Raw genomic sequence first — 108,407 nt, 5'->3', positions numbered from 1 at the left:
GTAGGGCTTCACTCTAGCCCAGGCTGACCTAGAACTCACTTTGTAGTCTCAGGGTGGCCTCAAACTCATGGTGATCCTCCTATCTCTGCTTCCAAGTGCTGGGATTAAAGGCGTGTGCCACCACACCCAGCCCTTGTGTTAAATATTTAATGTGGCTTGTTTGGTGAATAAAAATAACTCCTCACCAATGTTATAAGTACTGCATTGCTGTTGTTTTGCAGGGTACTCAAATGTTTCCTACCATTGATGATAGTGATAACAGGAGCTATTTAACTGTTCCTATACACGCCACACTTTTTTTTTTTTTCCGAGGTAGGTTTCACTCTAACCCAGGCTGATCTGGAATTCATATGTACTCTTAGGGTGCCCTTAAGCTCACAGCAATCCTCCTACTTCTCTGCCTCCTCAGTGGTGGGATTAAAGGCATTCACCACCACATGTGGCATGCCAAACATGTTTTAAAAAAATTTCATCTAATGCTCATAGCCACCTTGCTAAGTAGGTACTATTATTACCTAAGGCTTGGCTTGTTCAGTATTGTTGTCAAAGATTGTACTATTAATTTAAGGGAAGTTACTGTTTTTTGTTTTTTCAAGGTAGAGTCTCACTCTAGCTCAGGCTGACCTGGAATTCACTATGTAGTCTCAGAGTAGCCTCAAACTCATAGTGATCCTCTTACCTCTGCCTCCCAAGTGCTGGGATTAAAGGCATGAGCCACCACACCCAATTTATTGTGTGTTTTTTAAGTGTGCCTCATTTTAGTTGGAAAAAGCTATTTAGGTACTTGGGGGATTGGCTTAGTGGATAGAATGCTCTTAGCCCTGTATTTATTCAATTTAACACAGGAAGAAAGGAAGGAAGAAAGGAGAAAAGACAAAAGAAAATGTTTTAAGTGAACCATGTTGCAAGAAAATTAAAATGCCCATACTATAACTCTTTGTTTGGACAAATGAATCCTTAGCATTTTGTTATTTTCCATTAGCCTTTGCTTTTTTTACTCTTGGAACTCTATTTTTCTGCATGTTCACTGTATTTCAGAGAGGAACTTGATACAGATGAATATGAAGAAACAAAAAAGGAAACTCTGGAGCAACTAAGTGAATTTAATGATTCACTGAAGAAAATTATGTCAGGAAATATGACTTTGGTAGATGAACTAAGTGAAATGCAACTGGTAAGCATAATTTACTGATTTATTTTTTCTTTTATGAATATATTTCACTTAGATTAGGTATCCTTGGGGCTGGGGAGATGGCTTAGTGGTTAAAAATGCTTGTCTGCAGAGCCGTGCGTGGTGGTGCCTGCCTTTAATCCCAGCACTCAGGAGGCAGAGGTAGGAGGATCATTGTGAGTTCAAGGCCACCCTGAGACTACATAGTGAATTCCAGGGCAGCCTGAGCTAGAGTGAGACCCTACCTTGAAAACAAACAAACAAACAAAAAAATGCTTGTCTGCAATGCCTGACAGTCAGGGTTCAGTTCCCCAGCACCCACATAAAGCCAGGTGCAAAGTGGCCCATGTACATGGTTTCATTTGCAGTGTCAAGAGACTGTGGCATACCCCCCCCACACACACATGCATGTGCACACACATAAATAAACAAATAAATTAAAATTTTTTTCAAGGTAGGGTCTCACTCTATCCCAGATTGACCTGGAGTTCTCTGTGTGGTTTCAAGTTGGCCTTTAACTCACAGCGATCCTCCTACCTCAGCCTCTTAAAAAGTTGAAAATGTAGTCTTTTAAGGGCTAGGTATGTAGCCCTGTGAAAAAGCACTTACCTGCTATGTGTAAGCCTTGGATTCAGTCCTCAGTAACAATAGGAGAAAAACTTGCCTTTTTTTTTTTTAAATTTAATTTATTAGTTTTCTTTTCAGTGAATACAGGCAGTTTGGTACCATTATTTAGGCTCATCTGTGATCTACCCCCTCCCATTAGACCCTCCTTGTTAATGAAAATGGGTCGTGCATTGTGGAGTTAGCCCCCAGTTATTAGTATGATAAATGTCTCTGCAAATCATGACCCAACATGTAACTCTGACATTCTTTCCGCTACAAAGCCATAGTAATAAAAACAGCATGGTACTGGCATAAAAACCGGAGTATAGACCAATGGAATAGACTTGAGGACTCGGATTTTGGGCCAAGCAACTATAGCTACTTGATATTCGACAAAGGCCCAAACAATATAGACTGGAAAAAAGATAGCATCTTCAACAAATGGTGCTGGACAAACTGGATAACCACATGCAGGAAACTAAAACTTGATCCACACATTTCACCATGCACAACACTCAAATCCAAATGGATCAAAGACCTCAACATAAGACCAGAAACTCGAAAACTACTGGAAGAAAATTTAGGAAGTACTTTCCATGATATAGGAATGGAAAAAGACTTCCTGAATAAAACCCCAGTGGCTCAAGTTCTAAAACAGTCACTCAACCATTGGGATCATATGAAGCTGAAGAGTTTCTTTACAGACAAGCATATAATAAGCAAAGCCAATAGAATACCCACAGAATGGGAGAAAATATTTGCAGGTTATCCAACTGATAGAGGCCTTATCTCTAGAATTTACAAAGAACTCAAAAGTCTAAACAATAAGAAGACAAATACCCCACTCACAAAATGGGGCACAGAGTTAAACAGGCAATTCACAGAGGAAGAGATACAAAAGGCAAACACACACCTAAGAAAATGTTCATCATCCCTAATCATCAGAGAAATGCAAATTAAAAAAACTATGAGATTCCACCTTACCCCAATAAGGATAGCCAACATCAAAAGGTCAAATGTTTTTTGTTTTTAATCCTCCCTCCTTCCCTTTCTTCTTTTCTTTCTTTTGAGAGAAAGAGGCAGATATATATATGGGGGGGGAGGGAAAGAGGGAGGGGAGAGAGAAAGAATATGAATGAGAATAGGCTTGCCAGGGCCTCCAGCCACCACAAATTAACTCCAGATGTGTGTGCTCCCTTGTGCATCTGGCATACTTGGGTGGGATCTGTGGATGGAACCTGGGTCCTTAGGCTTCTCAGGCAAGTGCCTTAACTGCTACGTTGCTTCTCCAGCCCTTGTTTTGTTTTCCTGAAGTGGGGTCTCACTCTAGCCCAGGCTGACTTGGGATTCACTCTCTGGTCCCAGGCTGACCTCAAACTCACAGAGATCCTTCTATTTCTGCCTCCTGAGTGCTGGGATTAAAGGCATGTGCCATGATACCCAGCCATAATGCCCCCTTTTTTTAATTTATTTGAGAGAGAGAGAGACAGAGAGAAAGCAAGAGAGAGACAGGAGAGAGCAAGAGAGGCAGATACAGAGAGAAAGAGAGAGAGAATGGGTACTCTAGGACCTTCAGTTGTTGCAGACGAATTCCAGATGCATGTGCTACCTTGTGGTTCTGGCTTATGTGGGTCCTGGCGAATCAAACCTGGGTCCTTTGGCTTTGCAGGTAAGCACCTTAACCACTAAGCCATCTCTCCAGCCCAAATGCCCTGTTTTTGGTAAATTTCATGATTATTGTCTACTTGATACATAAAGCAGTATATCCTTCAGAACTTGATTTACTTATATATTTGTATTATGTGTTGCTTATATACTTAATTTACTTATGTACTTAATTTACTTATGTACCAGTGACTTGCCATAAATAGCAAACAAAAACTGATTTAAAAAAAAAAAACAAAAAAACCAAAAGCAACCAAACCAAACAAAAAACAAGCAAGCAAACAAACAAAAAACCCAAAAACTGAGAAACAGGTTCATTGGGAGACCCTGGTTCAAATAAATAAAGGTAAAAGAGGAATAGAAGAGGAAATTCAAAATTCTTCTCTGGCTTCCATTATGTTTGCGCAGCATGTGTGCATCTATACACACATGTATACACATCACACATATTTTATGCACACATGATCAGTTGCAAATTTGTCCCATCTAATGCTTTGATACATCATGTTGAGTTCTTGCTCTGTTATGTTTACAGGCTATTCAGACAACCATCAGCCAGGCCTTCAAAACCCCAGAGGTCATCAGACTATTTGCAGAGAAACAACCAAGTCAGCTCCGGACAAATTTAGCAGAGGTAATGTTTCTTTACATTGATCCAGTGGCTGTGTGTTTTTTTGCCTAACCAAGAATTTGCTTATTGTGATAGCTTAGAGCTTAAAAATTTGCTAATTGCTTTTAGAGCCACCATCCAAAATTTCCTGAAGAAATTAGTACCTTGAACAATTCCATTTCATAATAAATGTAGATTTTTTTTTCTTTCAAGGTAAGGTCTCATTCTAGCCCAGGCTGACCTGGAATTCACTGTGTAGTCTCAGGGTAGCCTTGAACTCACAGCAGTCCTCCTACTTCTGCTTTCTAAGTGCTAGGATCAAAGGTGTGGGCCACCACACCCCACTATAAATGTAGATTCTTAAACCATATGTGGCCATTTGAATTACCTCCAGGGTAGTGGTGGCACATGCCTTTAATCCCAGCAGTTGGGAGGCAGAGGTAGGTGGATTGCCATGACTTCAAGGTTAGCCTGAGAGTATATAGTTAATTCGAGGTTAGCCTGAGCTAGAGCAAGATGCTATGTCAAAAAAAAGAAAAAAAAAATTACCTCCGGGGTGCTGGAGAGAAGGCTTAGAGGTTAAGATGATTTTCTGTGAAGCTTAAAGACCCAGGTTTGATTCCCCAGTAGTCATGTAAGCCAGATGCACAAGGTGGCACTTGCATCTGGAGTTTCTTTGCAGTGGCTAGAGGCCCTGGCATGCCCATTTTCTCTTTCTCTCAAATAAATAAATAAATAAAATATTAAATTGCCTCCAAGCACTTCTACTTGAACTTCACCTTTAATGTTTTATCATTTATATCTGGAGCCTTAATTTGAAATCCTATTGAGAATTCATTAGCAACATTGCTTCTGTGCATGTGTGACCTATCTCTTCCAAGAGTTTCAAGCATCTTTATGAACCTGATACTTTCAGAAGTCTATTTATGGAGCACAGTGTGATTATAGGCTAACAGGTAATTTGCAATGATGGGTAATTCAGTAGATCACTGATAAAGAGCTTATAGATTCAGGCCAGGTTGGCTGGATTTGAATCCCTGCTCTTCATACTAGGATATGTGACCTTTGGCAGGTTTTTATTTATTTGTTTTGATTTTTTGAGGTTGGCTCTCACTCAAGCCTATGCTGACCTGGAATTCACTATGTAGTCTCAGGCTGGCTTTGAACTCACAACAATCCTCCTACCTCGGCCTCACAAGTGTTGGGATTAAAGGTATGTACCACTATACTCGGCTTGGAAGGTTATCTTATTCAACCACTTTTTGCCTTTGTTTCTCCATTTGTAGGAGGGCGATTATGATAGTCTCTACCTCTTGTAGTTATCATGAGGATTCAATGAAGTAATGTATATAAAAGCACTTAGAAGCTGGGTGCAGTAGCTTGCCTATCTAGAATCCCGGATACTTGAGAGGCAGAAGAAGGAGGGTCATTTGAGTCTGGCCTGGACAATATAGAAGACCCTTGTTTTCAAATAACTAAGTAAATAAAAATATGAGAGCTGGAGAGATGACTTAGCAGTAAAGGCGCTTACCTGCAAACCTAAAGGACCCAGGTTCAATTCCTCAGTACCCGTGTAAGCCAGATGCACAAGGTGGCACATGCATCTGGAGTTCATTTGCAGTGGCTGGAGGCCCTGGCGCACCCATTCTCTCTCTCTTTTTCTCTCAAATAAACAAATAAAATTTAAAAAAATTAAATGAAAAGAAATACATTGGATATGTAACAGCTCAATAATAGAGTACTTGCCTAGCTTGAACAAGGGCCTATATTCACTCTGCAGCAAAAATAAATTTTATAATTTTCACTAGGCATGGTAGCTCATGCCTGTAATTATAGTCCTTGAGAGGCTGAGGCAGGAGGATTGTTGGGAGTTCCAGGCCACCTTGGACTATAGAGTGAGACCCTGTCAGAAAACTAAAGCCCCTTACAAAGCCCTGGTATAGAATGTACTAGTGGTAGTAGGGATGGTATGTAGTATCATTCAGAATAGTACCAGTGTAGGGGGCTTCCATTTATTCCACTGTGGGAGGGAAGGTCCTCATCTATGTGTGGTGTGATGTTCTGATGATGCAGATGCTTTGGGGGTCATCCACTCCTGTATGTGACCTCTTGCCCATGCGGTGAGCAGAGCATGCTGCTAATGGAACGGAGTGTAGTTATGGATCCTTTCACCAGCAGTACTGGCTTGATGGAAGGATCCTTGCTGTAGGCATGAATGACATCTGTATATTTGTACTACAACCCGCAGTATTCATTTCTCTCATTGGGTATTTACTCAATGTATACTTAATGGAAATAGCTTTTATTAGGTAACTTTGTGGGAAAACATCTTAACTCAGCTATTACTATAAGGGTTTCTATATTCATTTCTTCCCCAAGATGCACTACACGGACCCATCAAGGCTCTGCTTGTGTACTGACAAGAGCACATAAACCTCCAAATGATCTGTGCCATTAGATGGGGAAAAGGAGAGGCCTGTACTAGTGGATAGCAATCTTACCTCTCTGAAAACTCCCAGAGTTGTGGATGCTTACTTGCTTTTTGTTCAGAGGAAAGTTCCACTGAGCTCTTTGGAAGGAGGTTCCAGATAGTGGCCCTCTCAGCAGTGAACCCCCTGTTGTACCACAGGTGCCTGCGTCAGCTTTGTCTTCCCTATTTAAGACAAAGACCAAAACTGTCTCTTAGAGCTCGGTTGTTGGTTGGATAAAATGGCTTTTTTTTTTGGCTTTTTGAGGTAGGGTCTCACTCTAGCTCAGGCTGACCTGGAATTCACTATGGAGTCTCAGGGTGGCCTTGAATAAAATGGCTTTTTTAAAAAAAATTATTTTTTTGACAACTTCCATAATTGTAAACAATATCACCTTTGAAACTTCACTCTCCATATATCCCCTCCCCCTCTCAATCAGTCTCTCTTTTATTTTGATGTCATCATCTTTTCTTCCTATTATGATGGTCTTATGCAGGTAGTGTCAGGCACTGTGAGGTCATGGATATCCAGGCCATTTTGTGTCTGGAGGAGCACATTGTAAGGAGTCCTACCCTTCCTTTGGCTCTTACATTCTTTCTGCCACCTCTTCCACAATGGACCCTGAGCCTTGGAAGGTGTGATGGAGGTATTTCAGTGCTGAGCACTCTTCTGTCTCTTCTTCTTCTTTCTTCTTTCTTGTTTCTTCTTCTTCTTCTTTTCCCCAGCGTAGGGTCTCACTGTAGCCCAGGCTGACCTGGAATTCACTCTGTAGTCTCAGGGTGGCCTCAAACCCATGGCGATCCTCCTATCTCTGTCTCCCCAGTACTGGGATTAAAGGCGTGTGCCACCATGCCTGGCTTTCCTCTGTCACTTCTCAGCACTGTGGTGCCTTCTGAGTCATCCCAAGGTCACTGCCATCTGAAAAGAGAAGTTTCTCTAACCAAAAATGAAAGTACCATTAACATATGGATATGAACATTAAGATGAGTGTTTACTGGGCAGTTTGGTGAGCATAGTATATACATTTAGCCAAACACCAGCAGACATTACACCCCTAGGGCTCATGACTACCCCTGTTGTAGGTTTTTAGTATCAGGGATGTCTGCCCTTCCATAGAGTGGGCCACCAGTCCAGTTAGAGAGTGGTTGGTTTCCCCCATAACAGACATGCCAGTATTGCACCCATTGGCTCATTTGGTCTGGCTGGCCAAATTTAAGGCTAATAGTGTCCACTGTTGAGTATCTTCACTGTCATTTCTCTGTCTTCCATTGAACTGGATACAACATAGCTTTTTCTGGCTTTCTGTCAGCTGGTCTACATGGAGGAGGTTTATCAGCTCAGTTCCAGCAAGATTTCTTAGTGACCTTGCAGACCAAGTATGTGGAGTCATCAGCAATAGGAAATCAAGGGCCTTAGCAATGGCCTGTAATATTTTGGGGATATCAGGGACCTCCCTGGCCAACAGTTCACAGGAAGGTATCCCATCCTTGGCACTGAAAATTTTCTACTAGCAATCTATGGCTCCTGAGTGTTCCATTGTCCAAAAAAGTAGGTTTCCATATGACTTATTTATATCCTCTTATCCCTTCCTCCACCCTTCCTTACTCAGTCTCTTACCCTGACTTCACTTCTCACCCCCATTAATCTGTTCTTCTAATTACATATATATGATATCATCCTATTCAGTACCCCCTTCCTCCCTTTCTATTCCCTTTATATCTCCTTTCTAGCTTACTGGCCTGTGCTACTGAGTTTTATTCCTACTCACATAGAAGTCCAATCATCTGTAGCTAGGATTCACATATGAGAGAGAACATGTATTTGGCTTTCTGTGCCTGGGTTACTTCACATAGTATAATCCTTCCCAGATCCATCCATTTTCCTGCAAATTTCATAACTTCGTTTTTTTTTTTTTTTTTTTTTAACCACTGAGTAGAACTCCATTGTGTAAATGTGCCACATCTTCATTACCACTCATCAGTTGAGGGACATCTAGGCTGGTTCCATGTCCTAGCTATTATGAATAGAGTGGCAATAAACTAAAATGGCTTTTTTTTACTTCATTGAAATGATAATTTGGCATGTAAGCTGTATATCTTTTTTGGGGGGGTATGTTCTGAGGTAGGGTCTTAATCTACCCCAGGCTGACCTGGAATTCACTATGTAGTCTCAGGGTGGACTCAAACTCTCAGCGATCCTCCTTCATCTGCCTTGGAGTGCTGGGATTAAAGGCTTGTGCCACCACGCCCGGCTGCTATTTATTTATTTATTTGCATGCAGAGAGATTGTGTGTATGTGTGTGTGTGTGAGTAAAAGAGAGAAGAGAGACCAGTGCCTCTAGCTACTGCAAACAGTGCCTCTTTGTGCATCCTGCTTTATGGGGGTACTAAGGAACTAAACCCAAGTTGTTAGGCTTTGCAGGCAAGTACCTTAACCACTTAATCATCTCTCCAGGCCCCACCCTACCCCTGGCAGAACATTTTTTTATGTTAGCACAAATGTAATATTTCTGTGTGTTCCACACACTGAGCCATTGCATTTGAGGAGGATGAGGCAGAAGTGTGTTTCCTTGCTGGGACAAACATCTGACCTGAAGCAGCTTATGGGAGGAAAGGGTTTATTTCAGGCTTGCAGAATCCACTGGAAGTTCCATCATGGTGGAAGAAACTGCATCACTCCAGTGTCCACAGCAGAGAGTAAGAGAAAACCAACACTAGCAAGCCAGATTGCCAGAATGCAAACTGCTCTTCACACAAGTTAGGGCTGGAACTACAAGAAACGCCCCCAGTGACACCTCCTCCAGCAAGTAGGATGCTAGGCTAGAGACTTAACTAGTAAGTTTAACCTTAATCAAAAAATCCTGAGGCTATGGGCCTGCCACACTTCTACCACATATGGGTTAGTAGAAATGACTTCAAAAGGGATTGACATTTCTTTTTATTAAGACTAAAAATAATAATAATAATAACAATAGCACCAGTGTATAGAATGTGCTATTAATGCTTCTGCTGGTAGGGCTGGTCTGTAGCATCATTAGGAATAATACCAGTGTAGAGAACATGTTATTAGTGCTTCTGCTGGTAGGGAATTATATGTAGCAGCATATTCAGGAATCTAGTATCAGTTATCTATTGAAACTTATAGACTTACATATCTATTGAAACTTGTAGAAAAATAAGTTTTTAAAGCTGGGCATGGTGGCACACACCTTTAATCTCAGCACTTGGGAGGCAGAGGTAGGAGGATTGCTGTGAGTTCAAGGCCAGCCTGGGACTACAGATTGAATTCCAGGTCAGCCTGGGCTAAAGTGAGACTCTACCTTGAAAAAACCAAAAGCAAAAAAGACGTAGTTCTGAAAAGCTGAATTTTGTACACATAATGTTTTTCGCTTACATACCACCTGCCTTGGATTTGTCTGTTATAGATGGATAGAGCTCTGATGGCAGGAAAGCTGGAAAGAGATGTATACACTCAACAGAAAGTGGAGATGCTAACAGCTCTCAGGAAACTTGGAGAGAAGCTATTGTATTTAACTTAATATTAGGCATAAGAAAAACTGCTGTATTTGTAACAGAGCCTTTTGACTTCTGGTGTAGTTTGTGGACCAAAGACATTCTTACTTGTGGCTCCTAGAACATGCTTGTAACATCTGACCCCACTCCATTGAACTCGTTTTATTTTATTTAGTTGACAGCAGATGATGAAGCCTTCCTGTCAGCCAATGCAGGTGCTCTCCTCAGCCAGTTTGAGAAAGTCTCCACAGACCTTGGTGAGTGCCTTACGTTTCTTGTTCTTGTTCTTTCTTATTCTTCTCTTTTTTTGTTTTTTCAAGGTAAGGTTTTGCTCTAGCCCAGGCTGACCAGGAATTAAAGGTGGGCATCACCCTGACACCCTGGCCTGCAGCCTAATTTAAAAAAAAAATATTTTTTTTTTGTCAGAACAATATAGAAAACAACTAAAATTTTATATATTGATACCTACAGCTGAGTTAGGGTTTGTGATCAATAAGCCATTCTTTGTGGCTAGTTTTTTTTTTTTTTTTTTTTAAACAAAGAGGAAGAAATTGGGATGGAAATGGGAAGTAGAGAGGTTAATATATTGATAATGGCAGCTAGTTCTGTTACCTCTTTAACTAGAACTGAGTGCATTTGAAATAACCTTTTTATTATGTCTTTTTCCTTAGGCTCTGGAGACAAAGTCCTTGCTCTGGCAAGTTTTGAGGTTGAAAAAGCAAAAAAATGACACTGTGGGAGTTTTAGCCCAGATCCCATTCTTATTGGAAATGGTATTTTTGTTCTGAGGATTTGGAGTCATTGTAAGGAAATGGAGCTTGTCAAGAAGCATGAACATCCTAAGAACAGGTGACATGAAAATGTACTGTGACTTCTTTTTAGGATTTTTATTCTTCTCCTTCTTGAATAACTCTGGATTGTCATGATGGAGAGACTCACTGGATTTTAGTCATTATGATTTGTCTGAGAAGAGAACAGAAAATGGACTTCCTCATTCTATTTTTATTGAGATTCTTTGTTTTTAAGTGCTGATAGGGAATGAAAACTGTGAGCTAATGACGCTTTTCTGTTTCTTAACACCAGTAGACTTTCTGCATTTGTTGAGTCTTAGAAATCATTTCATTTTACAAACAAGGAGACTAAGACTCAGAGAAAGTGATTTGCTACAAGTCATATTAGAGTCAGATCTGGGTTAAGACTCCAGTGTCCTGACTCCCAGTGTATTACAACTTGTACAAGTTAGTGTCTATGAAAATTCAGTGTCCTAAGCCAAAGTTGACTGGGCACTGAGGGGCCGTTCTCTATCCTGTGAGCTGTCAGTATGAATGGGGCCCTTTGTATCCTGAATCTCTAACTTGGAACAATGGGAGCCCTGTTGGGAGTCTCCTGAAGTAACTTAACCTCTTATGTTGTTTCACTAGACAAGCAATAGGCATTGGCAGCTAGAGGCCCTCCCTTTATGACCTTTTGCCAAACTCAGAGGGTGGTAACATCAAGTTACCCTCTACTCTTCAGTTTTTGGAGAAACACAAAATAAGTTTTGAGAAAAGCAAGTTTCTCTCCTGAGTGATTATGACTGTGTGATCAAATACATGGCAGTGTCCTTAAGCTTGTTGGTGAGCTTTTTCTTAGGCACTGCCCTTTCTATTTCTAGATTCCTTCATATATTTCTCAGTATTCTTCTTTTTTGCATTTTATACAAACTAAAAACATTTAAATGCTTCTTGTAAACTTAAATTCTATTAGGTGCTTTGCCAATTGGACAAGTTAGGGGACCTCAACTATAGTAATGCCTTATTTAGAGTTCATAATGTTTTTTGTTTTTTTAAGATGGGGTCTGTCTGTGTTGTCCATGCTGAGCTCAAAGTCCTGGGCTTAAGCTATCCTCCTGCCTCAGCTTCCTAAGAAGCTGGCATCATGGTACTACAGATGAGTGCCTCTGTGCCTGGCCTGTGGGTTCTTCTTGTGCTGTTTTATAACTATCAAAAACAAACCTAGGAGAAGCAGAGTATTTGCTGTCTTCTAGGACTTTTTGGTCAGTTGCCATTATTTCCTCTGTGTTTTATAGCATTTTGTAGTGTACAATTCAGTGACACCCAGTATGTTCACAGTGCTGGACTTCCATTAACCCGAGTTCCACATAACTCCCATCACCCCAAAAGGAGGCCCCATACCTGTTAAGTAATCACTCCCCCATTTGGGCTTCCCAGCCCTTCAGCTTCCAACAATCTACTCTATCTCTAGGAATTTACCTATTCTGGATATTTTATATTAGTGGAAGCATACATTATGTGACCTTTTTGTGTGTCTGACTTTTTCCATTTCATATGTTTTCATGGTTGACCCACATTGTAGCTATTACAATACTTCATTTTTATGGCTAAATAATATTCCACTATATGATAGTGCATTTTGTTTATCCATTTATTTAGTGATGATCTTCTGGGTTGTTTTCACCTTTGAACAAGTTTGAATACTTATTTTCAGTTTCTTTTTGGTGTATTCCTACTAACAGAAATGCTATATTTGAGCCAGGCATAGTGGCACACCTTTAATTCCAGCACTCGAGAGGCAGAGGTAGGAAGATTGCCGTGAGTTCAAGGCCACCCTGAGACTACATAGTGATTTCCAGGTCAGCCTGGGCTAGAGTGAAACCCTACCTCAAAAAATAAAACAAACAAACAAAAAAAAAAATGAATTGCTGTATTTGAAGAACTATAAGCCATAGCAAGATTCTCCATTGTTCCTGTTCTCCCAACATACCAGTGAAATTAGTGTTGTTTTGCATTTGGAAAGGAATTATGAGTTTGGAGTCCTTAGTCTGGGCTTCATATAAACTTTCTTTAAGAATAGCTGGAGAGATGGCTTAGTGGTTAAGGCGCTTGCATGCAAAGTCAAAGGTACTTGGTTCGATTCCCCAGAACCCATATAAGCCAGGTGCACAAGGTGGCGCATGCACCTGGAGTTCATTTGCAGTGACTGGAAGTCCTGGCACGCCCATTCTCTCCCCCACCCTCTGCCTGTTTCTCCTTCTCAAATAAATAAATAAATAAATAAAAATTTTTAAAAAGAGAGAGAATAGCATCAGTGGGATTGGGGAAATGGCTTTGCGTTTAAGGCACTTGCCTGCAAAGCCAAAGGACCTAGGTTTGATTCCCCAGGACCCACGTAAGCCAGATGCACAAGGCAGCATATGCATCTGTTCATTTGTAGTGGCTGGAGGCCCTGTTGTGCCCATTCTCTCTATCTCTGCTTCTCTCTCTCTCAAAAAAAAAAAACAAAACATATATATATATGTATATGTATATATGTATATATGTATGTATGTATATTTTTGTATCACTAAGCCAGGTGTGGTGGTGCACACCTTTAATCCCAGTACTCGGGAAGTAAAGGTAGAAGGATCCTGTGAGTTCAAGGCCAACCTAGAACTACAGAGTGAATTCCACATCAGCCTGGTCTTGAATAAGACCTACCCTTGAAAAAACAAACAACAACAAAAGAATAACATTAGTAGGCCATCATAGTAGGTGTTACATATCTGTAATCCTGGCCTGTGGGAAGCCAGGACTGGAAAAAAGTTGAGGCCAGCCTGGGCTATGTGGTGAAACCTGTTTCCTTTTCTGTTCTATGGGGATAATATTACCTGCATCACAGGATTATTTTGTATTCCTCACTTTTTTTTTTTTCCGGTTTCTCAAGGTAGGGTTTCATGCTAGCTCAGGCTGACCTGGAATTCACTATGTAATCTCAGGGTGGCCTTGAACTCATGGCAATCCTCCTACCTCTACCTCCTGAGTGCTGGGATTAAAGGCATACACCACCATGCCTGGCTGCATTCCTCACTGTTAATACAGAAAATGTTTTTCATTGTGACTAATCCATCATTTAACAGCTCATCTAAGCATCAATTGACATACTCTCTTTCACAAACTTGGTATTAATTCAGAAAAACAAGTAGGGAAATGAGTACATTCTATGCAACTACAGTTGTTAAATGACTTGTAAGGCTTGTTTCCTGTATACTTTATTATTTTTTTATGAAAGAGAGGGAGAGAATTGGAGCATCAAGGCCTCCGGCCACTGCAGTTGAACTCTAGACGCATGTGCCACCTTGTACGCATGTGTGACCTTGCGCGCTTATGTCACCTTGTGTGTCTGGATCATGTGGGACCTGGAGAGTGGAACATGACTCCATAGGTTTGCAGGCAAGCGCCTTAACTAAGCCATCTTTCCAGCACCCTTTTTTTTTTGTGTGTGTATGTGTGTGTGTTTTGTTTTTTTTGAGGTGAGATAAGGTCTTGCTGCAGCCCAGGCTGACCTGGAATTTACTTACACTGGCCTTAAACTCATAGCATCCTCCTACCTCTGCCTCCAAGTGCTGGTATTAAAGGTGTGTGCCACCACACCCAACTTCTGTTTGTGTGTGTGTGTGTGTTTATGTATGTGTATATATATATACACACATACATACATACATACACACACATATATATGAAGCTGGAAGTTGCAGTAACAAACAACTAACCTTTCAGCACTTTTGGATCAGGCTAATATTTTGGTGAAAGTTCCTGTATTTCTAAAGAACTGGAGCTGAAGCCAAATAAGCTCCAAGCAGGAAGTGTCCAGATGGGCTATTAAATGAAATATAATAGTTTAAAACAATTCTTGTATTTCAGTGTTTTGTTTTTATCCTGTAAATAGTAAAATAAATACTCTAGGTGGGTGGATTTTTAAGAAGAAACTAAGGGGTTAGGACCAATGGATTGCTAACTTTGATTGTTAGTAGACCTTTCACTGAAAATACTCAGCCAAAGAGAGGTCATCTTTAGCAAAATAAGAGTGTGCAAGTCCACCATTGAAATAATATCTTATTACAGTAAATGATGGGTAATTTGAAATTATTGTAGAGTAAATAAACCCAAACCATTTGCTTACAGCATTCAATCACCTTCCTGTCTGTGTTTTTTTTTAAACTTAATCTTTCCAATTTTAAGACCAAAGAATTCTCTTTGCCTCTCAGAATGTTTTCCAACACTAATATGTAAATTAAAACTGTCAGCATTCCCAAAGACTCCCATGAACAAGTTGCACCATATAATTGCTTCCATTCTGTGTGGCCCTGGAAATAAATCATACTTTAGAAACTGAAGAAACTAGTGATTAATATTTCATCATGTTGCAAAAAGTAGGTTAAAAATATGACTCCTGGGCTGGAGAGATGGCTTGGCGGTCAAGCGCTTGCCTGTGAAGCCTAAGGACCTGGGTTCGAGGCTCGGTTCCCCAGGTCCCACGTTAGCCAGATGTACAAGGGGGCGCACGCGTCTGGAGTTTGTTTGCAGAGGCTGGAAGCCCTGGCGTGCCCATTCCCTCTCTCTCCCTCTATCTGTCTTTCTCTCTGTGTCTGTCACTCTCAAATAAATAAATAAAAAATTTTAAAAAATATGACTCCTGGGGCCGAGGCAATGGGCTAGTGGATAAGAGTGTTTGTTGGCAAACATGAGGAGCAAGTTCAGTCCCCAGCAACCACATAAAAAGCTGGGTGTGTCCAGGCATCCCTGTAACACCAGTTACTACTGAGTAGGGACCAAGACAGAAGAATCACTGAGGTTCCCAGTCAGCCAGTCTGACCAAACAATGGTGGCTTCAAGTTCAGTGAGAGATTCCATCTCAAGGAAATATCACAACACTGGACATTATTCTCTGGGTCTGCATGTGCCTGCACAGGGTGTGCACACCTGCACCTAGAGCTGCAGATACTACACACACACACACACACACACACACACACACACAAATGAAATATTTACAAGTAAACTGTCATGATGGCTACGTAAAAAAAATAAATAAATAAAGCTTCCAGCCAGGTGTGGTGGCACATACTGTTAGTCCCAGTACTCAGGAGGCCAAGGTAGGAGGATTACAGTGAGTTTGAGTCAGTCTGGGACTGTAGAGTGAGTTCCAGGTCAGCCTGGGCTAAAGTGAGACCTTACCTAAAAAAAGGGGGGAGGGGGCTGGAGAGATGGTTCAGCAGTTAAGGCACTTTCCTGCAAAGCCTAAAGACCCTGGTTCAGTTCCCCAGGTCCCATGTAAGCTAGACGCACAAGGGGGCGCATGCGTCTGGAGTTCATTTGCAGTGGCTGGAGGCCTTGGTACGCCCATTCTGTCTTTCTCTCTGCCTCTTCCTCTCTCTCTTAAATAAATAAAATACTTTTATTTTATTATTTATTTAATAAAAAATTTATTTTTTTATTATTTATTTAATAAAATATTTTTGTTTTATTGTTTATTTATTTTATTTATTTGAGAGAGAGAGAAAGGAAGAGGTAGAGAGAAAGACAGAATGGGCCCGCCAGGGTCTCCAGCCACTGCAGATGAACTCCAGACGCATGCACCCCCTTGTGTGTCTGGCTTACGTGGGTCCTGGGGAATCGAGCCTCGAACTGGGGTCCTTAGACTTCGCAGGCAAGTGTCTTACCTGCTAAGCCATCTCTCCAGCCCTAAAATATGTAAAAAAAAAAAAAAAAAGCAGGGATCGCTGGAGAGATGGCTTAGCAGGTAAGGCACTTACCTGTGACGCCTAAGGATCTAGATTCGATATTCCAGGTTCCATGTAAGCCAGACGCACAAGGTGTTGCATGCATCTGGAGTTCGTTTGCAGTGTCTAGAGACCCTGGCACACCATTCTCTCTCTTTCTAAGAAGTGAATAAAAGGCTCTTGTAGATAATCCCCTAGTCTAAGTCCTTTTGACCTCCTAACTCACCTTCATTTTGAAGTCTTTCTCCCTGTCCAAACACATTTCAAAGTATAGAGATTGTAGTACTGACAGGGCCCTGAACACAAGGGGTCAGCAATGTTCTCACAGTTCACAAGGGAAAGTACCTGCTGTTCCAGAAAGATTCAGCAGAAGTTTGAGACTGCCAGTTGAAGCATCCTAACACTTTGTTATTTATCTGTAAGAATCACTCAGAGCCTCAGTCAATGGACTGTAACTGCAAAGACTGGGGCAGGGGCTGTATCTCAGTGGTAAAGCATGTGTGAGGCTCTGAGACCCATCTCTAGTATAATAGTGCATTTATCATTTTCTGTAGAAGAAGTCAAGGAAAATGAACATTTTTTTGTTTTAAGTGATGACACTAGTACTGGAGAGGATTATTTCCAAGATTTTACATTAACTGTGGACCCTCTGCCTCTACTTCTGGCAACCATAACCGTGAATTTGTGACACACTTTCATAATAAAAATCTCTGATGAGGCTATGTTGCAGTCATAATTTTAATTCATGATTTTAAGAGTCAATTATCTATCATCTATATATCTACCTATTTAATTTTTTTTTATTTCTTGGGTTTTTTTTTTTTAAATTTTTATTAACATTTTCCATGATTATAAAAAAAATCCCATGGTTACCTATTTAATTTTTCAAATTTTACTTATTTGACACAGAAAGAGGGACAGAGAGAAAATGGGCATGCCCGGTCCTCCAGCCACTGCAAGTGAACTCCAGACGTGTGCGCCTTGTTGTGTATCTGGCTAACATGGGTCCTGAGGAATAGAACCTGGGTCCTTTGGCTTTGTAGGCAAACACCTTAACTGCTGAGCCATCCGTCCAGCCCCTCTATCTAATTTTTTGAGACAGTCTCTAGCCCAGGAGTGTCCTAAAGCTCATTGTGTAGCACAGACTGTCCTCCATCCTATAGAAATATTCTTCCTGTTTCTTGAGTGCTAGGATTACAGGCTTGCACCACCACACCCAGCTCATAAGAGTTTAAGTTACCTTGTCCACTTACTATAAAATGTATATACAGATCAGTTCTTTGTGTGTGTGTGTTTGTGTGTAGGTACACATGTGTGCAAGGCCAGAGGACAACCTTGGGTGTTGTCCACCTTTTTTCTTTTAATATATTTATTTGTTGAGATATATATATAGAGAGAGACAGGGTCTCTTGCTACTTCAAATGAACTTTAGATGCATGTACCATTTTGTGCATCTGGATTTATGTGGGTACTGAGGAACCAAATCTGTACCTAGACAGGCTGTGTAAGCAAGCATCTTTTACCAGTGACCCATCTCCCAGCTTGTTAGTCACTGTTTTGTTTGTTTGTTTGTTTTTTTGTGTTTTGTTTTTGAGGTAGGGTTTCACTCTAGCCTGAGCTGACCTGGAATTCATTATGTAGTCTCAGTGTGGCCTCAAACTCACAGCGATCCTCCTATATCCACCCAAGTGCTGGGATTAAAGGTGTGCACTACCATGCTTGGCAATTTCTTTTTTTTTTTTTTTTTTTTTTTGGTTTTCCGAGGTAGGGTCTCACTCTAGCCCAGGCTGACCTGGAATTCACTATGGTGTTTCAGGGTGGCCTTGAACTCACGTCGATCCTCCTATCTCTGCCTCCCAAGTGCTGGGATTAAAGGCATGCACCACCACGCCTGGGGGCAATTTCTTTTTCTTTTTCTTTAATGTGAATACTGGGGAATTGAACTGAGATCCTTGTGCTTGAAGCACGTTACCCACTGAGCCATCTCCCCAACCTCTGTTTTTACCCATTGAACCATCTCTCCAGCCCTCATACCAAGTTTTTAAAAATAAATATTTTATATTTGTTTATTTGACAGAGAGAAAGAGAAGAAGAGAGAGAATGGGCGCACCAGGGCTCCATCCACTGTAAATGAAGTCTAGACTCATGTGCCCCTTTGCACATCTGGCTTTATGTGGGTCCTAGGGAATAGAACCTGGGTCCTTTGGCTTTGCAGACAAATGCCTTAACCACTAAGCCATCCCTCCAGCCCTTTTTTCTTTCTTTTTTAAAAAATATTTTATTTTTATTTCTTTTTTTTTTTAAGTTTTGTTTATTTTTATTTATTTATTTGAGAGTGACAGAGAGAAAGAGGCAGATAGAGAGAGAATGGGCACGCCAGGGCCTCCAGCCACTGCAAATGAACTCCAGACGCGTGCGTCCCCTTGTGCATCTGGCTGACGTGGGTCCTGGAGAATCGAGCCTCGAACCGGGGTCCTTAGGCTTCACAGGCAAGCGCTTAACTGCTAAGCCATCTCTCCAGCCCTATTTTTATTTATTTCTTTAACAGAGAAAGGGAGAGAGAGAGGGAGAGAATGGATGCTCCAGGGCTTCCAGCCACTGCAAACAAACTCCAGACACATGCACCCCTTGTGCATCTGGCTATGGGTCCTGGGGAATCAAACCTGGGTACTTTGGCTTTGCAGGCAAATGCCTTAACCACTAAGCCATCCCTCCAGCACCGCCCCCCCCCCCTTAAAAATAAAAAGGAATCATAGCCAGGTGTGGTGGCGCATGCCTTTAATCCCAGCACTCAGAAGGCAGAGGTAGGAGTTCAAAACAAAACAAAATAAAATAAAATATAAAAAACAACAAAAAAAGTAAAAGGAATCATTATTAGAGACAGAGGAAGAGAAAGAGAATGGGTACACCAGAGCCCTTAGCCACTGCAGATGAACTCCTGATGCATGTGCCACCATGTGCATTTGGCTTATGGAGGACTGGAGAGTCAAACCTGGGTCCCTATGCTTCATGGGGACATGCCTTAACACTAAGCCATTTCTCCAGCACTCATACCTAGTTTTTGTCCTACTTTGTCAAGTGGCCTACCTTACACTCATATAGATGTCTTGTGAAGAATGGTTATTAAGATGCTGGGAAGACTACTCAGTGGTTAAAGGCCCTTGCTTACAAAGCCTGGGCTCAATTCCCAAGCCTTCCATGTAAGCTAGATGCAAAATGGTGCAAGTGTCTGGTGTTTGGCAAGAGGCCTTAACATCCTCTCCCCCACATGCACGCACGCATGCAAATAAATTTTTATTTATTTACTTGCAAACACACAGAGAGAGAATGGGCACATCACAACCTTTTGCCACTGCAAACAGACTCCACATGCATGTGCATTTTGTGCATCTGGCTTTATGTGGGTGCTGTGGAATTGAACCTGGGTTGACAGAATTAAAAAAATATATTTAATTTTTATTTGAGTGTGAGAGAGAAAGAGGAAGAGAGAGAGAATGGGTGCACCACTGCAAACGAACTCCAGGTTCATGTACCACCTTGGTGCATGTGGCTTCACGGGTTCTGGGGAATTGAACCTGGTTCTTGGCCTTTTCAGGTGAGCACCTTAACCATTAAGCCCTCTCTCTTGCTCTGGCAGAATATTTTTTAAAAAAGAAAGAGGGCTGGAGAGATGGTTTACTGGTTAGGTGCTTGCCTGTGAGGCCTAAGGACTCTTGATTCTAGGCTTAATTCCTCAGTACCCATGTAAGCCAGATGCACAAGGGAGCGCATGCATCTCTAGTTTGTTTGCAGTGGCTGGAGGCCCTGGCGTTCCTGTTCTATATCTATCTGCCTCTTTCTCTTTCTGTCTGTCACTCTCAAATAAGTAAATAACTGCTTTGAGGACTGGAGAGATGGCTTAGCAGTTTAGGTGCTGGCCGGTTTAGGTACTTGCTGGCAAAAGCCAAAGGTCAGTTCTCCAGTACCCACGTAAAGCCAGATGTACAAGGTTGTGCATGTGTCTGGAGTTTGTTTGCAGTGGCTAAAGGTGCTGGTGCATCTATTCTGTCTCGCTTTCTCTCTCTGCCTTTTCTTTCCTCTCTCAAATAAATAAATAAAAATTAAAAATTAAAAAATAAACTGGCCGGTTGTGATGGCACACACCTTTAATCCCAGCACTAGGAGACAGAAGTAGGAAGATCTTCATGAGTTTGAAGCCAACCTGAAACTACATAGTGAATTCCAGGTTAGTCTGAGCTAGAGTGAGACCGTACCTTGAAAAACCAAATAATAAACAAACAAACTTTTGAAATTGCAGTATAAGGAACTGTAGAAAAGAAAAATAATAGCTTTAAGGTATTTAGAATGGGCTGGAGAGATGGCTTAGCAGTTAAGCTATTTGCCTGTAACGCTTAATGACCTGAGTCCAAATCCCCAGTGCTCATATGGAGCCAGATACACAAAGTGGTGCATACATCTGGAGTCCATTTGCAGTGGCTTAAGGCACTGGCACACCCATTTTCTGTTTCTCTTCTATCTCTGTTTGCAAATAAATAAAAAATATTTTTGTCAGCCTGAGCTGGAGTGAAACCCTACCTTGAAAAACAAACAAACAAAAATATACACTTTAAGAATGCTGAATAAAATGGAAGCATTGTATCTGATTTTACCCAAGGAAAGCTGGTTTTATAGTCTAAGCATTTGAAATAAATGTGCAGTGAAGATCATGAGTGTAGGAACACCTGATGTGGGGAAAAGCCTGTAATTCTGTTACTCCTGCATGTTCCTTTCCTGGAGGTGAGGTGAAGCACTTCTGTTCTATTTCCTTCTAATGATGTAAATTGGCCTTAAGAGATTTTGTAATTGTCCAGGACATCCTGATGAAAGAATATTAATGGATTTGTGGGAACCTGAGTGTTAATATTCAATCTGTCTCAGCAGGTCGTCATTGGCAGCAGCAGTGGAAGGCAAATTAAAACTAGTTCCTTTATCTTTTCCAGACCCTGCGACTCTTTAGCTTGCTGCTTCTGTATGTGTCTTACTCTGAAAAGAAATTAAGTGGAAATTGCCAGCTCAGAGTTGTTTTAAAAAGTTGTGTCACCTGTATGCATGCTTGAGGACTCCTTACCTCTTCCCCTCTGAGCCTGTCTTCTTCTCTTGCCTAAAAAAGCTTTTCTGCTTATTAGTGAAATAAACGTCCTTTCTGTTCTGTCTGTTCTTAGCCACCAATTAGTCAGATGAGCAGAAATGCTCCCATGCTGTGCACTGTGCTGGGGGCATAAAGAAGCTGACAGGACTTTGCTGGGGCAAGCTACTTTTAAGCACTTTTTATCTCCCAGGAAATGTCCTCAATAGGATTGGTCTACCCCCTGGAGCCTGCAACTATTTCAGTCTTAACTACTCATTAAAGTCAATTTAGGGTATTGCTAAGGCCTTTGGAATCTTTTTTTTTTTTTTTCAAGGTAGGGTTTGGCTTTAGCCCAGACTGACCTGGAATTCACTATGTAGTCTCAGGGTGGCCTCGAACTCATGTAATTCTCCTACCTCTGCTTCCCGAGTGCTGGGATTAAAGGTGTGCACCACCATGCCCAGCAATTTTGGATTCTTTAAGTGAATTGCCTCCACTCAAGTTAAAAATAGGAGCTGGGCGTGTTGACGCATGCCTTTAATCCCAGCACTTGGGAGGCAGAGGTAGGAGGATTGAAGAGAGTTCAAGGCCACCCCGAGACTACACAGTGAATTCCAGGTCAGCCTGGGCCAGAGCAAGAGGCTACCTCAGGGCTAGAGAGATGGCTTAGCGGCTAAGACATTTGCTGCAAAGCCAAAGGACCCTGGTTCGATTCTCCAGGACCCACGTTAGCCAGATGCACAAGGGGGCACATGCATCTGGAGTTCATTTGCAGTGGCTGGTGGCCCTGGTGTGCCCATTCTCTCTTTCTTGGTCTTGTGCTCAATGGAAGCCTCTGTCTGACCATTCTCTCTCTCTCTCTCTCTCTCTCTCTCTCTCTCTCTCTCTCTCTCTCCCTTTTTCTGTCTCTCAAATAAATAAATAAATAAATTATTTTTCCAAAAAAGAGCCTAACTCGAAAAACTTAAAAAAACAAAACAAAACATAGGGGCTGGAGAGATGACTCATTGGTTAAAGGCACTTGCTTATAAAGCCTCAGGTTCTGTTCCCCAGTACCCACGTAAAGCCAAATGCAGAAAGTGGCACATGCATCTGGAGTTCATTTTTAGTGGCAGGAGACTGTGGCACACCATCATACTGTTTTCTCCTCTCTCTTTCTCACTGTCTCTCTTTTAAGTAAATATTTTAAAAACATCAGTTAAAAAAGCTAGGTGTAGTGATGCATGCCTTTAATCCCAGCACTCAGGAGGCAGAGGTAGTAGGATCACCGTGAGTTCAAGGCCACCCTGAGACTACATAGTGAATTCCAGGTCAGCCTGGGATAGAGAGACCCTACCTCGAAAAACTAAAAAAAAAACAACAAAAAACGTTAAACATAGTTCACTTTTCTACATACAAGTACCACTGAGCTACATGAACTATCAGCTTCATACCCCAGCCAATCTATTGACTAGCTTTTAAAAACTCAAGATTGCCAGGCATAGTGACACATATCTGTCATCCCTGAACTTTGGAGGCAGTGGCAGAACAATCTCAAATTCCAGGCTAACCTAGACTATATACAAGAACTTGACTAAGAAAACAACACCCAGCTCAAAAAAAAGATTGGGGCTGGAGGGATGGCTAACACGGTTAAGGTGTTTGCCAAAGGACCTAGGTTTAGTTCCCTAGTACCCATGTTAGCCAGATGCACAAGGGGGCACACGCATCTGGAGTTCATTTGCAGTGGTTGGAGGCCCTGGTGCGCCCATTCCCTCTTTTTCTCCCTCTTTCTCTGTTAAATAAATAAATAAAATATTTTTTAAAAAAATTTTCTTTTGTTACCAATTAAATAACATCTAAAATCTAGAGTTGGTCTGGAGAGATGGGTTAAGGCACTTGTCTGCAAAGCCTAAGGTCTCAAGTTCGGTTCTTCAGTACCTAAGTAAGCTAAATATACATGGTGGCACATGCGTCTGGAGTTCGTTTGTAGTGACTGGATGCCCTGGCATGTTCATTCTCTCTCTGTCCCTCTCTCCAATAGGTAAATAAAAATTGAAAACACAAAACTAGAGTTGGGCTGGAGCCACCATAGGTTTTCTCCTCTCCATTCATTATGCTGTTATAAAATTCTATTTGGATTACACAAGAACTTAAGTAGTTTCTAGTCGGTCCTGTAGCAACCACAGCCATGACCCTGTGCATTGCCACCACACCTATTTAGGTATTCGGGGCCCCAGCTGCCTCCTACCTCAGTCTTTTTTTTTTGGAGGTGGGATCTCACTCTAGCCCAGGCTGACCTGGAATTCATTATGTAGCCTCCAGGGTGGTTTCAAACTCACTGAGATTAAAGGCATGTGCCATCATGCCCGGATGTGAATTTGTTTTGCATTTATAAAATTATACTTTTGAAGTGGGTACACCCTTTAATCCCAGCACTTAGGAGGCAGAGGTAGGAGGATCTCAGTGAGTTTGAGACCACCCTGGAGGCTACATAATGAATTCCAGGTCAGCCTGGGCTAGAGTGAGACCCTACCTTGGAAAACAAAACAAACAAACAAAATTACTCTGAAAGCTAAATAAATATCTAGTTAATAAATTCAGACTTAATACCTCTAGCCAGCATTTCAGGGTTATCAAATTTTATTCATTCATCTGTAGTGTTGAAACAATGTGCTCATTAACAATTCTTGAGACATACACATTTCTCTCAACTGTGTGGATAAATCCTCCTGGACTCTTAAAATAATCAATGCAAAGTAAATTAGGTGAAAAAGTATTTTCCAAAGTATTTGAATAAATGAATGATCTTAAAATGTACAAAAAAACCCTCTGTAAACCAGTGCTGTATCCAATACACCTATCAAACTTAGAGATACTGAACAAAACCTATAGTCAAGGAGGTCTTTTCTACATTCTCCTGAGTGCTTGCTATTAAACTTGAGAACATAGTGCAGGCCACACTTCCATATAGTCAGTCAGTTGTTACTGGCATTCGTGTTTGTATATTTGTGTGTACGTTTTATTTTTAAAGATTTATTTGAGTCAGAGTGAGGGGGTAGGGGAGAGCGAGAATGGGCGCGTGAGAGCCTCCATCCACTGCAAACGAACTCCAGATCCATGTTCCACCTTGTGCATCTGGCTTACGTGGGACCTGGAAAATCGAACCTGGGTCCTTAGGCTTCACAGGCATGCACTTTAACCACAAAGCCATTTTTCCAGTCCCTGTATATGTGCTTTAGAGCATGATTTAATGTTCCATTTTCTTTTCTTTTTTTTTGGTTTTTCGAGGTAGGGTCTTACTCTAGCCCAGGCTGATCTGGAATTCACTATGGAGTCTCAGGGTGGCCTCAAACTCATGGCAATCCTCCTACCTTTGCCTCCCGAGTGCTGGGATTAAAGGCATGCGCCACCACGCCCAGCTTCTTTTATTTTTTGAGGTAGGGTTTTGCTTTAATAACTAAGCATCCAAAACTAGAGGTACTCATGATACCTTCTGTTAAATGCATGCACCACCATGCCATTTATTTATTTATTCACCTTACTCTTTAATTTTTTCTTTATTGTTATTTATTTATTTGGGAGCAACTGACAGAGAGAGAAAGAGGCAAATATATAGAGAACGGGCATGCCAGGGCCTCCAGCCACTGCAAACAAACTCCAGATGCATGTGCCACCTTGTGCATCTGGCTTATGTGAGACCTGGGGAATCAAGCCTCGAACCAGGATCCTTAGGCTTCACAGGCAAGCACTTAACCACTAAACCGTCTCTCCAGCCCTATTTATTTGTTTTAATATTTTTATTGTTTATTTGAGAGAGAGAGAATGGCCACACCAGGGCCTCTTGCTACTGTAAACGAAGTCTAGATACATGCACTAGTTTGTGCATCTGGCTTTATGTGGACACTGGGAAATTGAACCCAGGCTCTGGGATTTGCAAGTAAGTACCTTTAACCACTAAGCCATCTCTCCCGCCTATAAGCTATTCTTTAAATGATAAATAATTATAAGCTGATAAGTCACCCATGTTGTACCATATATGTTAAAGGTGATGAGAAAATTGAAGGAGTTTATTTGGGGGCTAACTCAAAGTATCCTGGACTGAGAAAAATAACACACTCTATCATTTATTTGGTTTCCATTGAAATGGAAATGCTGGGCAAAGGATGTGGCTCAGCTGGTAGCGTGCTTACCTAGCATGCACAAAGCTCTCTAGCACTGCCTAAACTGGGTGTGGTGGAACATGCTGATAACCCCAGCACTAGGGAGATAGAGGCAGGAAGATGAGAAGCTCAAAGTCATCCTTGGCTTTATCCTTGAGGTTGACTTGGACTGTTACATAGAACTTGATAGGTAGCAGAGGATGATCTTGAACTTCTGATCATCTTGCCTCATCCTGAAGAATACTGGGATTATAGGAGTGTTCACCACACCCAGCTTAAGTAAGTTTTAAGTGTTACTTTTCTAAGGAAGCTCTCCATGACTAAAAGCTTAGATTTCCAGAAATAGGGACTCACAATACTGTTTTTTCAGCTTTTAACACATTATTACACTTAAAACAATTATTTGATTGTTTAACTTGTTGACATTTGACATACCCACCATGTCAACGGACAATTATGTTGTGATCTGTGCCTTATCTCCTCTTTCACAGTGTTATGTATCTGGGAAACATTCAGCAATTTTTTTTTTTTTTTTGAGGTAGGGTCTTGCTGACCTGGATTCACTGTTGTCTCTGGTTGGCCTCAAACTCACTATGATCCTTCTACCTTTGCTTGTCTAGTGCTGGGATTAAAGTGCCAGGTTTAACAGATACTTCTTGATGTCGTAAAGAGATTGCATCTGAACAGAAGTCAAGAGATACATGTGATAATGACAAAGACATGAACTCTTAACATTGAAAGGTCTTGTGAGAACTAAATATAAAATAGAATGAGTATTAGAACAGGGTCAGGAGAAGACACCTGCATAGGAAACAGTCTTGTCAGTCACAAAGTTAAAAATAATGAGAGATGACTAAATGTTGCTGAGCTAGAAATAAACACTATAGTTGAGGAAATGTCATTAGCTTCAGGGAGGTTGGCAACATGGAAAACTTGGACTGTGATTGAATTGCTGATGAGTTTCAGACAAGTGATGAAAATTCTAGGATGTGAAAATATTCAAACAATGGCTTTTTTTTTTGTTTGGTACTTATTTATTTAAGAGCGAGAGAGAGAGAAAGAGGGAGGGAGGGGGGGAGAGAGAGAGAGAGAGAGAGAGAGAGAGAGAGAGAGAGAGAGGGAGGGAGGGAGGGAGGGAGAGAATGGGTGCGCTAGGGCCTCCAGCCACTGCAAATGAACTCCAGACGTGTTTGCCCCCTTGTGCATCTGGCTAACATGGGTCCTGGGGAATCAAGCCTCGAACTGGGGTCCTTAGGCTTCACAGGCAAGTGCTTAACCACTAAGCCATCTCTTTTTTTGGTTTTTAACTTAAAAAGTGATGTCATAGCTTATGACATTATTATAAGTCTCATGATATATACAGAGAACTGGTACACCTACCAGGAACCATATGAGATTTGAACTTTGAATTGAACATTTCAATTGGATATGGTTGTGCTCACCTGTAATCCCAGCACTTGGGAGTGAAATGTAGGAGAATCAGGAGTTCAAGACCAGCCTGGGCTACATTGTGAGTTTGAGGCCAGTTAGGGCTACTTGAGACTGTGCTTCAAAAAGAAACAGAAAGAGCCGGGCGTGGTGACACACGCCTTTAATCCCAGCACTCGGGAGGCAGAGGTAGGAGGATTGCCATTGAGTTCAAGGCCACCCTGAGATGACAGAGTTAATTCCAGGTCAGCCTGGACCAGAGTGAGACCCTACCTTGAAAAACCAAAAAAAAAAAAAAAAAAAAAAAAAGAAAGAAACAGAAAGGCTGGGCATGTGGGCATGCCTTTAATCCCAGAACTCAGGAGGCAGAGGTAGGAGAATCACCATGAGTTCAAGGCCACCCTGAGACTACATAGTGAATTCCAGGTTAGCCTGGACTAGAAAGCAAGACACTAACTTGAAAAACAAAACCAAAACAAACAAACAAAAAAGACACAGAAAAGATATTATAATGGTTATGCATGGTGGTCTTGCCTGTAGTCCCTGCTACTTTCAGGCTGAGGTAGGAGAATCACTTGACCCCTTAAAAAAGAAAAATTTCACTGGGTACGGTGGCCCATGCCTTTAATTCCAGCATTTGGGAAGCAGATGCAGGAGGATCAGTGTGAGTTCAAGGTCACCCTGAGACAGAAAAAAAGAAAATCTTGGGTACAGGGGTTCAGGTCTAACTTGACTAACATAACAAGATCCCCCCTTTCCTATAAAGAAACAAACTCATGAATGTTTCACCCCCTTTGATATGCTATCACAGAAGGGAGCCTGGTGAAGCAATCTCATTTTGTCAGCAGTGTTTCTAAATATAACCTGAGTTGTCTGTTTTTAAAAGAAAAAAAAGTCATAGAAAAAAATTGCAGTTTTTTGCAAGGAAGTCTATTTCCCTGAACTCCCTAATTTGTGCTAATTAAAATGATTTCAGCAGAGGATCCTAGAGTGCAGCTTCCTTTTTTTTTTTTTTAACCACCCATGTTGGCTCTCATGTTCATTGCTTAAATAATTAATAATCATCACTGTCTGTTATGCAGCGTGTGGGAGAAGAGTGAGTAATCTTGGATCCCAGGACATTTGCTCCATGCCCACCCCCTTTGCATAAGCTTTCATGTCAGGCTCTTCATTAGCTGGCACTAGGGTGTAGCTGTGCTGCCCTTGGCCTTTAGTGTTTATCAACTGTAGAGAAGCCCCCTCCTGTTCACCAGCGGGGCCAGTACTGCTGATGGGAAGCACCTTCCCAGGAAGAATGGTAATGAAGTGAGGTGGGAATGTGGAGAAGGAAAACCACAAAGTTAATGTTGGTTAAGCAATCTGGCTGGGTTAAAAAAAAAAAAATCCTAGCAATAGGTGAATGTGATATAGGACTCTTATATTCTTGAGTAGATTTGAAAATTTCTGTCTTACAGAAGGGTGGGCAGAGCAAAGCTACAGAGTTATCAGCAACATTCTCTGATGTGTGTTTCTAACAACTGCACCTCACTATGACCCAGATGGAGCTGCTTATCATCCCAGGCCTTTTCAGCCTCTCTAGAATCCTCTGAATGTATGGCAGCATCCGTAGTATGAAATACACCTACATGTGCTAGAGTAGAGGCTGTTTCCTTTTAGGGATGGTCGTGTTTTCAGTCCTTACCCAGCAATAAAAAGGTGGCAGAGCCAGGTGTGGTGGTGCAGGCCTTGAATCCCTGCACTTGGGAGGCAGAGGTAGGAGGAGCACCGTATGTTCAAGGCCACCTGAGACTACATATGAATTCCAGGTCAGCCTGGTCTAGAGACAGACCCTACCTCGAAAAACCAACCAACCAACCAAACAAAAGAGGTAGACTGAGGCCGGGCTTGGTGGCGCACACCTTTAATCCCAGCACTCAGGAGGCAGAGGTAGGAGGATCGCCATGAGTTCAAGGCCACCCTGAGACTACATAGTGAATTCCAGGTCATCCTGGGCCAGAATGAGGCCCTACCTCAAAAACAAAACAAAACAAAACAAAAAGTGACAGACTGGATATTTACATCCAAAGTGAGGACTTTGTTCTGTTGTCTTTTATTTTCATGTCTGCATGTGGTATGTTGTGTGTATGTGTCAGGGTTTCTTGCTACTGCAAACAATTGTCTGCCCAGTGACTGGGGAATTGAACTCAGGTTGACAGGGTTTGTTAGCAAGCACTTTTTTAAAATATTTTTTTAATTAATTAATTTATTTATTTGAGAGCAACAGACACAGAGAGAAAGACAGATAGAGGGAGAGAGAATGGGCGCGCCAGGGCTTCCAGCCTCTGCAAACGAACTCCAGACGAGTGCGCCCCCTTGTGCATCTGGCTAACGTGGGACCTGGGGAACCGAGCCTCGAACTGGGGTCCTTAGGCTTCACAGGCAAGCGCTTAACCGCTAAGCCATCTCTCCAGCCCGTTAGCAAGCACTTTTAACCAATGATCCATTTCCCCAGTCCTTCATCTTTACTAGGCAAGTCAAATGTCTGAGGTTACACAGACATTCTACAATATGCCTACATTCTGATGAAATATACTCTTGCAAACATGGGTCTATCAAAACAGCCATAGAAGGGAATCATGATTTCTTTACACTGTTCCCAATCCCATACATCAGGCTCTGTAATGTCAGAAGGATCAGCCTGTTAGATGCTATGAAGATCAGCACTCTGGGGGCAGGCTGGCAGCCAGCCAGATGTTCACAGCTGCACAAACCCCACTCGTGACATGAAGTATGTGTATTCACTGATCTACAAAATGCTTTCATCGTTGTGTTTAATAATTCTTTATTATCTCCAAAGGAAAATTAGATGAGGAGTATTTGCCAAGCCACCACCCTGGAGAATGGCCCATGACTGACAGTCTTTGTCTCCTGTGCATTTGGCCTCAAATATTAAGTTAGAACCAACCAGATATAAACAGAAGACAAGCATAGGGATCAGAGCAAGGAAATACTTGTTTATTTATTTTATTTTATTTTTTTTGAGATAGTCACATTTGGCCTCAAACTCACTATATAGTAAGAATGAGCCTAAACTTCTAATCTTCCTGCTTCTACCTCCAGAGTTCTGGAATTACAGGTGTGTGTCTCTCAATGCCTACCCCTGGATTTTAACATTTTATTTATTTATTTATTTTTGGACACAGGGTCTTGCTATGTAGTCCTTGTACTATGTGTATGTGGTATATCCATATGTGTGTGCAGATATGTATGTCATGTGTCCATGCATGAGTGTGTGGAAGCCAGAGGAAGATGTCAGGTGTCTTCCTCCATCACCCTTCCTCTTTACCTCCCTGAGACACATAACACAGAGCCTGATGTCTTTTGGTTAGACAAGCTGAATGAGAAACCCCAGCAATCTTCCCGTTGCTGACCCCTCAGTGCTAGGGTTACAGAAATGCACAGCTTCACCCAAATTATTATTAACATATTTCGTATGGGTACATCATGTGTTGGTACCCTCTTTTTCCTTGCACATGCCCCCATTTTGTTTGGGACCCTCCTCAGTAGGGTTGCAGGTATTCCCTATGGGGTTGTAGTTTATGCATTGTGGGAGCAGCAGTCATTTATTTTGGGTCTCACCCAAATTTTTATTTGGGTTTTGGAGATTGAACTCAGGTCCTCATGCTTGTGCAGCAAGTGCTCTTTTCCACTGAACCATCTCCCCAGCCCCTAAACATAACTATTTTTTAAAATTTTTATTTATTTACTTTTTTGAGAGAGGAAGAGGCAGAGAGAGGAGAAAGAGAGAGAGAATGGGCACACCAGGGCCTCTAGCCACTGCAAATGAATTCCAGATGCATGCGCCCCCTTGTGCATCTGGCTTATGTGGGTCCTGGAGAATCGAACTGGGATCCTTTGGTTTTGTAGGTAAGTGCCTTAACTGCTAAGCCATCTCTCCAGCCCATAATTATTTTTTGTTCATTATTTATTTATTTGAGAGTGACAGACACAGGAAAGGGGGGAGAGGATAGGCACTCCAGGGCCTCCAGCCACTGCAAACAAACTCCAGATGTATGTGCCCCTTTGTGCATGTAGCTAATGTGGGTCCTGGGAATCGAGCCTCGAACCAGGGTCCTTAGGCTTCACAAGCAAGTGCTTAACCGCTAAGCCATCTCTGCAGCCCCCATACCTATTTTGTTTATTTATTTAGCTGGGCGTGGTGGCACACGCCTTTAATCCAAGCACTCAGGAGGCAGAGGTAGGAGGATCACCGTGAGTTCGAGGCTACCCTGAGACTACATAGTGAATTCCAGGTCAGCCTGAGCTTGAGTGAGACCCTACCACGAAAAACCAAAATGTGTGTGTGTGTGTGTGTGTGTGTACTTGTAAGTACTCCAGGGCCTCCAGCCACTGCAAATGAACTCTAGGTGCGTGTGCCACTTTATGCATCTGGCTTCATGTTGGCACTGGGGAATCAAGGGTCGTTAGGTTTTGCAGGCAAGCTCCTTAACCACTGAGGTATCTCTCCTGCTCAGTTTGGGTTTTTTAAGGCAGAGTTTCACTCTATCCCAGGCTGACCTCAAACTCATGGTGATCCTCCTACCTCAGCCTCCCAAGTGGTAGGATTAAAGGTATGAGCCACCACACCCAACTATGTACAGTTTTAATTGATTTGCTTAAACATCAGTATTTACATAAGATGATTGTGTTTTTGCACTAGTGTGCAAAACTTGGAGAGCTGTTGGTACACTGTATGGGCAAATATTTGTTGAACTTTTTCTTTGGTCATGGTATTTCTGAATATTGTTGGAGATACAGACATGAATAAGGCATTTTCTAGTCTTTGAGGAGTCCTAGTTATTAATTTCAATAAAACTAAAATGGTCCTCAGTTATGGCTGAAGTACAGTTTGTGAAATCAGAGTAAAGAAAAAAAGGAATATTTCAGAATATAAACTGAGCTTTTAAAGCTGGATGTGGTGGTGTATGTCTTAATCCCAGCACTTGGGAGACAGAAGTAGGAGGATCGTCATAAATTTGTGGCCACCCTGAGACTACATAGTGAATTCCAGGTCAGCCAGGGCTAGAGTGAGACCCTACCTCGAAAAAAAAATCAGTTTGTCAGCCTGGCATCGAAGCATGTGCCTATAGTGCCAGCACTCAGGAGGGAGGGTGAGGTAGGACTGCTGTGGGTTGGAGGCCGCCCAGAGACTACATAATGAGTTTCAGGCCTGTCTGGGCTATAGTGAGACCCTACCTGGAGGAAACTTAAAAAAAAAAGTTGTCTTAAGGGGGAGGGGAAGTGATGGAAGGGAGAGTGAAAAAAGAACAGAATACTAGAGACAGGTTGGTAAGAAGGGCTTCTGAACCCCAGTTTGTGACAATATGTAACTGGTAAGTTAAAGTGTTGGAAATGAGATCACTTAAACATACATGTCTCTCTAAAAGGAAATCATATTTAAGAGCAATTCACATTTTTCCTAAAATGAGCTGTTTCAGGTACTCTCTTCCAGACAGAGCTGGATTTCCTATAGAAAGGTTTTAATTATAGACCCTTGGCACCACCCCTACCAACACATACAATACTGAGTTTAATCGAATCACAGAGGCCCTTCCCTGGAAACTCGGGACTCCACAGACCTCAGTTTAGGCCCCAAATTCAAAAGTGGGCCTAAAGGCTGGAGAGAATGGCTTAGCGGTTACGGGGCTTGCCTGAAAAGCCAAAGGACTTAGGTTCAATTTCCCAGTACCTACGTAAAGCCACATACTCAAGGTGGAGTTCATTTGCAGTGGCTCGAGGTCCTAGCGCGCCCTTTCCGTCTAAGTAAATAAAATATAAGTGGGCCTAACTGCTGCCAGGTCCCCAGCTCAGTGATGCAGGAAGACCACGCCCCTAAATGGTTTGCAGTCTCTTCCTTTTCAGATTTTTGCGGAGTTCTGGATGATGAAGTGGCCTCACTGAGGATATTCCTGACCGTGACTCCCGTTTTTAAATACAGACCGGGTGTGGGTGTGTGTGTGTCTCCCTCCCTCCCTCCCTCTCTCTCTTTCTACCGGATCATTGCTACTGGAGCTGCTGGGGACAGGCACCGTGGCTTTACCGCAGCCCTGGCTCCATCCTCGCGGGCGCTCCTCCTTCTAGCCTTCGCCTCCTCCCCGGGATCCCCACCCCGCCTCCTCTACAACTCTGTCCGCTCCTCCTCTTTGCCCACTACGCGGGACCTAGATCCTCCCGCCGCTCGGTCCCGCCCCCGAGCCTGTGGCCGCGCCCCTACCCCGAGGAGCCCAATGAGCGTCCCCAGTCGCTGTTCAGGCCCCGCCCCTTAGCAGACAAGCACTGCCCGCCGGCAAAGCTAGCCAATGATCGGCCCCGTTCCTGCGTTAGGGTCCACCCCCGTGGCCCCGCCCTCTCCGCGACTGCCTCGCTCGGGGGCGTTGCCGTCGCCGTGCTGAGCCAGATGCCGCCCCCTCCTCCGGCGGCCTGGCGCCTCCTTCCCTCCCTCCCCGCCGCGGTGACTCACGGAGCGGGAGGCGGAGGCTGAGGCGGACGCTCCCGCTGCTGCTACCGCCGCCGCCGCCGCCGCCGCCTCCACCTCCGCCTCCACCACCACCACCACCTCCACCGCGGCGGCTCGCCCTGAGCGCGCCCGGGAACAGGCCGCCGCGCTCCGGACCCGCAGCCCCCGCCGGCCCAGCCGGGTCGGGCGGCTCAGGTAAGCTCGAGGCCCCGGCGCCAGGCCCGCGCGGCGCCGAGACGCGGGAGAGCCGCCGGCCCTTTGTCTCCCGGGGAGGGGCCGGGAAGGCACCTTCGACCCGGCTCGGACCCCACTGGCCCAGCCCGGAAAGCGCCACGCCATGGCCTGGACCCGGTTCCCTCACCTCGCTGGTGCGAGGGTGCCTCCAGCCATCCACCACCTTCCTGCCTTCCTCCTCTTCGCCTGGGGGTCCCCTCCACAGGTGTCCCAACCATCCGCCCTGTTGCTCACCCCTCTGCACCCGCGCGCTTGTCATCCCGTGTCCACCCTCCTGCTCCCATTGCCCCGTCTCTTCCCTCACCTGTGTGCACCCTACTCCCCTCCAGCATTCCCCCTGCTAGATGCAGCGAAGGTCTGACTACCGGGCGGCCCTTCCTCCTCCTCTAGTTCGCTCGCTCTGCCTTCTCCCTTGATGTTTCTGAAAGGTACACACAGAAGACACATGTCTCACCTTCGAGGGGAACTTGTGTGCGGGAACCTTCAAATTAGCCACTTGGAACCTCAAAATGCACTTCTACCCTCCTTTTCTCCACCCTCCGCCTCAACCATGTTCCTTCTTTTTGAACCTGGCAATGAAGACCCTGAGATCTGGACACCCACCCTTAAAGGCCTGGCAGACCTTTCTCTCTCCCGTGTGCAGAACTTGTCTGAGCAGTACCTGTGTCCGCGTAGCTTGTGGGAAGGCTCATGGGGATAGTGTTGGCCACAAATCAAGAGTTTTTTGGATAATGAGACATGTGGCTTGCAGCACCTCCTATCTGAGGATCTAACTATGCCATAGCTGTTAATTATTGTGTCTCCTGTCACTCACAGATCTTAAGGAAGTGTGCCTGGCCAACTGCTGGATAAATTGAGGCACAGGGTGTGTTGGGAAGGGACTGGGAGACAAATAAGCATGTCTTGAGGTTCAGTTCCCAAGTGCATCTGTTCTTAGCTCCCTGCTACAACCACTAGGCATTTGGTCCTGGCTCTGAAACCCAAACAATAACTTACCTGTCATGTCATTAAAGTATCCAGGGATGCCAGTACTTGCCTGGGTTTAAAACAGGACTTAGACTCTCAAATAAAGATGTTAGCTGTTAAACACCCTTGTGTCATTCATGGCTTCTCGGTGGAGTTAGTGGTTCTTGTGGACACAAGTGACTTCTGAGATGGAGATTCATTCATCCGGTAGTGAGCACTCATCCTGTGGCGCTTACACGGTCCTGCCCTCCTGGAGATGAGCTCCTAAGTAGGAAGGTTGACAGATGATAAATGAATAAACAAACAAATGGACAAAACAATTTTATTATACTTTTTATTTTATCATTTAAAAATTTTTTTAAAAATATTTTTATTTGTGTGTGTATGTGTTACACACTAGAGTCTCTTGCTAGTAGAAATGAACACCAGATGCTTTTGTCTGACAAAATCATTTTGGTGGTAAGTACTATAAAAGTAGGAACATGAAGAGGCTGCAAGCCAGACATGGTGGCCCACACCTACAATCTTTGCTCTTGAGAAGTAGAGGCAGGATGCTCAGATCAGGAGTTCAAGGCCAGCATTAGATACATAGAGTTCCTAGGGCAGCCTGGGTTATGTGAGACCTTGTCTCAGAAAAAAAAAAGGGGGGGGAGGTTTTGGGTGGTGAGATAGCTTAGCAGTTAAGGTGCTTGCCTGAGAAGCCTAAGGAGGCAGGTTCGATTGCTCAGTTTCCATGTAAAGCCAGATGCACAGGGTGACACATGCATCTGGAGTTCATTTGTAGTGGCTAGAGGCCCTGGTGTGCCCGTTCTCTTTCTCTCTCTCAAATAAATAAAATGTTTTTAAAAAGAGTTTTGTAGGTTGTAATAGTTTGCCCCAAGTAGTTAGAAAACCACTCAGTGAATATATTAAACAGAGAGGTGTTCTGGCTGCTATATAGTGACAGAAATGTGAGGAGTGAAGGTGCTGGCAGGTGACTAGTTGATTTACTATTGTAGCTGTCCAGCATTAGATGATGGCGGTTTGAGGACACAGGTAATGGCAGTGGAAGTGAAGAGCTGGAGTCAAGTCTGTCTTCTGGGAGAGGATGAGAGCTGGGAAACTTTGGGGGAAAGCAACAAAAAGTTCCATATTGACTAGAGAGTTTCTAGACCTGACCACATTCAGGTGTAACTCAGTAAACCTTGTTCAACATCTTTCGTGAGGTGGGTACTGTGCTAGACTTTGGGAAATGGACATGAATAAGGTAAGACTTATGTCTAAAACTTACAGTCAGTGGACCTCATGGTTTACTCTGCAGTCTCCATTGTTAAAACGACATGCCCGTACAACAAGCCACCCCCTCCTTGAAGGAAGAGGGCTTGTGAGTTTAAAAATCAGCTAGGGGAAAACAAAAAACAAACGACCAGTTAGAAGTTGGGCTTCACTCCCACCTCCTGTTGCATTGAAATGGGAGCATCAGTGCCCTCCCTTTGGTGTAAGATGTTTTATAAAGAAATTGAAGGGACTGGACTGGGCAGTGTTTGTAGCTCAGTTGGTTGAGTGCTTGCCTAGCACGCATGAAGCTCTGGGTTTGAACCATAGTGCCACATACACCCAGCAGGTAATCCCAGCACTGAGGAAGTGGAGTCAGGAGAATCAGAAGTTCATGGTTGGGGCTGGGGAAATGGCTTAGCAGTTAAGGCATTTGCCTGCGAAGCCTAAGGACCCTGGTTTGATTCCGCAGGACCCATGTAAGCCAGATGCACAAGGGGGCACATGCGTTTGGAGTTTGTTTGCAGTGGCTGGAGGTCCTGATATGCCCATTCTCTCTCTCAAATAAATAAAACTTTTAAAAAATAGATAATTTTTTTCTTTAAAAAAAAAGTTGTTCATGGTCAACATTAGCAGTTTGAGATCAGCCTGGGTCACATGAGACCCTATCTAAAGGAAGAAAGAAAAGGAAAAAGGAAAAGAGAATGAATTGGGCAGAGCATGTAGTAGTAGAACACGTGTGAGGCTGTGGGTTTGATACTCAGCAACCAAAAAAAAGGACTGTTTACATTAGAGGTGAGAACACTTGAGTGGTCACACTAACTAGAATTAAATTTGACCTCCATGTTGCCCTAATACAGTGCTGTCAGAGGAGACCTTGGCGGTTTCGTGGACCAGCCTCCTTTATGTTAAACAGCAGTGGTCCCTAGAGTCTGGGAACTCCTTTTAAGTCCCATAGCAGTTTGTACCTTTTCTTACGGTACCTGCCACTTTCAGCCTCCATTTCAGCTCCACGTGTATGTGTGTGTCTCCAAGCTATCCGAGGCCAGGATCTTTGTGGAATTCATCTTGCATCCCTTGCAGTGTCTAGGTCAGTAGCCTGCGCACGGCGTGAACTCATCAAATGCAAGTTGACCAGCCTGACCATAGCACATACAACTAGGACCTAGGAAGCCTGGCCCTGCTTTTCTCTTTAGACCTTGCTACCGGGCAGCCACCTCTCTGGAAGCAGCAACACAGTGGAGACCCAGCAGCCTGCCGTTTACTGCGTGCACTGGACAAGACAGCCCTTCTGTGATGGGACTGCTCTCTATCCAGAGCCCTGCCCCCAGGGAACAGCTGCCCAGGGTGCTGACCAAGTAGTTATTTAACACTCAGCAAATATGAAGCGTAGCTGTTAATTAGAGCACGGACTTTGTGCCGATATTATCTGGATTTGAATCTTGTTTCTGCCATCATGGACTGTGTGATTTTCAGCAAATAATTTAACCTGTCCATGTTTGAGCTTCCCACATCTGTAAAATAATAATACTTCCTTCATAGAGTTGTTGAGAGGATTAAATTAAGTCAAACCTATTAGGTGCTCAGAACAGCACCTACCATTTAGTATGTGCTTAGTGGAACTATTAACTATGATTTCACCTTTGTTTCTTACTGCCCACCAATATTTAAACTCCTTGAGAGTAGAGACTTTCATCTTTGTCTACTCCTAATAGGCACTCAATAAATAATTGTTGACTGACATTCTCTGGCTTTATTTATTTGTTTATTTGCAAGCAGAGAGAGATAATTTTGCACACCAAAGCATCTTGTCACTGCAAACTCCAGATGCATATGTCACTTTGTGCATCTGGCTCTATGTGGGTACTGGAAAATCAAACGGGGGGAGGGGTGTCAAGCTTTGCTAGCAAATACCTTTAGCCATCTCTCCAGCCTTCTCTTTCCTTTTTATCTTCCCTCTTTCTTTGTCTTCTTTCTCTCCTCCCCCCCTTTTCCCTACCTGGCCCTCCTTTCCTCCCTCCTTCCTTTCCCCTCTCTGTCTCTCTCTCTCTTGCTCTCTCACCAATTCAAAACAAACAAACAAATTGCTGCTGGGGAGACGGCTTAGCAGTTAAGGTGCTTGCCTGCGAAGCCTAAGAACTCAGGTTCAAATCTCCAAGTCCCACATAGCCAGACACACAGTGACACAAGCATGCAATGCCACACGTGCACAAGGGGGCACATACACCTGGAGTTTGTTCACAGCAGGCTGAAGGACCTGGCGTACCCATTCTCCCTTGTTCTCTCTCAAAAATAAATAAGTAAAAGAAAGAAAAAATTGACATTGAGCACTTACTGTATGCCAGTCATTGTTAAAGCCAAGATTCAGTGTGTAACAATTCATTTATATATTTTATCTTCCTGAGGACTGAACATAGGGCCTTATACATGCTTGGCAAGGCTGTACCCCTGAGGTACATGGTCAGACCTACTTGTTTATTTCCTGAGTATCTCTCCCACCAGAAGATCAATTTTGGGGTTAAGGTATAGCTCAGTGATAGGGTGCTTAGCAAACAAGTGAACAGAAGAATGTAGGATGTTTAGTCTAGGCATGGTGGTCCATGCCTGTAGTCCCAGCACTCTGGGAGATAAAGGTAGGAAGATGAGGAATTCAAGGCCATCCTTAGCTACTTAGTGAGCTTGAGGCCTGCCCAGCCTACACACCTCAACAAACAGAAAGAATCTAGGATGTTGAAAACATTGTGAGAGAATAAACAAGGCAGTGAGGTGCAGTGAGGGCGAAGGTCCTAGCTTTAGCTAGTTCTCATGGGTGGCTTTTAAATAGTGACCTGGATGATGATCCACAGTGACAGCTTTGTGGGCACAGAGGACAGCAAAGCAACAAGCCCATTGGGACAGGGGACTGGTGAGCAAGAAGCTGGGCTGGTTCTGTGGCTATGGTAAGGAGTTTGGGTTTTGTCTTGAATTCTGATCAGTGGAAATCACTGTGTAGGAATTTTTCTTGGAGATCTTGAAGAATATTTGAATGCCTCTCAGGAGAAGGAGTAGGACATAAAGAAGAACAGTTGGAGGGAAGCCTAAAGCTTCTGATATATCATGATTGGATAGACAGCTTTCTTGTTTCCTCTTTTATTTATTTTTCAAAATATATATATTTATTTGTAAGCAGAGAGCAAGAGAGAATGCTAAAGTATGGATCCACTAGGACCTCATGCTGCTGCAAATTAATTCCAAACAATGCATCACTTTGTGAATCTTGCTTTATGTGGGTACTGGCGAATTGAACCCAAGTACTACCAAGTACCAGCCAACCCTCTTCAGAGGGTCAGTCCACATTGTTATCTCTGAGCACCTCCTGTCTAGTCTGATAGGAACACAGTGGTATCCAGAAAGCCGAGGCTCTCTTTGGTCTGGCCTGAACAGAATTGGAAGCTTAACAGCACAACCAATAAAGAGGGGTTTCCAGCCCAGAGGCACAGTTCTCCGTGAGCCCAGGCTGGCCTGTCTGGCTTGTTGCGGTGGCAAGCTCCCATCCTCACTCAGGCGGGCCATTGTCCGTTATTGTCTGTGATGCGATGGTGTGCTGCCAACCTTGAGAGGCCAAAGGCTTTAGTGGGAATCAAATTGGACTTTTGTTTTGCAAGTTGCCCTCAGAGTCCTGAGGCCTTTCATTGGCAGTCTGAAATGCCTATTAGTCACGTCATCTGTGGTCTCATAAAAACAAAGCACAGAGTGGGTGCAGCCTCTTTCTCATGTAACAGGTTTTCTCATTATGAGACTGATATGTGCTCATTTAGAAAATGAGAAAATGAAGGGTAAGGACGTTTTATGTACATTGTCTCATTTGAGCCTCACCATAGTTTCTGAGGTACATGCAGTTATTACCACTTTGTATTCAGGAGCTGAGGCTGAAAAATTAGGGAAGTTATTTGAGGCTTTGCTTCTAAGCAAGAGTTAGGATTCCAATCCAGACATTTTATGGCCCAAGCAAAGCTCAAGCACCATGTTAAATATTGTTTCTGAGCAGAAAATATGTAGAAAGAAGAAAAGACTCCTTTTAAGAATTTTAAAATTTTAATTTATTTGAGAGAGAAAGAGGCAGATAGAGAGAGTGAGAATGGGCATACCAGGGCCTTCAGTAACTGCAAACAAACTCCAGACACATGCACCACCTTGTACATCTGGCTTATGTGGTCCTGGGGAATCGAACCTGGGTCCTTTGGTTTTGCAGGCAAGCACCTTAAACGCTAGGCCATCCCTCCAGCCAGAAAAGACTCCTTTAAGCCCAGTATAAGTAACATATTTAGGTAGCAAGAGTTGACTTGCTGGTTGCTGCAAAGGTTTGGATCTCAAGTCTTTCACTATCTTCTCTGACCTTGAGCATGCTAATTAGCCTCCCTCTGCCTCACTTTCCCTGATGATAAATGGGGATAATGATACTTGTGCCTTCAGAGTTCCCAGGGGCATTGTGATGTTTGAACCAAAGTGCTTTTGAACTTCATTTATGAAAGAGAACTAGGTACCAACTGCTGGTATACTCAGTTATTAAAGACCTATTATGCCCTCATCCTCCACAAAGCCTTGTTAAGAAAGGGGAAGACAGCCGGGCATGGTGGCACACACCTTTAGTTCCAGCACACAGGAGGCAGAGGTAGGAGGATCGCCGTGAGTTTGAGGGCACCCTGAGACTACATAGTGAGATTCAGGTCAGCCTGAGCTATAGTGAAGCCTTACCTCGAAAAAAAAAAAAGAAAAGAAAAGAAAAAAAAAAGAAAAAGATAGAAAAGAAAGGGGAAGGCAGGGCTGGAGAGATGGCTTAGCAGTTAAGGCACTTGCCTGTGAAGCCTAAGAACCCAGGTTCGATTCCCCAGATACCACATAAGCCAGATGCACAAGGTGGCACATGTGTCTGGAGTTCATTTGCAGTAGCTGAAGGCCCTGGCATGCTCATTCTTCTCTCTCTCTACCTCTTTCTCTCACTCTCTCTCAAATAAATAAATAAATTTTTAAGTATTAAAAAATTAATTTAAAAATAAAGAAAGGAAGGAAGGGAAGGCAGCATCCCCAGAGGGAAGGTTGTCCTTCTGTGGCTGACATAACTAGAACAAAACATTGTTTTCACCTTTCTGGAGAATTGAGGGCCACGCATATGTCTGCAAGCTTGATGGTTGTGTTCTATAGAAGCTTCTGTAAGCAAATGCATGACTGTGTCATAGCTTCATTGAGGTCGTGCACCGAGCTGGAAGGATTGGTTCCTAATCTGTGCTGATGCCATTTGTCAGAAAAACCAAGGATATGGAACTCAGCTGTGGAACCCAGGCTGGCTTCGAACTCAAGACAATCCTATCTCAACCTCCTGGGTGCTGGGATTATCATTGCGTGTTACTATACCCGGCTGTTTTCTTCCTTTCTTCTAACAGTTCATTGGTTCAGTTAATAAATATTTGGGGCAGGGTGTATAGCTTAGAGATAGAGTAAATGCCTAGGATGTGCAAGGCTCTGTGTTCAGTCCCCAGCTCTGAAAAAAACAATGTAGCAAGGTTTGACTATAATCTGGTTGCCTTGTGGGCATTGGGACTACTGTGATAGGTAGGTAAAAATAGTTTTTTCCATACAAAGCTTATCTCTAGGGCCAAGAGGTTTATTTTGCAATAGGGTCATGTGAATGAAAAATGTACTAATGAGACAGAAATTCAGGATAGGATTTTTCAGGTGCACCCATCAGCCCCAGTGGCTACCTGCCCCAGGTGAGCGTTAAGGTGGAAGGCTGAGTAGGGGAAGAATTAACAATCTTGAGCCCTTCTGTGTCACTGGTGACCCATGCTGCACTTGGTGTTGCATTGCTCACCACAAGGAACACCTTGGCAGCCATGGTTGTTGAGGACTTGCTTTCACGATGGGCATGGTGGTGCACACCTGTAATCCTAGCTCTTGGGAGTCTAAGGAAGGAGAATTATAAGTTCATAATGAGGCCTTGAGCTACATGAGACTCTGTCTCACACACACACACACACACACACACACACACACACACACACACCAAAAAAAAAAAAAAACATGGCCTGGAGAGATGGCTTAGCAGTTAAGGCGCTTGCCTACAAAGCAAAAGGACCCAGGTTCGGTTCCCCAGGACCCATGTAAGCCAGATGTACAAGGTGGTGCACGCATCTGAAGTTTGTTTACAGTAGCTGAAGGCCCTGGCACACCCATTCTCTCCTCTCCCCACCCCCCCGCCATCAGCCGCTCTCTCAAATAAATAAAAAAGTAGTAAAAATTAAAAACAAAAAGCAGCCAGGTGTGGTGCCACATGCCTTTAGTCCCATCACTCAGGTGGCAGAAGTAGGAAAATCGCTATGAGTTCAAGGCTACACTGAGACTACATAGTGAATTCCAGGTCAACCTGGGCTGGGCTAGAGCAAGACCCTACCTCAAAAAACCAAACCAAAACTAAACAAAAAGAACTTGCTTTTATTTAAAGCTGGAACTGTTTACTACTTCAAGACTCATAACATTGAGGATCACTGGCTTTCTTTTTTTTTTTTTTGAGTCTTATTTTTATTTATTTACTTGAGAGCGAGAGAGAGAGAGAGAGAGAGAGAGAATGGGCCACCAGGGCCTCCAGCTGCTGCAAACTCCAGATGCATGTGCCAGCTTTTGCATCTGGCTTACGTGGGTCCTGGGGACACAATCCTGGGTCCCTTGGCTTTGCAGCAGGCTCCTTAACAGCTAAGCCATCTCTCCAACCCCCCTTTACTTATTTATTTTATTTTTCGAGGTAGGGTCTCACTCTAGCCCAGGCTGACCTGGAATCCACTATATAGTCTCAGGGTGGCCTTGAATTCATGGCAATCCTCCTTCCTCTGCCTCCTGAATGCTGGGATTAAAGGCATGTACCACCATGTCCGGCTCCCTTCCCCCCTTTTAAGTAAGGTTCCACTTTAGCCCAGGCTGGCCTCAACTCATATATATGATGATCCTCTTGCCTCAGGCTCTGCAGTGTTGGGATTATAGGCATGTGTCCCTATGCCTGGTTATGTGGTGCCTCTTAATTTAATTTAATTTTTTTGAGGCAAGCCCAAAACAACTTCCATGATTATAAATAATATCCCATGGTAATGCCCCCCCCTTCCCCCTTTGAAACTCCACTCCATCATATCCCATCCCCCTCTCAATCAGTCTCCCTTTTATTTTGATGTCATGATCTTTTCCTTCTATTATGATGGTCTTGTATAGGTAGTGTCAGGCACTGTGAGGTCATGGATATCCAGGCCATTTTGTGTCTGGAGGAACACATTGTAAGGAGTCCTACCCTTCTTCCTTTGGCTCTTACATTCTTTCCACCACCTCTTCTGCAGTGGATCCTGAGCCTTGGAAGGTGTGACAGAGATATTGCAGTGCTGAGCACTCCTGTCACTTCTTCCCAGCACCATGATGCCTTCTGAAGACTGGCCTTTTTATATTTTTATGCGTGTGTGAGAGAGAACTGATGGGTCAGAGCCTCCAGCCACTGTAATCAAACTCCAGATGCATGTGCCATCTAGTGCACATGTACAACCTTGTGCACTTGGGTCACCTTGCATCTGGCTTATGTGGGACCTGGAGAGTAGAACATGGGTCCTTAGGCTTTGCAGGCAAATGCCTTAACCATTAAGCCATCTTCAGCCCTACGGAGCCTTTTGTTTATTTATTTGAGAGAGAAACAGAAAGAGAATGGATTGCACAGGGTCTCTTGCCATTGCAAACAAACTTCAGATGTGTGCGCCACTTTGTGCATTTGGCTTTATGTAGGCACTGGAGAATTGAACCCAGGTCAAAAGGCTTTGTAAGCAAGTGCCTTCAATCGCTGAGCCATCTCTCCAGCCCTGGTGCCTTTTTTTTTTTTTGCCTTTCTTATGTAACACCTGCCCACCCTTGTCTATCCAGGGTTCTCTTCCTGCCAAACAGGTCTCCCCCTGCCCATTTTGAAGGGAACATATGGTGTCATTGGTGTAAGGAGTTCACACATGTGGAAACCTGTGTCCTCATGCTCCTTTTCAGGGAAATATGTGCAGAATGGGTTAGGGGCAAGACTCTTCTTCCCTAAGCCTGTCTATTACTATACACCAAGGTCAGGAAGGCCCAATAGTTCATATGAAAGCAGGAGTGTTGTTCTCTTGGTTCTGCTGGACCGTGTTAGAGAGGACAAAAGGCTGGCAGAGGTGGCTGCCTCCATTTGGAAGGAGAGTATTGCCAGGACAGGGTTGGAGAGATGGTTTAGTTGTTAAGGCACCTGCAAAAACAAACAAACAAACAAAAAAACCCCACCTAATTAATTAATTAAAAAGAAGATGCCAGGACAATGTGGCATAGCAGTAACCTGTATGCAGAGCTCCTGGCAACAATCCACCCATCCAGGTTGCAACCAGGGCAGAATGGCTGTCTGTTTAGGAGATGGCCAGCTCAACAAGACCTGGCCGCTTGGTGCACCTGCACTTCTTCAAGTGGGGTTGGAGGCTGTGATGATGCTGATGATGCCCAGAGAATGTGACCTACTTCCATCTCCTCTCCCATGTAGAGCTGGGCGGGAGGCTTTAGACCAGCTCCAATTAAGCTTTTTTTTTTTTTTTTTTTGCCAAGAGACCTCGGCATCACCCAAGTGTCCAGCCCACACATTTCCTGCTGCAGGAATCCTATGGTTTGTGTCCTTGACTGAATAACAGGCAAATGAAGACAACCTTGGATTCTGCCAGCAAAGCTTCCTGCAAAGATCAGGGTCCCTCGTGGATCAAATACCTCTCACCATGTGGCCTGACTCCAGGTCTTCCTGCTAAATAACCAAGCAAATTGTGGACCAGTTTCCAATGAGATGGTTTAGTTCTGACCTCCCTGCCCAGACTGAGGCTTCCAGGCAGGCCAGCTTCCTAGAGACCCACCCTCACCCTCACCCTCCTGCAGAGAACCTGTAGGTTTCTTTTAGATAGTGAACATTTTAATTATTCTATATGTAATGTTAGGTGTACCTTGAGTGTATGTGGGAGCTGCTGACATAAGTACATGAACATGAGTACTACTGGGACAATTTGGGGACTTTAAGCTGATAAAGTAGCAAATTAATTGATACCATTTTACTTAGGAAGGAGGCAGCAAAAAGTTATAACTTCTGTGGTCAACTCTGGCTAGGCGATGTGAACCCTTTCCTGACTATTCCACCTTCACCTTCTGGCCTGAGAAGCAGGGCCCTGTATCCCGTCAATGCTACTAACGTCACCTACAACTTAGGAACGTGGTTCTCTTCTAGCTAGTTCTTGGAGTTGGGGGAAGCTGGAGTGCTGGTGATTTTAGGAGGGTATGATGTGGCTTTTAGGTAAGCAGCTGGCCATCTCTCCCCGCCAATCCCCAGTCTGCTTCCTTCCTAGAGCAGCCTACTTGTGGCAGGACTCAGTGGAGCACAGACAGCTAACTAGTGCAGAGTTCCTTTCTCGTGGGGCAGTGCTGCTGTTGTTACATGCGAGACTACGGGCTTCTGCTCTCCTGCTTTGGGGGACTATAGACAGAGAAAGAGAGAATGGGCGCACAAGGGCTTCCAGCCACTGCAAAAGAAGTCCAGATGCATGAGCCACCTTGTACATCTGACTTATGCGGGTCCTGGGGAATTGAGCCTTGAACCGGGGTCCTTATACTTCACAGGCAAGTGCTTCTCTCCAGCCCGGGGGTACTTTTTTGAGGCAAGGTCTCAGACTAGCCCAGGCTCACCTGGAACTCACTCTGTTCCTCAGGCTGGCCTCAAACTCAGAGTGATTCTCCTACCTCAGCCTCCCTGAGTGCTGGGATTATAGACATGGGCCACCATGCCTGGCTTCCTTCATGTTTTGAGTTATTAATATACATAGTATACAAAAACTTACATGCTGAAAACTAAGTCTTCCTTCTTCCCAGCATTTAGTCACTCATTTCCCCTTCTGCAAAGTGAACACATTTAACCAAGGTCTTGCATTATATATATATGTATGCACCACCACACCTGGCTTAATTATTTTTTAAATTATTTATTTATTTGCATGTATGTATATATGTATGTGTGTGTGTATATGGTATGAGTGTGCATAGGCCATCAGGCTTTACATGCAAGTGTCCTTATTCCTTCTCTGCTGAACCATCTCTCCAGCCCCCAGAATTTTTTTGTTTTTGACTAATGGTCACATATAGCCCACACTGGCCTTGAGCTTGCTATGTAGCTGAGAGTAACCTTAAACTTACAATCCTCCTGCCTTCACCTCTCCAGTGCTGGAATTACAGATGTGTGCTACTACATGTGCAGTTATGGGATACTGTAGATCAAACCTAGGGCTATGTATGTACTAGGCAAGTACTTTCACTGAGCTATATATCCCAGCCCTATGGTTCTTAAAAAAAAATTTTTTTTTGCTTATGTGTGTGTAATGTGGCACATGTGTATGTTTGGTGTAGGCACGTATATGTGCCCTTGCAGTGCCCCCATACCCTTGCCTGTGGCAGGAGTCACTTGTCTGCAGAAGCTAGAATGGGAGCTTTGGTAAATGGCTCCCTCGCTCTTCCACCTGGTCTTGTTTTGAGCCAGAATCTCCTTTCTACTAATTCTGGAACTTGTGGGGCTCTGAAGATTCCATGTGGGACTGGGGTTATAGGCCAGTGTAGCCATGCCTAGGGTTCTGAAGATTTGAATTGTCAGTCTCAGGCTCTCTCAGGAAGCACACAACTGCTAATCCATCTCCCCAGCCCAATTCTCTTGGGAAAAAAAGTTATTTATATATATAATTTTTTTCCTGGCACAGACTACTTAAGAGAGGAATAAAATCTGGCTCACAGTTTGGGAGGCAGTTCATCATGGTAGATGGCATGGCAGCGGGAGCAGCTCCTGGCTGTGGAAATGGGAACATGAGGTGGCTAGTTACATCGGGAGATGGTTGGTTACCCACAGGCTGTCAGGAAGCAGAGGTTGGGCTGGAACTGGGGCAGGCTATCACCGATTAGGCTGTGTCCAGAACAACCCACTTCCTCCAGGTAGGTTTCACCTCCTAAAAGTTCCACAACCTCCCAAACCAGCACTGCCAACTGGGAACCAACAAGCATATGGGCTATTTCACACTAAACCATCACAGCATCTAAATTTCATTTCCTATTTTCCTGTCCTTTTTTTTTTTTTTTTTTTTTTTTTTTTTTGAGGCAGGGTCTCACTCTAGCCCAGGCTGACCTGGAATTCACTATGTAAACTCAGAGTGGCCTCGAGCTCACAGCAATCCTCCTACCTCTGCCTCCTGAGTGCTGGAATTAAAGGTATGAGCCACCACGCCAGGCTTGTCCCATTGTTTTTTTTTTTTTTAACTGTTTTATTGATATGTCCATAAACATAAAGAATATACCATGATCATAATCCCCTCCCTCTACCTTCCCTGTTCCCTCTCCCAAATCTCCCCTCTATTGAAACTATTCTTTCCAGCTAGTTTCTATTTGATTTTGTTGACATCATTTTCACCTCCTGTTATGCAGGTCTTGTGTTGGTAGCATCAGCCACTGTAAGGTTATGGATATCAAGGCCACTTTGTGTCTGGGTGACAGCATTGTAAGCAGTCCTCCCCTCCCTTTGGATCTTACATTCTTTCCACCACCTCTTTCACAATGGTCCCTGAGTCTTGGAGGATGTGGTAGAGATGTCTCATTTAGTGCTGAACACTCCACTGTCTCTTCTCATTACTATGGTGAGTTTTGAGTTACCCCAGTAGTCACCACCATCTGAAAAAAAGAAGCTTCTCTAGCCAAAATGGAAGTAGCATTAGTATATGGGCATAAATGCAATTATTTAGAGAGCAGTTTGGTGGGCATAATATATCCATTTAGCCTCTGTTCTCAGTACCACTTTTTTTTTATGGGCAAATCCAAATTTATTTTAATGCCATGTCATTTTAAAAACCTCATAAATTAGTGGGAGCCCTGGTTCCCTGGGACAGCATGCCAGAGGTACTGAAATTTGTCACCATTCTCCATAACAGCCCTCCCCCCCAGCAATTCATCCAAGTCCACAGCATCAGAAAGCCAGTTATCTCTTTAGCAAAGTCTACTTCTCTGGTTCCTGGATTTCCTTCAAAGGAGGGAAGTCAAAATATTTCAAACAGGGAACAAAACCACAGTGGAATATCCAGTTTTGGTTCTTGGAAGATGGAGTGAAGGAAAGCCCCACTGACTCCAGAGAAAACGAGTTGAGATAGATCCTGTCATCACAACTTTGTGAAAATGGGGAAGGATCCTGCAGAACAAAACTTACTAAAAGGGTTACAAATGAGGATCTATTTGACAGATGAGAAGAATTATCTTCATAAATGGGCAACTTCAGATCCTAGAAACAGGGCCTAGCTAGATCACACGAGGAATCTGCCACAAGTGAATAAAAATAATCTGAAGAACAGTTCTTAATTTTGAGGGCAGATTAAATACTTGGGAACAATATGGGGGGAAAAAAAGCCCCCAGCAGGATGAGAAAATGCTGACATCAGACCGGTATAAAAATTTCCGCTGCTTTAGCCTCCTCCCTGTTCTGTTGTAGGGCCACAAACTTTGAGCAAGCAGAGTAGTAGAAAAGGCTAGAAAGAGGGGCTTGAAGACAATGGATTTTGACTCCTGATTTTATTATTCAATCTCTTTGTTTCTAAAGTAGTCTTCAGTGGCAGGGAAGCCTAGCCTCCCAAGACCGGAGTCAGTTAGAGCTGGTTTCTGTTGGAAGAGGGTGGTTTGGGAGACTGGGACGAGGACAGGGATACCCCGCTCTGCTGGTGGTCTTGGGTGGAGAAGACAAACTGCACTTCACAGAGCCGGGGTGTGGTGGGAAGGGGATGAGGCAGGAATGGCAAGCTAGGGATATGGACCCACCTCAATCCCCAGCTTCATTCTCTTCTGATGTCTCCCCACTGGTGGCATTCTCTGTAGTCTTGGAGGCCGCCTTTTTCTTCTTTTTCTGGGTTTTCCGACTTGTAGAACTCTGGAGAAGGGCCTTTAGTTCTGCATCCTGGCTCTCCATCTCAGACTTGTAGAGGTCAGGCTCAGAAGGACCACTAGTTATCCACATGGGGCCATTGGGCATGAGTAGAACTGTAAATTTAAACTGAGCAACAAATTCACCCTCCTTCTCATAGAGAACATTAAATGGTTGTAGCAACTCATGTTTGGCACACTCCACTACACCCCTCCTACCCTTCTTCTCGTCTTCACATGCTCTTAAAGTAGATGGCATGGCATCAAAACGCCTTTCCACCTCACTGAGAAAGGCACGTGAAGTTTTCATTTTCAGGCCATATTGTTTAGAAGGGTCTTGTTTGTAAATGGTGGTTCTCTGTCCTGCGTCCTTGGCCTTGCCTTCTCCTGAGCTGACAAGGACATCCACAGCATATACTTCATGTACCTCAAACTCAGCCTTTTCATGGTCCTTCTTCTGTTGGTCTGTGGGATTCTGGATAATGGTTTTCTCTCCATCAATGACATGCTGCTTCAACTGGTGTGATAGCATACCTTCTATTGGTGTGCAGTTAAATGAGTGGGCAACTTTGTTCCAGGCTTCTGTCACTTGTGTATTCTGGTTTCTGGGCTTGACCAGACGTAAGGCAGCTTCAGCACAAAGGTGAGCTGCCTTAATGACATCTGCTTTCTGACCTGTTATTTGGGTACCCTGAGCTACACCAACCACAAAAGTGTGAGCCACATTAGCTATGAAGCCATCCACATGGACCCAAAGATCAATTTTTACCAATTCACCTTCCTTGAGAATATAGTCCTGGTCACACTTCAAAGGGGAGAGGTGACATACACAGTTATTTACTGGAATGCTGGTAGGAAAGGCAATACCTTTCTTCATTTCTTTTTCTTTCTTGAAGATTTTCCCTGTTTCTTCCATAATCATGGCATCCCCTTTCTCACACAGACTCAATACTGACACACCTGAGCTGGATGCTTCCACCAAAGATCGAAGTACGCGGTTGGCGATGTCGCCCCCTATCTTATACTTTGTCACGACCAGGTCCTCGGTGATAGTTTGCTCCTGTTGCTCATCCTCGCCCAACATCTTCCTACCGCCACTACTGTAGCTTCTCTTCCCCTTGGCCACCGCCTCCCCCTTCCCAGCCACAAGCTGTGGCCAGAGTCTCCTCGAACCGCGAGGAAAGCGCGAGCGAGCAAGGGAGTGGGAGGGTGGGCGGGAGAACGAGAAGCTGCGAGTGTGGGCTGAGCTCAGTACCTCTTTCAAAAGCAGACCCCTCATGATGAACTTCCACTAGGCTCCACCTCTTCAAGGTTCCATCATACCCCAAAAGTGCCATAGGCTGGTAATCAAGTCTTTCATATATGGAATTTTGGGGACATTAGAAGTCCAAACTATGGTACCCAGTATCACAAGAAATGGATTAAGCTGGTGTCACACAACTTTTCTAGAACACATAATGCCAGCTATAGTAGTCCCTTGCCAAAATGTTTAAAACTGGCCTAATCTGGACAGTCTAGACTGTGGGAGATCCTAAAAGAAAATAGTCCTGAACTCTTAAAAAACTGTTACTGTCACAATAAACAAAAGTTGGGGGCTGGAGAGATGGCTTAGTGGTTAAGTGCTTGCCTGTGAAGCCTAAGGACCCCGGTTCGAGGCTCGGTTCCCCAGGTCCCACGTTAGCCAGATGCACAAAGGGGCGCACGCGTCTGGAGATCGTTTGCAGAGGCTGGAAGCCCTGGCGCGCCCATTCTCTCTCTCTCCCTCTATCTGTCTTTCTCTCTGTGTCTGTTGCTCTCAAATAAATAAAAAAAAAATGTTGGTAAGTTGTCTCAAACTAAGGAGTTTAGAGAGCACAGGAACTCAGTGTAATTGAGTTTCCTGACTGGATCCCTGAATAAAAAAAAAACCTGAAAGCCAGCTTGAGATTGAGGGAGGAATAGGGGTAACTGGGAGTACAGCAGTGATACTTCTCCCTCTACATGAAATCCTTGGGTGCACTACCGGCATTGTGGTTGTGTAGAGAATGGCCTGGGGATGAGAAGAGGTGGATTAGTGTCATATCTGCAGCTTTCTTTTACACGGTTTAGGAAGAAGAGTGGCTAGAGATGGAGTTCAATGAGGAAGCCTACACTTAGCTATCTGTGAGGCTCTGGGTTCAAACCCCAGCACCACACCCCCTCAGATGGACTCACAACTTGGGTATAAAACCAAACCTCCTCACAGTGGTGTTGCTAGAGATAGGGTCTCACAGTAGCCAAAGCTGGGCTTGAATTCATGGCTATCCTCCTACCTCAGCCTCTTGAATGCTGGGATTAAAGGCGTGTGCTACCACACCCTGCTTATGTACCACTTTTTGCATCTGGCTTTAGGTTGCTGGGGAATCAAACCAGGTGGTTAGGCTTTGCGAGCAAGTGCCTTTTGACTGCCATCTTATCAGCCTGAGGTTTTTTTTTTTTTTTCTTTTTAAGCTAGTATATCACTGTTTAGCACTGGCTGACCTGGAACTCTCCATGCACACCTGGCTGGCTTCAAACTTGCTGCAGTTCTCCTGCCTTTGCCTCTGCCCCTGAGCTCTGGGATTATTGGGAGTCACCACCATGCCTGGCTCATTTGTTTGTTTGTTTGTTTGTTTGTTTGTTTGTTTTGAAGTGGGGTCTCACTGTAGCCCAGGCTGACCTGGAATTTACTATATAATCTCAGGCTGGCCTTGAACTCATGGCAATCCTCCTACCTCTGCCTCTACTCCTCTGAGTGCTGGGATTAAAGGTGTGCCCTACCATGCCCAGCAAAGAAGGAAAGAGAGAGAGAATGAGAATATGCACACCAGGGCCTCCAGCTGCTGCAAACAACTCCAGGCCCATGAGCCACTTTGTGTACCAGGCTGTTCTACATGGGTACTGTGGAATCAAACCCGGGTTGTGAAGGCTTTATGAGCAAGCCTCATAACTGCTGTGCCATCTCTCCAGCCCTGACTTGTTGTTTTTACCTTGTATTCCAAGAAAATTTGCAAGAAGGTTTAGTTCTTTGGGAACGTCTCATCCTCCAAAATACCATCAACTTAACGTATACTGTACTTCTCTCCAATCTTGGTATAAGCATTTCACTCTGAACTGAGTTTGTGCAGGAGGACAAATCCTACATTCTGTGGACATGGCCTTATAAGATCTTATGTCCTCTTTTGTGAAATGTGAGAGGCTTTGGTGAGTCACTGGTTCAAAACCAGTAGTCCTTGCCAGGGGAGCATCACACAGGCCGCTTTTGCCAGAAGCGTGTGCTCCCTTTCAGAAGCTTGGTGGCTTTGGAAATGAGGAATGTCATTACACATGGGTGGTGGGGATTTGGCTCCTGGGCTGGATTACATAGGTGTGTTCAGTTCTGGGTGTTTGTACTTGCACTTGTTTACAATGAGGACAGTTTCTTGGAGCCCTCAGTCTGTCCCATGTAGCCTCCAAGCCCGTTTCTGTCCACTCTCGTGAACTCTTTTGTCCCATGAAGGTTCTGGCTGTGAGCCAACCAGCCCTCTGGGAGCTCTGGGTGAATTCATGCTGAGGCAGGCACTGTCTTTTGTCCTTGCCTTAGAGCATGTGTGCTGGGCTTCCCTCACCTCAGCTGCAGTGGCCGTGTTTCCAGAACAGACAAAGGCCTTGTGACCCCAGCTAGTTAATGGAATAAACGCATGGGAGATTCTGAAGGTGTCTTTGTTTAAAACATTTTGTATTTTGATTATCAGCTTGTCAAAGAGTTGGGAAGGAAGGAAACTGAGTCCTCAGCCACCCCTTAGGGGAGGTTTCCTCCTTCCTTAGATTATGTTTTGTTCTGAGGTAGCTGAGGGCGGAGGAGATGGAAGGTCACTGCCCGTGTGGTTCCACAGAAGCAGTTACCCAAGCACATTCTCATGGGGTTATGTGCTGTGTGCTGTGGAATCTTCATGATTGGAAGCATATGAGGTAGGTGCCAACATACCTGTATCTTCATGCAAATCTGCACATTCCTGTGTGCTGAGATGAGAGTTTATTGGAAAGAGGCAGTGGCCTCACAATTTTGAGAGACTTCCGTCCCAGGAGGCGCCCTGGGGCTCCCAGCTGGGTCTGTGGATCCAGACTCCCCATTCCCAAAGCTGAACAATGAGGAGGGGTGACTCACAGGCCAAGCCTGCTGCCGCTGGGAACACAACTGGGGCTCCTGAGCCCTCATCCTGCAGGCCGTCCAGTTCATTTAATGACACATCTGCATGGCAGAAGGCTGAAGACCCTGGGAAGTGGCTTGAGTATCCAAGGCAGAAGGTGGGGAGGGAAGTGATTCTTGAGCCAGCCAACCTGTCTGAGGGCCTGGGGAAGCCTGAGCTGGCCATCTCAGGCCACCTGAGCTTTGCCTCCTTGATGGTGAGGGCTACAGAGCATGACTGTGTCTCAGCAAAGGGTCATACACAGCTCATGCAGAAATCGGAATGCCTTCTCTCTGATGAATACATAGCACATATGATACTGTGCACTGTGTCAGTTTTCTTTTCCCTTTTTAAAACGTCTTCTATATTTCTCAATTTAATTAGAACTTGAATTTTTCTAAAGTAGAATCTTTGCATGGACACATCATGTGTCGGTGCCATCATTTCCCTCCTCCCTGCCCCCATTCCACTGATGGGCCTCCTTAGTGGGATTGCTGATATTCCCCATTGGGTTGTGGGTTATGAGATGCCAGAGCAGTAGTCAGTCATGCAAAGGAGGGGAGCACTTGAAATTTTTTTTATTTTTATTTTGGGGATTTTTTGAGGTAGGCTTTTACTCTAGCTCAAAGGCTGACCTGAAATTCACTATGTAATCTCAGGATAGCCTCAAACTCACAGGCATCCTCCTACCTCTGCCTCCAGAGTGCTGAGATTAAAGGTGTGTACCACCAAGCCCAGCTGAAAAAAATTTTAATATATTTTTATTGGGCTGGAAGGATGGCTTAGCAGTTAAGAGGCTTGTATACAAAGCCAAAGAGTCCAGGTTCGATTCCTCAGGACCCACATAAGCCAGTTGCACAAGGTGGCGCATGCATCTGGAGTGAGTTTGTAGTGGCTAGAGGCCCTAGTGTGCCCATTGTCTCCCCTGCTTCCCCTCCCCCACCTGTCTGCTTTCTTCTTTCTCTCAAATAAATAAAATAAATTTTTAAAATTTATTTGTGAAGAGAGAGGGAAGAAAGGGCAGGGAATAGATGAGTATGGGTGTATTAGGGCCTTTTTCTGCTGCAAACAAACTTCAAATGCATGTGCCACTGTGTGCACCTGACTTTATGTGGGTACTAGGGAATAGGGCCAGCAGGCTTTGCAAGCAAGTACCTTTAATTGCTGGGCCATCTCCCCATTTTTATTTATTTATTTATTTATTTGTAAGAAGAAAAAGAGAAGAGACAGAGAGCATGGGTATGACAGGGCTTTCAGCCACTGCAAACAAACAACGGATGCATGTGCCACTTGGTTTTATGTGGGTCCTGGGGAATTGAAGCTGGGTCATTAGGCATTGTAGGCAAATGCTTTAGCTGCTGTCTCTCCAACCCAATTTTTACTTTTTTTTTTTTAAAAAAAGATATTTTATTTATATATTTGAGAAAGAGAAAAAAAAAAAGAAGCAGAGTATGGGCATACCAGGGCCACCTGCCACTTTAAACAAACTCCAGACATATATGCCACCTTGTGTAGATACCTGGTTTTATGTGGACACTGGGCAATTAAACCTGGGCCGTAAGGCTTTATAAGCAAGCACCTTTAACCACTAAGCCATCTGCCCTGAATTTTAACTTTAATTAATTAATTTGTGTATTTGTATGTGTGCCACAGGATGCATGTGGAGGTCAGAGGACAACTTTAAGGTTCTGTACTCCACCTTCTTAGAGACAAGGTCTCTTGCCACTACCAACAACTGCCAGACCCTGTGAGTTTCAGATTCTCTTGGCTCCACCTTCCAATCTTTGGGATCATAGGTTCATGAACCATTTTGTATCTGGCTTTACATGGGTTCTGAGGAATTGAACCCAGGCCAGTAGGCTTTGCAAGCAAATGCCTTCAACTGTTGAGCCATCTCCCCAGTTCCTTAATTAGAATCTTAAATTGTGGCCCTGAAACAGTTGACATGGCTGTGGACAGCAGGGTTGACGGTGCTCCCACGGGTTGAAATTTCCACTGTGGCCTCCTCCTCTGGATATGGCCCAAGCTCTATGAACTTCCTGGCCAAGTTTTTCCCTAGGGTTATTGGGCCTGGAACTAGTCCTTCTAGCCTAAAGTTGACTGACCAAGAAATGCAAATCAAGTTTCCCTTGGGAGCTGGGCTGTATGCAGGGGGCAGCCCTGGGTTATTACAGGTCACAGGAGAGTAAAGGGGGTCCTTCTGGCATCTGCTTACATTGACGGGGTGGGAGACTTTTGATGGTTAGGGGCCTCCTGCCCTGGAGAGAGGGATGCTTACACTCCCTCAAGAGTTGGGGACTTTAAATAGATCAGGGCTCCAGACTCTGCATTACCCATTCCTCTGGGTGCTGGCAGAGGCTGATGGTCTTGGATGGCTTAAGTTAGAATCTGTAGCCATATTCTGTGGAGGGGCTGGTTTCTGACATCAGGTCCCAGACTTTGGTTTGGCCAGGTTTCTGTGTGCCAGCTGTTTTCTGGGAAGAAAAAAAGAGCCTCTATTTATTTATTTTATTTTTGTTTTTTTAAGGTAGGGTTTCACTCTAGCCCAGACTGACCTGGAATTTACTATATAGTTTCATGGTGGCCTTGAACTCACAGCAATTCTCCTACCTCTGCCTCCCAAGTGCTGGGATTAAAGGCATGCACCACCATGCCTGGCTCTCTTTTTATTTTTAACTTTTTATTTTTCAAGGTAGGGTCTCCCTCTAGCCCAGGCTGACCTGGAATTCACTGTGTAGTCTCAGGCTGGCCTTGAACTCAAAGCAGTCCTCCTCCTTCTGCCTCCTGAGTACTGGGATTAAAGGTGTGTACCACCAGACACTATTTTTAATTTTTTTCTAAATATTTTAATTTATTTGTAAGCAGAGATAGGGCGAGAGAATGGGCATACTAGGGCCTCTTAACACTGCAAATAAACTCCAGATGCATGCCTTGCACATCTGGTTTTACATGGGTACTGGGGAATCGAACCCAGGCTGTCAGGTTTTACAGGCAGTGCTTTTAACCACTGAGCCATTTCTCCAGCCCAAGAATCTCTTTTTATATAATAATTTTTTAAATGTTTATTTATTTATTTGAGAGAAAAAGAGGCAGAGAGAGAAATGGGTGTACCAGGGCCTCCAGCTGCTGCAAATGAACTCCAGGCGCATGTGCTACCCTGTGCATGTAGCTTACATGGGTCCTGGAGAATTAAACCTGGGTCCTTAGGCTTTGCAGGCACATGCCTTCACCATTCAGCCATCTCTCCAGCCCAAGAATCTCCTTTTAAATTAAGCTGAATGATGCCTTTCTTTCCTTGCATCCCTCCTCTGTCCCATGCAGAAATGAAACCTGCATGGTCCTTGGTCAGAGCTGTAGAGCCTAAGGACCCATCTGAGGAGCTGGACATGTCAGGCAGCCAAGAAGCTTCCTCAGGCTCAGCATCCCCTTCCTGTGTGCATTGTTCTCTGCTGACCAGTTCTTCAAGGGGCTGGCAGAGCAGGCTCACCAGGGCCTCCTACCTTGCTGTGGAAAAGTGGTATGTACTCATTTAAGGGCTAGAAGAGACAGTGAGTTCTAGGGGTTATTTTCAACCAGCTGGACCAGAGTCACAAGGCTTAAATGAGTTAAACCAGGAGCACTGAATACATGTTTTTCGTCAATCCAGTTACATGAATAGTATGTATACGCATGTTTGTCTGACCCTTGGTGTTTGAGTGCTCTCTGAGGTGTTACATAGTGTGGAACATGTGCTTGTAGGCCCAACTACTCAGAAGGCTGAGTCAGGAGGATCACTTGAGTCCAAGTTCAATGCTAGCCTGGGTAACATAGAGAGATGCTACTTGCCCAACACACAAAATTGGCTAGTTTTGGAGGCAGATCCTATTGGGAGACTAAGGTAGAAGGATTGTAGGTTCAAGGTTCACACTGGCTACCTAGTGAGGCCATGTCTCTAAAAAAATAATTAAAAAATAAAGATTGTAAAAGGCCACTATTTGAGACTACTAGGCTTCTGCACTGGACTCTAAAAATCAAAACAGAGGCTGGAGAGTCGGTTTAGCAGTTAAGGCACTTGCCTGCCAAACCTAAGGACCCAGGTTCGATTTCCCAGAACCCACACAACCAGATGCACATAGTCGCATATGCATCTGGAGTTTACTTGCAGTAGCTAGAGGCTCTGACAAGTCCATTCTCCCTCCCTCCCTCTCTCTCATATCTCTCAAAAAAAAAAAAAAAGAAGTAGCTGGGCATGGTGACACACACCTTTAATCCCAGCACTCCTGAGGCAGAGGTAGGATCGCTGTGAATTCTAGGCTACCCTGAGACTACATAGTAAATTCTAGGTCAGCCTGGGCTAGAGAGAAACCCTACCTTGAAAAACCAAAAACAAAAATTTTTTAAAAACATTTTATTTATTTGTTTTGGGTTTTTTTTGTTTGTTTGTTTGTTTGTTTTTGAGGTAGGGTCTCACTCTAGCCCATGCTGACCTAGAATTCACTACGTAGGCTCAGGTTGGCCTCGAACTCATGGTGATTGATCCTCCTACCTCTGCCTCCTGAGTGCTGAGATTAAAAGTGTGCGACACCACACCAGGCCCCTGGCTAAAATTTTTAAAATCAAAATGGAGCTACTCATGCTCAAATTCCATGTCAGCAAAACCAAACTAAGCTGTTTGACCTTTCAGGAAATAAGTATTACCATGAAAACAGCTCAATTTCTTCAGTAGACCAGCATGATCATGAAGTACCTACTTGTTTTTTTTTTTGAGGGGTTGTTTTTGAGGCCGTGTTTCACTGACCCAGAACTCATTCTGTAGCCCCAGGCTGGCCTCACACTCAAAATTCAATGGGATCCTCCTACATCTACCAGCTTGGGTCTTATATTCACACATATGCACTCACACACATAAATATATATGTTATATTTAGTGAGAGATGTGGGTCCATGGCTGCATGGAGCCTGTAGAGGCCTTAACTCCAATCTCTCTGTGCCTTCATCCAGTATCCTGTCTGGTGGTAGAAAGACGCTCTCAGACACTGTCCAGATGCAGTGTTGGAGCAGTGACCTGAGTAGAAGAGGTGCAGGCTAGTATGTAGGCACACACTGTGACAGGCAGAGGGCAGTCAGTAGGGCTGGTCTCATGACTCACGGAGGAAATAATGCTCTAGGCTGAGGAAATAGCAGATGCAAAGACTCAGAGGTATTGAGGGAACCTGGTGCAATTGGTATATGATGTGGCCACCAAACAAGGTTTCTTTCCCTTGGCACTGTGGGCAAGTGGGATGGAAAATTCTTTATTGAGGCTACTGATTCCTGGCTAACATACAACACATTTATTCCCTTGTATCTTCAGGTGATTGGTTCCACAACCATCTGTGAAGAATATGCAAATGCAAAGTCTCTTGTGTAAATATTTGCATATAACTCATGCACATCCTTGAACTCACTGTATAACCAGGAATGACCTTGGACATCTCATCCTCTTGCCTCCATTTTCTGAGTAGTGCGATTACATGTGTGTGTTTAGGATGGTACCCAGGGCTTTCTGCATGCTGAGCAAGTTACCAACCAAGCAACATCCCCAGGGGTCTAGAACAGCATGCTTATTCAGTGAGGAATTGAGTTTGTTTCTCATGAATGTTGTTGATCTGTGGTTGATTGGATCAGTATGGGAGTACATGGCATCCCCCCAGTTGTAGTGGCCAAAAATGTCTTCTATGATGGGCATGGTGGTATATCTTAGAATTTAGGAGGCTGAGGCAGGAGAGTCACCATTACTTTGAGGCTAACCTGGGCTACATAGCAAACTCTTTCTCAAGAAAAGCAGCAAAGCTAGATGTGATGGCCCATGCCTTTAATCCTAACATGCAGGAGCCAGAGGTAGGAGGACCACCATGAATTCAAAGCTAGCCTGGGACTACAGAGTGAGTTCCAGGACAGCCTGGGCTAAGTGAGACCCTACCTCAAAAAAACAAAATATCCAGAGGTTAGAAGGTGTAGAGTAACTTATAACATGTGCCTCGTATGTGTGAGGCTCTGTATTTCAGGACAAGAGAAAATAATGCCTTTGGCCAGGCGTGGTGGCGCACGCCTTTAATCCCAGCACTTGGGAGGCAGAGGTAGGAGGATTGCCATGAGTTCAAGGCCACCCTGAGATGACAGAGTTAATTCCAGGTCAGCCTGGACCAGAGTGAGACCCTACCTCGAAAAAAAAAAAAGCCTTTGTATACTTCCTGATGTCCCCTGGGAAGTGAATTTGCCTGCAGTGAGAACCTCAGCTGTGAAAGAATCTTGTTTGAATCTGGCTATCTGTCCCCACCCTTGCTTCCTATGCAGCCTGTGTGTTTTTTGGGTAGCTGTCTCCAGGCAGATTGTGGAGCCCCTTGTGTGATGTGCTTGCTGACGGCCCTCTGTACTTGCTCTGAGCCAGGGCCACCACTACACAGAACAGAAGAGTCCCAGCTCAGGACCCTTCCAGGCTTCTGGGTGCCCTTTTCCTGTTCTGGGCATGGAGTCTGTGTGTCAATACCTTTCCCAGGGGGCAGCAGCCGTGCTCTGGTCCTCTGGGGCTTATTGGGTCAGGTCAGGTGGGCTCCGTCCCTGGAGCGGAGTCTGGAGCTGAATGAGCTTGTCGCTGTGAGAGGGGCAGGCAGGCAGGCAGCTGGAGGGAGGAAGGTGAGGTGGTAAGCACCCAAAGTTCTAGAATCTCTTCTATTCCAGAGAGCTGTAGTCATGTGGTCTCATTGCTATTTCCCACTGATTGGTCCTGGCTGTGGCTAAGGTATGATAGCTTGAGTGGGATTCTGAAGATGAGACTCTTCAGAGCTTTTACTTACTTGTCTTTCCTGATGTCTGCTGTCATGACCATTTCCAAGTGCTTTTTGATGTGTTCCCAACTTCAAACACAGAAAAGTTGGCCTCGTGCAGTAGGGCTGGATGTGGTGGTAAGCCCAGCACTCGGGAGGCAGAGGTAGAGGATTGCCGAGAATTCGAGGCCAGCCTGAGACTACATAATGAATTCCAGGTCAACCTGGACCAGAGTGAGACCTTACCTCGAAAAACCAAAAACAAACAAAAAACAACAAAACAGGCTGGAGAGACAGCTTAGCAGTTGAGATACTTGTCTGCAAAGCCAAAGGACCCAGGTTCAATTCCCTAGGAACCAAGTAAAGTCAGATGCACAAGGTGGCACTTGTATCTGGAGTTTGTTTGTAGTAGCTGGAGACCCTGGCATACCCATTTTCTCTATCTGCCTCTTTCTCTTTAAAAGAAAAAGAAGAAGAAGAAAACAGTCGTTCTAGTGCAGTAGATTTCCAGATACCCTTTACTAGACTCGCCCATTTTTGTTGTCTGTGTTCCTGCATTCTGTCTCTGTCAGCATGCACATGTGCACGTGTACACATCCACACATAGGTCATTGAGAGAGTACTCTTGTCCCAAACAGTGACTATTATATGTTCCCCAGCTGCCCAGTAATATTTTTTATGGCTCTCCCTCTGGCGCCCTGGGTCCCATCTCATTCTAGTTGTTTTACTGCCTAATCTAATGCACTCTGATTGGTGGTATGCTAGACTGGCTTCTCTTTCTTGTTTTCCTGTAATTGCAGCTAAGATGGGTAAATGCTCTTAATAACTCTTGAGCCCTGCGGGGCTGACAGGACTCCGGCAAAGTCGGCACCCAGGTCCGGTCTCTGCCCCTATGGTCCATGGCCTCAGGCAAGTCACGTAGCTTCTCGGAGCCTCAGTTGCCTCACCTATAAAATAGGAATAATTCCTACCTTGCAGGCTTGTGAGGACTAACATTAATCAACACAATGTGTGGAGCATGGCTGACTCCATGCCTGGCATTTGGGGAAATGCCACAGCAACAATGTTAATTATCATTGTTCTGCAACATGGCCTGGCTTCGTACAGCAGGAAGGAACGTGGAGCAGGTTTGGATTTGGATTGGCATCCTTAGGACAGATTCCTAATCTCAAGCTCATTTCCCAAGACTGGCACTGTGCCCTGCAAAGTGAGGTTGTTGTAGATTAATTACTGAGAAGGGCTATGTGGAAATTCTCTCTGGTATCCCTTTTTTTTTTTTTTTTGAGGTCTCACTCTAGTCCAGGCTGACCTGGAATTCACTATGAAGTCTCAGGGAGGCCTTGAACTCAAAGTGATCCTCCTACCCCTGCCTCCCAAGTGCTGGTGTTAAAGGCATGCACCACCACGCCCAGCTTAGTGGTATCCCCATTTTTTTATGTTATTGAATCCCGCCAATGCAGGATTCTGGCAGAAGTTACATATCTGGCCTCAGCCCTGCCTGCCTCTCCCTAGCTCTGAGCACTTTTTTTTTTTCCTCACAATTTTTGTGAATGAGTTTTTTTTCCCCTTTTTTTTCTGAGCACATTTTTATTAATTTGTTTAGATACTAGAAAGCAGTAGAGCAGAGTAGTTAAGAGCTTGTGTGACTGAGGCTTAAATCCTGCTCTGGGCTGGAAAAGCTGGGCCATCATATAGGAGTCATGTCTCCTTGCTGCACCTGTGTTTTCGCTGTGGAGCTTGACAAGGCTGTTGCAGGGCTAAGTAATACACAGGGCAAATAGCTGTGCACTGTCTCTCCCTCGTGCACCTCCTTTAAAACAGTACTATTGGGCCAGGCGTGGTGGCACACGCCTTTAATCCCAGCACTTGGAAGGCAGAGGTAGGAGGATCCCAGAGAGTTTGAGGCCAGCTGAGACTACGCAGTGCATTCCAGGTCAGCCTGGGCTATAGACCCTACCTTGGGGGGGGGGGGGTTGCTCTTAGGCTGGAGAAATGGCCTAGTGGTTAAGGTACTTGCCTGCAAAGCCAGAGGACCCAGGTTTGATTCCCTATGACCCATGCAGCCCAGATGCACAAGGTGGTGCATGTGTCTGGAGTTCATTTGCAGTGGCTGGAGGCCCTGGTATACATGCACCCTCTCTATCTCTCTCCCTTTCCCTGTCTCTGCCTCTCTCTCTCAAATAAATAAAAATAAAAATATTAGAACAGATGGCTTAGCAGTTAAGGCACTTGCCTGCAAAGCCAAAGGACCTAGATAGGGTCAATTCTCCAGGACCCATGTAAGCCAGATGCACAAGGTGGCACATATGTCTGGAGTTTGCAGCACACCCATTTCCTCTCTCTCTCTCAAATAAATAAATAAAAATAAAATATTTTTTTAAATGTACTTTCAGCCAGGTATGGTGGCATACTCCCTTAATGTCAGCACTCGGGAGGCAGAGGTAGGAGGATTGTTATGAGGTCAAGGCCACCCTGAGACTCCATAGTGAATTCCAGGTCAGCCTGGGCTAGAATGAGACCCTACCTCAGAAAACCAAAAAAAAAAAAAAAAAAAAAAAGTACTCTCAACTGGGCATGACTTTGCCTCTCTCTGGACACCATTTTGACAGGAAGTGCTTTGGTAATCAGGTAGGTAGAATACAGGATGCTGCTGACCATCCTGCAATGCCAGAATACCTGCAACAAGAAATTAACAGGTCTAAAATGCCCACACTGTGAAGGTGAAAGACGACTGATATGGACATATGTGGACAGAATGAGCCACCTCCACCCCACATTTCCCTCTTTGACCTAGTGCTGTATGGGAGGGTAAAGGGTGAACTTGGAAGGAGAAGGGAGTGAAAGAAACTAGGAAATTTTAAGCCTTTGGACTTTTTTTTATTCCAATGGCTAAGACCCTTTTTTTTTTTTTTTTTTTTTTTACTTATTTAGTTGAGAGAAAGAGGCAGAGAGAGAGAGGGAAAGAATGGGTGTGCCAGGACCTCCGGCTGCTGCAAACAAACTCCAGACACATGCGCCACCTTGTGCATCTGGTTTACATGGGTCCTGGGGAAATAGAATGTGAGTCCTTTAGTTTTGTAGGCAAGTGCCTTAACCCTTAAGCCATCTCTCCAGCCCACTGAAGGCCTTTTTAAAATATGTATATTTTATGAGAGAGAGAGGGAATGGGTATACCAGGGACTTTAGGCACTGCAAATGAACTCCAGGCACATGTGCCATCTTGTGCATCTGGCTTTCCATGGGTACTGGGGAATTAAACCTGGGTTTTCTGGCAGGCAGCTTAACTGCTGAGCCATCTCTCCATCCCATGGCCTTTTTTAAAAAAAATTCAATTAATAATTTATTTGAGAGAGAGAAAGAGGTAGGTAGGTAGGTAGAGAATGTGCATGCCAGAGCCTCCAGCAACTGCAAATGACCTCCAGATGCATGTACCACCTTGTCTATCTGGCTTATGTGGGTACGAGGGAATCAAACCAAGGTCTTCAGGCTTTGCAGGCAAGCCCCTTACATGCTGAGCCATCTCTCCAACCCTTCTTGGCCTTTTTTTATATTTCTTTTTTGTATGCTGGGGACTGAAACTAACTAGAACTTTGCTCATGCTAAGCAAATTCTCTACAACTGAGCCCAACCCTTTTTATTTTCAGTTTCTTTAATTTTTTTTATGTTTTTGGTTTTTTTGAGGTAGGATTTCACTGTAGTCCAGGCTGACCAGGAATTCACTATGGAGTCTCAGGGTGGCCTTGAACTCATGGTGGTCCTCCTACCTCTGCCTCCTTAGTGCTGGGATTAAAGGCATGAGCCACAACACCTGGCTATTTTCAGTTTCTTGAGACAACCTGTGTTCACATAACTTGTCCTGGCCTCAAACTCACTATGTTGCTAATGCTGATCTGAACACCTAATCTTTCTGCCTCAAAGTCCTGAATAGTAGAATTATAGGTATGTGCCACCATCCTGGCCTAAGGGCTCCCTAACCTTTTATTTACTTTTTATTTTAGGTTTCACCAAGTTACTCATGCTGGCCTGAACTCTCTGTATAGCTTAGGAAGGCCTTGAACTTGAAATCTTCTAGCCTTCCAGGAATTAAACAGGCCTTCACCAGCTTGACTTTGAACTCTTTTTTTTTTTTTTTTCTGAGATAGGATCTCACTGTAGCCCACCCATACCTGGAGTTAATCTCAGGCTGGCTCCAATTCACAGCTATCCCACCTCATCCTCCCGAATGCTGGGATTGAAGACATGCACCACCATGCCTGGCTGAACTTTTTTTGGGGGGGAGGGGGTTTCAAGGTAGCGTCTCTCACTCTAGCCCAGGCTGACCTGGAATTCACTATGTAGTCTCAGGGTGGCCTTGAACTCTTGGCAATCCTCCTGCCTCTGCCTCCTGAGTACTGTGTGCTTCCAATGTATCTTCCTCAAGGTTCCTCAGGCAGCCTACTTTGAACTGATGACCAGTGATCTTGGCTCATACACATTTTCCTGGAGGTTGCATGCAGGAGAGAAGCTTTGGGTAGTTGTCTCTCTTTTAGTTCCTGACTTGTGTTTGGGGGTAAGGGTCGCTGGTGCTGCAGTGATCAGTGTCTGGGCATCCTCCCCACAAATAGTGGTATTTTCCTTCTTCTCTGGTGCCCAGCCTCAGGGATACCCTTGCCCTGGAGGAAGAGCCTGAGTGAGTGCTTAAGGTTGATATCTGCCTTTCTATTTCAGGCTGAGGAATTTTCCTGTGTTAACTTTGAAAGACAACTTTGTCATCTTTCTCCATCCAGTCATCCTAGCCCCACTGCCCAGCAGCTTGCTGTGTGTGTTAATGAGAATGTGTTCTGAACAAATCTTGCTCAATTGAGCAGTGCCTGCTGGTGGTTTCCTTGCTCTCTGTCCTCCCTTCCCACGTCTGTTTGTGCTCTGCTTTCCCCGGCCCTTCTTCTTTTCCTTGGTGATGCGATCTTCCAGGCCTTCAGCATCTTCAGGCCTCCCTCTTTCCTTGTTATCCTGATTTATTGGTTGGTTAATTGATTGATTGATTCAATTATTATTTTTATTTTATTTTAATTTTTTTAGTAAGTTGTGAGAGGAGTGGGAGAGAGAGAATGAATGAGAATGGGCAAGCCAGGACCTCTTGCAACTACAGCCAAACTAGATTCATGTACCAGTTTGTGCATCTGGCTTTACATGGATACTGGGGAATTGAACTCTAGTCATTAGGCCCTGTAAGCAAGTGCCTTTAACTGCTGAGCCATCTCTCCAGCCCTGATTCACTTATTTATTTTATTTTTATTTTTCGAGGTAGGGTCTCACTCTAGCCCAGGCTGACCTGGAATTCACTGTAGTCCTAGGGTAGCCTCGAACTCACTGCGATCCTCCTAGCTCTGCCTCCCAAGGGCTGGGACTAAAGGCATGCACCAGTTGACTATGTAGCCAAGGATGATCTTGAACTCCTGATCTTCCTTCCTCTACCTCTCACGTGCTTTGGATTACAGGCTTCAGCTATGAGGCACAGCTTCTTGTTATTCAGACTTTGTGGAGGATGACCTTGAGGATGGATGACCTCCCTCACTGTCAGTTTACTCCACCTTCAGGAAGCAGTCCTAAGATGAAGGGTGGTTACAGACAAGGCTGAGGCCAGTACAGGGACACAGGTAGTCACCCAGCAAAAGACAAAAGTAAAACTGCTCACTGAGTGTGGGGTGCACATCTTTATCCCAGCACTGGGGAAGCTGAGGTGGGAGGATCATTGTGGGTTCAAGGCCAGCCTGGGCTACAGAGTGAGTTCCAGATCAATCTGGGCTAGCGTGAACCCTACCTTGACAAGTAAAAAGTAACTGACAAAAGAATACTACCCATACCCTGCTCCTTAAGGGGGGGCAGACAGAAGGCTGGCAGTGCCAGCATTGGGTGAGTGCTGAGTTTGGGAGAAGACCCAAAAGCCAGAAGCCCATGAAGGAGGGGTGCTTCCATCAGAGGGAAGAAGCCAGTGTGGCAACTCCACGTGCCATAAGTGAGGGCACTGCCACCAGAGCAGCCTGGCTGCTGCAGCTGTCCTGGGAGGAGGCCACTCGCAATGGCTGGGTTCCTGAGTGCTATGATGGAGCCAGACCTCAGAGCAGAAGGGCCTGACTGAAGTGATGACATTTGTAGCAGGACACAGCAGTCCTCTGTGCCCTGTACTCCCTTCTTCCCAAGGGAACCTCACCCTGAAGTCCCTTTACCTCACCCCCTCTTTCACTTATTCTTGGGCCTCACTCTGGGCCACCCAGGTCCCACTTTACTTGGAAGGCTGCTCTGTGTTCAGACACCTCCTGACCAAGGCTTGAAGCCTGGTGGGTATACTTTGCACAGCAGAAGGTCCTAGGCACCTTCAGCCTCAGTTTCCTCTTGGCCCCAGCCCAGGCCCTCCTCTGTTCCTACTGCTCTTGAATCTGATTCTCATGGCTCTTCCCCTGTTCCCAGACCTGGATGGTTGGTCTCCATTCTGATTCCAGACCCTTTGCAGATGGTCACTGTGGTGCTTGTTCTAGTAAAGGACGAGTCTGCTCTGTCATCCCCCTGCTTCTGAGCATCCACAGGCTTCCAAGACTCAGCTATCCAGTCGGTCTTGTGGGCTGTCACTGTGGCCCACAGGCAGCCTTTCCCCACAGCATTTCAACATGTCAAGTTCCCAGAAGCAAGTCTCCAGGGTGCCTTGCACTTGTCTTCCTGCCTCGGTCATATATCTGAGATGTAGTGTCCTGGATATGACATGCTTGGTACAAAACCAACCACAAGTAGAGCTACCTGTGTGTTCTCAATGCCTGTCATAAAGCACATACCCAGTGATTTTTCTGTAAATGTGCTCTGTGCCTCTTTATCAGTGCAGTGTTACTCATCCTTCAAGATCTAAGTCCAATGACTTCACCCCAGAGCCCTTGGCAGCTAGTCCCTAGCCTTTATTTTTGCTAGAACTTTGTGACCCCCCCCCTTCTCAGTCACTTAGTAAGGCCCTGTGTCTTTCTTTTCCTCCTGCCTTCCAGCTCCTTGGGGGTGGAGGTGGGAGGTGGCCCAGACTGAGATGTGTGGAAAGCAGTCTAGGAGTGCTTGTGTTTGAACCTGTGGCTCTTTGTGGCGTGTCATGGTTTCTCACTTGTGCTGTTGGTTCTGCATGTGTAGTGTGGTTTCCTTGGCCACTGGTCATGTCTGGTAGACAGAATCCTCGTCTTAACCCTCTTTCTGTATCTCCACTGCCCATGCCTGGCACAGCATTGTGCGGACCTAGAAGAGCTTGGTAACTCCTCTTGAGCCCAGGTAATGTCTACATAAGGCTGTGGGGTCCTTGGCAGGTTGGGAGAAACCTTGACCTCCTTTTTTTGTTCTGGATCAGTTGTGGGGACCAGCATAGGGTTCCTTGTCCAAAATTAAGACTTTCAAGGAGGGGTTGGAAAGATGGCTCAATGGCTAAGGGTGCTTACTTGCAAGGCCTGATGGCTTGGGTTCAGTTCCCCAGTGTCTATATAAAGTCAAAGACACAAAGTGGCGCATGCTTCTGGAGTTTGGTTGCAGTGGCAGGCCCTGATGTGCCCACTTCTCTTTCTTACTTTGTCTCCACCCCCCTCTGCTTGCAATAAATAAATAAAGAAACAAAGGATTTCAATGTAGGATGGGGGGGGGGTGTTATGGCTCAGTGGTTGAGTGTTGGCCTCGCATGCATGAATCCTGGGTTTGATCTCTAGTGTTACCACCAAAGACAGAAGGGGTTCAGGAGGGATGACTCACAGACAAGAAAAGCACAAGCAGCTTATAATCAATGAATGATAATTTTTGTGTGCATGAAGTGGAGGCAGGGGAATGAACACTTCAAGGCCAACCTTGGCTATACAGGGAGTTCCAGCCCAGTCTGGGGGTACGTGAGAGTCAGACTCAAGAAAAAGAAAAGAAAAAAGAATTTCAAGACAGTGGCAGAAGAGCAGAAAACCAAGTGAGGGGAAACCCTTGCCACAAGCCCTTAAAGCCAGCCCTCACTTCGCCCACTCAGTGAAATGCAGAGGTCCTCTTTATAGATGGTGAAATGAAGGACACAGGCAGCCCCATGCTATGTAGCTGGCTGGTGACAGCTGGCTAACAACAGACCAGCTCCTAGAACGCAGTCTCTGATGCTATGCTCAGCCAAGGCATCATGAGCCTCAGTTTCTTTCTCTGTAGACTGGGAATGCTAATCTGATTATAAAATGATACATGGGCTAGTTGGTGGGACGCCCTGGGCAGTTCTTGTCCTTCTGATGCTGTCCCTTAAATTCATGAGCCCTAAGTTCCCTTTGCTCCTTGAGTATCCCTAAGCCCCGTGGGCAAGAGGGATAATTGGCAGTCATGGTAGTTGAAGAAATGAAAGCCCCTCAGAAGTGGGAGAAGGTTCTCTTTTCATCTATTTTTGAAGGAATGTGGGGACTTGGGTGGAAAGTTCCCCAGGGTTCCTTGGTATTTCAATGCTTTGATATCTGGAGGAAGAGCAATTAATTGCTATAAATGGCCTGTTCCTGTAGGGTTTCTCTGGTAGTAGGGCAAGGGGTGGCGGTATGGGTGGCGGTGTGGGGGACAGTGCTGGCACTTCCATCTCAGGCTGTACTCTAGAAGGAGGGACCTACAACAGACTCAGAGTGTCAGAACATTGTCTGACTTGAGGAGAGGCTATTTAAATTCATTCCACTGTGGGAGCAAGCCTGCCTTAGCCCCTTGATTGAGCTGGGGACTTTCTGTACAGAAGTCATTGAGACAGGAGAGTTTGTACTTCCTGTTCAGAACTCATTTCCTGGTGTCTGGCCTCATGGCAGGGCTGAGCTCTGAGAGCCCATCTCAAATCCAGGTACATAGAAGCTCATGAGCTCTGTGTGCCCAGAGTGGCAGACAAGCTTCCTCAGTCCCTGGTGCCTGCCCCTCATGGTCACACTTCTACCAGATTAGCTAATGCTTTTGACGTAGGTGATGAGGTGTGGAGGGTAAGAGAGCTGTGTTCTTTGATTCCTGGAAGAAGTACAAGAGTTGGGTCAGGAAGCTGTGTGGCCAGATAGTCAGTGTGAAAGATAGTCTCAACTGTGCTGTATGTGTGTGTGTGTGTAGGCTTCCACAGGCAGCTGCAGATGTCTACTGCACACAGACACATCATTGGAGCACACAGGAGGTGGGACAAAGTGCTAGGACCTGGGTCCTGCTGCTTGGGGTGTTGGTGCTTTGGGAGGTCAATTCATGCACATGTAGGACTGGCCCATCAGCTGTCACAGTGAGTCATTTGGGTCCAAGATGACTCTCGATTGGTGACTAACCAACCCAGGGGAGGAGGTGTGCCTTGTGGAACAGGCAGACCTGCCTCAGACGGAAGTGACAGGTCTGCTGCACAGTCAGCACCCTGCCGCGGAGGTGTTGGAGCAGGTTCCCTGGACTTGCCTGATACACAGGTATTTCTGGGCCGTGGCAGAGCCCGTGGCCACAAGCCTCCCGCCAGCAGCCTTGTTCCCTCAGTGTGGGGCGTGTGCACTCCCGGCTCCTCCCATGACCGTGTTCTGTGTTTCCACAGGGCGGCACCTTCCTATTTCTCCCTGGCCGCAGCCCTCCCCTAACAGTTGAGCATCTGTTTGCCTGAAGTTAATTTCCAGAAGCAGGTAAGGATCAAGGGGAAGGCTCTGTTGTGTAGCCATGAGAGAGTGCGACGATGGGGGTGTTCTTGAGACCAGGCTCGGGGCCTGAATGTCAGGATGGCTCATCTCATTTCCTTTCTCCATTGAGCCTCGAGATCCTCATTTCTTCCCATGTGGGGTTCTGTCTGGTTTTATTCCCCAGTGCTAAGGATTAAACCCAGGGCCTTGTAAGCGTAGGATATACCACTGAGCTTGCCTCCCCATCTGACTGACATGTGGGTTCTTATGATAAATGCTTCTGTGCTGCTGAAAGCTTTCAGGCTGTACATTTGTGCACACTCTGGGGTAGTATTTTATATAAACTATGAGCCCCACAATTGCATGATGTGTTTTTATCTGATATAAACTTTGCGAAATGTGTGTGCATTTTTAAGTATAGGCATTTAAAATCTGTTGTACTGTTTTGTCTTGTTTTATTTTTGTGATATGCTAGGGAATGAACTCAAGGCCTTGCACATGCTAGCCAAACACTACCAGTAAAACACATCCCTGCCCTGATGATGTGTTGTTTATTTAATTTTTTATTGTTTATTTGCAAACAGAGAGAGACAGAGAGGAGAAAGAGAAAAAAAATGGGTGCCCCAGGGTGTGTAGCCACTGCAAACTAACTCCAGATGATTGTGTTAACTTTGCACATCTGGCTTTAGGTGGGTACTGAGGTATCAAACTTTGCAGGCAAGACCTTAACCACTGAATAACCTCTCTAGCCCTATTTAGTTGTTTTTTTAGACTGGTCTCAAACTTACTAGTAGCTGAAAATGACCTTGAGCTCCTGATCCTCTTGTCTCCATCTCCTAAATGATGAGATTGCACATGTATAACCAACATGCCAGGCCAGGCTCTATTTTGTTGTTGTTGCTTTTTTTGGGGGGGTCACTGTAGTCAGGACAGGGTCTCACTATAGCCCAGGCTGGCCTGAGCTCACTATATAGTCCAGGCTGGGGCCTGGAGTGATGGCTTAGTGGTTAAGGCACATGCCTGTAAAACCTAAGGACCCAGGTTCTATTTTTCCAGGTCCACTTAAGCCAGATGCACATGGTGGTGCATGTGTCTGGAGTTCCTTTGCAGTGGCTAGAGGCCCTGGCGCCCCAATTCTCATTCTCTCTCTCTCCTTTTTTGTCTTTAATAAATAAATACATTAAAAAAATCTTTTTTGGTTTTTGGAGGTAGGGTCTCAATCTAGCCCAGGCTGACCTGGAATTCACTCTGTAGTCCTAGGGTGTCCTCGAACTCACAGCCATCCTCCTACCTCTGCCTCCTGAATGCTAGGATTAAAGGCATGCACCACCACGCCTGGCTAAAAAACTCTCATGATATGTTCTGGCTCTTGCACTCATCCACTGAGATAAATCCCTAACCCCAGTTTGTATGTTTTTAAAATTATTGATTTGCAAAGACATGGGTGTGCTAGAACAGGCTCCAGATACATGCACTATTTTGTGCGTCTATTTTTATGTGAGTATCGGGGAATTGAACCTAGGCCGCCGGGCACTGCAAGCAAGCACCTTTAATCCTTGGGCCATCTCTCCAGCCCTGGTTTTTGTTTTTTTAATTTTTTTTTGAAAAGGGTTCTTACTATGTAGACCAGGCTTGTCTAAAATTTGTGGCAATCCTGCTTCTGCCTCCCAAGTGCTGAGATTACAGGCATGCACCACCATACCTGGTTTCTGGTATGTTTTATTTTTTATTTCTCAATTTTTATTAACATTTTCCATGATTATAAAAAATACCCCATGGTAATACCCTCCCTCCCCACTTTCCCCTTTGAAATTCAATTCTCCAAGGTTTCTGGTATGTTTTAATGGACAAAATGAGTGCCCGGTGTGGTTGGCATGCCTTTAATCCCAGCACTTGGAAGGAAAAGGTAGGAGGATCACTGTAAATTTGAAGCCAGCCTGGGACTACAGAGTAAGGTCCAGGTCGGCTTAGACTAGAGTGATACCCTACCTTGAAAAAAAAAAATGGATAAAACAAAGACAAATGCTGCAACCCAGAGTCAGAAGTGCCTTGTAAACCTTTTTTTTTAACTTTGGTGTTTTGAAGTAAGGTTTCAGTGTACCCCAGGCTGACCTGAAATTCTCTATGTAATCTCAATGTGGCCTTGAACTCATAGCTTCTCCTTCCTATGCCTCCCAAGTGCTGGGATTAAAGGTGTGTACCACCACACCTGGCTGCCTTGTGAATCTTAAGGACCCTCCCTATGGTCTGGCCCCTGCTAAGCTTATTTGATACTTTACTAGCAGATGCAAGACCCCTCTGGGTATTAATAAATATTCTAATGTATGAGTGTTTAAATAGCATCGGCTTCAGGTTATAAATAAAATTGAGTGCAGGCAGCTAGTTTATATTCAGGGCCACTTGAGCCCGTCAGAGCGAGGCTAGCTTTGCAAGGTCTTTATCAGAATCGGCTGCATTTCCCAGATAGAGAGACCCACAGGGGCAGTTCCAGCCTCCGATGGCTGCATGTCACATTTTTGGCTTCTTCTCCAGTGCCTCTTCAGTCTTCTAAAGTACTGTCAGTGGCTTAAAAGCTGAAGATCACTTGCTGATTGCTGCTAAGTCTGGTCAGAGGCTAGGTGAAGTATGGCATTGATGTCCCTGGATATCTGCTCGGGCCACTGGCCCCAGAGTTCTTTCTGCATGGAGCTTTCACAGTGATTGGGAGGTCCCTCTGTCCTTTTTCCATTAGCCAAGCTTCCTGAAAGGCCAGCTCTGAACCACCAGCTGTGTGTGTGTGCATGTGCACTTATGTATTGGGGGTCTGTATTTGCCTCGGTGACTTTGTGGATCTTGGTACTCATATTTGCCCCATCAGATATTTTCTGGCTTGGCACCCATTTTATATATAACATGGTTTACTACCACATAATATGTAACCACAGATATCTTCCCTCCCCATTCATTTGCATAGCAGGCAGCTATTGTTGTTTCCGTTCTCCTTTCTCTGGCCCATCTCTGACTAGGGTCAAATAACAGTGATACATTTCCTTAGGATACAGAAGAGAAGCGCTGCCCCATTTTAGGGGGTGGGCTATGTATGGAAAGAGCTGAGGCGATAACTGAGAAGTATTGTTACTTTTGTTTCGTAGGTCTGAGATTGGATGAATAATTAGTGTCTAAATTAATTGCAGTTTGGGATTATGTAATTTAAGCATGCTTTAATGGAGACCAGTTTTTGATCCCTACGGGGGAGAATAGAAATTCTCTAGTGAGGTTAATGCAGTGCTTGTCAGAATTGTGATGAAAATTTAATAACATGTTTGCTTGAATAGGCAACAAACCCAGACAGACTATAATGTGCTTGTAGCACACCAGTGGCTTCATTGTGTGTGTGTTGTTTGGGCTGATTATGGTTTATTCTCTTCCATCATTAATTTTCTTCACATTGACACCCTTACTGTGGGTCAGGACAGAATCACTTCAAACAGCCATGATGGTTTCTAGGGCATTTGGCCTGGAGTGTGATGGGCAGGAGCCTGTGCTCCACATGCTGCCCTAGATCCAACCCTGGGCGTTCCCTCCAGTCAGGCAGCAGGGCAGGGTTGGCTCAAAGCAGAGCTTAAAAGGTAAATACTAGGTGACTAAAATTTTTCAGAAATGCAGGTTAGGAGTTTTCCCAAAGCCAGAAGAGTCAGCTTAGGGAACAACCTGTGCCAGGCAGGTATGTGAAAGTAGGAATGGCCAGGCTCCAAAGACCCAGTCGGCCCTGCTGACAGCCTGGGACCTTGAGTGAACAGCCAGCTCTCCCCCGCCCCCCCCCACCAGACAGACGGAGACATCACAGCCTGGGGGCTGCAAGGCTGCAATGGCAAGGAGGATGGGATGACACTGATTGGTACAAGATTGTTGAACACAGCAAAATTCGTTGAGCTTGGGGGATGGCTGACTGTCTTTGATGGGATCCAGGGAGATGTGCATGTGGTTTATGAGAATGAGTTTAGAGTAAAGGTGACCCCATAAAGGCCAGTGGCTTGTCATGGTGGCAGCCCTCTTGGACCCTTTTAAGGCGCCAATACCCTGCAACTCGGGTGCTTTGTATGTGGTGACACCTAGTGGCTGATCCCTTGCACTTATTGTGCCTTTCACAAGGGGAACACAGACTGAAAACTAATCCTTGTGCATAGGACAGAATTGGAAGATTTTTGCTCCCAGGGAGTTCTAACTCCTGGTTGCAAGGCTTCATGAAACACTGCCGATGTCCTCTGGAGAGCATAATAGTGCACAGCCTACTAAATACTTTATATGTGAGTGTTTTGAGTAAGCTGAACTTGGTTGTGGGCATGGTTTAGTACTTTAGTCTTTAACACAATGATATTTGATTCCAAAGTGGTATGGGGATCATAGGGAGGGGAATTTTAGATACTATAAGCTACTTTCCTGTTCCAGTCAACCAAGGGCAGCATTTAAGTGCCTTCCAGATACTAGGGCCCTGAGGGATAAGGGTGAGCAAAGCAGACACAGCCCTGACCTTTCAGCAAGGCCTGGAAGAGAGAATAAGCAGGTAAGTGCTCCAATAGGGTACTCAGAAAATCAGACACACACCTTTAATTCCAGCACTCAGGAGGCAGAGGTAGGAGGATCACCATGAGTTCAAGGCCACCCTGAGACTGTATAGTGAATCCAGGTCAGCCTAGACTAGAGTGAGACCCTACCTCGAAAAACAAAAGAAAAGAAAAAGAGAAAAAGAAAGTCAGGATGGTGAGACACAGGGCTCTGTGAACAGGGGGAATGAGGTGGGGACACAGAACTGGCTTTGGTTTTGCTGTCAGATGACAGCACAAAGATAACCTGCAAAGGCATCTTTCAGCTGAGATGAGTGATGGTCAGAAGCAAGTACATGAGCAGGGCTGACCATGCTGCGCCTCACAGGGTCCCGGCAGGCACTGTGAAATGATTGTCAGGGAGGACTAGGCAGGAAGTGATGCCATCTCTCTGTCTATTTAGATCATTCTGGTCACTGCATGAGGCAAGGACAATGGAGAAAGTACAGGGTGCGTGTCATGAGACCATGGCCATGTAACAGCCCAGGTGGAAGCCTCGAGGTGGAAGTGCAGGTCGTACCATCCACGCTTGAGGCCCTGGGCAGAACTCACACCGCAGGCTGTGTAGGGTCCGTTCCCATTCCAGTGGTGTGGTGTGCATGTTCAGCTGTGCAGAAAGCAAGGACGGTCCATGGGCCAGTGTGATGTGTGGACGAGGCTTGGGGTGGCTCACCTTTCCTAGCTCCAAGTTGTTACTTAAACCTTGTTCTTTCTTTTTTCTTCATTTACAAGAGAGGGAGAAAGAGGGAAAGAATATGAATAAATGAATATGAGCATCTGGGAGCATCAAGACCTCCTGCCACTGCAAATAAACTCCAGGTGCACATGCCACTTTGTGCACCTGATTTTTTAAATTTATTTAATTTATTTATTTGAGAGTGACAGAGACACACACACACAGAGAGAGAGAGAGAGAGAGAGAGAGAGAGAGAGAGAGAGGGAGAGGAAGGGAGGGAGGGAGGGAGGGAGGGAGGGAGGGAGGGAGGGAGGGAGGGAGGGAGGGAAAGAATGGGTGTGCTGGGGCCTCCAGTCACTGCAAATGAACTCCACATGCGTGCGCCCCCTTGTGCATTAGGCTAACGTGGGTCCTGGGGCATCAAGCCTTGAACCATGCAGGCAAGTGCTTAACTGCTAAGCCATCTCTCCAGCCTGCACCTGGCTTTTTTATGTGGGCACTGGGAAGTTAAACCTGGGCCAGTCAGCAGGCTTTGCAAGCAAGCACTATAACTGAGTAATTTCCCCAGTGCATCTAAGCCCTTTCCTGAGTCCATGGGCACTTTGAGAGGAGCAACTCACAGAGGAAGGGAGTCTGGAGTTGGGGCCTCAGGGGTGGAAAGGAAGACTCTGGAAGGAAGCCTGTATCCCATCATGTACAGATGTGACATTGGCCCCAGCTGGTCAGGTCTTCAACCTGTTTTATGGGCTTTTATGTTGAGGACCCCATTATCCTTTTGGGGAATGTACAGTTGACAAGTACCTGCAGGGAGCCACTGCCCAGGCTCTGGCACATTCCTGGCACATCCCTGGCAGAGTGCTGCTCTGCCCAGACAAGCCCCTGGTCTGGTCAAGGGCTTATGGGCCCCTGTTGGTGAACGGTGTGAGGAGTGTCCTTAGCTTGCCAGCTTAATTCCCCTGTTCCCTGAGCACTGCTCCTTGGCACTTGGGCTGACGAGGCTCCACCCCACCAGCTGCTGCGTTATTTCTGACTCGTCCAGGAGTTCAAGTGTGTAACCCAAGCCCCTCTACTCCCACCCCCTCTCCTCCAGCTCCTCCTGGAGGAGGAGGCTCTGGACTTCTCTCTCAGGGCCTGAGACATCTGGACACAGCCTCTGGCCTTCACAGTGCCTGCAGGAACTACCCTCCAACAGGTGGGGTGGGTTTCTCGTGGGGTGGGGGGTAGCTGCCAGTGCCTGTGCCCTACAGCCCTGGGTCGTTTGCTCCCTGTTGAGACTTTGGAGCTCAGTTAAGGAGCTGGCCTCTTGAACTCAGCAGGGACTTTTGTATAGGGTTCTGTCACTAGGTTTAGGGTCTGGCACTGATCTCATGGTTTCTCAAGCTAAAGGTCCCAGCAACGGTTTCTAATAATGTCACTCTTGTTCCTTGCCACTTTTGCACTTTGCATGAGTTGAAAATCTGGAGCCCTTGGGGCTTCATACCCCATATCTTCTGTGGCTCTTAGCAGGAACCTTGCCATCCCCCTGCACCCCCTGCTATAGAATAAGATCTCCTTGGTCAGACTGGCTGGGCCTCAGGGAAGGAAGGAGTTCAGCAGCTCACCACCTCCATCCTCTGAGAACTGAGGACTCCGGTGGGGAGGGGCTACTTGAACTAGGTGTGTTTCATGTGTAGATGTATCTGAGAATGTCTCACCCTGATCTTCTTCCCGGCAGGAGTCCCTAGAGCTGGGCCAGGGGGATGAACCGCGAGGGAGCACCCGGGAAGAGTCCGGAGGAGATGTACATTCAGCAGAAGGTCCGCGTGCTGCTCATGCTGAGGAAGATGGGGTCAAATGTGAGTGCTTATAGGGTATTGAGTAATATCCCACCTCCCCAGAGGGCACCTGCTGCCCTAAAGGAGGGCATGGCCAACTACATCCACCTCCTGGGTTTCCGGGGCCTGGGGAGAGGGCTGCCAGGTTCATGTCTTTGTGGCATGTTCAGGCTCCCCAGGCACCAAGTCTAACATGTTCAATTTTGGAAGTACTGCTGGGCAGTTTGCCCTTTCTATACTGAGTTTGGACTAGGTCTTCTTCTTCTTCTTTTTGAGGTAGGGTCTCAATCTATCTTAGGCTGACCTGGAATTCACTATCTAGGCTCAGGGTGGCCTTGAACTCAGAGCAATCCTCCTACCTCTGCCACCCAAGGGCTGTAATTAAAGGCATATGCCACCATACCTGGCTCTTCTTTTTCTTTTAGTATTTTTTTTTTGTTTGTTTGTTTGTTTGTTCTTTTTCAAGGTAGGGTCTCGCTCTAGCCTAGACTGACCTGGAATTCACTATGTAGTCTCAGGCTGGCCTTGAACTCACAGCTATCCTCTTAGCTCTGCCTCCCAAATGCTGGGATTAAAGGTGTATGCCACCATGCCCAGCCCCCTTTCTTCCTTTTTAAATTTTTTTTTTTTTTTTTATTTGAGAAAGAGGCAGAGAGAGAGATACAGAAAAAGAGAGAAAGGGTGGGTGTGCCAGGGCCTCCAGCCTCTGCAAACGAACTCCAGATACATGCACCCCCTTGTGCATCTGGCTTATGTGGGTCCTGGGGAATTGAACCTGGGTCCTTTGGGTTTTCAGGCAAGTGCCTTAACTGCTAAGCCATCTCTCCTGCCACCCCCCCCCCCATTTTTTCCTTTTAATAAGCTCCACAGGGCTTCTTTCTTCAGGAATAAGCAGACAGGATGGACACTGAGGGTTTGGGGGCAGTAGATGAGTAGGTTCAGGAACATCTTTTGGAAAAAAAAAGGAGGGGAAGGAATTTAGAATTGCCTATCAGACATGACTGTCTGGGTAAGGTCTGTCTGTCTACCTTGTGCCAGAATAGACACCAACCTTAGATTCAAAGATTCAATCTGAGTGACAAGGCCTGTGGAGGTATTTAGTGTGTGTGAGAGGGTGATTTCTCTGGAACTGAAAGGGTCAGATTTAAGAAACAGAGGTCCAAGAACAAAGCAGGAGACACTAGTAGGATCAAGCTGGCCTAGGCGAGGGCCTTTTGAGGAACAGGTATGTACTGCCCCTCACTGCGGTGCTCTCCCCCTGCAGCTGACCGCCAGTGAAGAGGAGTTCCTGCGCACCTACGCAGGCGTAGTCAGCAGCCAGCTGAGCCAGCTGCCACAGCACTCCATCGACCAGGGTGAGTTGAGAGCCAGGCACCAGCCAGGCTCTTCCCTGGGACACTAAGCATTGGTTATTGAGAGAGCTGGATTCAGGGAACAAAGGGTGGCTATGCCACTTCTCATCCACAGGCAGTCTCCTGTCTGGTCCTTCCTCAGCTAGGAACTTAGGCCCTAACAAGGCAGATGGTGGAGGAGGCAAAAGTGAAGGATTCTGAGGGCTGATGATTAAATTGCCTTAATCTTCAACCTGACTCCTGCCCGCCCAGCACCTTATCCAGGGACAGTGAAGCTGCTCAGCTTGCTAACACAGCATTGTTTGGGTTGGCGTCAGCACAGCCTTGCTGTGGCTCATGGGGATCTGGCTGTGGTCAGAAGGGATAATCCAAAAGGCCTGGCATATCTCCATGAACTCAAGGGAGTGTTGTCAATCCTCATGGTCAGAAGTCCCAGGCATTCAAGTGTTTATTACACAGCTGGTGTGGTGTGCCAGGTCATTAGCAAGCATCATTTACCTGTAGGTAGCTGTTGTTTCCATTGCTTCCAGTTAGCAGGCAGTTGTTTGGAAGCAACAAGGCATTGCTATTGACCGTGCAGCTAGTTATGGGGGGCTAAGGAGGCAAACTTGCAGCCCAACTCTAGAACAGCTCCTCACCATCTTCCCTCCCCACTGAACAAGGCTGCTGGGCAGCTCTGAGTCCCTTAGCCATTTGTTGAGAAGCTCCCTCTCCGAAGGCTTATCCTGACACTCACAAATCCATTGTGAGTGATAGCTCCACATGATCCCTTACTGTCAATCTGTTTGTGCTTTGTTGCGAGTCTTAGCTATAAAATACCTCAGCCCATGGCATGTCCAGGTGGGAGTGGCTGATGGAGCAAAGTGCTGACAGGTACAATTACCATGCTGAAGCTGCTGGGGACAACAGCAGGTCTGGCACACCAGGCTGCCACCCTGGTTGTCCTACATGTCTCGCCCTCTGCCCTGGCACAGGGGCTGGTTCCCAAGCACTGATGCTGGATGGGGCCCAGCCAGAGCACTCAGCTCAGCAGAAACCTTCCAGGAATATCTGGTCGCTCACACAGCAGCTCAGTACAGCATTCATCATGCACAGCCTTCCCAGGCCCGCCTGCTTGGGAGTGCCTGTTCAGGAGTGCCACAAGGCAGCCAGAGCCACAGCCAAGTTGTGTGCCATCTGCTCTGCCCTCCCACTTTTTCTTGCAAGAGGCCTTTTCTCCTCCACAGCTGGTCTGGTTTCCAGTATGGTACACTCTCCTGTTTCCTAAGCCAGGTCTACCAGAAAACCTCAGACCTCTGAGTCCCCATGGGGACTCCCCTTCCTCACCATACAGTCATGGGTCACCGAGTTCTTGAAGCTCAATACAAATGTCCCTAGTGGAATGCTCCTAGAGGAACAAGTCAAAGTGAGTTGTGGACTGTACATCAAAATGGGCAGTACCACCATACATGCCCCGCCACATGCATTCGCTCATGTATGTATATAGCAAAGCAAAGCTCATGGAATACTCAACAGAGTGTTAATAGAGAACATGGGTTGTTTGTTTGTTTGTTTGTTTTTTCCAAGATAGGGTCTCACTCTAGCTCAGGAGCTCACCGTGATCCTGATTCTGATCCTTCTACCTCTGCCTCCTAAGTGCTGGGATTAAAGGCATGTGCCACCACGCCCAGCAGAAAACACGTTTGAGTGGTTCTAGAATCAGTCTCAGGGTCTTGTGTATGCTAAACTATATTCTACCACTGAACTGCACCCTGAGCCCCTAATTCAGCACTTAGGAGGACTGAATTGTGTTCGAGGCCACCCTGAGAATAAAGAGTGAGTTCCAGGTCAGCCTGGACTACAGTGAAGACCTACCTCGAAAAACAAAAAAAAGAAAAAAAGGAAGTATTAATCCTAACTCTTGGGAGACCTCATAGGAGAGTCACCAAGAGTTTAGGCTTGACTGGGCAAATTAAGGCATTTGCCTGCAAAGCCAAAGGACCCAAGTTCAATTCCCCAGGTCCCATGGTAGCCAGATGCACAAGGGGATGCATACATCTGGAGTTTGTTTGCAGTGGCTATAGGCCCTGGCTCACCCATTCTCTCTCTCTCTCTCTCTTTCCCTCCCTCCCTCTTTCTATCAAATAAATTAAAAAATATTTTTTAAAAGAGAGAGAAAGAAAGAAAGAGAAAGAAAGGGTTGGGGAGATGGCTTAGCAGTTAAAGCATTTGCCTATAAAGCCAGAAGACCTCAGTTAGCCAGGACCCATGTAAGCCAGATGCACAAGGTGGTGCATGCATCTGGAGTTCGCTTGCAGTGGCTGGAGGCTCTAGCGTACCGATTCCCTCTCCCTTCCTCCCCTCTTTCTCTTTTAAATAAAAATATTTTTAAAATGTTAAAATAATAAAAATAATTTTACAAAGAGAAAGGGAAAGAAAAAATAGGAAAGAGAAAGAATGAAAAGGAAATGTTGGGGGTAGGATTATAAAAAACCCACTTTTCTAGCTATATGGTTTTATAAAGCTTATTTATTTATTAAAGAGAGAGCACACCAGGGCTTCTAGCTGCTGCAAACGAAGTCCAGACACATGCACCACCTTTTGCATCTTGTGCAGTACTTGGGTGCTGGGGAATCAAACCTGGGTCCTTAAGTCTTTGCCAGCAAGCACCTTAACTGCTAAGCCATCTCACCAACCCCTTAAGGCTACATTTTTAAAAATATTTATTTTGTGAGAGGCAGAGATAGGATCGCTATGAGTTCAAGGCCACCCTGTGACCACATAGTGAATTTCAGGTCAGCCTGAGCTAGAACAAGACCCTGACTTGAAAAAACAAAATTGAAAAATTATTTTGGAGAGCTGGGCATGATGGCACACGCCTTTAATCCCAGCACTCGGGAGGCAGAGGTAGGAGGATCACAGAGAGTTCGAGGCACCCTGAGACTACATAGTTAATTCCAGGTCAGCCTGGACCAGAGTGAGACCCTACCTCGAAAAAACAAAAAAGAAAAAGAAAGATTATTTTGGGCTGGGCATGGTGCCTTTAACACCAGCACTCAGGAGGCAGAGGTTGGAAGATCACCATGAGTTTGAGGCCACCCTGAGACTACATAGTGAATTCCCAGTCAGCCTGAGCTAGAGCAAGACCCTACCTTGAAAACTCAAAAATATACATTTTTTATTTAAATTATTTGCAAGGAGAGAAAGAAAGAACACAAAAACACCACTGTAAGCAAACCCCAGATACATGCGCCACTTTGTACATCTGGCCCTACGTGGATACTGGGGAATCAAACTCAGGCAATCAAGCCTTGCAAACAAGCACCTTTAACCACTGAGCAATCTTTTTACACCCCTGGTTTTAACATCCAATGATTTTTTTATTTTGTAATAAGAGAAAATTAAAAAAACTATTTTTTCTACTGCTGGGGATCAAACCCAGGGCTTTGCATATACTAGGCAAGCATTCTACCACTAAGCCACTAAGCTCCATCCCTAGTGCGCTCACGCGCTGCCTCTCTTTATACACACACACACACACACACACACACACACAATGTTTAAGCTGGAAGTGGTGGCTTATGCATGTAATCCCAGCACTTGAGTACTTGTGAGGTGGAAGCAAGCAGACAGATCTTGAGTTGAAGCTATCCTGAGCTACATGAGACCTTGTCTTTAATATTTTATGTATTTATTTTTTAAAACATATTTTATTTATTTATTTGAGAGAGAGAAAGAGAAAGAGGCAGATAGAAAGAGAGAATTGGCACACCAGGATCTCCAGCCATTGCAAATGAACTCCAGACCCATGTGCCCCTTGTGCATCTGGCTTACGTGGGTCCTGGGGAATCAAACTGGGGTCCTTAGACTTCACAGGCAAATGCCTTAACCACTAAGTTGTCTCTCCAGCCCAACACCCTATCTTTTGATTTTTTGAGGTAGGGTCTTGCTGTAGCCCAGGCTGACCTGGAAGTCACTTCATAGACTCAGGGTGGCCTTGAACTCACAGTGATCATCCTACCTCCTGAGTGCTGGGACTAAAGGTGTGTACCACCATGCCCAGTCAAATGGAAGCTGGGGATGAAGCTTAGTTGGTAGACAGAGAAGTGCTTGTCTGCCATGCATGAAGCCAGGGGTTTGATTCCCAGCATTGCATAAAACCCATGGCGGTAGTGAATGTCTGTAATCACTGCTCTCAGGAAATGGAGGCAGAAGGACCAGAAGTCCAAGGTCATCCTGAGCTATGTAGTAAAACTGCTGAGCAGCTGGGAACATCTGTAGGTGGGTGGGTGTGACCATCCATGGGAGCTCTAGAATCTAGGCTGCCTTGGGTGTGTAGCATCCAAGTCACTTTCCTTACTGTGCCATTGGGTTTTTGGATTGGGGAGGAATCGAAAGGTTCTCTGTTGCTGGGGTCCCCTGTGGGCTGTCCCCTGCTTTTTGTTTTGTTTTTAAAGGTAGGGTCTCACTCTAGCACAAGCTGACCTGGAATTCACTCTGTATTCTCAGGGTGGCCTCGAACTCACAGCGGTCCTCCTACCTCTGTCTCTTGCCTGGCTTGTCCTCTCCTTTTGAAAGGTCACTTCTGATCTGGCTACTGGAGGCTCTGACAATTCCCAAGACTGTTGAGTAGAGAGGACAGGCATCCATGCCTGGAAAAGCTTCTGAAACCTTTTATGTTCTTTATGTGCTGAATACATCAAATATAGATACACAACAAAAGCCCAGTCTAAGAGCCAGGCGTGGTGGTGCATGCCTTTAATCCCAGCACTTGGGAGGCAGAGGTAGGAGGGGTCACTGTGAGTTCAAGGCTAGCCTGAGAATACAGAGTGAATTCCAGGTCAGCGTGGACTAGAGTGAGACCCTACCTTGAAAAACCAGGAGAAAAAAAAAAAAAAGCCCAGTCTAGTCCATTGGGCTTGTGTATCAAAGGCCAGGAGTTTATATTTCTGCCCAGGCCACGAGGTCAAGTAGATTTCTAGTGAAAGTCTAACCTGCCACCTTCTCCATTTGTAGAGTCCACATCAGCTGATACATCAGCGTGTCCTGCAGTTAGAGGTACAGGCCCTGCCCAGGACTCAGGATAGGGAGCAAGGACCCAGTAAGACCAGCCCTGGTGGCCTGGAGCAGTGTCAGGTTAAGGGGCCTAGCACCTTCTGCCCACTAGGTGGCTCTGTCTCTCAGAAGATGACAGGGCTCCACCCTAGGCTTTTTGAGCTGGAGGAGACTTCCAGCAACTCCCCCTGGACTAGAAGCCACATTTACCCAACTCATTTTGGGAGATCTGGCCACCGCTTTTAGGCCCACACATTTTTAGGATGCTCACTGGGGCTGGAGAGGACGTACCTGAGCATTCCTCTGCCCACCACAGTACAGTGTGTCTGCCTGAGGCAGGCAGGTGCTCAAGAAGACTCTGGGGCAAAGGCTACCTTAGGGGCTGACCAGGGGGTCCACCAGAGGGTCCAGCGGTACATCCAATAGTGAACGGTAGACCCTCTCAGTTCTCAGCCTACCTGGTCTGTGCTGGTCCACACCACTATGACCACCTCTTTCCTCTCCCTTGCCTTCCCTGACCCTTTTTTCTTCCTCCCTCTGCTCCTCTTCCTCTTCTCTCAAGAGTGCTGCTGTCCTCCAGGTTCTGTACTCGATTCCTCTCCTCTGTCTCACATACCCTCCCTGTCAAATCACATCTATCCTAGTGACTTTCTACAGAGAGCTCAGGTCAGCACATTCCAGATACACCCTCAGCCCAGACCCCTCTCTTAACCCCCAGAGCCTATCTTGGCACAGCCTCTCTCCCCATGCTCAGCAGATCCAGCTGATCATGTGTTGTCACCAGATAGGGGGCAGGGATGCAGCCATGACTCTTGCCCAGCACTGCAGCCATTACCGCAGCCTTTGATTCACTTGCCTTAGTGCTCCCCAAGTCTGCTTTGTCCTCTCCCTCCTGTTTGAACCACTGCCTTGGTCTAAGCCCATAGTAGTACTTAAATCAATTTTTTCCCCCCACAAATGAACTCCAGACCTTCTACCACCTTGTACATCTGGCTTACATGGGTTCTGGGAAATCAAACCTGGGTCCTTAGGCTTCACAGGCAAGCAACTTAATGGCTAAGCCATCTCTCCAGCCCTCTTATGTCAGTTTTTGCCAAAAGCTCCTACCAGGCATCTTCACTTATCTTGCTCCCCTGTCCTCCACTTTACCCACAAAGCCAGAGTGACATTTTAAAAAATGTAATTTATTTAATTTGTTTGAGAGGAAGGCAGAAATAATGGGTACTCCAGGGCCTCCAGCCGCTGCAAATGAACTCCAAATGTATGTGCTACCTGTGCATCTGGCTTATGTGGGTCCTTATGCCTTAACGGCTAGGCCAACTGTCTAGCCCTAAAAATATTTTTATTTAGCTGGGCACGGTGACACTCATCTATAATCCCAGCACTCCAGAAGTAGGAGGATCACTGTGAATATGAGGCCAGTCTGAGACTCCATTGTGAATTCCAGGTTAGCCTGGGCTAGAATAAGAACCTGTCTTGAAAAACCAAAAAAAAATTTTTTTTTTCAAAGTAGGGTCTCACTCTGGCCCAGCCTGACCTGGAATTCACTATGGAGTCTCAGGGTGGCCTCGAACTCACAGCGATCCTCCTACCTCTGCCTCCCAAGTGCTGGGATTAAAGGTGTGTGCCACCACACCCGGCTCAAAAAGAATTTTTTTTTAATATACTCATTAGAGGGGAGAGAGAGAGAGAGAAGAACAAGAATGGGTGCTCTTACTGCTGCAGATGAACTCCAGACACATACTCAGCTTTTGTATATCAGGGTTTACATGCATATTGGGGAATTGAACTTGGCCCAAGAAGCTTTACAAACAAGTGCCTTTAACTCCTGAGCCATCTTCTCAGTCCCAGAGTGATGTTTTAAGAAATGTAATTAATTATTTATTTATTTACTTACAAGCAGAGAGAGGGAGAGAATGGGTGCTCCAGGGCCTCTAGCTCTACTCCAGATGCATGTACCACTTTGTATGTCTGGTTTTACATGGGTGCTGAGGAATTGAACTCAGGTTATCAGGCTTCATAGGCAAAAATGCCACAATCGCTAAGCCATCTCTCCAACCCTAGAGTGACAGACATTTCAAAAAGTATTTACGCCAGGTGTGGTGGCACATGCCTTTAATCCCAGCACTTGGGAGGCATAGGTAGGAGGACTGCCGTGAGTTCGAGGCCACCCTGAGACTACCTAGTGAATTCCAGGTCAGCCTGAGCTAGAGCAAAACCCTGCCTTAAAAAAAAGAAAAATTATTTATTTACTTATTTGTACATCTGTATGGGCATGCCAGGGCCCTTTGCTGCTGCAAATGACTACCCATCTGGCTTTACATGGGTGTCTGGGGAATTGAACCCAGGTCATCAGGCATTGCAAGAAAGGACGTTTTGCTGGGTGTGATGGTGGACACATCTTTAATCCCAGCATTCAAGAGGCAGAGGTAAGAGGAGCACCATGAGTTCAAGGCCATCCTAAGACTATATAGTGATTTCTAGGTCAGCTTGGGCTAGGACCTACCTTAAAAAAAAAAAAAGCCAGTGTGGTGGCACATACTTTTAATTCCGGCACATGGGAGGCAGAGGTAGAAGATCTCTCTGAGTTCGAGGCCACCCTGAGACTACATAGTGAATTCTAGGTCAGCTTGGGGTAGAGTGAAATCCTACTTCAAAAAACTTAAACAAAAAAAAACAGGCTGGCATGGTGGTGCATGCCACCACTTGGGAGGCATCACCATGAGTTGCAGGCCACACTGAGACTACATAGTGAATTCCAGGTCAGCCTGGGCTAAAGCCAAACTCTACTTTGAGAAAACAAAGCAAACCAAAAGTACCTTTCACTGCTGAGCCCTCTCCCTAGCCCCTGAGTAACCTTAAAAAAATTATTTATCTATCTATCTATCTATCTATCTATCTATCTATCTATCTAACTATCTATCTATCTATCTATCAATCATTGATAACTTCTTTTTTTTTAATTTTTTTTGTTCATTTTTTATTTATTTATTTGAGAGCGACAGACATAGAAAGACAGATAGAGGGAGAGAGAGAGAATGGGCGCGCCAGGGCTTCCAGCCTCTGCAAACGAACTCCAGACATGTGCGCCCCCTTGTGCATCTGGCTAATGTGGGACCTGGGGAACCGAGCCTCGAACTGGGGTTGTTAGGCTTCACAGGCAAGCGCTTAACCGCTAAGCCATCTCTCCAGCCCAAGCCATCTCTCCAGCCCTCACTGACAACTTTTTATACTTACAGACAACAAAACCATGGTATTTCCCTCCCTCCCCATCTCCTACTTCCCCCTTCATAACTCTGCTCTCTGTCATATTCCCTCCCTCTCTCCATTTAGTCTCTCTTTTAATTTGTTGTCCTCATCTTTTTCTGCTATTATGAGGGTCTTGTGTAGGAATTGCTAGGCACTGCGAGGTCTTGGATATACAGGCCAAATTCTGTCCGGATAGTTGTATGTAAGGAGTGGTACCCTTTCTTTGGCTCTCACATTCTTTCCACAACCTCTTCCTCAATGGACCCTGAGCCTTGGAGGTTGTGAGATGTTTCAATGCTGGACACTCCTCTGTCCTGTTTTTCTCAGTATCCCCTCCTCCAGTGACTTTTGAAGGTTCAGAAGAACATTAACATAGTTCTCGCTGTTGCCTTGAGGGTAACACCTGGGCCCCCTAGGGTAATGAGTGAGGACCCGCCTCCCCAGAACCATGCAGTCACTCACACCTTGGCAGCCACAGTGAATGACCTTGATCCCTAGACTTGGGCTGTGTATACTCACTTCATTCTGTCTCTGCATTTGTCTGAGCCTCCAGGAGCCCAGACCTATCCTCTACCTCCTGTAGCCAGGACCAGCCCTCTTGTCACACATGTGCACTTAATCCCTTTGTTTGGACCCTTCTATCCATGAGTCTGTGGGGCTGGGTGGGCCTCACTGAGCCCTTGGTGGATGCTTGGACACAGCAGTGGAGCAGCTCATTCTGGGTCTAGGAGCCAGAGAAACTATAAATTATGTGAGCAGTGTCTGCTGGTCCTCTAGGGTGGCCAAACATACTTGACAGCCAGGCAGGACCCTGTTTTGAGTAAGAGGAAATCAATGCTTCTTTGGGAAGGTTGCCCTGCTGAGAAGAGCCAGCTGCAGACATTGAGGAGAGCTGCAGCTTCCTGAAGCAGGGCACAGAGTGCCAAGCACCTCTTTCTTAGGATGCTGCTCCTCTAGGGAACTGATTGTCCTGACGAGGAAGCAGTGCATTGCTCATTGCATGCAGAGGGAGCAGCATAAGCTTCTAGGTTTGACTCTGACCACATGGCTGTAGGCACTATTTCCTTTTCCATTTCCCGGCAATCTTTTAAAAAAATGTGCAGGGGGCTGGAGAGATGGCTTCGCGGTTAAGACACTTGCCTGCAAAGCCAGAGGACCCAGGTTTGGTTCCCCAGTACCCACATAAGCCAGCTGCACAGTGGAGTATGCATCTGGAGTTCGTTTGCAGAGTCTGGAGGCCCTGGTGTGCCCATTCTTTATTTCTTTCTCTCCTTTCTCTCAAATTAAAAAAAAACCAACTTTAAAAACAATGTTTTTTTTTCTGTTTTATTTATTTATTTGAGAGGGACAGACAGAGAGAGAATGAGGCTGATAGAGAGAGAGAGAAAGAGAGAATGGGCACGCCAGGGCCTCCAGCCACTGCCAATGAACTCCAGACGCATGCACCCCCTTGTGCATCTGGCTAACGTGGGTCCTGGGGAATAGAGCCTTGAACTGGGGTCCTTAGGCTTTACAGGCAAGCGCTTAACCACTAAGCCATCTCTCCATCCCTGTTTTGTTTTTTTGAGGTAGGGTCTCACTCTAGTTCAGGCTGACCTGGAATTCACTATGGAGTCTCAAGATGGCCTCGAACTCACAGTGATCCTCCTACCTCTGCCTCCCAAGTGCTGGGATTAAAGGTGTGCACCACCACACCCAGCTAAAACAAAACATTTTTTAAAGAAATATGCAGGTATTTCTGTACAGAGTTGTACTGTACAATATAAACACTTTGATACTCATTTAAAAAAAATTTTTGTTTATTTTTATTTATTTATTTTGACAGTGACAGGCAGAGAGGGAGAGAGAGAGAATGGGCGCGCCAGGGCCTCCAGCCACTGCAAACGAACTCCAGACGCGTGCGCCCCCTTGTGCATCTGGCTAACGTGGGACCTGGGGAACCGAGCCTCGAACCAGGGTCCTTAGGCTTCACAGGCAAGCGCTTAACCAGTAAGCCATCTCTCCAACCCTTGATACTCATTTTAACATCCATTTTCTTTTCTCTCTCTTTTTTTTTTTTTTTTTGGTTTTTCGAGGTAGGGTCTCACTCTGGCCCAGGCTGACCTGGAATTCACTATGGAGTCTCAGAGTGGCCTCGAACTCTCGGCAATCCTCCTACCTCTGCCTCCCGAGTGCTGGGATTAAAGGCGTGCGCCACCATGCCCGGCTCAACATCCATTTTCTTAAGACAATTTCACAGTAGTCCTCAATTTTCAAGAAAACATGTTAGCAATTACATAATATGCTGCCATCTGTCTATGCCATGATTTTTAAAGTTTTTTTTTCTTTTCTTTTCGAGGTAGGATCTCACTCTAGCTCAGGCTGACCTGAAATTCACTGTGTAGTCTCAGGTAGTCCTTGAACTCACAGCAATCCTCGAGTGCTGGGATTAAAGGTGTGCCCCACCATGCCTAGCTTGTGCCATGAGTTATTGACCAGTCTCTTCTGTTGGATCTTTGATTCTCATTTCTGCTATTAATCATTGTAATGACAAGCATTCATTAAGCTCCTTCTTCGTGTCAGGTTCCTTGCCAAGTACTACACGAGGGTTCTCCCAGTCAGTCATCACTATAGCCCTGTAATGTGGGTGTTGTTTGCCTCAGAGAGGTGAAGTAACTCAAGGCCATTAAGCCAGCCAGCATGGGCTCAAGGTATGGCAGACAGTAATCACCGTTGTATATAAACCTTTTTTTTTTTTTTTTTTTTTTGAAACAGTGTCTTCGTAGCTTAAGCTGGCTTCGTGTGGTTGAGAATAACCTTGAGCTTATGGTCCTTCCTAGTGCTGAGCTGAGATTACAGGCATGTGTTACCATACCCAGTCTTCAATTATTTTAAGGCAGGGGTAGCAAGCAGGCCACAGGTTTATTTCTTTATTTGAGAGAGAGAGATAGAGAGAGAGGGAATTGGGGCATCAGGGCCTCTAGCCATTGCAAATGAACCCCAGGTACATGCGCCACCAAGTGCATCTGTTTTATGTGGATGCTAGGGAATTGAACCTGAGTCCTTGGGCTTTGCAGGCACTAAGCCATCTCTTTAGCCCCTACATATGTTTTTAAGCAGGACATTGTATTACCTAAGAAATAGATATGACTTAGATTACATAGTATGACAGAAGGAAAAGGCAAATTAGGCTTGCTCTAGGCTTTTCCTGCCCTTCTGCTGCATGGGTCACACAGCACCTACCCAGTACCAATCCCAGGCCTCTGGTGATATGTTGCCTACAGTTTTTGTTTGGATTTTTTTTTTCCCCTTGGAGGCAAGCCCAACAGACTGGCCTATGTTTTTATTGTTTTTTTAATATTAAAAATGTTTTTTGATTTTTTTTTTTTTTTTTTTTTTGGTTTTTCGAGGTAGGGTCTTACTCTGGCTCAGGCTGACCTGGAATTTACTATGTAATCTCAGGGTGACCTCGAACTCTTGGCGATCCTCCTACCTCTGCCTCCCGAGTGCTGGGATTAAAGGCGTGCGCCACCACGCCCGGCTCGTTTTTTGATTTTTTAAGGTAGAGTCTCACTGTAGCTCAGGGTAGCCTCAAACTCATGGCAGTCCTCCTACCTGTGCCTCCTGAGTGCTTGGATTAAAGGCATGTGCCACTACTCCCAGCCATGCCAGCTTTTTAAAAAAATATATACTTGGGCTGGAGAGATGGCTTAGCGGTTAAGCGCTTGCCTGTGAAGCCTAAGGACCCCGGTTCGAGGCTCGGTTCCCCAGGTCCCATGTTAGCCAGATGCACAAGGGGGCACACGCATCTGGAGTTCGTTTGCAGAGGCTGGAAGCCCTGGCGCGCCCATTCTCTCTCTCTCCCTCTATCTGTCTTTCTCTCTGTGTCGCTCTCAAATAAATAAATAAATAAAAATTTAAAAAATATATATATATACTTTATTTTTTTTATTTATTTATTTTAGAGAGAGAGAAAGAGGGAGGAAGGGAGAGAGAATGAACATGCCAGGGCCTCCAGCCACTGCAAACAAACTTCAGACGCATGTGCTACCTTGTGTACCTGGCTTACATGGGTCTTGGGAATTGAACCTGGGTCCTTTGGCTTTGCATGCAAGAGCCTTAACTGCTAAGCCATCTTTCTATCCCTGTTGTTTTTTTTTAATGCAAGACAGAAAAAGGAGAAAGAATTGGTGCACCAGGACTTCCAGCCACTGTAATTGAACTCCAGATGCATGCTTTACCTTGTGTACATTGCAACTTTACACACTTGTGTCACCTTGTATGTCTGGCTTATGTGGGATCTAGGGAGTTGAACATGGGTCCTTAGGCTTTGCAGGCAGGTGCTTTAACCACTAAGCCATCTTTCTAGTCCTTTTCTTTATTTTTTTGTTTGTTTGTTTGTTTGTTTTTCAAGGTAGAGTCTTGCTCTAGCCCAGGCTGACCTGGAATTCACTATGTAGTCTCAGGATGGTCTTGAACTTACAGTGAAGATCTTCCTACCTCTGCCTCCCAAATGCTGGGATTAAAAGTGTACACCACCATGTCTGGCTTTTTTTTTTCTTTTTGAGATTGGGTCTATATTATGTATATATATTATACTATATTGCTCAACCTGGCTTTGCACTGGTAATCATCCTGCCTCAGCCTCCCATGTGCTATGCTTACAACCGAGTGCAACCATACCTGGAAAGCTGTTTTTCTTGTGCTGTGCCTTGGATGAGCTCTTGTCCATTGTCTCAGGGCTGTGATGACCCCATCTAGACACGGCTCATTTTGTCAAAGAGCTTCCTTGACCTTTCCCTGCCTAGGCACTTCCTGGAGGTATGCCTGGTCTGCTTCTGCCCTCTTCTTGTCCTTTGGAGCTATGTGCTATTACAGTGGCTCTCCAGACCTGTTATGGCCTCCATCTGATCACATTTTCTCCAAGAGACTTCCAGAAAACACCTCCCTGCTATGGCCAGTGGACTTTCTCAGGACCTTGATGGCTTTCCCCTGCGGAAGCCAAGGTTGCTGGTTCATGGTACTGTTGGAGAGCCTAAAATAGGTCCCTTGCTTCCATGATCACACTGAGACTCTTGTTCCAGTGTCTGTGGCCATGAGTAAGCCAGCAGGAAATGCACTCCCTCAGCACTTCCCCAGTGACCCAGCTGGGCTCTTACCCACTTGACCCTCTCAGTGCCCTGTGGGTTGGGTTGGTGACATGATTGTCTCCACCTTCCACCCAGTGTGGAAAGTCCTCTGGAATCTGCCCCAACCGCCACCCAGTCTCTTTTCTTTTGCTTTCTTTATGAGCCCTCTCCTGCCCCTCCCAGGGTCAGCTGGTGCCCTTGCTCTGGTTCCTGGGATTCCGTACCAATCTTTCCTTCAGGGTCTGTTGTCACACAGCATCAGAAGCCTATGGGAGAATAGTCCATGCTGTGTTTCATCACACATTCAGCTCTGGTCCAGCTTCTGTGTTTTGGATAGCTATCTGTTGGAGTAGTACATAGACCAAGGCCACGGGGCTGAAGTGCTCTGAACGGCAGCTCCCAGTGGGCAGCAGCTGGGCGCCTCCGTTTTGACCCCTGCACTGCACAGGCCACTGGGGTTTCTGGGCCTCCTCTCCCCATGTATGGCTTTGAGGCTTTTTTTGGAGGCCCCAGGTGATAACATACTCAGTGCTGAAGTCACAGGCAAGCCCAAGGAGAATTCCTTATGGGACAGGAAGCTAATCTTTTCTTAACTTTAATCAACATTTGCAAGAAAATTACTTGTAACCTAATAACAAAATAGCCCCAGAAGTCACACTCATTAAATCATACAGAAATTAGCCAGGATTTGGCACTGAAAAAGAAAACCCCAAGAAAGGGCGAGGAATGTGCTGAGGTGCACACCCCTCTGCTCCATCAGCATTCCAACTCTAGCTCAAGAAGGGCTGCTTTAGCTGGGCATGGTGGAACACGCCTCTAATCCCAGCACTCGGGAGGCAGAGGTAGGTGGATCACCATGAGTTCAAGGCCACCCTGAGGCTACTTAGTGAATTCCAGGTCAGCCTGGGCTAGAGTGAGACCTTACCTTGGGAGTGCGGAGGGGAGGACCAAAGAAGGGCTGCTTTGCCCTTGTCACCCTAGTGGTTCTGCTTATTGCTGAGAACCACTGCCTGCAAAGTCTTAAGGCCCCTGGTACAACTCTAACCCCTCAACACCATGACAAGAGATGAGTTCCTGTCCTAAAAGAGGCACTGAGGGACCAGTCTGTCCAGCAGTTGGGTAGATCCCCTCATATTAGCTTGTTATTACTCAACATGGTGTCACATAACAGTCCTGTCCTCCATGAAGGACAATCAGATACATGTACAAATGTATAAGAGGTTGGGGTTGCACAGATCAAAGTGAATTATTGAGGGTAGGGCTCCCACCTAGAGAAAAGGTGTGCCTTGTGGATGTGAGGACGTATTCATATAGACACACAGGAGAAGAGTGTGGTGGCTGACCAGTCCCTCTGAGCCCAGTTCAGCCACATCCAGGTTGGTATTATCCTCAGTTCTGCTGTATTTTCTGAGGTGGTAGCGGGGACCTTGAGTGGTTAGAAAGTTACACAGCAAAGGTCCCAGGGCAGCAGTTTGGGCAGATCCTGGTGATATGCACACATTTCAGATATGTGCATATTTAGGGCTGACCCTGTGGCAGGGCTGAAGAGGTGAAGGTGTGGTCACTGATAGAGCTAGGTATAGGAGGTTGTGTCTAGGTGGAGTGCAGCACAGGCCATAGGCCCAGGTGCAAGGTGCGAGCAGTTAGGATTGTGGGTGCAGACAGTGACAGAGCATTGAATCAAATAAGGTCACTCAGGGACTCCTTGCAGGCTGAGCAGAGAGAGGAGCCCATGAACCCTGCACTGAGACCAGCTGAGAGAGAGGAGGCTCAAAAGGGTCGCTGTTCAATAAGACCTTTCCTCAGTTTCTGCAGAGCCTTGGGCTGGATGACCAGATATTTCTTTCATAAGCCAAAAAGGGACATAAGCGCTCAGGAATAGGAGTGGAGTTCTAGGGCAGCCTATAGCTTAGAGCTCACCTACATCTCCCAAGTGTACATGTAAAGAGTGTAGGCTCCCAGGCCCTGCCTCAGTCCACAGAGCCACAGCGCCTGTCAGGCAAGCCTGCATTTTCAACAGAGCAGGGCGGGTGGTGCACACTTGCAGCCCCAGCACTCTGGAGTTGATACCAGCCCTTGACTACATAGTGGGATCCTGTTGTCTTTCTAAAAGTGCAGATTCCTGGGTGTACCGCAACCCCAATGAGCCCCACTGGCTGCCGATGAGACTGGAATTCTGCATTTTGTGTGTGAGACAGTGCACACGTGTGTGCACAAGTGAGTGCTTGCCCCGGCACAGGTGTTGATGGTAGAGGACAGCCTCCGGTGTTGCTCCTCATCTTCCACCTTCAACTTCCAGGTGGTTCTCCTGTTATTCTTAGACTCATGCTTCAGCATCCGGCTTTATGTGAGTTCTAGGTATCCAAACTCAGGTACTCACACCTATGTAGCAATCACTTTATCCACTGAGCCATTTCTCCAGCCTGCATCTTAGACAAATCTAAACATAGTGGAATTGATGTGGACTCCCATCTGCAGGCGGAGACAGGAGGATTTCCTGAATTCAAGAGTTCCAGGCTAGCCTAGGCAATGTGGCACAACACTGGCTCAAAAAATAAAACACAGGGCTGGGGAGATGGCATAGCACATAAGATGTTTGCCTGCAAAGCCAAAGGACCCAAGTTCCATTCTCCAGCACCCCCTGTAAGACAGACACACAAGGTGGCGCATGTGTCTGGTGTTTGTAGTGGCTGGGCACCCTGGCATGCCTGTCCTGTCTCTATCTCTAATAAATAAGTGAATGAATAAAATATTAAAAAATAAACACATATAGCCAGGTAGTGGCACATGCCTTTAGTCCCAGCACTCAGGAGGCAAAGGCAGGAGGATTGCTGTGAGTTCAAGGCCAGTCTGGGACAACAGAGTGAGTTCCAGGTCAGCCTGGGCTAGCATGAGACCCTACCTTAGAAAAAAATAAAAATAATAACAATAAGGCTGCGTGTGGTAGCGCATGGCTTTAATCCCAGCACTCAGAAGGCAGAGGTAGGAGGATTGCCATGAGTTTGCCCTGAGACTACATAGTGAATTCCAGGTCAGCCTGGGCCAGAGTGAGACCCTATCTTGAAAAACCAAAAATAAAATAATAATAAAACAGAAAAGAAAGAAACAAGCCAGCCTCCAAGGTGATTCTGATTCCCAGAATGAGAACAGCTGGACTCTCTTAGAGGTATGCTTATGATGCTTCGTGTTGGACATTATTTCATGGCTGGTTAGAGCAGTGAGATCGATTCATCACATTTGCAGATGAGTAACTAAGGCTGGATGTGCAGGGCCGTCCATGGGATACACAGGTAGTCAGGACGGTGCCCAGGTCCCAGTTGCTTAGTCTTGTTACTAGGATACATTGAGTGAGCCCAAGCCCGAGAAGGGTCTTCAGCTACCTCCTGAGCCCTCATTGGCCTCTGCTGGGAATCCATGGTGACCACCCTGGTTGCTCCACCCTCCCTGCCTCCTATGGCTTCTTGTGCTTAGGATGGTGGTTGTCAGCCTGGGGCCCAAAGGGCACCACTGAGCCTGAGGCTGCTGGAGCTGCTGAGACTTTGGTGAATCAGTGGCCATTGTTTCCCTAGCAACCCAAGTGTCAAGCTGCCTCTGGGTAAAAAAAATCACCCTCCCTTGGGAACTCTGGGGCATCAGAAAGGAGATGTGCAGGACGCCTGGCTCTTAGCCGTGGGCTGCTAAAAACAGCTCACGTTGCCCAGTGGGTATTGATTTGCATGGAAGGAGGCCCATCCCAGGCAGAGCCCCAGCCTTATTCCCCTAAGAAGCTCTTCTCCTTGGAGGATCTTCTGGGACCTGTTTTCCAGGCAGTATTTCCCCAGAGCTGGTGGCTGAGGCACTGCAGTATTGGCAGTGAGAGAGCAGGAACTAGCTAGCATTGAAGTGAGTTAAAGAGCTCATGGGGTGAGGGAGTGCTGCATCCAAAAGTCATGTGGTCACAGAAGGACTAAAGCATCCCAACTGGGAATAGCCTTGTAACCTTCAGGGCATGGGGTCATTTCCTCCAGCGTGGGATTCTGTGAGCTACCATGTGCGCTGAGGATGGGCCCTGGGCTTGGCAGGTGTCTTCCCTGGGAGATTCGGAAGCACTTGAAGTTAATTCTTTCCACCGATGGTGACTCACAAAGGGGATTCCCTCCATTAGCTTTGGGAATTTGGAGTCTGGCTTTAGGATTGTATTTTTGGATCTTATATCCTGGCATATATCTTAGGCAGGTGTAAGGGCCATAGAGGTATAGGAGATACTGAGAAACCTTAGAATGTCTACGACGGGAGTAGTCCTGGAAAACAGGGCAACAAGGGTTTCAGTAGCCTTCAGGATGGCAGAGCCAGGCCTCCTGTCCCCAGGGTGCATGCTGTCAGGTGGATTGGGTTTGATGGAGCCTGTGGCTCTGAATTGGTTAATATGGTGTCCACCTGTATCTGATACTGCTCCTATGAGTTCCCCTTTCCTCCATTGACAGGGCTGTGCCCACCCAGCTAGTCTGTGGAGTCTTGGAGTCCTAAAGCCTTTGAGAGTAGAGCCACGCCTTTTGTACCCTCATTAGATTTTTGTTGTATGTTTGCTTTTTGCTTGTGTGTGAGGGGTGTGTGTGTGTGCATGTAGGCACATGTGTGTGAGTGCACATGTATGCATGTGAAGGCCTGAGGTTCATATTGGGTCTCTTCCTCCATCACTGTCCTCTCTTATTTACTGAGGCAGGGTCTCTCACGTGAGCCCACAGCTCACTGAATCAGCTGGTCTATCCAGCCAGCTGCCCTAGGGATCCTCTGTCTCAGCCTTGTGGCAGGCATCATGACCATCAATCATTTATGTGGACACTGGGGATCCAAATTCTGGTCCTCACCCTTGCATGGCAAACACTTTTTCTACCTAGCCATATCCCCAACCCCCTTATCAGTTTGTGCAGTAGGGTTTGTTTTCAGAGCTGCTTTCGTTGCCTCTCCCATGCCAGCTCTGAGTATCCCCAGATGGAAGCACTCTGTTGGAAGAGTCAGCCTGCTCCTCCTCCACCCAGGCCCATGAAGCTGGGAACCACTGTCAGCAGGTCCCCACTTAGGTGGGGACTGAGCCTACCCAGGAAAGACCCATGGTCTGTAAGAAGCTTTTTATTTAAAAAAATTTTTTTAATTAAAAAATATATATGTATGTGTGTGTGTGTGTGTGTGTGTGTGTGTACGTATATATATATTATTGACAACTTCTATACTTACAGACAACAAACCATGGTATTTCCCTCCCCTCCCCTCCCCTCCCTTCCCCCGCTTTCCCCTTCATAACTATGCTCTCTGTCATATCCCCTCCCTCTCTTCATTAGTCTCTCTTTTAATTTGATGTCATCATCTTTTTCTCCTATTAGAGGGTCTTGTGTAGGAATTGCTAGGCACTGCAAGATCTTTGGTATCAAAGCCAAATTCTGTCTGGACAGTTGTATGTAAGGAGTGGTACCCTTCCTTTGGCTCTTGCATTCTTTCCACTACCTCTTCCGCAATGGATCCTGAACCTTGGAGGGTGTGAGATGTTTCAGTGCTGGACACTCCTCCGTCCCTTCTTCCCAGCACTATGTTGCCTTTTGGGTCATCCTAGTGGTCATTACCCTCTGAAAAGAGAAGCTTCTCTAACCAGAAGTGAGAGTAGCATTAATATATGAGTATGAACATTAAGTGTAGTGCTTTCAGGGCAATTTGGTGAGAGTAATATATGCATTTATCCAAACAAGAGCAGGCTTTATACCCCTAAGGCTCATGACCTCCCCTGCCATAGGCTTCTGATTGGGTTTTCAGTACCAGGCACTTATTCCCTCCTATAGAGTAGGCCTTCAGTCCAATTAGAGAGCAGTTGGTTTCCCCCAGAGCAGACATGCCACTATTGCACTCATTCAGTCATTTGGCCTGTCTGGCCAAACTTGAGGTTTCCAGTGCCCACTGTTTTCACTCCTGATGACCTCTGTCTCCCATAAGACTGCATACAGTACAGTGCAGCTTTTTCCAGCTTTCAGTTGACTGGGCTACAGGGAAAAGGTTTTCTGCTTAGCACCAACTTGATTTCTCAGTGACTCTGCTGCTCAGGCATGTGAAGTCTTCAGCAATAGGGTCTTACCATCTCTTTCTCATGGGGAACCAAGGGCCTTGGCAATAGTCTGTAATGTTTTGGAGGCAACAGGGACCTCCTTGGCCAATGACTCACTGGAAGGTATCCCATCCCAGGCACTGAAAATTTTCTAGTAACAATCTATGGCTTCTGGATGTGCCATTATTTAAGAAAGTAGCTTTTCATATATCTTATTCGGAATATTTTGAATTTTGATTGACCCTCTAATTTTTAAACTTTTATTCATTGAGAGAGAGAATGGGCATGTCAGGGCCTCCAACTGCTGCAAATGAACTTCAGACACATGTGCTTGCTACCTTGTGCATCTGGCTTATGTGGGTCCTGAGGAATTGTGTCCTTAGGGTTTGCAGATAAAAGCCTCTTAACCACTAAGCCATTTCTCCAGCCCAGGAAGCTTTTTCAGTGGGCATAATAGAGATGGGGCAAAGACCAAAGTTGTAGAGCCACAGGCCTGTGTCTGCCACATTCCACGCACTGTGCCCAAGCTAGCCTGTTCCTGGTATGCACATCCGTGGGCCAGGCTATAGAATATCTCCTGCCCGTGCTATCCTTGAAGACTGCAGAAGCTTCATGCTCCTCTTTGATATTCTTTTCCATACTCTGTCTCTGACCCAAGCCTAATTCTTTCTGGCCACTAGGAACACACTGTCAAGTTCAGTAAGCACATTGGGCGACCTGGTTTATTCATGAAAAGACCTTTGAAAGACTCAAACTTACAGCTTCAAATAGGAAGAGGGCATGAGGAGATGGCTCAGTGGGTAAGAGTGCTTGCAGCATAAGCATGAGGACCTGAGTTTAATGCCCAGCACCCATGTAAATCCCACATTAAAAGACATGCTTGGGGCTAGAGAGATGGCTCAGTGGTTAAGGCACTTGCTTGCAAAGCCTGACAATCTTGAGTTCAAGTCCCGTCCCATTACCCATGTAAAGCACAAAGTGGTACGTGCATCCAGAGATGGTTTGCAGGGGCAAGATGCCCTGGCACATCCATTCATATTCTCTCTCTCTCCTTGTAAATAAATAATTTTTGTTTGTTTGTTTGAGGTAGGGTCTCACTCTAGCCCAGGCTGACTTAGTACTCATTGTGTAGTCCCAGACTGACACTGAACTCACAGCAATCCTACCTCTGCCTCTCAAATGCTAGGATTAAAGGTGTGCCACCACACCCAGCTAATATATATAATTTATATGTTTGTTTTTTGAGGTATGCCACCACAGCAGGCATAAAAATATATTTTAAAAAATACATTAAAAATGGTGAACTTGGGCTGGAGAGATGGCTTAGCGGTTAAGCGCTTGCCTGTGAAGCCTAAGGACCCCGGTTCGAGGCTCGGTTCCCCAGGTCCCACGTTAGCCAGATGCACAAGGGGGCGCATGCGTCTGGAGTTCGTTTGCAGAGGCTGGAAGCCCTGGCGCGCCCGTTCTCTCCCTCTCCCTCTATCTGTCTTTCTCTCTATGTCTGTCGCTCTCAAATAAATAAATAAATTAATGAACAAAAAAAAATTTAAAAAAAAATGGTGAACTTGCTGGACATGGTGGTGCACACTTTTTAATCCTAGCACTCAGGAGGCAGAAGTAGGAGGATCACTGTGAATTCCAGGTCAGCCTGGGCCAGATAGAAGAGTGATAGAAGAGGACGTTCTATGTGTGCACAGAACATGCACATCTGCACTTACACGTGCAAATACTACACACACCACATGCACTACACAAACACAGCCAAAATGTATGTATATAGGAAACATGAAGCCGGGCGTGGTGGCGCATGTCTTTAATCCCAGCACTTGGGAGGCAGAGGTAGGAGGATTGCCATGAGTTCAAAGCCACCCTAAGACTACAGAGTGATTCTAGGTCAGCCTAAGCTAGAGTGATACCAAGCCTTGGGGGGAAAAAAAGAGTGATTCTCAGCAGGTCATGGGGCCTTTTTCCAAACCACACTGCCTCTGCTGTGATCTGGTTCAGGCAGAGTGTGAATGCTGGCATGAAGGAGCCTAGCTTACAACACTGCTGGTGTGAATTCATCTCCAGCTCACAAACAGACCAGTGACCCCATTGTCTGGCTCCTGTCCCCGGGTTGGGGCCAGCTTCTCTTTCTCTGTGCTCCTGCATGCTTGTCATTTTTCTCCCCCAGTCACTTGACTAGCTGCATTATAGAGCCGAAGCAGGCACTGGGCGTGGGATGAGAGGACCAGAGGACCCTCCCCCTGCTCAGACAGCCGGGTCTTCAGTAGCACCTCAGCCCTGCTTTCCAGATGGTCGAGTCATGGGGAAGGACAAGACAGGGTGGCATTTTACACCCCATGCTGAATTTTCTCCAAGTCTTCCTGGGCTGTTAGGTGGTATTTTTAAATTTTTCATTTACTTATGTGTGTGGAGTATGTGTGGGTGCACATGCTATGGCACGGGTATGGCAGTCAGGGGCAGTTTTGAGGCTTGCCACTGCAAAGAAACTGCCAGACTTACAGAAATGGCCTGTGAGCTTCAGCTTCTGCCTGTGTCCCCACTGCCCCAGACCACAGGCGCCTGCTCCACTTTGCATCCGGCTTTACAAACTTGCTGGGGTGAACCCACACTGGCAGGCTCTCAAAGCAAACTCTTTTGACCACTAGGCCATCTCCCAGTCTCCCCGTCCTCCTTTTTTGTTTTGTTTTGTTTTTCAAGATAGAGTCTTGCTTTAGCCCAGGCTGACCTGGAATTCACTATGTAGCCTTAAGATGTCCTTGAACTCACAGTGACCCTCCTACCTGTGCCTCCTCAGTGCTGGGATTAAAGGTGTGTATCACCATATCAGACTCCAGTCTCCTTTGATGGTGTTTTTTAAAATATACTAATATAAATATACATTATTTAGTTGAGAAACAGAGAGAGACAGATGGGAGAACGGGTACACCAGGGTCTCTAGCTACTGCAAACAAACTCCAGATGCATGTGCCATCTTGTGCATCTGGCTTACGTGGGTCCTGGGGAATTGAATGTGGGTCCTTTGGCTTTGCAGGCCTTAGCTGCTAAGCCAAACTCTCTAGCCCTGATGGTATTTTTTGACCCTAGATCTTGGTTTCATTATATAGTGAGAGACAAATTGGCCCAGGCTTTGTCTGGAAGACTAATGATCCTCTGTGCTCCAGGTGACTGGGACCAGTCTGTTATTTCCCTTCTAGGAGGAAATAGAAAGGTGCCTCATAGAGTTGAATGTAAGGCCTTGTGGACCTCTGGGTCACTGAGATTCATCTTTTTGAGCTTTAGGTTTCTTATGTAAAAAACAAGCATATCCTGCATCCAGGGACTTCCCCAGGTTCTCTAAATATAGCTGAGGACAAGACGAGGTCCCCACTCGAGTGGGGAATATGGTCACCGCATATACAGCTCTGTGGATGGCACTGAGTATGCTGAGAACAGCTAAGGCTGCCTAGGGCGTTGAGTCACACAGCTCCATTTCAGAACTTGTGGTCATGGAGGGCCTTCATGGGGTGCAAGAAAGAACTGAAGTGAACCAGGAAAAGATCTAAGAAGCAGAAAGTGCAAGGGTCCTGAGATACAAATCATTCCTGAAGGGTGGCCAGTAGGCCCACATGGCTAAGCTGAGTGAGTGGTAGAATGTGCACAAAAGCATGTAGAGCCAGGTGTGGTAGCGCACACCTTTAATTTTAATTTATTGCTGTAAGTTCAAGGCTACTCTTGGACTACAGAGTGAGTGCCAGTGTCACCCTGGGTTACAGTGAGACCCTTCCTCAAAAACAAACAAAAGACAAAGGTGCCATTGGCTGAGGAGCAGCAGACTGTTGGAGAGCTGATTTGGCAGCCGAATTTTGACCCCTTCAACCAGTGGTAAATAGAGGCTCTGTTTCTCCACTTTTTTTTTTTTTTTAATGCTCATGTTCTTGTTTGTTTGTTTGTTTATTTATTTATTTATTTATTTGAGAGCAACAGAAGAGGAAGAGGCAGAGAGAGAGAGAGAATGGGTGTGCCAGGGCTTCCAGCCACTGCAAACAAACTCCAGATGCATGTGCCCCCTTGTGCATCTGGCTAATGTGGGTCCTGGTGAATGGAGCCTCGAACCGGGGTCTTTAGGCTTCACAGGCAAGCACTTAACTGCTAAGCCATCTCTCCAGCCCTTTTTTAAAAAAATTTTTTTGTTTTATGTTTATTTATTTATTTGAAAGTGACAGAGAAAGAGGCAGAGAGAAAGAGAGAGAGAGAGAGAGAATGAATAACCAAATTTCATAGAGAAGAGAGGGAAAATCAGGCTAGAGGCCAGGATCTCAATGAATGAAGAATATCTGGCCAACTAATGATAAGGATATGACAGAGAATGCTCTGGGGTGCCCTAAGCCTGCCTTCTCTTTGGCCTTAAGGGGAGGAAGATCCTGATGGTAAGACCTGGAAAACTGCAGGTCCTTTAGGAATGAGAGTGGGCACAGAAGGGGCATCAGCTTGGCAGACCCTGTCTACAGCTCCAGCAGCAGAGTGGGAGACTCTGAAATGAGACCTGTGGATTCCCAGCCAGGAAGGGGGTGACCAGCTGGCAGTGTGGGAGGGAAGACTTGCAAAGCTTTTGCTTCAGTTGACTTGTTAAATACTCATCAGTGTCACTGTGTGACCTTGTGAAGTTTGCTTCTTTCATGCTGTCAGAGAACAGGGCAAAGGAACCCCACTGAGCAGGCTGCAGAGCCCACAGCGCTAGCCTCTAGGTTTGAGCTCCTCTGAGGAGCCAGTGGCTTGTTCCGGCTGCACATTCACCATTCTCTCCTGGGGAGCCAGTGCTATTTTTGTGTCTGCAGCTCACTGCAGAGGCCCAAGGTCCCTGGGAGAAAACCCATGAGGCAGATGAGGAAGGAAGCAAGTGGGCTGCCACCATTCATTGCTACAGAAGCATCTTCTGCTGACACCTTCCTGGCAGTCTTGCTCTGACCCTCCTCACCTAGCAAGCCAGGAGGCAGGTCTTGGAGAAACCAGCATCTGTTAGGTACCCAGCTCAGCCACCATGCAGGGTATGATGTAATCCTGGAGTCTGGTTGCTAGGACAATTCTGCCTGCAGTGATACTGTGTGGTCCCAGGACTGGGCAATCACACAATGTTCCCGAGATGATGGAAAGGATTTGTAGAGCTTCTCATGCAAAGGAGCCTCCTCCTAAGAAGATAGAATATCTGTGCTCATTTCTAGAAGCTTCTTTTTCTTTTTAGGAATGGAGAGTGTACTGATGAAGGCAGAGAGCAGGGTGGGTGGGTAGTAAGCTAGTTCCCTTAGCACTGCCTTGACACTGTGGCACATTTTTATGATGCCACATGCTAGTTTGGGCCATCCTGCAGCCCCACCCAAGGTACTTCCTGTCTCCTCCGTATGTGACAGGGCAGTCAGGAGGGGAGACTCCCTTGTGATGTGAACAGGGATGGCCACCACTGTGCCTACTGCTCCAAGTGCCAGAGGCACCGTTACACTCCAGCCCATCCTTGGTGGCCTTTCCTGTCTACGGTTCCATTCTCTCCCTTTCCATGGTGATTTCCTCAAGTATCACAGGCAAGAAACATGTCAGAAAGGTCACAGTCAGCTTGACTTATTGTTTGGTCCTAAATACAGACCTACTATTCAGAGAGGGGAAGGAGAATAGGGGGACTCAGGGATAGTGGGGCGGTGCTGGTTGTCTTTATGGCCAGTTAGCTCCTTACTTCTCAGGCCGATTAACATTTCAAGCTCTTTCTCTCCTCCCGCCGCCTTTTCTGGCTATGTGTCAGAGCTGTCTCAGCAACAAGACACAGGAAGTGATTTCATGAGTACTGGACCACAGCCTCAAACTCAAGATTAAGAAAAATTATCAGGACTGTGGACATCATGTGTGTCTGTCAGACCAGACAAGCAGCAGGCTGGAAATGGTCCTGGTCTCATGCCTTTGAACAAGGGTTAGGTTTAAGCAAAGGGTAAGTTATCACAAAGATAAATGGCTATTTAAAGTGCTTACTTAGGCAGGTGTGGTAGCAGACACCTTTCATCCCAGCACTCAGGAGGCAGAGGTAGGAGGATTGCTGAGAGTTCGAGGCCACCCTGAGACTACATAGTGAATTCCTGATCAGCCTGGACTAGAGCAAGACCTTTCCTTAAAAAATCAAAACTCTTAATGGGAGCCAGACATAGTTTTGCACACCTTTAATCCCAGTACTTGGGAGGATCACTGTAAGTTCCAGGCCAGCCTGGGACTACAGAGTGAGTACCAGGTCAGCTGGGCTACAGTGAGACCCAACCTTGAATAAGACTAAAAAAAAAAAAAAAAAAAAAAACCCTACCTCCAAAACAAAAAGGTAAGGTCCTCCAAAGGGATCAAGATCCGAGTCTTAGGCTGGAGAGATGGCTCAGAGGTTAAAGGTGCTTGCTTGCAAAGCCTGATGGCCTGGGGTTAAGGTTAAATTACCCAGTACTCAGTTAAAGTCAGATGCACAAAAAAGGCACATACATCTGGAGTTCAATCTCTGTCTCTCTTTCTCAAATTAAAAACACACACACCAGGGGGGAGGGAGGGAATTACCATGGGATATTTTTTATAATCATGGAAAATGTTAATAAAAATTTAAAAATTAAAAAAACACACACACATATATATGCATGCATGCATACATACATACATACACACACACATACACTTATAGATCTGAGTCTTGCCAGGTGTGGTGGCATACAACTTTAATCCCAGCACCCTGGAGGCAGAAGTAGGAGAATTGTTGTAAGTTCAAAGCCACCCAGAGACTATATAGTGAATTGCAGGTCAGCCTGGGCTAGAGACCCTACCTTGGGGAAAAAAAAAAAAGATCTGAGTCTTGAAAGGCATGGAAGGAGGAGGCTTAGCAAGTAAGAATGCTTGCTGTATAAGCATGAGAACATGAGTTCAATTCTCAGCACCCACATAGAAGCTAAGCATGGGCTGGAGGGATGCTTAGCAGCTAAGGCGTTGACCTGAAAAGCCAAAGGACCCAGGTTCTATCCCCCCAGACCCATATTAGCCAGATGCACAAGGTGGTGCATGCATCTGGAATTTGTTTGCAGTGGCTAGAAGCCCTGGTGCACCCATTCTCTCTCTCTCTCCTTCCCTCCCTCCCTCTTTCTCTGTCAAATAAATAAATAAAAATACTTTTTAAAAACGAAGCTAAACATGGCCATGCATGCCTGCAACTCCAGTGCTGAGCAGGGCTGTCAAGAGGGTTGCTGGAACCTCTTGCTGGTTAGAAGCCCCAAGTTCAGTGAGAGACTGTGGAAAGAAGGTGGGAGAGAATTCCCAAACTATCCCCTCACCCCTGCCTGGCTTTGGTGACCTTGGAGCAAGGAATGTGAGAAGATCAGAGTCCTACTCCAGGACCAAAGACCTGGGTCCTTATCCTGGCTCATCGCTCAGTGATGAGGACTTCACCAAAGCCTCTGGGCTACCCTAGTGGGATTGCTGCCCAGTTCTCCAACCAGGCTGCAGGAAGGCTGGCGTGGAGGCGGGCTTCTTTGGAAGCACTTAGTACTCAGTACTACGATGGGAGGACTGAGGGGTGAGGGAGAATGGGTGCTTGCCCTAATGCTAAAAGCTCACCAGCAGGGCTGGAGAGATGGCATAGCAGTTAAGGAGCTTGCTTGCCGAGCCAAAGGACCTATTCCCCAGGACCTACTTAAGCACAAGGTGGCGCAGGCATCTGGAGTTCTTTTGCAGTGGCTGGAAGCCCTGATGCACCCATTCTTTCTCTCTTTTTGCCTCTTTCTCTCTCACTCTCTCAAATAAATGAAATACAAAAAAACTAACAAACAAAAAACCTCACCAACAGTTTTTGTCTCTGGTCTGCAGGTGCAGAGGACGTGGTGATGGCATTTTCCAGGTCAGAGACAGAGGACCGGAGGCAGTAGCTGTAAGCCCCTTGGAACACCCTGGAAGCTGTCAAGGGCCAAGAGATCTTCGTGGCTCCTGGGTCAGCTGAGTGGCATCAGACCAACCTCTCCCTTTCTTCTCCTCTCCCCCCTCCACACCCCCTGCCACTCAGCAGGACTGGCATCATGATGCCAGTTGTGGTTTACAGTCGTGGTTTGGCTTAAAGGGATGGACTTGTGATTGGCTGCAAGAAGAAACCTTTTTATTTTTAAATCTTGACCAACGAAAACCTTTTATTTTTTATTTCTGACTTATTTTTTTAAAATTTTGCGCCTCGGTATCTTGCTTCCTTGGAAGCTCTCCGAGCTCTGGTGCTTTATTTAGGTCATTTTTTTTTTTTTTTAGGGATGTAAGGAGGCCCAATTGGCTGCTTAAACTGGAAAAGGATTATGATTGGCTGACTGGTGGGAAATGGTCTTTCCTTTGATTGGCTGCAGGTATTCTGCTGATCTCAACAGCTTCTCTGGTGTGAATGCAGAACACAGGGTTTGGGACATTGGTTGTTGTGTTGCTTGAAAAACAAAAAGAAACCAAATGAGCCTTGCAGTATTTATTACACAGAGACCTGCCGCCACCTTCACATGTTAGGTTTATGTTTGACTTTGATTGGCGTTAGATATGTGGGTTTGGCTTCCTACTGCCTCATCCCTGACTCCCATTGCCATGGATTCACCTCTTCTTATTCAGGGCCAGAGAGGATCCACCTGGAGATGGCATATGCATGAATGACCACACCTGCCTCCCTCAGTAAAGTGACCCCAAGCAGGATTCACAGCTGGAAAACAGGATCCCCAAGGAGCTTTGTGTTGTCCTGAACCAGCAGCCCAGAGCTCAAGGGGGAACCATGTGAGGCAGGTTTTATGTGCATCGCTGCCACACATTGGCAGTCAAGAGTGCTAGCTGGGCACCTCCATACTCTCTGTCACTTATGTCCCACTTCTCCAGCCTTAGCTTCACCAGATCCTGGAGCCTTGAATCTTCACAGAAGACCCAGGTTTGCCAGAGGCCTTGGCCCCAAACACTAACCAGGTCCAACCTTACCAGCAAAGGTCTACAGCTGAAGCAGTGGGTTCCAGGAAGCAGGTGTTTGCTTGTCTGAGACCAAACCCCCATTGCACTGTCTCCACATTTACCTGGAAAGGACTGCAATATGGCTTGTTTATGAAGTGACCACCAAGAGGGCTGCCTGGGCCTTTAGTGAGTGGGCCCTACCAGGTCAGTCTGTGGACGTAGCCCAGTGTCACATTTCAGAGCAGCTCCTGAGAAGATGGGCACAGGTCTAGTGTTGCTATAGGAACCTAGATATCTCCACCCCACTCCATCCCTGGGGGCATAGAGAAAGGTGGTATAGGTGGCTGAGGTCCCTTTCTTGCCCTGGGTACCTGGAACCAGGGTAACAGTCTTAGAGCATCTTTCTCCCTCTTAGGGTGTGGGCCTCCCTTGTATGAGGGAATGCAGGAGCCTCATGCCAACATTGTTTGGGATATGGCCTGGGGCACCCCATTGATGGTGGGTGGTTTGCACCAGCAGCCTTGTTCCAAAAAGAGGCTAGAATTCAAGTGTCAAGGCTAAGACCCATGGCCTCCAACACACACAGGCCCCTGACTTAGCTAAAAGCAACCTGCCAAGGCCATGGATTAACACAGAATGAGGACAGTGGAGAATAGAGCTACAGTGAACCTCAGCCTGGCCAGGAGGCGCAGTATGTACAGGTGTAATAGGAATGTGTGCACAAATTCACACACGTGTATTCACTTTCCCAGTTCATTATGGCCTGGAGCTCTAGCAGAACCCCTGGGCAAAGATGGGATTTTTCAGTCTTCCTTACCCAGGAAATAACATCCGGAGGTTTAGGTGTTGCCAGCCACCCTTCTCTTTATTCCTGTAACTCCCAAGGGCCCACCAGCACCCTGGATTATGGTGTGTTCTCTGACCTACTTGTGATCACCTGTAACATTACATGACATCCCTGGCCTGGCTTGTCTGAAGAAGAAAAGTCACATATTGCTGTGGCTTCGGACTCTGACTGAAAGTATAACTACTGGAGAAAAAAATTAACAATAAAGATTTTTCATAGCCTGGCTGGTGAGCTGAGCTGCTGTCTCCTTCTCAGCTAGTGTTTTGATGGTTTCTTCCAAGCATACTGGAGCCCTTCCCAGGAGGCACAGGGAACGGGGATGACAACATAGGTTTGTGGCCTGCACTGGGTATGTAGTCCATTTGGTAGAGCAAATGCTTAGCATGCACAAAGCTCTTAGTTCAATCCCCAGCACTACATAAACCAGGTATGGTGGCACACATCTGTAATCCAAGCATTCAAGAAATGGAGGATGAGGAGAATCCGGAGTTGAAGGCCATCCTCTCTATTATACTGAGTTTGAGATCAGCCTGGAATACGAGTCCTATCTCAAAAAATAAAAACGTCGCCAGGTATGGTAGCACACGCCTTTAATCCCAACACTCAGAAGGCAGAAGTAGGACGATCACCGTGAGTTCAAGGCCACCCTGAGACTACATAGTGAATTCCAGGCCAGCCTGAGTTAGAGCAAAACCCTACCTTGAAAAAACAAAAAATTTTAAAAAGTTGGGCTGGTGGGCATAGTGGCGCACACCTTTAATCCCAGCACTCAGGAGGCAGAGGTAGGAGGATCGCCGTGAGTTCGAGGCCACCCTGAGACTACATAATGAATTCCAGGTCACCCTGAGCTAGAGTAAAACCCTATGGGGGGAAAAAGTTGGGCCAGAGAGATGGCTTAGTGGTTAAGGTGCTTGTGCCTGTGAAGGCTAAGGACCCAGGTTCGATTCTCCAGGTCCCGCATAAGCCAGATGCACAAGATGGTGTA

At 45.8% G+C, this 108,407-nt stretch overlaps 3 protein-coding genes across 4 annotated transcripts in view; 2 read left to right on the top strand and 1 right to left on the bottom strand.

The window, feature by feature from the left end:
• The window catches only part of Lzic (leucine zipper and CTNNBIP1 domain containing), a 17,680-nt gene extending 5,238 nt beyond the window's left edge, over window positions 1-12,442 (top strand). The window contains exons 2-5 of the mRNA XM_045149075.1: window positions 1,039-1,174; window positions 3,978-4,076; window positions 10,208-10,289; window positions 10,704-12,442. Coding sequence (XP_045005010.1) covers window positions 1,039-1,174; window positions 3,978-4,076; window positions 10,208-10,289; window positions 10,704-10,762 — 376 coding nt within the window. The 3' untranslated portion in view covers window positions 10,763-12,442. The remainder of the gene's footprint in view (window positions 1-1,038; window positions 1,175-3,977; window positions 4,077-10,207; window positions 10,290-10,703) is intronic.
• Window positions 12,443-33,873: 21,431 nt separating this feature from the next.
• Window positions 33,874-107,658, top strand: Ctnnbip1 (catenin beta interacting protein 1). Of its 2 annotated transcripts, XM_004657664.2 has the most exons (5): window positions 33,887-33,938; window positions 69,668-69,752; window positions 76,720-76,840; window positions 78,084-78,174; window positions 105,484-107,658. In XM_004657664.2, exons 3-5 carry the CDS (start codon window positions 76,745-76,747, stop codon window positions 105,540-105,542), a joined length of 246 nt encoding a protein of 81 aa, XP_004657721.1. In that variant the 5' UTR covers window positions 33,887-33,938; window positions 69,668-69,752; window positions 76,720-76,744; the 3' UTR covers window positions 105,543-107,658. The 2 variants fall into 2 exon arrangements, with proteins under 2 accessions (XP_045006352.1, XP_004657721.1); XM_045150417.1 differs by lacking the exon at window positions 69,668-69,752 and having other exon boundaries at window positions 33,874-33,938.
• On the bottom strand, window positions 48,817-50,262 carry LOC101607246 (proliferation-associated protein 2G4-like). The gene has a single exon (XM_045150416.1). The coding sequence runs from the start codon at window positions 50,260-50,262 to the stop codon at window positions 49,078-49,080; it is 1,185 nt and encodes a 394-aa protein (XP_045006351.1). The 3' UTR covers window positions 48,817-49,077.
• Window positions 107,659-108,407: the final 749 nt, after the last annotated feature.

The sequence above is a fragment of the Jaculus jaculus genome, chromosome 5 (assembly GCF_020740685.1).
Source record: "Jaculus jaculus isolate mJacJac1 chromosome 5, mJacJac1.mat.Y.cur, whole genome shotgun sequence".
Lineage (NCBI taxonomy): Eukaryota > Metazoa > Chordata > Mammalia > Rodentia > Dipodidae > Jaculus > Jaculus jaculus.
Note: the sequence above shows the minus strand (reverse complement) of the source record. Positions and strands in the feature narration are given on the sequence as shown.

Coding starts and splice junctions, on each gene's coding strand:
- LOC101607246 (XM_045150416.1), bottom strand. CDS start 50,262: ATGTTGGGCGAGGATGAGCAACAGGAGCAAACTATCACCGAGGACCTG.
- Ctnnbip1 (XM_045150417.1), top strand. CDS start 76,745: ATGAACCGCGAGGGAGCACCCGGGAAGAGTCCGGAGGAGATGTACATT. Junction 76,841..78,083: donor TGAGGAAGATGGGGTCAAAT/GTGAGTGCTTAT, acceptor CTCCCCCTGCAG/CTGACCGCCAGTGAAGAGGA. Junction 78,175..105,483: donor ACAGCACTCCATCGACCAGG/GTGAGTTGAGAG, acceptor TCTGGTCTGCAG/GTGCAGAGGACGTGGTGATG.